The sequence below is a fragment of the Solea senegalensis genome, linkage group LG4, assembly GCF_019176455.1.
Source record: "Solea senegalensis isolate Sse05_10M linkage group LG4, IFAPA_SoseM_1, whole genome shotgun sequence".
In the NCBI taxonomy this organism is placed as follows: Eukaryota; Metazoa; Chordata; class Actinopteri; order Pleuronectiformes; family Soleidae; genus Solea; species Solea senegalensis.
The window spans coordinates 22750312-22876938 of NC_058024.1; the positions used below are offsets into that span (position 1 = coordinate 22750312).

General features: G+C 40.6%; 9 protein-coding genes and 1 long non-coding RNA gene across 17 annotated transcripts; 2 read left to right on the forward strand and 8 right to left on the reverse strand.

Annotated features, from left to right (window-relative positions):
* Window positions 1–3235: 3235 nt before the first annotated feature.
* LOC122768602 (E3 ubiquitin-protein ligase TRIM62-like) lies at window positions 3236–27901 on the reverse strand. 2 transcript variants are annotated; one of them, XM_044024703.1, is made up of 6 exons: window positions 27839–27901; window positions 26403–26959; window positions 11014–11109; window positions 9442–9698; window positions 8562–8677; window positions 3236–5732 (listed from the first exon to the last, which is right to left on the reverse strand). In XM_044024703.1, exons 2-6 carry the CDS (start codon window positions 26808–26810, stop codon window positions 5182–5184), a joined length of 1428 nt encoding a protein of 475 aa, XP_043880638.1. In that variant the 5' UTR covers window positions 26811–26959; window positions 27839–27901; the 3' UTR covers window positions 3236–5181. The 2 variants fall into 2 exon arrangements, with proteins under 2 accessions (XP_043880638.1, XP_043880639.1); XM_044024704.1 differs by having other exon boundaries at window positions 26403–26836; window positions 27839–27861.
* Window positions 27902–28914: 1013 nt separating this feature from the next.
* tnfrsf1b (tumor necrosis factor receptor superfamily, member 1B) lies at window positions 28915–34842 on the reverse strand. Its single transcript, XM_044023127.1, has 9 exons — window positions 34611–34842; window positions 33257–33362; window positions 32197–32322; window positions 31941–32099; window positions 30733–30826; window positions 30374–30639; window positions 30194–30280; window positions 29945–30003; window positions 28915–29657 (listed from the first exon to the last, which is right to left on the reverse strand). Exons 1-9 carry the CDS (start codon window positions 34659–34661, stop codon window positions 29118–29120), a joined length of 1488 nt encoding a protein of 495 aa, XP_043879062.1. The 5' UTR covers window positions 34662–34842; the 3' UTR covers window positions 28915–29117.
* A 1718-nt stretch (window positions 34843–36560) lies between these two features.
* Window positions 36561–41065, reverse strand: LOC122767728 (migration and invasion inhibitory protein). 2 transcript variants are annotated; one of them, XM_044023183.1, is made up of 9 exons: window positions 40732–41065; window positions 39756–39934; window positions 39150–39273; window positions 38951–39062; window positions 38771–38850; window positions 38519–38645; window positions 38051–38147; window positions 37485–37604; window positions 36561–37399 (listed from the first exon to the last, which is right to left on the reverse strand). In XM_044023183.1, the coding sequence occupies exons 1-9, from the start codon at window positions 40976–40978 to the stop codon at window positions 37274–37276; spliced, it is 1212 nt and encodes a 403-aa protein (XP_043879118.1). In that variant the 5' UTR covers window positions 40979–41065; the 3' UTR covers window positions 36561–37273. The 2 variants fall into 2 exon arrangements, with proteins under 2 accessions (XP_043879118.1, XP_043879117.1); XM_044023182.1 differs by having other exon boundaries at window positions 38771–38862.
* Window positions 41066–48522: 7457 nt separating this feature from the next.
* mmel1 (membrane metallo-endopeptidase-like 1) lies at window positions 48523–63858 on the forward strand. Its single transcript, XM_044023143.1, has 24 exons — window positions 48523–48668; window positions 52582–52758; window positions 53702–53746; window positions 54053–54112; window positions 54284–54445; window positions 54583–54663; window positions 56022–56117; window positions 56486–56604; window positions 57380–57445; window positions 57742–57876; window positions 58019–58108; window positions 58726–58862; window positions 58940–59033; window positions 59123–59251; window positions 59526–59624; window positions 59701–59784; window positions 59868–59971; window positions 60068–60126; window positions 60210–60329; window positions 60462–60595; window positions 60677–60742; window positions 60828–60923; window positions 61294–61370; window positions 61739–63858. The coding sequence occupies exons 2-24, from the start codon at window positions 52602–52604 to the stop codon at window positions 61836–61838; spliced, it is 2310 nt and encodes a 769-aa protein (XP_043879078.1). The 5' UTR covers window positions 48523–48668; window positions 52582–52601; the 3' UTR covers window positions 61839–63858.
* A 4429-nt stretch (window positions 63859–68287) lies between these two features.
* On the reverse strand, window positions 68288–74314 carry prxl2b (peroxiredoxin like 2B). Its single transcript, XM_044024865.1, has 7 exons — window positions 74162–74314; window positions 72906–73110; window positions 72594–72645; window positions 72274–72337; window positions 72115–72190; window positions 70468–70586; window positions 68288–68484 (listed from the first exon to the last, which is right to left on the reverse strand). Exons 1-7 carry the CDS (start codon window positions 74222–74224, stop codon window positions 68458–68460), a joined length of 606 nt encoding a protein of 201 aa, XP_043880800.1. The 5' UTR covers window positions 74225–74314; the 3' UTR covers window positions 68288–68457.
* A 2269-nt stretch (window positions 74315–76583) lies between these two features.
* On the forward strand, window positions 76584–84050 carry slc45a1 (solute carrier family 45 member 1). 2 transcript variants are annotated; one of them, XM_044024210.1, is made up of 10 exons: window positions 76584–76800; window positions 77382–77822; window positions 77917–78009; window positions 78614–78838; window positions 78957–79837; window positions 79932–80085; window positions 80205–80381; window positions 80487–80692; window positions 81157–81382; window positions 83313–84050. In XM_044024210.1, the coding sequence occupies exons 2-10, from the start codon at window positions 77402–77404 to the stop codon at window positions 83339–83341; spliced, it is 2412 nt and encodes an 803-aa protein (XP_043880145.1). In that variant the 5' UTR covers window positions 76584–76800; window positions 77382–77401; the 3' UTR covers window positions 83342–84050. The 2 variants fall into 2 exon arrangements, with proteins under 2 accessions (XP_043880145.1, XP_043880144.1); XM_044024209.1 differs by having other exon boundaries at window positions 81157–84050.
* A 323-nt stretch (window positions 84051–84373) lies between these two features.
* On the reverse strand, window positions 84374–87159 carry si:ch211-222l21.1 (prothymosin alpha). Its single transcript, XM_044024211.1, has 5 exons — window positions 86965–87159; window positions 86278–86382; window positions 85624–85690; window positions 85371–85450; window positions 84374–85259 (listed from the first exon to the last, which is right to left on the reverse strand). Exons 1-5 carry the CDS (start codon window positions 87013–87015, stop codon window positions 85185–85187), a joined length of 378 nt encoding a protein of 125 aa, XP_043880146.1. The 5' UTR covers window positions 87016–87159; the 3' UTR covers window positions 84374–85184.
* Window positions 87160–91118: 3959 nt separating this feature from the next.
* On the reverse strand, window positions 91119–95772 carry LOC122767662. 2 transcript variants are annotated; one of them, XR_006360233.1, is made up of 3 exons: window positions 95567–95772; window positions 94180–94247; window positions 91119–92662 (listed from the first exon to the last, which is right to left on the reverse strand). It is a non-coding gene; the product is annotated as an uncharacterized LOC122767662 (long non-coding RNA). The 2 variants fall into 2 exon arrangements; XR_006360232.1 differs by lacking the exon at window positions 95567–95772 and having other exon boundaries at window positions 94180–95143.
* Window positions 95773–97314: 1542 nt separating this feature from the next.
* Window positions 97315–102229, reverse strand: odad1 (outer dynein arm docking complex subunit 1). Of its 4 annotated transcripts, none has more exons than XM_044023135.1 (14): window positions 101889–102224; window positions 101050–101331; window positions 100754–100943; window positions 100547–100672; window positions 100342–100455; window positions 100160–100227; window positions 99887–100074; window positions 99165–99299; window positions 98990–99072; window positions 98544–98712; window positions 97848–98011; window positions 97663–97766; window positions 97498–97582; window positions 97315–97412 (listed from the first exon to the last, which is right to left on the reverse strand). In XM_044023135.1, the coding sequence occupies exons 2-14, from the start codon at window positions 101184–101186 to the stop codon at window positions 97404–97406; spliced, it is 1572 nt and encodes a 523-aa protein (XP_043879070.1). In that variant the 5' UTR covers window positions 101187–101331; window positions 101889–102224; the 3' UTR covers window positions 97315–97403. The 4 variants fall into 4 exon arrangements, with proteins under 4 accessions (XP_043879070.1, XP_043879071.1, XP_043879069.1 ...); XM_044023136.1 differs by lacking the exon at window positions 97315–97412 and having other exon boundaries at window positions 97419–97582; window positions 101050–101146; window positions 101253–101331; window positions 101889–102225; XM_044023134.1 differs by lacking the exon at window positions 97315–97412 and having other exon boundaries at window positions 97419–97582; window positions 101889–102225.
* Window positions 102230–103552: 1323 nt separating this feature from the next.
* Window positions 103553–107434, reverse strand: LOC122768543 (taste receptor type 1 member 3). The gene is made up of 8 exons (XM_044024611.1): window positions 107229–107434; window positions 106822–107122; window positions 106372–106728; window positions 105880–106293; window positions 105564–105767; window positions 105348–105468; window positions 104647–105017; window positions 103553–104556 (listed from the first exon to the last, which is right to left on the reverse strand). Exons 1-8 carry the CDS (start codon window positions 107432–107434, stop codon window positions 103969–103971), a joined length of 2562 nt encoding a protein of 853 aa, XP_043880546.1. The 3' UTR covers window positions 103553–103968.
* Window positions 107435–126627: the final 19193 nt, after the last annotated feature.

Sequence of the window (126627 nt, forward strand, 5' to 3'; positions counted from 1 at the left end):
ATGTGAGGAATAATGTGTGGAAAATGCTGAAAGGTGCTGAAGAGGCAGGTTGAGGCGTGCCTGCTGGAGAGACACTAAACCTGAGTAAAACAGATGGCTGGAAGCCCGTCTTTTACTATTCAGAGCCTCGGGATCTGCAGCGATTTGTCATTTGCCTCTGCATTTTAAATAAGACTAATCCAGTGTTTTGAAAGAAATGATCTGGAGTGTGCTGACGCAGCAGCGCCACATAAGCCCTCCGTGATGCAAGCACTAAATTAATACTGAGCAGTCTGAGGAGATGCACAGCAGACTGTGCTTCCCTGTCTTGTATCCTCTCTGTTCTTAATCCAGTGGAGTTAAAATGAATTGTTTGCACCCCAGAGGTGGAAAATCAATATATTTATTAAAAGTATGATTTGGAGCCATTTTCTCAAATATGTCTGCTCCTCTACATTTTAGATTTGAAGTGTTGTATTGTATTTGACGCCAGATATATATTAATATAAATATGTATATATATATGTATATATATATATATATATACACATATATATACACATATATATATATATATATATATAAAACTGTATCCTCAAAGAAGACATAATAAACCAGTGGCTCTCTCTAAGAGACTACTTCTACACCTTTAATGTTCAAGAAAATAAACGTTTGAGGCCTAAAGATGCAAATCTATCACACATGTAACAGGTCGTTCCACTCACCTTGTGAGAAGACAGACAAATGCAAACAGGTCTCCATGGTGATCCTCCTTCAGCACGAGGAGGAGGATCTCACCTCCTCTTTTCTTTTCCTATAACAAGTGAGGTTGTAAAATCATTACGTGGCGCAATGTGTGGTGCCAAAATGAAATCTAGTTTATTTCCTACCAATCTGACAACACTACTGTGCTCTCATTACGGCTCAGTCAAGTGTTGCCCTCCAAAGGGCAGAAGGGACAAGGATTCAACACCAGAGGGCGCCCCAGCACAACTACAACTCAAAGCAAGAACACCCTAAATGTTGAATGTGTGATGGATGAGGTTTTGGGATGTGACAAGAGAGGGATGATGAGGATATAGAAACAAAAGAGGAATCAGCTACACAGAAGAAGGAACAGTGGACTGACAGTGGGTGAGAGTGCAGAAGGAGAGAGGGGGTAAGGTAAGTGCAAGAGAGATGATGCTTTATGGAGCCTGCACACCTGAGTAGACAAAAACACTGCAGACACACACATAGCGCTGCATGTGTGCTCATGCTTTTTATTTTACTGTTAATACCCTGATGTGTCCAAACCAGGCAAATTATTGCTTCATATTTGTAAGACGACAGAATCTGCTGACAGTGTTCCTCCACCATCGTCTCAACACGTAGATACAGTACCTTGTTCACAATGTGCAAAAATGGAGAAAATCCCCTCAGATCTGACAACCGGGAACTCTGATATTGCAAGTAGCAACTGGCCGTGATATCACTCATAACAATCCTACTATATATCCTAACTATATGTATATATATATATATATATATATATATATATATATATATGTATATATATATATGTATATATATATATATATATATATATATATATATATATATATATATATATATATATATATATATATATATTACTAAATGAATCGTCACCTATTTTGATCGATTAATCAGTTTGAAGCTTTTCATCATTAAAACAAGATTTCTGATTGTTTCTTAAATGTGAATATTTTCAATACACACTTACTTCCAGGTTGGCCTCTTCTGGCAAACCAGAGGGCTTGGGTCCCTTTAATATGCAGTCTATTTGACATCATTGTCCGACTAATGCATCGACTAATGCTAAACTAAAACTAAAAAAGCTAAATTACCCTGAGAGAATCCTGAAAACATGTACAATATAAGATATTTTGAAAAGACTTTTACATCTCTTATACAACAAGATTGAAAATGTGAGGAGGGCCAGACGGCAGCTCTTCACTCCTCATTGAGTAAACATCTGTATTACTGGATGGACTTTTCCTCACATAAAAATTGTCTCCATCACAAAAGGCGGCCTGAATCACACCTGCAAATGTGAGTCGTCTACTGTTTGTTGTGGAACAGCTGTAATCATGACACAACAAGACTCAACTGGAAGAAACAATAAAGCAATAGACGGAAAAGTTGCATACACACAAGAACACACGGCCACTTCCCTGAGCTTGGAACACCTCATTCTAACGTTTGGCATGAAGTCTCTGCTGAACTGGACAAGACGAAGCAAAACCACGTCGACCTGTCAAATAGGATTCATTTCCTTGACATAAAACAAACAAAAGTCATCAAATAGCAAAGACTGAAATGATTATCCCTGCAGTGTCAGGCAGTTTGTTGTAAAGATCACCTTTAATCGTTATAGACATTTACAGTCACCAGAGGGGGAAAAGTCCAGTATTTCCCCTGAATTAATTATCTCATTGGGCATTGCTGCCAAAATTTCACCCCATCATCAATATACTGTACATTTGCAAGCCAATGATTATCACTCACATCACGCATAATTAAGCACTAAAAGCCTAAGATACAAGAGACAAAAATTCAGAATCTATAATTATTATTATTAGGCTAATTCATTTCAAACCATTTAGACTTGTTGGTGCCTGTTGCTGAAGAGAATCATAGAGGAAACACTGAAGTCTGACTCATCACCTGAAGTTCAACGTTTAGTTTGTTCCAATTTTGGGTTTAGAGCAAACCAAGAGCTGAGCTATGGGCATTTCTTACCATCAACCTGAACTGCTGCGTTTATCACTTACTGTGTTATAGATTTTTAGACAGCCAACATAACCTAAGAAGGTCAAAATTGTCTTTTATAACTGGTAAACATCAGCATGTGAGGGCTGCTGTTAGCATTAGCTCATTACTAGCATGGACTGTTGAGCTTGAGACCCTTTCAAGGTTCCAGGTAATCAGGCTGGAATCTAAAGCTGCATTACATTACATTACATTACATGTCATTTAGCAGACGCTTTTATCCAAAGCGACATGACCCAACATGACCCTTATAATGGACTGTTATTGATCAGGCATCAGTTGTGAATTGTTTTAGCTACAGCTAGCATAGTTTTTATAGCCACAGAAATGTCCGTCTTGTGTTAGTTCCACAGAAAAGTGTGAACATAACCCGAACTGAGGAAAGGGAGAGAGCACTGGTCGAAGAAAATGATGAAGCACCGCGTTGCTGCGAATCAAAACAAGACAAAAATGAAAGACAGTCTGATTTCCGCAGTAATTTATTTGACATTAAAACACCTCCAGCGGGATAAGTATGTTCCCACAATAACCCAGCGCCACCTCGTGATAATCTCCTTCCTAATATTCAAACTTAAGCAGATCACACAGGTCTTTAAAACCTGCAAAGTGGGGGTCAAATTCTACATTTGGTCGATCCTGCATGAGCCCAGCTGGTCTTCGTTGACGGTGAAAGGTAGAAAAATAAAATAACGGAATATTGTCACACAGTAATAAATAAATCCCTTTCCACAAACCAAACTCACCTGGTTGTACGAATGAATCTGCTGTGTATAGTGACTGACTGACTGACTATAACGTTACTCGGATAATCTCTGAACCACTTGCGGGCCCATGCAGATCTGTGCCAGTTAAAGCAATGCAGATGTTTGCACTTTTGACCTTAGTTTACGACATACTGCCCCGGATTTCTTTTTAAATGGACAATACCGACTTAAAACACCGACTACACACGCACAGATACAAAGATGTACAGCGACAAAAGTGACAAAGAGAGGGCGATGCCATGTTTTTGTTCGTTCCTAACAAATTTGGCCACTGTGTGCGAAGGCTCCGAGAGGCCACATGTGCTTTAATCAACACAACCAAAGCTGGATTTCAAATTTAAAGTTGAAGCGGGTCACTCAAAACAAACCTGTGCCACTTGACCACTTGGATTTGGTTTAGTGAGAAGAGCCTCTTAGGGCTGATTGGGCCGGACGTGTGCACAACTAAACATAAAGAAGAGCACTTGAGTCACATGAGGGCGAAGAAATAAACATGATGGAGACTCAGAGGAACCGAAGCAGCCATGGACATGTCAGATCACGCAACTGTGCTCAAGTCGATCCCTCCGTTCACACACAGCGCGTCTCTTTCACATAAATATGATTTAATAATATAATAATAATATATGAGAGAAGTCTCTGTCTTAGCTTAATTTGAACTTGAAATAATGAGTGCCCTTAATGAGGCCCTCTACTTAAACAGATGATTTAATATTCTATTGATTCCCGGACAAAATGATACAACATCATAACTGGAAGCAGAAATGTGATTCAACTCAACTTAGAAGTGAAAAAAAAAAACAAAACAACTTTCAATATTAAACATGAGTCGGCATGAAAACTGACTCACATTCATTGGATCCTTGACACATAAAACCTTAAGAGTCCTCAGTCAATAGCAAAACATTTCTGGATAACCTCCACCTCGAAACAGAACATGCGAGCGGGACTGGAATGTGGATCGCCTATGAACTACTTTCTGTTTCATTTATTTCATTTTAGAATCACTGGTGCTCATATTTACTGTAAACGATGAGCAGACTCACATGTGAATGTGAGGAAGTCCTGGTCTCAGACAGAAGTAAAAAGGTGCCAACACACCTGCCAGTTCAGGGTGAGCTGCTGAAAATGTGACCAAACAAAAGCCAGAAAGAAAGAAACAAAAAAACAACAACCCTGTCAATCACATTCCACAAACAAAGCTAAGCCAACTTTACAGCACAGAGAAGACAAGTGCCTGCACACAGAGGGGACACCGAGTCTGTCAAGCTTGGAGCATGCCCCCTGAGAGTGTACAAGACAGGCCTGGGACAATCACTTCTTTTTTTAAATAAAGATGTGACCACAGAGCCCAAGGCTACTTTTCCCTCTGGACTTTGTGTCATCTTTTCAATGAAATAGGAGGAATGAGGCTCAACCCCCGGGCCTTTATTGTAGTGTCATTTCAAGTCACACACAAAAAAAAAAGAGCAACATCAAGCACAACTCTGAACACAGAACTAAAACATCTGACATTCAAACACCCTAACATCTTAACTGATTTATTTTAATATCTTCTGAAACCTACACAAGGTCCTGCAAATTCAACCGCGATTGGATTTCATCTGTCAGGACAATCACCAAAAACCAAAGATATTTGTTGCTCTTAAAGGCGAACAGTGTTGATTCGCAAAGGTTGCACGTTCTTGCCATTAGCGTGGCTCTGGCCGGGGCTAAAATAGGGGAAGACCTTGGGCGGGAATTTGTCTCGGTAGGTGTAGAGCCAGGACATGTCGTCCGCGTTGTAAAAGATGAGTAGGCCTTTCCCGTAGTCCAGGTAAACCCCCACCTTCTCCAGCTTGCTCTTGACGTTGAGTCGGGTCCAGGGCTCGGTGCAGGCGCTGTACTGGTTGCCGTCGTGCATGACGATGCAGTAGAAGCCGCGGCTGGGCATGATCTGGATGCTGCCCTTGCGACTGACCGTCTCGTTGGCCAGACCGATCATCCACTGGGTTTTCTCCGACACCATTACTTCCCAGTAATGGACACCTGAGGCTAAGCCCTCTGCTCCCAGAACAGAAACCTCCACATCAAAGCGGCGTGGTGAGTCCTGCAGTGGCTGTGGGTGGAGATTCCCATAGGCCACGATGGTACAGTCATCGGAGAGGATCAGTCTTTGGTGGGCTGTTATGGGGTCGAGGGTCAACGCGGCCGGCACTGAAGAGAGCAGAAAACATCAAGAGTATTTTATTAAATGTGTGGATTCAGATAAATTATGTGTGATCAAAGGGACATTTCTATATTTTTATATTCTATATAATGGTTGAAGAAATAAAAACTACTCAGTTTGTCTGTTCAAGTACATAACCTCGTCAAGGCCAGTGTCCAGGCTTCACAATACACAGGTTATTCTGGAGTCTGGGTGACCTCACTGTGGACAGTTTCTATTGGAAATACATTATCCAAACATTAATAATTGATTTTTTCCAACAGCTTTGTAAACTCATGAGTTGGACAGAACTCCACTTAAATTATTTATTCTTCCTCTGTGTGCAAACAGTGTGTAAGTGGAGTGCTGTCCAACTCCAGAGTTTTGCTTTCAAGGACTCAACACCTATCTACAAATACCTGCTCATTTATTTATTTATTTATTTATTTTTGTAAGTTGGTACAGTCCCTGCTCTGGAACGATCTTCAGTCAGAACTGAAACTTGTTAATGATAAGGGAAGTAGATACTGCTGGCTACAGTTGCTTTCATTAACTGATAAATGTACGTATGCCTAATTATTACCACCTTGTGCAGTGTTCTTTGTCTAATGTTAATGTTTAACGATTGTCTTCTGTGGTTTACTGTTAATGTTATTTTCCAGTTGTACGTGTGATGCTGTTAACTGGCCGAGAAAGAGATTTTAATCTCAGTGTCCCCTCCTAGTGAAATAAAATTTTAATACAATTTAACTTAATGTTCTTTGTTTTTGCTTCATGAGATGAAGAGAGAAAACTATCACCATGTGAAAATACCAAAGAGGTGTGTCAAGTAGTATTATATAGTATAGTAGTATATCACAACTGCCAAAGTTGGAAGAGTTGATCTACGGCATGTCCTGTGGTAAAAGATGATGAATGGGGTTGTTATTATACGACATACCCAACTACTCCGCGACTCTATTTCAGGAAAATGAAACCTTGATTAATAAACTAGTCCTTTATGGTCAGGTCATCACTAACAGATGGTGTGATTGAGTGATGAGTGTAAACTCTACAGTGAAGGGAGGAGAAGCTCCACCCTGTTTCACAGACTCCAGGATGGTCAGCGTTTGTTTTTCACGGTGCAGTTTTCACACCTAACAGTCCGCTTGAATCTGGACAATTGGGGGTTGTAACGTTCAGCCGGAGGAGAAGACAGGACAAACAATGAACAAGAAAACTTGCTCATCTACTGGTTAATGCTTTCGTTTCCGTCACATAAGAGCAAAACATGGAGCTGCATCAAATCCTATCGGCCATTTCTCCCAGCTATCGAATGTATGTTTTGGTTATGTTTACCCACGATGCCCTGTGTTGTAGTCCGCTTCCTGCATTTGGTTCACTTGAAGCGAACCGAGACCTACGTTTTTAAGCGGACCAGAGTTCGCTTCTTTGGTTGCGCATCAGAGTTCGGTTGCACATTCCCACCTCCCCAAACGAACCGGACTTTCCAAGCAAATAAACTAGGGTTCGATTAAGAAGGAGCTGGTGTGAATCTGCACCCATCTCTGCTGTAAGCACTTGGTCATACAGGTACCCAAGCTAGGTAATCAGGCTGAACACAAATGCCTCCTCCTACATAGAGGAGACTCGGTTCTATGTACATCTATCCGAGGTGAATTGTCAAGCAGTCAGCCAGCTGATGGGACAATGCCTCCTCCAGTCAATGATATCTCCAGTGTTCTTTACAATCAAGTCATTAAAATTTCATAAGCAGAGAGCCTCTTTGTGCCATGCAGAGACAAATGCAGGCATACACATTATTGGCAGGGAAGTCAGTTTCCAGCTGAGCATGAAAAGGAGAGAAACCACGGTGTCTGGTAGTTATTCCCTATAACCCAGCAGTGACAGTAAACTGAGGGATGATGGGAAGAATGTCTTTGTTGCTGCTCTGGCAACCACTGGTGATGGATCGTAACCAATTGTTCCATTTGGCAGCCACTCAAGGGGAAAAATAGCCAAAATAACTGTCTTGCCGCCCCCTCAGCTGGCAGAAAGCTGAAATAGGAGGATTGATTTGAGGGAGTATAAAATTCCTCAGCACATTATTATAAATAATCTCCAGTAAGGAAGTGGTAGCTGTACGGACGGACGGAGTAGAACTTGCTCGCCTGTAGATCTGACGACCATTGGATGGAAAGAAAATCAAGAGCATCCCTGGATAATAAATGCAAGGCAAGATAAGTTCTTGCAAGATGGACGTCCCAGACATTCATCTACTAAGAGACAATTAGATTTATGAAGGAACAGACATTCTTGAAAAGTTAGCAGTGCTTTTCTTACCCGACAATTTATCTTAAAGGATCGATTACACTCACAAATCTGTCCATCAAACATAACGCTGCAGTCAGGAGCGCATTAGTCTCACATAGTAAGACCTGACTCGTGGTGTCAGGGGTGAAGAATGGTCTGGTCGCACCCCATGATCAAAAATAACTCCTGGCATGGACAATAACATTATTTACTGCATCTAAAGGATGTTGAAAAAGGATAATGGGCAGAAAACGGAGGGGAGGAAAATGCTGAGTGAGACACTTGACCAGTAATCTGCATCCAGACAAACAATGGACTCATAAAATATCACCTTAGCGACACGTCTTACACAATGTACCCTGTTTGTATCACGTCTTCAAAAACCCAAATGTAAACAACTATTTTTGCTTTAATAAAGAGGTCATCGTCACTGAACCTGACCAAGAAAAACTGTCACTCTCGGTCAAACTAGAATAAATAACAACTCGTAGGCAGTTGTTGCTGCACCTTTATACATACATAATATTGTTCCAACAATGTTGTACCTGGTGAAATATCCTGAAAGAGCGACTTCCATATCGTGTACTGTAAGGGACCCATGTACTTGGATGTCGGGAAGTCTTCATACGTCAGGTTGGTCTCGTGTATCTTCCCCTTGATCCTGTGACAGAAAAAATAAATAAATAAAAAAGATCAATAAGTCTCAATCCAATTTGCTGCTTTTTTTTTTAATAACGCTTCTTTTTCAACCCAAATGTTGATGCTTCAAGTAAGCAATCAGGGTTGCAGTGCCATTACTGAGATTGAAACTTAATAAATGCCCAGCGGCAGAGATGAATATATCAGAGCAGGGATATGGGGTTGTTGATGGCATTATAATATAATATGATAAATTCTAACATGAATCACTCGGCGGCTCACCCCTACATGGAGCCTGAGTTCTGGCAAAAGACTGACTGGGATTATTACTCTATGCAGAAATCCTCACAATCACATTGCCTCACATTCTGGTCAGACATTGCTCAGTACTTACATTGTGTACCGTTTATCCCTTTTGTGATGTAATTATCACCCCAGGGTTTGATTAAAAACACTGCCAAAAATATGTGTAATTCACATTAAAAAGATATCAAGCAGCTTCAATCCATCAGTTCTGCTAAGTGAATGTTCAAACTCATTAAGTTCCATAACTTAGTAAAGTACTCTATTCAAGTTCTTGGTTTATTTCAAGCCTAATACTCCCATCGGTTCAGATGAGCAGCTGAAGCCGTTGCCAAAATGTGTACTTTCAATGTAAGCTAAAGCAAAACACAAACTAAGTCATATCATAGTCACAACATTCATCCTAGTGTTAGATAAACAGATCCTCCTTGGACCACAGGGATGAAACTTTTTTGGATGGAAGTCAGGAGGAAGGTGAAGCACCTCTCAGATGTGACGGCTACTCCCTCCAGAAAGTCATGTCGACCCGTCTCGTTGAGGCGCTCCTGCAGAATCTGGATGCCTTCCTTAACGTCACGCAGCTGCTGACTGTAGCGCTGGATCTTGTGCTCGATGTCTGCAAGTTTGCGGGCCGTGTCCATCTCCAGCTCCTCCAGCATGATCTTCTGACGCTCGCGGAGGAAACGGTGGAGGCGCTCAAACGCATCGCCAATGGTCGCACGCAAACTCTTAGCTGAGGACTAAAAACAACAATATTGTTTACCAAAAACCCCCACTTTTTGAAATGGGGACAGATTTTTTTATTCTGCAGGTGGGAACCATTATTATTTTTTTGCAAGCTTATGACATTCCAGTCAGTTCTATCCCAGCCCACCTACTAAAGAGCTGAAAACTACAGTGAAGAGGAGGAGGAGGACTGCAGCTGCTTTGCTATCAGTCTCGGTGACACGTCTGCTGCTTTGGCTCAGCAGGATGTGATGGCACTGAGAGGGAGAGTCTGCAGCCCTTGGAGACATGATGCCGCCTACCTTTCAGGGAAGGCAAATCCCCTGTGGGCATGTGAATAGGACACAATGTCTGTTTCTTCTGATGGAGATTCTCCCAAGCATACTGAACCCAAGGGCCCAAATTGGAGTGCAAGGAAGGCACATTCATTTAAAAAGGGGAACTGGGCTGTTGCAGTGCTTCTTTCAAAGTCTTAGAATAATAAGTCAGAAGATGCCACTATTACCTGCATTAAACTGATTGGTTCTTACCAATCCAACCTGACTACTAGCAGAGACCATTGTTCTAATAAAAGAAACCCCCGTTTTCAGTTCCCTCTTGTTCTCAGTATTTTCTGTGAGTGACATGCACAGTGAATAATAATGCAATATGCATTTTCAACTGTTAGTATGGACAATGAGGTAAAAATAAACAAGTAAAATGACTTCAGGCAAACTCAAATTTAGTATAATAAAGAAGAAATGCGGAAAGACATTTCATTATCAGCTGCATAAGTGAATCAGCGATCAATGCAGTCACTGCGTCCCTGTTCCAGGAAGAGTAGTCTGTGATAATGAATGTATATCTAATGAGAATAGCCCATGTCTAATGACAAGTGGAGGGCAGCTTAAAGTCCTGCGTCTCACAGTCTGATTGCCTTGCATTGAACGCCAGTGGCTAAGATACCGTCTTTGCCAAAAACCCCTACCTGCTTAATGCTTCAATGTCACTACAGGAGGGAGGAGAGAAATTAGGTATGTGTGTATTGAGAGAATGCTTAGGCTTTGCGGATTAAAACAAGGTGTTAGAATTAAACCAATCAATAAACCAATTTATGTGTCACAATTCACCCGTCAGTCCAAATCAGACAGGAATTAGACAGGAAGACAGATAATCATTGACCAAAAGACATTACACAGACCCATCTTCAGATCCTGCCCACTGACGCTTGTGTGCTGTGTATAAACTCATTTTTATTATTAAATAAATGGCGCTAGCCCAGCTCTGTAAATGAGAATATGTATATTTTGTTGAGCTTGTCATAGTTTTGTGTTGCAAATGTCGCAGTACCTTGGTCTCAGTGAGTTGTCGTTGCAGGAGCTGCAGGGCTTCAGTGTGTCCTTTCTCACTGTCCTGCAGAGTGGCCAGCTGCTCCTTCATCTCCCTCTGCAACACATACAGTACAACAGGTCAGAAAACTGGGTTCTGATATGGCACTAATGTGGATCTAAATTCAATTAGGTGATGCATTTATATATGAGCAGACAGACTTATATTAAGACCTTAAGTTGATATTTGATGAAAAGTTGGAAAATCAAACTTAGTTCCCATAGTGACATCATGAGATGGACATGAATTCTATTAAATACTACTCTAATATACTACTTAAATCCATGGTAATGGCACGCACATACGCACATAGATGAGTGTCATGGTGGCCCGGGGGAAAAGGTTAGAGGGGATTATCATTTGAGGATAATGAATGTTTGAGCTTAATTTCAAGGCAATCCATTAAATTGCTTCCACAATTTTGACCCGACATATGAACCGAACAAGAGCCACAACAAAAGCGGATTTCAATACCAAGGTCTCATTTAATCACCTGCTCTGCGACCCACAAAATGTCAGTTCTCCTGCACTGCAACAATACACCAAACTGATCGGTCAGCTCAGTGGGGTTAATAAAATGACCATCACTCAGCAACTAGAATGAAATGAATGCCAGAACAGATCTCTACTGACAGGAAAAAGGTTAGTGTACCATTCAAGGGAGAAAATAAGTCTGCATGCATCAATTTGTGATGCATTAGAAAATCCTTACAAGTCACACAACAATGGCTAAAAAAAATTGAAGGAGCAGTGGTTTGGTTGGCTGGTGGAAGATGAAGCATGTCTCTACAGGAAAACAATGGATGGTGCAGAGGAGGAGCATGACTCTCCATGTTAATGATAGGAGTGCGGCAGCCTCGGCAGGCTCTATACCTCATCACTCGATGCTTGTCTGCAGCAGGTCAAAGGCCACTCCCACACACTGAGATAGATCAACAGTGGCAGAGTGGCATAAAAAAAACATGTTCCCCTGCTCCTCTCGTCTCACATTGTCTGACCGATTGGCCAGAGAGCAGAGTGTCAGTGTGAACCAACGTCGTGTACCCATGAAAATGCAAAAACCACATACGTACAGAATGACTGTAACTGAAATAAATTAAATGTCCGTTTGTGAATGCGTTTTGCATCATCCTTTGCACTGCACTAGCATTTTAAACACAGCGAAAATGAACCTTGACAAAATCATCTTTATTTACTGAAATCCCCGAGCCTCCTACATAACATGTAATTACATAATCCTCTTTAATCTCTGTTGATGCAAAACCTGTCCTTTGAACATCCTACGGGGGGAGATTTCCCCGTAATGACTTGACACGAGAAACTGGAAAATTTGGGCTTCAAGAGAAAATCTTTGCATTGCGTCATGAAGGAAATCATTATTTATTAGTGTGTGAGTCTATGTTTTTGTGATGTGTGGAGATGTCTCTCTCGTGTCCATCACATCTAGCCAACACAAGTCCGACATGACATTTCCACAGGTCATAAAGTTGCATGAAATCAGGGGTCACAGCTGAGGGATTATAAATCTAAAACTCATTTCATCCTGCTGTGATTTCCTTCCCCTTCTACATCCTCTCCTGTCATGTTACGAGATTTATATACACAAGTAAATAATGGAATAAAAAAATAATTAAACAACCGACAACCACTAGCTGGATTATATTCTGCAGCCAGCTCTGGATGTAAAGAAGAGCATTAGTGGTTTCAAACTGCCAGCACAGGTGAGGAGGTGAACAAAAGAACATGCAGCAATGTTGCAGCATGAATACTAAAGAGCCTGCAGGATGGAGAACTTACACACACACACACAAGACATAAGTAGCTTCCACTGATTTCACTCATATGCAATGACGGCAGCAAGAAAACAAAGAGAAACACTTACTGGAAGAGGCGTGAAATGCAGGAGTAATGTGTTAATCATAATTGAATTCTGATTGCAGTAAGATGATTCATCTGCGTATCATTGCACAGATGAATCAAACCCATGTAGTAACTCTGTGTACTGCACGTGATTTTCGAAAAGACACACTGGCAAAGTCTTCATGGGGCTGAGGGTGTAATTCTGTGAAGTGGACAGGTTGAGTAAATAGGACGTCAGCCAATTACACAACAGTGAACTCTCTGATGCCATTACAGTCAGCCCGTTCGCTTTATGGGCTTGTTGTAATTTAGCATGGACCAGTTCGGAAATATGTTGCTGACACTGAGGTACAGTACCATGATCTCAATACTATAAGCCTGGATATTACAAAAGAAGCAGCATGCAAGCAGAGAGTTACATTTTCTCATTAAGAAGAGACTAGCTCCTGCATGTATTTGATGTTTGTACTTGGTCTTCGTGAAATTTGTGAAGGGAGGGAAGGTGACACTTTAACACTTGACAGTGTTAGTACTAGATTCAACCAGATGTAAACACTGCAAAAGCAAACAGAAGTATAAAAACAAACAGAAAGGAACCAAAAGAAATCTGCTAGTACTGGGATACAGCTAGGGTATAAATATAAAAAAAAAACACAATAAACGTCAGTTATCAAACATTTCATTGTGGTAATTACTGATATTGAATGGTTTGGAACTTTTTCAAACAATGATACAGCACAAAGAAAAGCAACAGGGCGATCTCAACAGCAGGTTGTCCTCATGAAACAAGATGACAAGCATGTGCGTGGGCCCGTCTTCACACACACACACACACACACACACACACAGTACGGTGACCCTTACATAAGCCGCAGATCCATCAAACAGCCGAGAAAAACAACTAATGTCACAACAAGAGGAATACTTGCTGTGATGACAGCTTTGTGTTTAAAGTGCAGGAATGTAACTACATTTCGTCATCTCTGAGACATTGTTTTGAGTTCAATATTAAAATGCAGGCAATTTAACTGACTTTTAATCACATAGGTTATCGCTGGATATACCACTACGAGCAGATTAAATTGAACTCCGTGTAAAGCAAAGATAAACTTTTGGCCAAATGACTCAAGGTAAATCAGAAACATGTTTTAATTGCATGTCTGCCGTAATAGCTGCCATCCCTGGCTCCCATGAGGCAAACAAAAAAAAAATGAAAAGAAACACAAAGCAGCGCAACAAAACTGCTGTCTCAGGCTGTAAAGTCCAGTGTATTTTGTTCCAAACTGAGCTCAAGCTGTGCCTTACATCCCAAAGCATTGTTTCCCCTAGCATCAGCAGAGCCCACAGCCTCTCCAGGGAGAAGAGTGCCTCCCTGAGCAGGCAGAGGCCAGCTGAGCTGACTGAGCAGGAGGACAGGACGCTCAGATTTTTTTTTTACTAAAAATAAAACTTGCAATCACAAATTACCAGAAACTGACCTCAGTTATTACCCAATGAAAGCAAATGGTCTTCACAGGAGGCCTGTGAGAGTTTTTTTGTTGCAAGAGCTGAGAGTTTGACAGTAATAGTCCAGTGTCACACGTTCCTATGCATCATCTGCTCTCATCTCATACCTCCACTGTCTCACTTGGTGGTGAAAACCTTTAGAGAGAATGACTGTAACTAAAATACATGTTCTATTAAACACTCTGTACTGATTAATGTACAGTGTGGAGGAGGGTAAATTACCATAAATTGCTGTTCCTTAACAGATGACAAAAGTGACCCCCACACGGATGACTTCTCAACAGGAAACCTGCGGTAAAAGCAGTGGAGAAGAGAGGAAGCGCTCCTGAAGGCCTGCTGCTCCAGTCCCCTGAATATAGGACATGTCATGTAAATGATGAATGCTCAGAAGCTGCAGCTCCATTTACAGGAGAGAGGAAAAAAAGCACCAAGCGTGCAAATATAATACCCCCACCAAATGAATAGAGTAGTCAAGGAAAAACAACATTGCACGTCAGTTTTAATATTTTTATCCTTAAAATGAAAAAGATTTACGATGTTTGAATTGCTGACACAGGTCTACGGAGTCTAGACATTAACCTGTGGAAGCAGTGAGAACAAAGCCGTGCCACTGCAGACGCAGCAAAGTAGTAGGCGGATAACTGAAGCTTTAAAGGAAGACTCAAAAGCTATCAGTGCAAGTTTAATAATCTACACATGAGGAGTCATTAATAACAAACGGGGTTTGGTTTGTTTTTCCGACAGGAAGCCTGAGAATTGTTCAGTGATAAGAGCAGGCCTGCTGCTTGTACAAATTCACCAGCTTGACAGAAGCTACTTAACGCATCACTTTAAGTTTTGCTCCAGCATCATTGTGAGTGATGAGCGAAACTAGCTTCTACACAGAGAAGATTAGAAATGCATTCTGAAAGACAGAAACGCTTGCAGTCCCGAAGATGACGGCCGTGAATTTTCTCACTGCAGAAACCAGTCTCCACCCATCTCTGGAGAGCAAGACGTGACTCTTGGCTGTATGTTACATCGACAGGCACTGGACTGGACAAAGGGAGAGAATATTAACATGACAAAAGATTCTTAAGCCTCATCTGAAAGTATCCAAAACAAACCACAAGCATCTCCAATGTGTCACTGATGATTACTTCCCAGCAGAGGGATCACTGGTAAAGTATCAACAGTCATGTTTTAAAGCCACAAAGTACAACCAGAGTGCCCATATATATCTAAGAAAACCCATCAAACCCATTAATCAAATTTTTCCTGATTAAAAGGATGCAAGGACCAATAGGAAAGATGTAAGGCATCATAAGGCAAACTTATTTTTTGGTATGTATTATGTATTAAACATCAGAGACCAGTTTCTGAAACACTACTTGAAATTTTAATGTCTTGATAACCACATATGTATAAATATTGCACAAGGCAACAATCATGAGCAACCATTTCTTTCAGAGAGAACGGATTAATTTCCTGGCATACCAGTCACTCACCAGCCTCAACAAAGCTGTGCTCACAGCACCCCGTCCACTCAGCTTCTAGCAGTTGTTGGGCAGGGTGTGTTCATGTCTTTTGAAGCTGGATCTTTTACAAGAAAGCAGACAAGATGCAGTGGACGTTTTAGTTGCATTGGCTAAAGTGTTGCCTGTTACTGCAACCGACACCATTTTTCTCTCAAGAAGAGATGACTTTTATGGATATTTTCTGGGCTGCATGAACCAAACCTCAAGGGCAGCAGTGTATTGATTAACACTGTCACCTCAGAGCACAGTGAGGAGTTGCTGCATGATATCTGTGTGGGCTGCTATTTTTCACTTTCCTCCCACAGTCCAATACCATGCAGGTTAGATCAAATGTGGACTCTAAATTGCGTATTTTCTGCCAAACAGGTATGAATGATGATAAGTGGTTCTGAGCCATGTGTCTGACCACAGCTATAGGCCAGAGTCAGCTGCAGCTTAAGGACGGATGTTTGAGACCAGAGAGCTGAAGCTGTTAGTCATGTTTCATCACAAAGTACTTTCTTTTAGATTGTAAAATGTGCATTATTTTCCTACTTACATTTAAAGTACAAACATCTGCTGTTGCAGATTTTAAACTATGTCAAATTTCAGCAATTCCACATTTACATAAAGTAAACCCTATGTTTGCAAAGAATGGGGTCATTAGTCATGCTGCTTTAAGCAGCTATATTTAGAAGCTCTACCTGGCTCCGCAGAAACCAAACACACATGTACGCTGGGCTTTACGACGTGGCTCAGGAACAGGAAAACTGCATTCCTATGAACACTTCTAATCTCCTTTCTATTTCAGAACAGTGACTTCTCGGGGAAAACACAGAAATAAAATCACCCTTTGCATGTGACCAACTGCCAGGGGACTTTCACCACCAGCAAAACAAGCTTGTGCCATCTTTTAGAAAAACCTACCCAGAATTAGTCAAATAATCGGCGTGTAGTTAATATAAAGCCATGAAGCACGCGTCAGACAGACAAATCACCATGTGCGAAAAAATTGGAGACAGGGTTCACAAAGAGATTTGTTTTGATCGTCTTAACAGCATGAGTGTGGATGGAAGGTATTCTGTCGTAGCTACTGTGTATGCACTACGCAGGCCAGATAGCCACAGCTCGCCAGCAGCTCGATCTGACCAAATACAGTTGTGCATCTGCTTCTCTTTCACTCCCCTGACTGTGAATAAACATTTGGAATATGGACCTCTTTTGTCAAGTCACACAGACTGTTTCTGTAAACAGTGGCAGGCAGTACAGTTCCACGAAGTATAAGTATAGCCTACAGTCACCATGTCTATATGTTATTCAAGACACTTTCCAAATAATCTACATATTGTAGCCTGGATCGTAACAATACTGTATACATAAAATAACCATTTAATGCACTGTTCATGTGTGGAGCAGTAAAAACAAATCTGTTTATAGTTAATATACGTCTTGTTTGTACAGTATTGACCATTTTAACCATTAGAGACTTTGTATAACTACAGTAAATTGAGTGAGCAATGAATGTAATGATCAACAGTCTTAATAAAAATGATGGAGAATTAAAAGTCATACAGGCACACGCCCAGTTGTGTCTGATAATAATGCAATTAATTTTTGTCAAAATAACACCGCTCAGATTTAAGGTCCAGTACAGCATTAGTACAGGCATATACAGGGTAAGAAAAAGAAAAAAATCAAAATCTTATGTTTTCTGTAAGTCTGACAAACAGTTTTCTACGACAACAACTGCAAAACAGGCACAACGCTAATCCGCTCCTCTGCAAGCACCCATGCTATTTTTAAATGAATACATTTAAATTAAAACCACAATTTGGTTGTTGTGTTTTTCCATTTCTGTTGTCAGAAAAAAGCTGAAAATCCTGATTTGATAGAGAGAGACGGATAAACACAACTTACTATGCAAATCACAACATTGCGATTCTGTAAGAGCGACAACAGCGAAAACAACACTTTCCTGAGTTGTTTTCATAACTTTTGGTACCAGAATCAACCTCCTCACAATGAAATGCACACTTTTAGATGTATTCACTCTGCGGATCATTTTTAAAAAACATTTTTTTTCCAGGTTTCAGAAACATCACTTTGGTGTCGATGAGAGGTCAAACAATGCTGTTATGGTTTTAGCTGCACAGAGCGGACATGGACTGAAAATAAAATCAATCATCAGAACATTCTATGACCTCTACAAAGCTCTCTCTAAGCCTTTACACCAACACATTTTTTTGAACCACTATGAAGATGTGGAATTGGTTTTTGATAGCCTAACAAGTAAACCGAAAAATGTAATCACTATTCTAATAGGATGGTTTTCTTTCAAATTAATGAGGCTGCTGATAAGGAGAACATTTTACTTATCTATTCCGGAGTAAAAGTGTAACACTATACTATCAGAGAGCGTTAGACTTTTACTGCTCGACAAAATGCTAATTTGTTTTACAACAGCAGTAGTGAGTCACAGCGGAAAAGATCCCCGGTTAAAAAAAAACCTAAACAGCTTCTACAGAAGGGAATCTGTTAATGTGCAGACGGAGCACCGTGATGCAACGCATTAAGTTTTATTAGCAAACCAATTTAGGTATTATTTAAATGGGTTTTCTCTTACAGTGTCTGATAATTGCACAGTGAACTGTTGCTAAATTTGACACCATTTTCCTAATCCCACATATAATATTAGACTAAAATGAACATGTGAGGGTTTTCCCAGCCACCTGGAAATCATCCGTTACTGTGTCTCATGGACAGGTTTGCACCAGAAATGCTGCACCACTCTCTCATTTAGGGACATGTGGCATTTAAAAACGTACACACCTTGAGGCACTCGGGTGTCTCCATCCACGCATCAACATAGGGGTTCAGATCAGAGTCTGGCCAATTGGAAGTTGTAAAATGGGGGCTCCTATCAACAGAGCGTCTAATTAAATCATCTGCAGCATATCACGGACACAGGGAATAACAGAAGATTATGGCCTAGACTGGCCCTGCACGGACCCCCTGAGAACAATGGCCTGTAATCTGTGTTAATTCCCCAGCTAATAAAGCAATGCAGCACTCAATGAGAGACTCATGCAGTGGTGGGTTACAGCAGTTCACATCTACCCAAAAATCTCTAAAAGAAGGAGACAACTGTATTTTAATGGCTTTGCTCTACGATCACTCATGGCATTTCAATTTTTAAACATTTTCCAAAGATCGTCTCGGTAAAGCTATCCTCATAAACCTCTCGTTTCCCATTCATAACTTTTTTTCCAGGATAATTCTACCTCTAGGGCATTTGAACAAAAGAGCAACCATCTATAAAACACATTTTACCGTCTGGTCCTGTTTAAAATTTGATATGATCTTTTATAGCCGTGTCACTGGATTGCACGCTGCGCTGCCTCAAATACATTAGGCCAGAGCTCAGAATTAAAGCCTCACTTCCAGTCACATAACTTGAAGGACAGCACTTCCCTTTTCATTTACTAAGAAGGCTAATACATCTCTCCTCACCACTGATCCTTCCTCCTTCTCCTCTGCCCTGGCCGACCAGTCACAGCTTGCACAACAGAAGCGCAACTGTGACCCGAAACTAGCTGTCCGACATGTTCAACTACCAATATCAGGTACGCTGCATTCACATGTAATGAATCATCAGGATACAGTCATGTTGGGGAGTGTGTACTTCTACAGAAAAGAAAGAAGGAAGTAAACCTCAGAGTGCACATTCCCAAGTGAGGCAGAAATATATGTTCACTTGCCAGCTTGTACAGCAGTGACTGAAAGCCATTTCACTGTGGTAAAACACTCCATCAATAAATCCAACCTCCATGAGAGTGATGTTCATTTTTATTCACACAGATGAAGAGAAGTTTTGATTCAATTATGTGGTCATTTTAGTGGCCGAAGTACATTATCATGAGGTTCATGGGGTTGGGATTTATTGTACAAGACTGCATTAGATTTACCTTTAAGTGACGATCCAGAGTATACCTTAAACTGCATTGATGAGGCTCTACTTCTGCCAATATTTTGTAATGCAGATACACTGTAGCATCCCTGTCATGAAATATCTTCATGACAGCACTGCATCTACGTGTGAGGTACAAACAATATAAATAATCCTTTATACATAAATAAAGAAAGAAAAAACCCCAGAAACAGTAAAGAGAACATCAGGAAAGCAACAATTCAACCAAGAAGACCTGAAGTCAGGTAATAATATTGCATGTGATATTTTATTAACCTGGGCAGCAGCATCATGAAAGTAGGGTATTGTGTCTGTCTGTGTGTACAAACTCAACACATTAGAGATTACTTTTTTAACTGATTGGTCAAAGGTCCAGCTCTAAGTAAATGAAAATGTAGTCTAAAAAACACAGATAGTTGGTCAGATAGGGTTACCACATGTGTTCACCCCCCAATGATGTTGACAGACATGAAAATGGACAAAAACAACAAATATTTAAGATCACATTAACTTTTCAGCATATAGTTGTAGTTCTGACCAGGACATTCTCCTCTCAACTCCTCACCTCAACTAACCATTGAGCTTCACATCAAACACCTCTTTAAGACTACCTTTCAACACCTAAAACATATCTCCAAACTCCCTCCTACTCTCACCCTCCCTGATGCAGAGAAACTTGTCCACGCCTTTGTCTCCTCCAGATGTACTTGTCACTCAAAAGCTCCAGTACATCCAGAACAGTGCCGCCAGGATCCTGACGAGAGTGCGCAACACATCCTCTACTCACTACACTGGCTCCCCACATTCCACTGCATCCACGGCAATGCCGGCCAATTATACCTCACAGAGCTCCTCAACCTGCACCTCAGCACGATCTATCTGCTCTTCAAACACCTACCGTCTCCTCCCCCACAGGACTTAAACTCACACAGTGGGGGACCGGGCCTTCTGCTCCGCTGATCCACACTTTTGGAACGCAGTCCCTGACCATCTTAGGGCACCGCAGACTATTGGCGCCTTTTAAAATAGGACTAAAAACTTTAGTTTTTTAAGAGACATTTTAATATTTAACTCCATCATGCTTTTATCATCAGCTTTTGCTCGCTTTAGATTTTACTTTGTCCCTTATGTTTTTTATTGTTAGAAATGGTGTGCATTTTGAGATCATTTTGCGATGTAATGTATTATTATTAGTAGAAGTATTATCGTAAAATGAGCCATTCCTGCTCAAAGACATATGGCACATTGAAAATCCAAATAATCAGTGCAGAAAGCTTGCATACATGCATTTCTAATGCACGGCAGATGTACAGACATCTGTGTCCCTTCACTTAAGCGCAAGCCAAAGTAATCATCTATACAAGACAAAATGTTCTGTGCAGTGGACACAGCAGCAGCAGCAGCAGCAGTAGCTCTTCTTTCGCCAATCAATGCTGATTCTATCTGCTAATTTACCAACAGCATGGGCTGAAGGCAATATTCCCAAGGTCTAAGAATTTATCAGTGATATCAGTAAAAAAAGAATGCAGTGCAAGCTACCACGTTTTTCTGGATAAGCTTAAAATTATGCCAGCACTACTCTAATGGAACCTGACACTTCTGTCTTTCCCCCATAGCTCCTTTTCCACATGAATGCCACCTCTCTGCCACACCAGCCTAACTGACTGCCACATTTGTTTGGGGTGAGTGGGCGCTAGGTGGGAACTAGTGTGAAGAGCTGGAAGCTAGCTTCCTCAAACAGAAGTTCATCAAACACACAGGGAAGCAGAACAGACTCAGGCAAGGCGCAGGGGGGACGGCAGTCGTGAGTGCCCTTGAAATTGCCTGACTCATTACTGCTGCAGTACGGCCATGCCTGGAGATGGCAGCCTCACAGAGCTCTCTGCTGGGTTCTGACAATGGTAGAGTTAAAGACGAGCCTGTTTCACAATCACTTCAAAGATTGCCATTTTCATTTTCCTCCATTTTGAACAGCACACAGAATTATAGGAAGGCAAATGAGAAAATACTAATACCCGTCCTGATTAATCCCACGGTCGGATAAAACTAGGTTGTGGAAAGAATTTAATGTAGAGTGACACTCTTGCTCATCTGGACACTTTGAGTGACAGGTCTGTGTGGGAGACTCCACATGACACAGTAATGAATTAATTATTCAGCTGCGTGGCGTTTAGTCATCTGTACTGCTGCCTGTTGCTATTCTCTTTTCACTCCATTTACAGTTTCTACAGTCCAAGCAAAAAAAGTTAAGTTCCCAATTATGCAGGAATAGCCAGGAGCTGCATTCTAATACTCTTTTCTTATCTGGTCTTGCCCCACTGTCCAGTAGAATGCAAAGATGCCCCTAGGACAGAGACAGTAGGAAGTGTGTGTGCATAGCACTGCAGTACTGTGGATGATCATCACAATGAAGGCACATTGGCTGCTGTAGCTTCCACTTTGTCCTCTGTATGAGCTAACTGCCAACTCAAGGTCCCAGTGGTCTGACAAAAAGTGTGCAGCTTTGTCGATCTTCAATCTGAGTTACAATGATCCGGCAGACTTCCAAGTGTAACATGACTGGGGGAACGGAAGTCTAATCACCATTAATCTATGTTGCAGACCATAAAAGTCTATATTTCTCATAGAATAAAGCAGTACCTTTACAGGGTGAAGGAATGAGGTTTGACAGATAAGAACCTAGAGCCTCTTTTCATTTCATTTTCATTTAATGAATTTGATGTTTTCACAACAGGATAAAAAATTGTGCCATCTAGGACTCATTGTTTGTACAATTTTGTATTAAAAAGGGCTTTCTGCCCTTTGTACATTGGGTTGAAATGATTTTTAATGTCTTCCAATTTGAGAGGCAACATACAAACCCCACTTAAAAAGAGTACATTAGTTACTCCCTGAACAGCAGAGCTCCAGACCAATCTGTCTAATTATGAGTGCATGTTTGCCAGATACATGCATCGTGCTGCGACGGTTGGATGTTGATGTGTTTTTGTGTTTTACAGATTTGGCTGCAGGAGCTTCTACAGAGGAAAATGATAAACATCAGTAGGAGGTAAAGCTTTCAGCACAGCAGCAAGACTTATGGCCTCAGGTCAGTGACATGCCAGGGTAAGGAGATTACAGACTGCCACAGGGCAACCAAAAGCTGCACTCATCAGTGGACGTCAGCCAGCCAAACACACTAGCAGCCTATACAATATCAGCTGTGGTGGCATGACGTCATAAAAGTGTGGGGCAAGTCTAAAAGTAGTGGGAATCAAGTAAAATCTGAGGCTTTGAATTCTGCAACAATGACTTAAAGCTAATGTGTCCCATCACAATGTTGACTGGATGTGTCATCCTTGTAGCTCTGATTATAAAACACACCGATTGTAAGTGTTGTGCTTTGTGAAGAAAGCTGGGTAACAACAACAAGGTGATGGAGCATGTGTTGTGCAACATCCTGCTCCACTAGTGGGTGATGGGGTGATAGTATGATATCAACTTGCAGCAAACACTGGCCCATTTGAACTCAGTTTTAAAAAGGTCCAGTGTGTGACATCTAATGGTAATGGTCAGCAAGTTTCAACAAACCAAGAGCTCCTCCACTCACCCGTCCCTTTTTCGAGCATGTCAGGGAACTACTATGGTTCCCATATAAACAGATACAGCCATTCAATTGCTTTTAAAGCGCAAAACATGTCCATGCTAGTTTGTTGATCTGGACAACTGTAGAAAGATGGCAGCACTGACTTCATTTAAGCATGACCCTTCCACTGAGGTTCATTTTAAAAACTTATTCTAAGGTTTAAACGAAAGAATTTTATTTTAAAATGACAATCCACTTATACAACCATACTTCCGCCAATTAACCTGACTAAATGTTACACACTGTGAAAGAGTCCTGGTGTGAAAAGAGTCCAGTACAAAGAGGATAAGCTCTGGCTCGCACTCTACCAAATGCTTATCCCCTCATCTACCAACTTTCCCACCCTGCAGAAACTCTGAGGTTCATTTCAAAAGAGGCCACCAAGTTGGCAAATCATGTGCCTCTCTGGTCCAGACATTCACAGCACTGGAGCTGAGTGCTGCAGCACTTAAATACATCATCATCATGTTGTTTTGGCACTTCAGTTAAGCGTCGCCAAGCCTCATGCTAAAAGCGATTTCGGTGCCAAGAGTGAAGTTGGTGCCTGCAGACACGGCTCTCATAGATTTGTTCTGATCTGACACACAGCCTCTTTCTATCTACTCTCTGGAAGGATACGGGAAATGATAAGGCAAGTGCTGTTCCCTAGTTGACACATTCCTAAATAAGCTTACTTTGCAAATCGCCAACAAACATGACAGAAAATAACCTGCTGCCTTCATCTGACATTTGTGTTTGTCTGGTTAAGGACAAGATGTTGCATAACAAACCACCCAATTTGCTGATCTAAAAGGGCGAGTATGCCAAGCTCATCATGAGACATGGTTGCTTCTGATGGGGCCTCTATGTACTATTACACTCTTTTCAGTATTGGACATGTGGGAAACCTCCAGTTCCTGCCAGAATACAAAATGCCAGACCAGCGTCTTGAATAGAGCTGCAAGTGGGAGGGACAAGCTGGTATCCAAGAAAAAAAAAGGAAAACATCTTGTCTAGGATCTAATTACTTCTGCTCCAAGATTACACAGTTTTGACCTTTCTCAGGTATTTTCCACATAGTTTGTTTGAAGGTTATGGAGACGAGCATCGTTGATATTTATATTTAATGCAGAACGTAGAACAATACTGCGGCTCTCTTCCCACCAACCTTATATGGTTATGTGTAATCTACTGATTTATTTAAATGTATCTGTAGTTTATTCTTTATGATCTTTTCACAAGTACCTCAATAAGTAACACGTTAGTTAGATAGAAATGTTCTATTTTTATTCATTCAAACAATTTATTTTGCTCCAATTTATAAGGGAGTAGCAAATCCATCATATTCTGTAAAAGCTGTTATAGTGGCTGCTTACAGGATTTAACGTAGTTTGACTTGTGTACATCAATTTAAGATTTAATAGTAATGAATACAGATGAATGATAAACTGCTTACTAGTTCCTTGTACTCTATGTTTGCTTGTCTTTCTAAACTAAAACATACAAACATACTGGAAAAAGAAAATTGAAGCTATATTCATTTGGATAACATCAAATCTTGAGATAATTTTATCCAGTTTAAACATTTGTTTTCACAGATTAGTGAAAAGTATTTTCCATTGGTTGGCTGTGCTTCTGTTTTCCATCTGGCTGAGTTGTATATATATATATATATATATATATATATATATATATATATATATATACATATATACATATATATATATATATATATATATATATATACACACACACACATATATATATATATATATATATAACTGATATTTATTTAATGATTTGTCTCCCTCCTTCACGAACGAGCTGCAGTTTGCATATAGTCCTGCTCCGTCAGAGCACTGAGCACAGGGTGAGCTTGCAATTGTCAAAGTCACACTTTTAGAGGAGGTCAGTGTAATAAACAGTCAAAGGACGAGGCCCTAACACTGACGCAGTGTGGTGGTCTATCTGCTGTGAGGGGTATCTCCTTTTCAAAGAAAATAAAAAAAATCCACATTGCTATCAGAGATCCCACCGTGCTACGTGTCAAGAAAACTCAAAATCAAAATGCTTGTGCTTTCGCATAAAACAGAGCTGAATATCAACCTGAAAAACACCAGGTGTGTAACATTAGGCCAGAATGTATTTCAGGAACAGGATAAGGAGCTTTGTTTCAATATTATTGGATTTTGGTTCTGTGGGAATGAGATTATCCAAACAATGAGAGGAAGAGAATACACTGGAGCAGCCTTGCTAATGAAGAAAATGTGATTCAGTGTAAACACATATGAGAAATGATTATAAGCTGAAAATAGAAAGGCATTTAATCTGACATGAAGATTTTAAGGACCAATAAGGGATTTCAGACATTTGGCATTTAATTTCAAGACTAATGTCGCTGACACAAGACTAATTCAATGAGACAAACCACTTTAAGTCGAAACCTAAACAACTAAATGTATAGAGATGTCAAGAAACATGGGGAGAGTACTTTACATGCAGCAAATGATGCATAAATAAATCTATAAATCTAAATAAATTTGTTTGACAACAAACTTAACACACTACTGAATTCATAGTTGTGATGTGGGCTTAAGAAAGGAAAAAAGTTAATTAGATATCGTCCTAAACACTATCTCTATATTTCTCCTATTCTGGGTCTGCAAAAGTTGCATGTTTTCCAGTCCCACACTAAAATAAGCATGTGTATAAGTCTGGTGGTTTTACTGTGCTCACAGTATTTACGAGAATACTCGAACTGTTCTAGTGGAGCTGCTCCCTGGCAGTAAAACAGACTGAACCGCCTGTATTGCTCCCAAACTAGGAACAAATACAACCACTTGAAAGTGGCACAGGGAGCTGATGGATTTTATGAAGATGTCAGCCTCACTCTTGCCAATGAGTTGTATCTACTGACCTGTATCTCCTCGTACGCCTCGTCAATAGTGGTCACTTGGTGCTGCTCATGCAGCGCTGGCTCGTCGCAGAAGAAGCACACCAGACTTTTGTCAGTGAGGCAGAAGAGCTTGACCTTCTCGTGGTCCTTGCAGGGATAGCAGCTTCTTTGAGCGTTGAGGATGGCGTCCAGCGGGAAGGCTGAGTAACGCTCCACAATGTTGGACAACTTAAGACTTGGGGAGAGGAGAGGATCGGCAAAGGTCCTCCGACACTCGGGACAGTCGCGCGTTCCGTGAGGCTCCTGTCTGCTCCAGTGCTCGGTGATGCACTTTCTGCAGAAGTAGTGCTCGCAGCCAAAGCTGACGGGGTCCTGGTAGATGCTGAGGCAGATGGAACAGAGGAGCTCGTCCTTCAGACAGCAAGCCATTTGCAAAGACGAAGACTGAGCGGCATCTACAAGGACAATGCTCTATTAGCTGAGTGTACTTTCTTTAATCTTCACTTGAGGGCTTCACTGCCATGTACGTGTCATCTAACAAGATCTTCAGAAATCCTGGTATTTCAGTTGTATTTGGTCTGTTGAAAGATGATAAAAAAAAAACAATATTACTCCATTATAATTGAATCTAATGTTTAAAACATGAGAGAAATCAATTACATGAGAAGATTATTTTGGTTACACATTAATACAATGGACTTTAATGTGAACCCTATTCACACATAATTTCATAGTGGACTATCACCAACAAATAGAAAACCTAGGTTTGAAAGCAGAGCTCTAAAATTCAGAGAGTGAAGACCTCCAGACAAGGCCACTCAGTTTCCTACAATGACAAAATGGAACAAGATCTGGCTTTTGAAAATCCACACAGTAACATGGACCAATATGAGGTACTAGTACATGATTTAATTCCAAGCCACACGTCATTGAAAAACTCCCTATCTGAAAGTGTTAGCAATGCAGAAAGGTTGTAAAATGTGACACTGAATTGTTTAAAACACAGGCCAATTAACAAACAAAAATCATTTTTAACATGAAATGGCAAAACCCTGTCCTCCCTCCCCGGCGTTAACAAGCAGAAGCTTCCTTTTAAATGCCCTGTTAAAGGTTTGGTTTGATAGGGGTTTCAACAGCATGTTCCACGAACTACTCTGCCCACATACAGTGCTCACATATGCCTACAACTGGCTGGAGTGCACCTTGCCTGCTGCGACCTGGATTTGTAAACATAACAGAACCAGGACCACAACACCTTCAACCACAGCCGGGGGGATTTGAGAGGGCAGATACACACACACACACACGCATATAAAAGAGGGTAAAACACTAAATTAACAAGATACCTATTGAAAAGCTGGGTTCTGTAGACGCAAATGTAAGGTTCGGGTATATTAGTATGACAGTTCATGACCGAAGAATTTGATAAAACTGGACAACAATGACCCTGGACTCACCACACTGTCCACAGCAACATCGGTGTCTCCAATGCAAAGTCTTTTTCAGGAAGGAGAGCAACACACATCGGCAACAGACCGAACTAACGGCACTGAACTATGGGGGTGTGATTATCAAACATAATAAATAAAACATTAATGTCTGGTGTCCACAAATGTGTATATTTAAAGTAAGAGTTAGTTTCAATCAAACTAGTGAATTTCAGAGATTTGGTTGCTGAGCAAAAAGCGTTAAAATAAAACATTACCCCCGTATACCCCTTAAGATAAGAGTGGCACAGACTTCCTCGTTTGCGCCGCTGCTTATCCGCCGTGATTTCATCGAACGAACAAACCACAATTAAATAAACGACAACTGCAACTTACCCCGTTTGAGAAACTATTCTTAAAATACACACAGGAAGTGTATTTAGAATGGACTGTCATTGTTCACTTAAATGTGTATTTATGAGAACAACGAGATGGAGGTTGTGACGGGTGACTTGTCCACTTTCAACCAGCAGATGGCAGCAGCGCCCGCAGAAAACGCACTCGTGTTTCCAGTAGAGAGGGTCGGTGTCTATTTACCAATACATTATTCTTTTAAAAAGTGAATAATACATTTACTGCTTTACCCAAATTATTACATTTTCAGGTACTTAATCTCTTTCCCCACTACATTTCAAATAGTTATACTTTACTTTTTAGTCCACTTCATGTAACTGGCAATTGCAGGTCCATGATGAACAAAATTATAAAAATCTAACAAAATCTTGTCATAAAAATCTTATATCATACATCACAACATTAGGGATCAGTTGTGCAACGATGACCAACCTACATGAAATTGCTTCAAATTCAGCAATGCCTCACTAATGTTCAAAAAAACAAACAAAAAAACAGTAAAATTATATCTATTAATAGTTTTGATTTAATGTAAAAGATCTGTAATAGATTATTCTTTAGGTTTGTGCCACCACACCTCATAAATCACTTCAAAAGGTTTAAGACACATTTTGATGTTTTTATACGTTGGAGACCAGGCTTTGATTAAAAAAACCCCTAACAATATGGAAATATTGACTACAACAGTGACATGTCATAATATATACACTTTTTTAATTGTCAACTATTTGTACTTGACCTTGAAAGAAACAATATTTACACAATTATTTAAAATATTCAATATATACATATATGCATATACACAGTGTGGCAGTGTTGTAATGTCCTGTCTTGTTCTGATAGAAACATGCCAACCTAATGTTACATGATACCAAAGTAAACCTAAATTCTAATTTCATGCAGGTGACTCTTCACATACTGTACTGTCCTGCACTGACATTAATGACTGTTTACCATCCTCTTGCTGAGGGATGCTGAAGGACTCCTCTTCCTCTCCAAAGGGGAGGTTACAGTCTGGTTCGGTCAACTTTGTGGGTATGACAGCAGGCGTGCCACATGACCCGTTCCCTATGTGGAAAGTGATGTTGACGTTGACGTGAGGACTGGTGGTCACAGGGCTGATGATCTGTGGGCTTGTAGGCTGAGAGGAGGACTGAGCGAGAGACGGGACACTGGGCTGAGGTGTGACAGGCTCCGCATTGGAAATTAAAGTCATGGGCCTTGACAGAGCACAGTGTGAGTTGTTAAGGACAGCGGTGGATTGCAAAGAGCCGATCTCCTCCTGGCTGCTGCAGTCGTCTGTTCTGGTTAAAGTTTCAATAGAGTGATTGTAGTCACTGCAGGTTGCCACTTTCTCCAACAGACACTGTTGTTCTGTTGAGGCGACTGTGAATGACGTCAGCCGAGTTTCTCCCAAATAATTCTGACTGATCTGCTGTAGAAAAAAAAAAGAAAGAAGTGGAGATCAGTCTTTGTTTATTTTCTTTCATTGCTGCCTAGTTGAATCCATAACAGTGTATCTACCACAGTCTGCTCTCATACATAACCTGAACTACTACACTGCTACAGCTGTGCATGTGTATTATATACGCTCATATATGTGGATATAAAAGATCCAAAAATCAGAACTAATTAGTTCAATATGAAACTACCCTTGACTGTTTGCATAATGAACAATATACTATAAAATAAACAGTGAATTCAGTCACACGAAAAACTTACTTTATCATCGCTCTCACAGTTTCCATTTGCATCTAATTTATGATGAAATCTTGCAACATCTGGGGGAAAAAAATGCAAAGGAAAACAATGAGTAAGGTCACGAAAATGTGATGCAAACACTTTGAGATAATGACACTTATAAATAAAGGTGTATTTCAAGTTGTCATAGAAGATAAATGCAATGTAGATACAATCATATCTTCCCTTCAAAATAAATGATTTATGCCTTCTTTTACAGGATGAAGTTACCTTTCTTCCAGACTGGCTTACAAAGGAATACCAGAATGAGAGTGATGAAAAACAAAATGAATCCAACGATCCCAGCAATCACTGCAACTAACACGGACGTAAACAAGAGAGAAATGTGTAAATACCTTACAGTTTTTTTCTCAGGATAACCACTCAGAAAATAAGGGATTTTAATCATACCCAAGTTAATGCCAGACTCTGTGGGCGACGGGAGACTTTTTGTTGTATGGTTGGATACTTCCTCTGAAACAGATGGCCAGGCAGACAGTGTGGAGTCTGACATAGTAGTGTCTTTGCTCTTTATTGTACTTGCAGTGGAGAACACAGTGTCAAGGTGATGGCCTGTTATTTTGCTTAGAAGCAGCTTTGATGTAACAGCCGCCGTGTTTTCACACACTGTGTCTGAGGTAGCGCTGCCGTTCCGTACCACTGCCTTCCCATGACACCTGTAGAAAAACAACCAAAACAAAGAAATAGGTCAAAGGTTGGATTTTCCCACAGCTGAATGCAGCATAATATGTGACCTTCCCTTCACCCACTTTGTGTGCGGCCGACAGGGGTCAGTGTGGGAGTTTGTGTCGGAGAACGTTCCATCAGGGCAACGTCTACACTTCACATTTGAATTTGCCGTCCCTGGGAACAACACAACAATGAGCATTTTGTACACATTCCACCATCAAATATCATATCTCAATCTTTACATTCAGTGCACATTTAATTCATCTTGAAGATGAAGAATAGAATGCAATTAATTTGATGACTGAAATATGATTACATAATATATACTGCACACAATAATACATAAATAACATGATTACATTGCAGTCTTAAACATCACGTTTCGTAAATCCACTTAATAATACACGCTGTAATTTGAAACTTGATTTACTTGAATTGTTACTTGTTAAGATCAGTGTTTCCTCCCAGCTAATATGAATGATAGAATTAACCCTTTAAAAACAAGCACATTTTGCATTACTGTAGCTACATGCTGTTTTGTGGCATCAGAAAAATTTTAATTATTTCTGAAAACTGAGAAGTTGCACGCCAAAGCCAACATGTGGTTATTACGGAAAATTCACTCGCGCTGTTTCGGGAAGTCGGAGAATCGATGTCTCTGTTTTTTCCATTTTTTTGCACATTGAGAGACTCAAAAAAATGTGATTGTAAATATGCTTCATAGTGTTCAAATTTCATATTTAACACCCCAAATCTGTTGTTTGTGTCAAAACGTTCCAAAAGTGCTTAGTTACAGGACATTGTCTGGTCCTTTTATGGTTAAAATAAGCAAAAAAGTGGACATTTTGATTATAATTCTTGACAAGGGAAACTGAACTGAACACGACCCTCACCATATGAAGTAGTTATGGGAATCGGTATCGGTCAGTATCAATATTGGTCTGAGACTGATCAGAATGACTGGCTTGGATATCGGACAGATAAAATACAGTCCTATAAATCACACACTTCACTATGACTGTCAAAAAGGTAAATAAAAATAAGCAAAAGCTTTTTTGCCGAGTCATGTTTGGGCTGTTTATTTCTTCTTTTTAGGAGAACAGAAGGTCTAAAATGACTGTATCGGACTAATATCGGTATTGTGTTTGTGATATGGGTATGGGACACAAAAAAAGTGGTAGGGTCCCATCCCTAATATGAAGTTGGCTCATTTAAAAAGTTTCATCCTTAAAATAAGAAAAACATGGATAGCAAACACGTACACATGAAAGCAGGTTATGTAATGTACCTGACACAGACACTCCATAACCAGCACTGCATAGGCTGTACTTTTGACATGCTGTGCAGTATGGGTCATCAAATCCAATAATGCAATACATGCCAGACTGGCAGACACAACTGGACCTTGTGGTAGAGGAGCAGACCTGGCCATACTGCAGACCTTTCTCTGGTTATAGACAAGACAGACAGACATGTTAAGACATTCAAACATACATAGAATAAATTCAGCATTATTTCTATGTGTCTATAATGCAGCTACTGACTTGTTTTGCACTTGACACAGGAGAAGCAGTTCCGAGCATAATTCCAGCTCTCCATGTACTGGCCTTGTTCACACGGTTCACACACACTGTCTGTATTTTGAGAGCACTCCTGTATCAGACGTTGTCCTAAAAAAAAAACCCCACAAACGTCAACCTATACTAGTCACATCATGGTTTTTGTCCCTCATCTCACAACAGCAATGTGTGTTGTTTGTAACAAAGTTCACAAACTGCACAACACAAAGACACAAAGATTTGTATTGTACTCATAGCACCATTCATTCCAAAGTAAAATGAAGGTACTGTACTTAATATCGGTGACTTACAGTTAGATTTTGGTGAAGTTCTTTTCACAATATTGTTGCTATTATTAATTTAAATCATTTTTAACGTGGATACTTGATAGCAGTAAGAGACACAGCAAAAATGTATTCAGATAAACAGCCACTGCGACCCTCCCTTACTTCACAGAGGAGAAACTGGATGATCTTTTCTATTTAACTTTTAGGTTTCATAAGCCACCTTTTTTTTTAAGGGAGGCTGGGTGTGGTGGACAGCTCTAACGGAAAAGCTTCCAAAGGAAATACACGTAAGTACACTAATGTTGATTAATGCGTCCGTATTCCTGCTGCACCACTGCCACACCACACACATCCCGGCAGTCATAAATCACAACGTTTCCTTTAATCTAAAGCACTTTTATGTGGAGAAAAAAAAAAAGCCATGTTCATAACATCTGTGACGTGTTATTGCTACAACATTTTGACCCATACCACTTCTTAATCTTTCTGCTACTTCTCGTGAGGTTGTCTACTTACAAACACATTCAATCAAGAGTGTACACAGGTAACTTTCTTCATGTTTGCTGGTTGAATGTCTCCATCTAAACTATTTTTTTCACACCTTCTACAGTTAAGCTTTTACCAACACAGTTTCAATACCTGTGCCCGCAAATAACTTTCATTTTTGCACTTGGTCTTTCAGTACAGCATGTGTCTGTGAGAGAAAATGAAACTTGTGGCAGTTGTGGTCCTCGCTGTATTAACAGCATGGTGCTTACCGGGGGGGCATTTCTTGCAGCACAGGTTGGAGTCATCTACTCTGTATTCTCTCGTTGGGTTGTGACATTTTCCGTCCGAGTCTGCCTCATAGGGCTGAGAGCACACCTACGGACAGTGAGTGATACTTGATTTATGCGACTTAGATTAACATAGTGGAGAACATGTCAGTCTTTTCCCATAACCCACTGACACACACGTTCAACTACTTGGGTGAGTCATTTTGAAATATACACATAGACAATGTCATGTCTGTGTTTAGACATGTACAGTATAAGCCTGACAAACCATATGAACCTTTAACCAGTCTGTAAAGATAGTGAGTTAAAAAGTAAATGTATTCAGTGGCTGGCAGAGAAAACATCCAATTTGAGTGGTGACTGTAAGTGTTTTTGGGCATACCTGCAGACGTGGTCAAACAGGCAGCCTTTGTTCTGCAAGATCTCCCTCCCTACCTGAGGGCCCCCTCTGAAATGTCTGAGCCCTGGACATTGCACACCTGCATCATCATAACTCTAAGAATATTACTAATTTTTACCAAAAATATATCAGCATCGGTGCCGCTGAAGCAGGTTCACACACCTGTCTTGTGCATACCGCACCCCCCCCCTCCGTCGATGACAAGCAAAAGTAAGAAAATGCTGACAGCGACAGTGTATTTCTCGTATTACAGGAAGTGGAGGCGGTAACCTAGAAGCCCTTGGTTCTGAAACACAAACTGTGCTTCTACTGTGGTGTGACCACTGATAGCACCGGAAGCAAAGACAAAGGCGAACCTTTTGGGAAGCCTTGGGTTATTATTTACTGACAGCTCATCCAGGAGTACATTCCGTGCTTTTTTCCAACATTAGTGCAGGCTGAAAAAAAGCTCATCTTTACCAAGAATACACAGTAATAGTGAAAGACAATAGAGAGTACTGCATCATTCCATAACTGGCTATTAAACAATAAAACATTCAATCTGAAAGTGCATTGGATGCCAGACAACAGAAGCAAAACATTTAAGTTCCCCCCAAACCATGACTGTGCATCAAATGTCTACAGTTTGACTCTCAACTGAACTGTAAACGCTGTCACACTCTGCCACACACACACACACACACTGATACTAATGCAGGAAGGGAATGTCAGGAATGTCTTGAAACTGGGGAGAAGGTTTAGACTCAATAATGACAGAGTTAAAAAGGTAAATGCATTTATATTTTCAGAAACATGTCAAATTTGACAGATCTTCAAATAAACTTCACATTCCTTCGAATCCATTGAGATAAGTGACACTTTACAGTAACAATTCAAACTCCTACAGAAGTGCACAGCTGACCTAAGGACTGACCGACAGACAGCATAAAAGCCTACCTTGCTTGTTCGGACACTCAGCAGAGCCAGGAGTACAAGTATGTTCTTCATGGCTTGTTTAAAGGAAATAATAAACCGGTGAGGATACAGCTACCAGTGTGCGCGCCGTGCTGTTCATTTCTTTTTAAGGCGGGCCGACAGTCTGCGAGCAGAAGCAATTTCCTTGACCTGAGTCAAGTGTTTGTAGGAAGGAAATGAGCAAGCGGGCTCTAGGTACCTCCTTTTCACTGATCTGATGTGAATAAGCATTATGTGGTTAGTGTCAATAACTGATTCTCTGTGGTAGATAACTAGATAACTATAACTATATATATACAGGATGACAAAGCAATGAATTTACCTTTGTTTGACTTGGTACTGACTGTTTATTTATTCATAAAACTTAGATTTAGTGATGAAATGAAAACAGATGGTTTCAATAAAAAACTTTTTTTTTTTGAAATTTTCAAATGTACAAAAACAAAATATAACATCCATAAAATGGGATTATAAAGATTATTATTGGTGAAGCTTTTTCCCCCCACATTGTAACAACAATGTCCCACTGCTTAATAAGTGTTTAACATGTCAGCATCGGCGTCCTCAGACTGCTACAATGTGTGCTCAAGGATCTTCATAAATCAAATAGACTACTATGGTAGTTAGTGTTGAGCAAAAAAGGTTGAATGTAAAATAGGAACAAGTCAAAAACATACTCAAATATGTGATGTCAGCTATTTCTCCAGGTTGCACCCCAACGCGTCTCGTTTTATTTGCATTAATTGCTGGAAAATGTGCACTGTGGCATTTTGGAGTCAGCGCCAAAACAGGAAGTGGACACAGACACAGATTGAGTCCAGATGCAGTGTGAACACCAACTGTTCAACTATGATAGCCAATGTTTAATTATTGTACATTTTAATCTCTTTGCTTCAATTATGTAGCTAAGTGTTACATTACAATACAGATACAACGGAAATTACAATACAAATGTTAACCTCAGGTTGAGATCCCCGGTGACTGTTGGTTAGCAGCAATTGAAGTGTTACTGAGAAAAGGCACAGAAGCCTGTTTTAACCACAACTACTTTACTGCAGAAACTTCCCTCTCTCATATCTACACAGCAGTACAAATGCACACTTGTGCCCAGTTTCATGCTCATTTTCTTCACTCTGTTGGTTCCTGCGAGAGTTGCTGACATTTCATTATAAAGTTTCCCCTCCTACATCCTCAGCATCTCTCTGAAGAGGAGCAGTGATGGCCATGTCATCTGTGTGCCTTATACATTTAATAACTTATAGAATTGAATCAGTTTTTTTGCTGCGCTGTAGAAATGTAATTTACCTTGGAATGCTTTAAAACCTCACTTTCATGAGGAGGTCATGGCAGTTACTACATTGATCTTGGGCAAAGTACTTTACTGTTGAGTTAAACATACTAGTTAAAGGAATACTTCACACATTTGCATTTAGCTTTGTATTACTAGAATAGGTCTAGTATTTTTGAAAAAGTGTGCTTCCCAACCTCAGTTTCCCCTGAGTTGAGAGATATCTTCATTCTTTTCTTTGTTACCAATGACACATGGTCCTGTTAGCGTAGCTGTTAGCAAAGATGGCAGACACTGTTTACATTCTGGGAATGAGGTCCCGTCCCCCTACGAGTGGGTCTAAAAAGTATGGAATTAGTGTTGCAGTTTCAAGGCTCAGAACCAAGTGTCACTGTGGACACGTAACAAAAAAAAGAATGATGATATCTCTCGACTGAGGGGAAACTGAGGTTGGGAAGCACAATCTTTTAAAAATACCCCTATTCTAGTAATACAAAGCTAAATGCAAATCGGTGATGTATTCCTTTTAAGATATTTAAACAACTGACTGGAAAATCGAATATGTATTGTCATTCAACAAAAATGAAGTGCAACTTTCTCAGTGCAAGAACAATCAAAAAGTAAAAAGAGCACCTGAACCGCTGTGGTGTCACCATCGTCATATTTATTGCAAACAACTCAAACAATTGTAATCACATTGCTGTTGATATTACAAATGATTAAGAACACTGAACCTATCCCAGGACAGTTTGTATTTTCTTAGTCCCCCCAAATAAATATATATATTTGTCTTGTATACAAGACAAAAAGTGGAAACAGATGTGTCATAGGTGGGATGTCAACAATGTGTCAATTGCGGTTTCCTGTGAAATGCAACATCTGTATAATACATGCAGCCTTTGTCTCTATTGTGTTGATGGTATCACATTGGGGAAGTTAAAAACAGAAGTGTGTATGAACCTGGTAGCCAAGGCCTACAGCTAGACAGGGAAATGCTAATCGGTATCTCTAAGCAACAGAGATAATCCAAACATTAGTTCCTTCGTGTCGTAACATTTGCAAAGGCAGCTTAAACTTGCCCTTTGCTAAATAATTGTATATGTGATGTCTTTTTCTATGGCATAATGTCATGCCCTCTTGTTTCTGGTAGTCACATGCTGAAGTGAATCTGTTCAGGGAAAATGAAGAACTAAAACTAAACCTCATGTCATGTAAGCTGCATTATCTCATGAGACCAAGGCAAGTTTGAAAATACATATTCAATTGAGCAATGATCTTGATATATCTGTTATACACTTCTATAAAAACTTATCTTGGGGGTGTGAAAATTGGTTATTTTAAAAATAGATGTGGTTTGTCAGCACACTTGGTAAGACGTGTTTCCTATTTTTTTTCTTTTTGGGGAGAAGTGTCGAAAGTTGTGCCGCGGCAGCTTTGACACATTTGCTATCTGGTCAGCAGACATTTGCGGCGTGGACGCATCCTGAAAAATAAAGCAATCATGATTGGAAATGATTGCTCCACTTGACGCTGCAACAACATTTTCACTTTGACATACAGTGCCTCACCTCTAGTTCCTTGTACGTCACCTGTGCTGAGCTCTTTGTGTTTAGACTGCTTCGCATATCGAGGCTGCTGGGAGGTGGCACGGTGCTCTGAGCTGTGTGTGACCACCCTGAGAGACAGTGCTGGAAAACAAAGAAGACATTTAAAAATGTGAAGTGGAACTACGGCCCTGACACAGCACGCCTCCACTAACTCATCAAATTCTGCAGAATTTGATGTTCTGTTTCTGCAGAACATTATGAGGTCACAGGGAATATAATCATATAACCCTTGACTACGTGAATCTGAAATATCATCTCTCATCATGTTATCCAATCCAGACATTTGCTAAATTTGAATACAAAGTTGATGTGGCCAAAAACAGAGTCTTTGGGAATATTTTTGACAAATGTAAAACATTTATTTCAAGCTGTTCCTAAAATATCAGATTAAAGAGAATATTTGTAGCAACGGAAGTCACTGGTGCGAAACCATAAAAGAATCCAGCGGAACATTGCTAAAATGTATAAAAGTAAACATTAATTCCTATGAACAATCATCATGCAGTGGGTTTTTAAAATGTACTCACCGATGGTAACCCCAAACTATCAGTGGGGTCAAAACTGCATCGCCGATGTGCTTTGTACTTGTGTGGTGGCAAAACAGTGGAGCGGGGGAGACTGACCCTTTCAGTTGAAGAAGAAAAAAGGTACAAGAACATGAACTTTAGAGTCAGAAGAAAGGATTTGCCATCATCAGAGACTCATATAATGTTTACTATACGCTATACAATAAAATGACAACACCGTGACAGTCATAGAAGAATTTTCACACCTAGATGTAACTGAAATAGCTCAAATTGTAATTTTTTGCCTCCAATCTTTGCCCATTAAGCTATGATACTAGAGACATTTTTTTTTAGATATATATTTTACATATTCATTCATTTGCTAAAAACACTGAGCAGGGTGTAACAGGGTGTTTTGTGATCACGGCACCAAGCATGTACTGCACACTCCGACGTTATAAAAGCAGTTTAGGTACACATCATAATAACCTGATTAGAGCTGGGTCTGCTGTAGTGTGAGGATGGGACGACTTGTGCTTTTTGCACACAGGACAGCACTCCCGAGAGTGAAGCGGCGCAGGGAACAGTCTGCTGTTAATCCTGTACGAGAACGTACCTGGATAAGAAGTGAGAAGGAAGTAGAGACACGGTTTACTTCAGCTGGAATAAAAACAAAAAACAAAAAACAAAATTGACTACTTGAAAGGAAATAGAGGTATTGAAATAAATCACCCCCCTTACATTTATGAGTGTCTGTGTGAGCTTGTGGATCATCCTTGTCTGTTAGCAGGTCCAGCCCTGATTGGTTCTCCTCAGAAAATCTATTAAGGGAGCTAATTAATAGTGATTTATTTAGGCAATCATCAATCAGGAGTCAACTTGAATTAGTCACAAGTGCAATCAAATGAGGAAAAAGCTCACTCTGCAGTTGAACTGTGGACACATTCATCTTTATAGAGGGATCGGAAAACATGCAGGTCATTGAAGAACTCGTCAGAGCACTGGGTAACGGTGTCCTCAGAATCCAGAACTCCTTAGAGGAAAAAACAGAAAAAACACACCTCTTCTGTTAGGAGATGTTTACAAAGAGATGTAAACACCGAGAGACAATGAGGAGTACCTGCTATCCAGTCATATCCAAGTAAGGGCTGCAAATGATGCCTGTCAGTTGCAGGTACTTCACAATCAGGTGCAGGCTCTTCACAGTCGTGAGACTGAAATGTGACTCGCCGTTGCATCTCTCTCTACCGATACAAATATTGAGGAGAGTTGCTATTAGTATGATCTACTTCAACTTCAATTGGCAGAGAATTAATACTAAAAGTGTAAAGCACAAATATAAAATATACAGATCTACCATTTAAATAGACTGATGATTACGTATTATGTTTAGCAGGTTCTTTTCTTGGGCGCTTCTTGGTATTTTCAGCCACAGTCCAACTGAATGTGAAGGGCATTCATTTATATTTAAAAGTTAAGTGCTACAGCTTTAAAGAAATTGGTTTATAGTGTGGAAATTAGGGCCGCAACTAACGATAATCTGTCAATTCAGTTTAAATGATTTCTTTGTTATATGGAGCAAAAAAAACAGAATATTCACATTATAGAAGCTGAACAATCCGAAAACACCAATCAGAATAATTGATGGTTAATTTAGTAATCAATTAATTATTGTTTCACCGTAGTGGAAATCACCTCACAGTCAAGTCTTGTGTCCTTAGCTTACCTGCTCTTTGTTGTTCTTTGCTAAACAGGACTTGAGGCCATGTGGACTCGTTTCCTGTACTCGAAGACGACCATCACTGTCTGGTGGGGAGTCTGTTTGTTGAGTAGTTCTTTCACATTTGGAGGTCACAGGTGGTGTAGGAACATTGCTCTCAGTGCCTGTTTTATTGTCACACAAATCTGAGGGGGACACAGAGAAACATCTTTCAATCTTTAGATTATTTCTCAATAAATCAATTGGTTGTTTTGTCAATAAAATGCAGAAAATTGTGTAAAATGCCAGTGCATGTTTCTTAAACCATGACATGACAATGCCCTCAAATATTTAGTTTTGTCCACAAACTGGCTTTAAAGGTTAAATGTAGTTAATACACATACAATGACTTTGACTACAACAAAACTGATCAAATGTGTTATAAAACAATACGTTTAACAGAGTTATAGAAAGGTTAAGTAATAAGAGTGGTTAAAAAAAGTAGGTAATGTGGGCTTAGTACTATTATTATTTTTACGATGCAATAGCAGGTTATAGAGTATATACAATATTTATATATACACAGTGTATTTGCAAGTGTGAGAAGTAGAGAAGTGTTGGTGAAGTAAACAAACTGTAAAACTGTGTACGTTTAAACACATAAATATGCACCTTACTTAAACAATTTGAGAAGATGAAATTGAGATGATTTGTTGTGATTTTATAAAATTCCCAATCGAACCAATTAACAGATTGTCAAATCAGCTGTCGAACCATTTATCAATAATAAATAGATGGTTTCATTGTCACAAACTAACACTACAAAATATGTAGCTAGCGCTTTAGCAAATACGGCTATCCTAGGTATTAGCTGTGAAGTAGATTTTACAGCTTTATGTTTCAAAATAATTCAAATTGGGAACGTCTTGGACCTGGCAGTCAATTCTGTTTAAGTCTACGGACTTGTCTTAGGAATTCGGCCTGGGTGTAAATGTTTAACTACCTGCAAACTTCAGGGTAGTTTGCTCGGAGAGGGCGGCTTGGGCGGGACCGCGTTCTCCATCGGTCCGGGTCACCACCACTTCTTCAGACCGGCTCCTCGCCTCTGCCTCTGCCTCACCATCTCCGTCCTCCTCGCGGCTCCGAAAGTAACCGCGCAAAAGCTCCAGTTTCTCGCTCTGCTCCTTCAACTGCTTCAGTAAGTCTTTGTTGCGCTCTCGCAGAAGGTCTAGTCGACTAGAGGACGACATTATTTCAAGTTTGGACCGAGTTAAGATCAATTAAAGTCCTCCAAAGTCACCGTTTTCCCATTGTGAATCAAATCAAACCACAACAACAACGCGTTGACAACAATGATCTGATTGGCTGTGACTGTACTTCTCGTCACGTGGCGTCACCGTCCAAGGTTTTTCTTAAAGTGACAGGCACACATTTGCGTTACAGTACATGATGATGGACAGCAGAGGGCGCATTTACTTCCGTTAGGCAGCGATCAGTTAAAAAAAGGATGTTTCAATGGGAACGTTTATCACATGCTTTGTAATTTGATGTGTAAAAAAAAAAAACCCAATTGTTTTGTACAATGGTACAATATATTGTTACTGATTGCATAAATTCGAATGCTTCTCACTTCTAAATACAAATTACTTGCCATAGATTGATTAAGTGATTATTGACCAATTACTAAATAATTTATTGTTCTTTTTAGTAAAAGTCCACACAATTTTGACCGTTTATGGATGCAATAACTAATTGATTAACATGGGAAAAGTCAGTGGTTGCAGCCCTAGCCTCCAAGATTTACATGGCATTAGAATTGGTACAACACCATTGGTAGCTTCAACCTTTAACCTATGGTGTCACATATTGGGCACTGACAAACTGCTGGAGTTAAAACCAGATGACATAGAGACAAACAACCTTCACTCTCATATTCACACCTACAGTCAATTTACGGTCTCCATACAGAAAGGCTCTTGTGGACGGTTATATGTGGCATTTAATAGCATTAGATTTAATGCCACTGATTGATGGCAACACTCACCAGATGTCCAGTCAGTGCAGGGTTTAATTGCTTTTTAATCACTTTTTCTTGGCTGTACTAATGAATAAAAGGTGCACATGTTGCACGACACTCCTCTGCACACAACATGCCACCTCCTAAAGATGATCTGATTGTAAGAACCCAACACAACGCCACCTCAGCGTTCGTTCCCTTTTTGTAAACGGAATATTGTATGTGACGTCTAATTTGAATGTTTTGACGGGTTGAGGTGCTCGATCTAGATAAATGCATGCCACGATAACCGTTCATTTTCTGTAACTACATGTTGGCGGATGGTTGATAATCCAGTGTATTGATTTTTCCTCATCACTGATTTGGTCTTCAAGGACACCATGTGCTCAAGAAAGTGCCAACAATGGTACACACACATCCACCACTGGGAGGCTTGATAACATTAGTTTATTTACATTAAACCTGTTCGTCCATGACGACAGTAACGACAGTGTTGCAGGTGGTGCGGGGTCAAAGACATAATCCTATGTCTGATCCCCCGTGGCGTGACCAGTGTGGAGCTGCGTGGGTGGGCGGCTGCTCAGTATTCCAGTCACGGCTCATTTGCACTGCAAGCTGTCCGGGCCAGGCCAGTATGATTAGTTGACCACAGTGGTGTGGAGGTTCACCCCATTATCATTAAATGGTGCCAGTCATGAAGTCATTTACTCCTCCCGGGTTCTTTAATTACACCCCCACTGTTGGGAGCTAGGCAATTATCGCCTGCAGCCGGAACGCTTCATCGTTCATTACGTACAGAAGAGACACATCAAAAACAAAAACAAAAAACAAAATATGGAATTACTTGTATCTTTTGTTTTTTATGACACCATAAACATGGCTCAAGCAATGGGGTTTTGATTTGTTAAGGAGAGGATGGATGTGTCACATGTGTTTCTGTTCTGTCCTGTATGAAAGACAAATATTATGTATATTTAAATTGCATAATTCACTTTGCCCTCAATTGTAAAAGTACTGTTAATAGAGCGATACGTCTTTATCCAACTTTATACACACTTATATTATTGTTTCTCTAATACTTACTATGACGTGCACTGGTGACCTCTTGGCCAAAAGAGATTTCGATCTCGATGGGTTCTTAAATAAAGGTTAAATTAAATAAAGCTAATAAATAAAAAGTCACTCAGATGTCAGGCATTTAGAAAACATCTTATGAAAAGAAGAACACTCATCTATTTGCCAAAATACAATGTTAAACAATCACTCGACCTTACGGTCAAACGAGACCATCACATTAATTTAATTCCAGAAATGACAACATGGCACTATGGCTTTGCTGCTTGCAGCTATTATTATATATACTTTTTCAAGTGATTTGTGAAAAGTCCCTCAGGAGTCCTCTGTTGCTGAGTGGCCGTCATCACAGGGGGAATATGAGAAGGAAAAAGGAATAAAATAGCCCAAAGCCAAAGTATGCATCTGCTGTGTTTGTGTGTGTGTGTCTGTATTCTACGATAACACGAGCCGTCTTTTCTTTTCAACGACATCAACAAGCTTTTAATATTTTTTTTCTGGAAGCAGTTCTCCTTCAAATAGGTGAGACTGACAAAGCACAACAACATGTGGTATTACCAGCGAGTAAAAGACCAACCAAAGAGCCTCAGACCAACAGGATTGGAGACGGATGTGTTTTCTGTTCGCTGGGGGGCCAGGGAGGGGGGTCGATTGTGCCCGTTGCTGCTGAGATAGTGGTGGATGTTATTAAGATAAGGAGGATTAGAGCTGTCCTAGCTGTTCCAAACCTGAGTGACAGAGAGTGGAGAGTAAAAAGACCTGCAGCCAGGAGGGTTTACTGTCACTGCACCTGTCAGAGACCACAGAGAGAGAGAGAGAGAGTGACTCGCTCATGTTGAATTTAATGGTTTAATATGATGGGGTTTTTTTAAGATAAAGAGCAACTCGAGCAGCGTTTGTCAACTTGGTTTCAAGTATTCACATCCAGAAAGTAAAGCAATACACATTATATTTGTATTGCTGATTCATTAATGTTTATACATAGCATTTGAACTCGTTGGACAAATTTAATATCTATTTGTTAGTAACTGGTAAAAGTCAAATATTTTGTAAATGACATGTTGAATCAAAGACACTTTCTGAGATAAATCTACTTGTTACTACTGGTGCACACTGAGGTAACCTTTACATTACATTACATTACAGTAATAATAAAGTAATGTTAAGTTTGCAAAAGGGTCGCGCCATCTGATTTCTAGCTTGGTAATAATAATGGAAATAATGTAATGATCAATTTCCATTCACAAACATTCTCATGTGAAGGTATAACACAGATGTATAATTATTCTAATGACCAAACTTTGATCTGGAATATACTTTTATTATTGCTAATACGTGCATGAAAATGACACACTATTACAGTGTTTTTTTAATGAATCCAGGAAAAACAGCTCTCTGGGACTCACATTTCCTCCTCTTGTTATGATTTTTCTAATCACTGCTGTGCAGTTACACATTAATTTGACAAAGTAATATCAGTAGAAATTGACTGTTTGTTTTTGGGTTTACAGGAGGTATTTACAATTGTAAATCAGAGTGGGAAAACACCTTTAATACCTAAGAAGCTGAAAGCAGGGTACGTTCAGTTTACAGTATCCTTTCTATATTAAGTGAATAGAAAACACATGTTCAGAGAGACGGAGAGAGGAACACTGATAAAACACTTTCGGGTAAAGCAGGCACTGCCTAAGTAGATTACCCTTTCTTTTTTAATGGCCCCTTTTACTTCTTTTCAAAGAATTTATTCCCAAAGCAATTATGCGCTGCCACGCTTGGGTTTTGCCTGATCCAAGAGTGAGGAGCGTTAGACGCCAGTGAAAACGTCCAGAGCGACCTCCGCAACCACGGGCACATACATTACGACATGTTAAACCTCTGGAAGCGGTGGTCAAAGGGGGACAGAAAACATTAAGTCAGCTTCAGGTTAGTTTCTTCCGAGTTCGTCGCCATTGTGTCCTCGTTCTGAGGCTTTTATGTCGCCGCTGTGCTTAATGGCCTGTGTGCCTTCTCCAAGGCCTGCGAAACACATGCAGTAAATCAGCAGAGGAAGAACATATCAGTTAATCACGGGCCTTTGTTTCTGACCGAGAGGAGACAATGAATCCGACTGAATGCCACTGAGTTGACAGAGAGGGAGAGAGCACATAAAGGCTGTCATATCAGAAAGATGGACTTCCTCAGCCGCTTTTACCACTGACTGACTAAAAATCAATACACCACCTTTTTTTTTTCCCATCCAATCTCTACAGCTGTTGGGAAATCGTCCTTATATAAGAATCATCTCACTTATATAACCTCATCATAGGGTCCCACATTTTAAAAGAAGCTTATTTAAACATTCAACACTGAAATTAAAGATTCAAATGTTTATGCTGACTGCCGATTGCCGAATATTTATTGTGGGACATAATTAAGAAGTAGGAGAGAATGTGAAGCGCTGATTGCTATATTGTCGAGCTGCAGGCATCAAAAATAGTTTAAGGCATAGCTGAAAAGGACAGAAATGCAAAATAGCATACGGTATACGCCGAGTAATTACGAACAACGATAAGGAACATTGTTATTTGGCACACGTTACGCAACACATGGTAATTTTTTTCATATTGTTTCCCCTAAACGTATGAACTAGCAGTGAGAGTTTTCAAGCTGCCACAGGCTTTTAAGCAAAGTTGAACAGCCTGCTCCATCAAATTCATACAGCAGCAGTCATCAACAACAGCCTAATTAAAAAGCTTTAAAGCTTGTTTTCCAGGTCCACCAATCATTGAGACAGTTCAATGTTCGGGCTGTTGCAGAGAGACACTGCCTCGCAGCGAATAAATCTCCAATGATCGTATCTGAGCTTCCCCACTTTAACATAATTAAACTCGCTCTTGCAAAACCAACAGAGTAGCCGGCATTGAACTCAAAACGTATACCGTCCAGAGTCCTTCGGCGAGGTAAAGGTTTGATGTTTTGAAGTATGGTAATGATCGGGGTAAAAAAAATGGCACAAGCAACACACACACACACACACACACACACACACACACACACACACACACGCTGGAAAAAAAACTGCAAGCACAAACACTGAGAGCAAAGACTGGAAAAGTTTTCAGACCTGGAAAAGTAATTTACCGTGTGAATAATACACAACTCCTTATATGGACATCCTGGGGGTGTGTCACATATTCAGGCTTTAAAATTGCCTTATGTGTTGTTGAGTCAATGTTGTGATTCATTTTATATCACATTTTTTGATAGTGATATATATAAAGTAGCAACAATTGTAAAGAAGTCACAAAATAGACCTTTTTTCTTTTGTTTTTGTTCATAAAAAACGAGCCAAGTGACCTTTGAACTGTGACGTGTTTCCAAATGTTCACAAATTCAATCTGATTTTAAACATTTTCAGTACTTTTTGCTCAGGTGTGTTTATGTAGTTTCCATCAGATTGCCGAGCTTGTGCTGAAAAAAAGGATATAAGACACTCTATGTTGCACATTCTTATAACCTAAATGTATAAAAGAAAAAGCAATCACCCTTTAAAATAAAAGCACTGACGCTTGAGTAAAAGCTCAAATACATTATTTTCACACAAGCGCTTTAGTAAATGGAGCCAAAGATAAAGTCGCTTTCTTTTAAGACTTTCACAAGCGTAAAGTTGAATCTATGCTTCGGCTTCGTGGGCCCTTGGTGAGGCTTGTGTGATGAAATGTAATATTTTTTTACACCAGATTACATAGTTGTTTGTGAGGAAGACATTCATTTTTCCCTGTAGGAATAAAACCTAGTAACATGAGCTTACATGATCATTATCTTTTTGTCAAGTATTTGAATTTAAAGGTGTTGTTGAGCATGAATCGTCTACATCTATGTATCTAACTGTACTCAACTTCAGAACTTTTAGACTTTCAGAACATCAAATTAAAGATTTAAGATCAACATTTGAAATTCAAATTAACTGCACTCTCACAGAAACGCTTAACACAACAAATGTATGAGATGGAAACATCCTCGGCTAAATACGGATATGAATAAATAATGAACGATCGCAGGCCTCCTCTGCCTCCTGTGACGCGCCCCCACATGACTGGAATCTGCTGTTGCCTGTGAGCGTTATAAGATATCTTTAACATACTAATGCATCCTAAAAAAAACAGTGTTGTGCTTCTAATTTGGGTTTGACTGAAATCGCTCTCCACCTAACTTGTTTACACTGCAGCAGCAGCAGCAGCAGCAGCAGCGGCACCTGAGCCACTGGGCATCTGCCAGGCACGCTGTGGCCCCCACTGTCTCGTAATTATCAGCTAATTAGTGTGTTTAATCTATCTGATAATGAGTCTGGACGAGGTGCCATTTCAATCTGACACCAGGCCAGAGGTCCAAGACGTCTCTGAAGACAAATCTCCCCAGGCTCTAGGACGGACGGACGGACGGACGGACAGAGGGATGACACAGGTGGCGGTGAGTGTTTGGATAATAAAAATCAGATGTTTAGTCATTGTGCCTCCTCAGATTCTTCTGGTAACACTTAACATCACAGCACAGTAACAATATGATAATGCTGTGCTAATAATTTTCTTATAGGGAAGCAATATTATGGTAATACTATGTTCTATCTGTATGAATGTGAAGGTATTACACTGATGGTGTAATGGCGTGTTTCCACTAGTGTGACTCGACTCGACTCGAATTTTGCTTTTCCATTAGCGATAGTACCTGGTTCCAAGCGAGCTGAGCTGACACTATGCGTGCCATGTCAATGCCGAACTGTAGATCAGTTAAAAATGTTTAACAATCCTCAAAATGTGAGTTAATCTCCAACATTTAGCAAAGGAAATGTCTTGATTCTGATCATTTAACAGGAGGAGTCTGGTGTATTTAGTGATAGCACTGCTGCGACCCTGCCACTGTATTTCAGTGCAGTGACTGTGTCAGAGGAAGTCTTTTTAATTAACTGATTCTAATGATTCAGTACATTGAAAACAACTTCTTTACAAGTCATTAGTTTGTGTGTACAAGTCAGTTTTCATGCAGCCGTGCTGTGATGACTCCGCCCATGTTGAGGTACTATTATTGTAATGGAAAACCAGCCAAACTGTGTAAAGTCGAGCTGAGGCGAGGCGAGTCGGTACTATAAAGTGGAAAAAACATCCTTTCCACCTTTGGTGGTTTATGGCAGTTATAGAACCGTTAAATTTATATCCATGGACAATAAAAAACAACAAAAAACCAACTGTAGAGCGTATTTCTGTTGATTTTATTGACAATAATGACCCGAGATACATTTGTGTCCGTGCTTTTCTCTTCCGACTTCTCAGGAGCGCCGTAAACTCAGGGGTAACGTTAGAAAAAACTCTCACGATAAATAACAAAGTTATATGCATATGGAGTTTTCTTTGTCTAATCAGAGGAGAGGAAGACAATGCTGCCAACTTGTGGTCAGAGGCTCAGATACAACACAGAATCACTGTTATATCACGCTATTCGTTTAGTGCATCATTTCATTCTTACACCCCACATCACCCCCTCAAAATAAACACACACACCCCTGACAATTTCCTTCCCACCGTCACATTAACAAAAACAATGTTACTATCACTTCCCATCTGTCTCTCTCTCCTTCCCTCCCTCTCTGTCCTTCTTGCTCACCCTCTTGCTCTCCCTCCCTCCCTCCCTCTCTCTGCTGCCTCACTCATTCCCTGAGCAGCACTGAACTGGATAACGTCTCCTTTCGACCTGCAGCACAGACTCATTTCTCCACACACCAGCTCTGAGTGGATGCTCAGAAGGGGTGTTTGAGATATTAGGGCGCTGTGGGGGGGGAAACGGCCCAGGGACCTCTGTCATCCTCACACTCAAAGGTAAGCCTCTGGATTCCTTTGGATCAGATTCCTGGTTTTTGCAGTCAAGTGTCAAAGTGAATGTGCATGGCTCAGAGGTGGGGAAGGGGATTGTCATGAGTCTCGGGACAGATTTGGAACGAGCTCTGTGATGACATTTGCTACGGATTTGAAGCCGCTTTGACACACAGTGAATCAGAGAGCACTGGAGAAAGTGTGCAGATTGTTGGTACAGCCTGACGCCGAGAGTTAATCCCTGTTTTTGTTTTTGGAGCACGAAGTTTAGAGAAGAACAGAAGTGGACACGGTTGCATGTAATCTTATCACGGTTAAAACAAGGAAAACACATTGTCAGAGAGTGAGAGGACTTTCATTTGTGACTCACTGAACTATGTAAAAATGATTCATCAATGTATTGTATGTGGAGGTCTGTCACTCTCTCACATATGAACAAATGATTCAGCTGAATGGATTAAACTCAATCATTAGAGTCTTTTTTTTCCCTCCCCTGATGGAGCTGATACATTTTCACTTTTAAAAGCTCTCATTAGTGCTCAGTGTGCTTTTCTTTTCTTTCTTTTCTAATTATATTTCCATCCTAAAATCCCGTTGAGAGACTTGAGAGAAAGCCCACAGAAAACAGTCATGTAAGTTGTGCAGTCAGGTGGTTTCGGAGCAGTGGAGCCTGTAACCGGTGATTATCGGGGCTTTTGTTTTGTGCTCGACTCAACAAAGCATTTGTGACTGAACTGGAATCAGAGACAACTGGAGCAGACAGATGATGTGTTCGCACATCACGTCGCGGCAGAGTTCTTCAAACTGACTTGAGATAAACCACTTGAATCAGGAGCGGGATTTACAAATTCAACCACTCGTTCAGTTCAAGCCAAAGATTCATAGTCATATAGTTCCCCCCCTCCTCCCCTGATATTTTCACCACTTCAGTACGTGTTGGTTAATGAATGCATCACACGTTTCACAATTTCAAAATCAACCTGTTGTGTGCAGAGCAGCGTAAAACTAGTCATACCCAAGCTCTCATAATACGAATAATGGCCGTGCAGCAACCTATACGGACTTATAGCACCAACGTCTTCCTTAAAAAGGCTTTTTAGCAACATTTACAGCGTGTAAAGTAACGCTTGTCGCCGAGAGTTGTGCTCCTCGGAGACAGAGTTGATTTAATGGAGCCACTTAAGTCTGAAGATTGTGTTTATACGTCTCCTGAACTCCTCCAGCTGAGTGATCACACCATCTGCAGAGGCCTGCACGGCTCTGTGGAGCCTGAGCATAAAAAAAACTGGAGAGGCAGCTCTCTGCTGAAGAAGGATAATAAGCACAAATCCTCTCATCACAGCGCAACTTCTGTCTCTGTTGCCGGTATTTTGCGGTTAATAAAAACGCAACATCCTTGTTAGAGTCCACTACTTACTCCCCCCTGCACTCACAGCAGCGAGCAGCACTTTGCTATTTTAGGTCTTGTTATTAATAAGGGTCTTGGTTTTGCCTCTCCAGCCACAGACAGGTTGTCTTTACCATCTGGTTTGTGGACCTCAGCAGGATTAGCTGCTGCACCTTCCACTTCCACTCGGGGTGTAACAATTATTTGTTGTTGACAGGTAGCTCCAAGTATCGACTAACAGCCACATTTATTCAGCGGTTTCAAATCGAACCTTTTCATTTGTTGAGTTAAAACACAGCTACTCTCGCTTCTTCTTTTCTGCTGAAATGTCCATGATATTTGATAATTAGGTTCTTACACTAAAGTCGTTAAAGACCATTTGCCTCATAAATAAATGTTTAAACATTCAAGATGCTGCACTGTGTGCGCTCCGTGCTCTATGAAGTTTAGTCATAACAACAGCTGCACGTCCAGCACTACACACACGCGCACACACATTTATGCAGATTCTAATTATTCTTTCATCTAAAATAAAACGAGTTTTAAGTGGCAAATACTGTGTTTGTGAACAGAATGTTTCACTGCTGTGGATCAACTGGCAATTGTGTCTATGATTCAAAACAGTATTGATATATAGTTGTGGGTTTTTTTTGACACAATTTACAATTATGATGAACTGAACTAGTCTTGCCTGGGTAATAAATGCATGATATACTAATGTGTTGATATAGTGACAAAGCACGTTATCATAGATTTCTTTAACCCTTAGAACACAGAGCATTTCGGCTGCTTTTTTCAATGACTATGTTTAAATGTACATTATATACAGAGGCTGGCTATAAGAATGTGCAATATAGAGTGTTTTATATCCTTTTTTTCAGCACAACCTAGACAGAAAAAAATAATTTTCACCAACTATATAAAGACACCTGAGCAAAAAGTACTCAAAATGTTAAAAATCGGATTGAATTTGTGAAATTTGGAAATACGTCACAGTTCAAAGTTTATATATCGCTACTAAAAATGTGATGTAAAATGAATCCTAACTTTGACTCAACAACACATAAGAAGACGAAAAAAAACAAATTTTTTAAAGCCTGAATATGTGACCTATAAACACACACACCCAGGATGTCCATATAAGGAGTATTATTCCCATGGCAATTTACAGAGGGTGCACCTGCGTTAGCACTAAGGGTTAAAAAGCAGAGACGAGAGGAAGGCATGTACAAACACAAAGCTGTAACTAACTCTTCATAAAGGGCAACAGGTCACTGCACAGTGATTATTATTGTCTGTAAAGTGTTTCTGATGTTTGGGCCACGGTTTTCCCTCAGAGAGAGAGTTAGTTCCTGTGCCGTGAGCTGGTGAGGACGGCAGTGAAGCTCTAACAAGCCCCTGTCCGCTCTTCATCACTGTAGTGCCGGCGATGTGCCCATGAGTATTCATCAGGAAGGGCTAATGGGCCGCAGCAGTGCGAACGTCTGATTTACAGCCGCGTTTCCTGTCAGGCTTAATGATAGGCCAATGGGGTTGGTTATGGAGAAACAGGTGCCGCCGGGTGAATAGATGCAAAGCAATGCTGCTGAAAGCCGTGGGTGATTGCCATTTTGTCCCCTGCACAAAAGCTCATTTGCCATATTGTATTCGCACATACGTACGTAATTATTATAAAAGCTCAGTGTGTGCGTGCCTGTGCGTGTGTGTGTGTGTGTGTGTGTGTTGAATTGACATTTTCCCTCATTGTTTACAGCATTACCGTCACATTCACTGTACACAAGTCTTTGGCTTTGAGACTGTATAAACAACAGATGGGAGTTTAATTATAAAGAGTCTGAATGTGGCCAGGTTATTACAGCAGGTGGGTTAAGCATTGTCAAACCACTGTTACTATAATACAACAATCACTTTAGCAACTAAGGCCGTATGGCTCGATCGGTAGTTATTTACATTTTTCAAAAAAGCAATCGTACGCAATATTTTAAGGGCATTCACCATGCCACCTTTGGCATGAGCAAAGATCTGTTTTGATACCGAGCTAAATTAAAGGTCTTGTTGTAATGACATAAAAGAGTGTTGTTGTCTTTTAAACTCACTCCCGGTGAAGATGAAGAACTTCTCTTATCGAGCTCAAACATCAGTTTTCTTTATGTCCTCGTGACACAAAGATGAGTGTGTTATGTCAGTGGCTCTCACCCTTTATTGACCCAGCAACTTCAAAGCCTCCTCGCCGGCTTTTAGTCTTCACTTAGTGGTGTTAACCAGTGTTTCAGTTGATGGAAGTGAACTCCACTTAATGTATATTTTTCAAATAGGTAAGTCCCCAAAAGGACGCTTCATTTCATGTGTCACAAATTTTATTTCTTATTGTGATTCTAACACCAGTTTAGGAACTAATTACTTATTATGGTGCTCTTTATAAGAGAAACTCTCGTCATATTTCTGTAAGGTGACATTGATGATGAATAAATAAGTAATATAATACACATAAAATCAGTGTGGATGCATTTTACCTCTCTGTCTTCTCCACAGAGCCGGCAGTCCGGAGGAATATGGGCAAATCGGAAAGTCAAATGGACATCATGGAGAAATCAGGTAAACCTGGGAAGCGTCGCTGGACTGTCGCAGAAATCAGTCTGTCCATTCTGCTGCTGTTGGTCAGCTGTGCCTTGGCTGGGCTGGTCGTCCTCTACACATCAGCTGTGAAAGGTAATCACAGAGATTACAGACGGCTGCAGTGATGAAGCATCTACTTATTCTGTAGTATTCTGTGTTTTGTGGTTGCAAAGCCTGTAATGACATATAGAAACTTTGCAAATTTGAAATCTGAATTGACGTCAACACTTCCCTGGTGTTTGGGAACCACTAGTAAAGTGTTAAATGAACTCAGAAATTGTACAATATTGAAAATGTACATTACGAGATTGTAAAATATTAAAATGGAGAGTTATTTTCAGACACTAACCAAGTAACTATTAACAGCAGCTGATTATACAAGGATTTTAACACCATCTACAGTTAAATGTCCAAGCGAAGTGTATAAAAAACACATGTTTCAGTGTTAAAGCAACATTAAAAGAGTGTATTTATTACCAATTCTAATTTGAACCAAATACAGTGAGTGTAGAGTGTATTTAAATACAATAGAACACTTAGTTCAAGTTAAAATAAATCCACAGTGTATTTGGTCTCAAATGAAATCAGTGTCAAATGAAAGGTTTTTTGTTGTTGTTGTTGTTTTACCAATTTCCAGCGCTAAATGTGTTATTCGCTCGATCTGAGACGCATGTCTCATTCCTCCAACAACAGAGGAAGTTGGGATTGACCAACACTGCCCTACACTGTGTTTCTGTCAAGTTTTATGAGAAAAAGATCTGAAAAAAATGTAATTAAACAAACACAGCAACATCATAATGATTTTAAGATGATTCTTCATTTGACCCAGTGAAAAGAAAATTGGGTGAAACCGCCCTTTAACTACGTAAGTGTTACTTTAACACACCGTGTATAAATCACCTTTCATGGAAAATGATCAAAGCAAGAGTTTTCAGGATGTTCATTTAGAAAATTGTGTTTTTTTAAAAAAAATAATAATAAAAGGTGCAATTACAGTGTCATCATTGTTGAAATAATGTTTCTTCTTTCAAACCAGAGCAATCTAACAGGCCCAGCGTGTCAAAGAGCTCAACACGAGAAGGTGAGGATTCACTGAGGTGACAAGTTGGGTTGGCACGTGTCACATTCAAGCACCGCGACACCGTCCTAATATTCTGTAAATCCCTTTACTGCCTGATCAGCAGTGCCACACACACACACACACACACACACACACACAAGACTGTCGATTTAGGCAAATTAGAATCATCTCTGTACTTTTACACAGCGTTGCCCCTTTTCTCAGTTGGGGTGTAATTTTCATAATCTCTCTCTCTCGTGTGTGTGTGTGTGTGTGTGTGTGTGTGTGTGTGTGTGTGTGTGTGTGTGGACACTGGTCTTTTTCCAGGCCAGCTGTTTCGCTCTGATCACAACAATGTGTGCACAACTGCGGACTGTGTTAGTGCAGGTGAGAGGAACTGTTTGGTTTTATTGCACTTATTTATTTATCTTTTGCTTCCCTGCCATTTCGTCTTCTGTCATCCAATGCAAAAACTTTTCTTTTTTTTTTAAATCTATCTTCCCTGTCTCTCTTTCCTCACTCTCTCTCTCTCTGTCTTGTGCCTGTGACGCCTTCAAGCTGCTTGGCTCTTGCAGAATATGGATAAGTCTGTGAAGCCTTGTGATAATTTCTACCAGTACGCCTGCGGGGGATGGCTGGAGCGCCATGTCATCCCAGAGACCAGCTCCCATCACAGTGTCATTGACATTCTGAGGGACAAGCTGGAGATTGTCCTCAAAGGTCAGTTGTCAGTCATGGTCAAACAAGGCCACAGGGTCGTGGGTTTAGTCTTTAGTGGTCAGTGGGCGGCAGCGCTCAGTTGCTCTGCGCGGGTTTCATTCAGAGCAGACGTTCATTTTGTTGCTTTGATGTTGCAGGTGTTCTGGAGACGGAGAGCGAGCAGGACAGGGACGCTGTCAAAAAAGCCAAAGTCCTTTACAGCTCCTGCATGAATGAGAGTAAGGAGACGTTTAACCTTTAGAACACAGAGCATTCCGGCTGCATTTTTCCATTTCGTACAGTATATACAGAGGCTATAAGAATGTGCACTATAGAGTGTCTGCAATCCGATTGAATTTGTGAAATCTTGAAATACGTCACATTTCAAAGTTCACTTGGCTCTTTTTTACGAACAAAAACAAAAGAAAAACCTGTCTATTATGTGACTTCTGCACAATTATTGATACTTTATATCACTTCTAAAAATGTGATACAACATGAATCATAACTTTGACTCAACAACACATAAGAAAATGGAACCTGAATATGCAACCTATAAACACACCCCAAGGATGTCCATATAAGGAGTTGTGTATTATTCCCACTGCACTTGCAGGGTATATCTAAACATTTTGGATCTGTTGCTCTTTCCTCTGCTACAATTCCTGCAGGATTCACTTTTTAAGACATTTCAAATATTACACACAAAAAAAAAAAAAGAAGACATGGATTGAAGGTGCACACTTGCCTTGCAGCAACAAGGTTGCCGGTTTGCATCCCAGTCTGGGCCTCTCTGTGTGGAGTTTGCATGTTCTCTCTCCCCGGCTTTCTCCAGATTTCCTCCCACAGACCAAAAACATTGCAGCGGCTAACTGATTTATTTAAATGAGGTATTATATGTTTCAAATTATAGAGACATTGTTTAATTAACTGATTCATAACATTGGATGATCAACAAGAGAGAAATATTGATGTAAAAAAATGTAATTCAAATATTTGTACTCCTATTTATTTATTTAATTATAAGGAAACTAAATTAAAAAAAAATCAACTTTTGAAACCTTTAAATTTTTATTGTACATGGTAAAAATGTAACTTTTATAAGTAAATAAAAATGCAATGAAATACATGCAAGTTCATGTCCTAATAAAGGAAACTGATGAAATGCATCAAATATTTGTCTTAATATAGTTTCAAATGTTACGGACGCAGACGCTACAGACGCTGAGGAATAGTGCTGAGTGCACATGGTTCAATGATTAGAATTTTTCACCCAACAAGTGTCAGTTAACACATGATAAGTTCACCTTTTGCTATAAACAGAGAAAACAAAGAAAAAGTGTATATTCCTTTCTTGCGCTCAGACACTTTTTGTGCAATTTTAAGTTCATTGCTGTGGCAAGAGTGTTATTTTTAATATATATATATATATACATATATATATATATATATATATATATATATATATATATATATATATATATATATATATACATATATACATATATATATATATATATATATATATATATATATATATATATATATATATATATATATATGTGTGTATGTTTGTGATGTGCTATTTCACCTGCAGGCCTGATAGAGCAGCGTGACTCCCAGCCCCTCCTCAGGCTCATTGAGAGTATTGGAGACTGGCCAGTGGCGTCTGATGACTGGAACACCACCACAGGTAGAAAACACCTTCATCATATTCTGTGTAGTTTGTACAAACAAATGCAAATGTGCACCTGCAACACACAAACAAGCACAGTCACAAATGCACGAGTTCAGTAAAGCTATATTTGGACGGTGAAATGCTGAATATAAGATTTGTCGCTGGGTTCAAGGAGGCGCCTCTTCAGCTGAGTAGACAGGTGTGTGTGGAGTGTGATGAGTGGGTGAGGAAGCGGCTTCTCAGTCACGGCTGTGAACGATGCTGTAAATAGTCTACGCCGGCTCCTGACACTGAGCTTGAATTAAATAGTGGATGGTGACTGTGATGGTGACACATGTGTCTTCACAGAAACAGTGAAGTGAAATGTGGCTTCCTGTTTGCAGGGGAAACGTGGAGCCTCGAGGACACACTGGCCACGCTTACTGCTCGCTACCACAAGAAGGTTCTGCTGGACATGAATGTGTGGACAGATGACCAGGACTCTCGGCGTCACATCATTTGTGTAAGGTTATTGTTAATCACAGCACAAATGATATCAACTGTTATCTATTAGCTGGAATTACTCTGTCTCTTTGGTTCTGAGCTCATTAGATTGTGTTGAATATTAGAAATAGTTACATAGCTGGGTAACTATAGTTTATAGCAACAGTCACCCAAACAGGAGGAAAATGATCTTTTTTCAGCTGTGGATTAAACCTTCAAACGCAGAGCATTTCCGCTCCTTTTTTCCATTACTATGTTTAAACTATAAGAATGTGCAATATAGAGTGTCTTATTTCACCGTCTATATAAACACACCTGTGCAAAAAGTACTCAAAATGTTTAAAATCGGATTGAATTTGTGAAATTTGGAAATAAGTCACAGTTCAAAGTTCACTTTTTATGAAAAAAACTAAAGAAAAACAGTCTAATTTTGTGACTTCTGCACAATTATTGTTTACTTTATATCACTACTACAAATGCGACATAAAACGAAACAGACCTTTGACTCAACAACAAATAAAATAAAATTTTTTAAAGCCTGAATATGTGACCTATAAAACATCCCCCCAGGATGTCCATATAAGGAGTTGCGTATTATTCCCACAGCAATTTACCATGGGTTAACATGCACTTATTGCTCTGCACCGTTTGTGGGAAACAAATAAAAACTACAATATCCATGTTAATGAGAAATAATGTGATGCTACTGTATGGTTTACTAATGTGTTTTAACATTTTGTGAGGAAACTGTCCGCCGATATGCAGTAATTATGCTTCTGTTGTGTTTTGACTAGATTGACCAACCAGGACTTGGAATGCCGTCGAGAGACTATTACTTTAATGATGGAAACTACAAAAAGGTAATGCCATAAAGGTTCAGTTCATAAAAAAGAAAGAAAGATGTATTTCCTCAATCGCCTGAAGAGATAAAGATAGTTTTATTACTCCCTAATAGACGCTAAACGTATAGACTTATAGCATTGTTTACGGTACTGTCTCATCTTAACAATTTCCCACTGAATTGTCTTAATGAAAACAATTCACTGGGAGTTTCCAAATGTTATCTTTTGGTACACTGAGCAGTATAAAAACTCAAACTAAACTGATTGTGCTGCGGAAACACATTTTTTAAGCTCACTCCATTACTCACCACCAGGTTCGAGAGGCCTACCTCCACTTCATGTTTTCCATTGCCAAGATAACTCGAGAGGACAGGAACTTGACCCAGGACGACGAGCACGTGTGGGAGGAGATGATGCAAGTGCTGGAGCTGGAGACCGACATCGCTAATGTGAGCGCCAGCCACAGCAGGAATTGGATAGTGGCATGAGGGCTAAGGGGAATTAATGAGGGCAAAATGAAAAATGAGCTCAATATGGTAAGTAAGCATCATCTATTACAGAGCCGTTTACCTTCTTGTTGTTGCTGCTCAGGCCACATCGCCCGTAGAAGAGCGCCAGGACGTCACCGTTCTCTACAACAAGATGACGCTTGGTGAACTGCAAAGCACGTTCAGCTTCAATGTGAGTGTGACCTTTGTACTGTAGGAGCTTCATTTGTGAACTGAACCAATGACTTAATAATCAAATCTGTTGAGGTGCCTTTGTTAATGAGGCATACTGTTAGGGATGGCACGAGTTTGCTAAGTAAAGTATAAAAATCTCCTTTGTATTTAAGTCTGTAAAAGGTTCATTAATTAAAGAGCAGCCTTAGGCTAAAAAAAAATAAAGTGTATTCAAATATCAATGTAGGCCTGCGTTTATATTGTCTGTCCATCAACCATCTTAACTATAGCATAAAAATATAAGATATCCACAAAAAAAGAAACCTTAATCTTGATCATCTTTTGAATCTTTGTTTTCATCATCATGTATCCAAAAAACTCCTCGGCTTTGGAGGCGGAGCTTCGGAGGGAAGTCTGAAGAAAGGGGCTTGGACTTTTGATTTCAAAATGTAGCCTGCTCTACCTGTTGTTCCAGGATCTCCAAACCTACCTTTAGTTTCCCACTCAGTGTCACTCCAATCAAACTCTGATTGACTGCCAAAGTCGAATCATTTCTTCCTGAGGACCTGAACTTTATCCCGACAACATTTCTCCACAAAACCTGGGAGGTAATAATGTCTCACTTTTGTTTTCCAGGGTTTTAACTGGACACAGTTTATTCAGGGTGTGCTGTCGAGTGTCTCCGTTGAGGTCAAGCTAGAGGAGGAAGTGGTGGTGTACAGCTCTCCTTACCTGGAGAAGATGAACGATGTTCTCTCCAGACACAGTGTCAGGTCGGTTCAAGAGTCCGTGGAGGACAGATCTCTTCGCTGCAGAACACAAGTGAACATGAAACCACTTATGTTTGCAGAACTATGCAGAACTACCTCACCTGGCAGCTCATCATTGACAGAGTCAACAGCCTGAGCCGCCGCTTCAAAGATACCAGAGCCCGTTACAGGAAGGTACGACGTTTGTGACGTGACAGAGCAGAACGTGTTAATCTATGCAAAGTACAAACACTATTTTACACTCTGTGTGTGTGTGTGGACAGACTCTCTTTGGAACCACCGTGGAAGACGCTTGGTGGCGAGAATGTGTCCGTTACGTCCAGAACAGCATGGAGAACGCGGTTGGAGCTCTGTACGTGCGCGAGACCTTTGCCGGAGAAAGCAAACAAATGGTCAGTGGTTCTGGTCGATAAACAAAAATTTAACCAATCAGAAAATGCATATTTTCTCATGGAGCGTGTAAATTGGTTAGTACCAAAACAGACGCTTACGTCAAACTATGATGCACAGAGATGCACGGTGTGACATACATTATGTGCGTATAAACTGACACTGGCGAACAAAGAGTCCAATTACGTGCTGCTAAAGCTAAAGCAAGAATACAGACACATTGCTGTGTTATTTTGTGATACTTTAGATCAAATGTGTGTGTGATGTGCCTCACAGGTCAGTGACCTCATTAGTAAGATCCAGGAAGCTTATGTGGAAACGCTGGAAGAGCTCAGCTGGATGGATACTCCCTCGAAAGAGAAAGCAAGAGAGAAGGTATTGTTTCGTCGTCACGGCGAGAAAACATCTCCAGACGGAGTCGACCATACAGATTCTTGTGTATCTCTCGCAGGCAATGGCGATCAAGGAGCACATAGGTTACCCAGATCACATTCTACAGGGAAGCAACCTGAAACTTGACCAAGAATACGCTCACGTGAGTAAAGATGGAGACTATTTTAAGTTAAAACATGCACTTAACTCTGACTCGTCCTATTTATTTATCTGTTTTTTCTTTAGCTGAACTTTAGTGAAGAACACTATTTTGAGAACATCCTGGAGAACCTCAAGTCAGAAGCACACAAGAGTCTCAAGAGGCTCAGAGAGCCGGTGGATCCAGACTTGTGAGTAGCGATGCTACGTCTCTGGAAAGGTCGTGGTTGTCTCCGTCAGCCGAAGTGTCCGTTTAGCCTTTATTCACTTTGAATCCCTGTCTCCAGGTGGATCATCGGTGCCACCGTGGTGAATGCATTTTATATACCCAACAGAAACCAGATAGGTTAGTCTGACAAATAAGAGACGTATCACTTTTCTGTGATCAGTGCTGCGTGTCGTGAGTTGATGCCGCGTACGTCTCTCCAGTGTTTCCTGCAGGGATCCTGCAGCCACCGTTCTTCAGTAAACATCAGCACCAGGCCCTTAACTTTGGGGGAATCGGAATGGTCATCGGACACGAGATCACACACGGCTTTGACGACAACGGTGAGAACACGTGTGACTCAATCTGGATATTTGCTGACTTTTACTGAATTATCAACACAGGGCAACGTTTTCGGATGTGCTTGTTCATTTCATCTTCATTGTGTTCCCCCACACACACACACACACACACAGGTCGTAATTTTGACAAGGACGGCAACATGCTAAACTGGTGGAGCAATTACTCCGCTGAGCATTTTAAAGAGCAGTCGCAGTGCATGGTGCAACAATACGGCAACTTCAACTGGAAGCTCGCAGGTGGACAAAACGTAAGCACCGACAAAAACTGTGTCTTATTTGTCTCGGCTGTGTGTGTGTGTGTTTTCATGGTGTCGTTTGTGTGACTGCAGGTGAGTGGAATCAGCACTTTGGGGGAGAACATTGCAGACAATGGAGGCGTTCGTCAGGCGTATAAGGTCAGATGTTTGTCACAAAACCTATTATTCTTCGAATTAAGCAGCGATAACAAACTTTCTGTCAACGTGTGTGTGTGTTTTACAGGCTTATCTTAAGTGGGTGGAGATGGTGGGTGAGGAGCCTCTTCTACCGGGTCTGGACTTGGATCACAGGCAACTTTTCTTTCTCAACTTTGCCCAAGTAAGTGCCATTGTGTCATTTCTGAAAAGTGTTATTTCGGCAGCCAGTGGGCAGGTCGGTAATTGTTCCATCTACAGTTGAGAGGGAGAGGGAAAGGTCAGGGGAAGTCATTTTTCTGTGCGTTTTGGTGCCGAGAACAGCAACACGCACATGTGAATAAGAAGAGCTGCCAAAGTGAAAACCCTGGTTGTTCCAGGGAATCAGTTGATCCCCAAACTTTGCTAATTGCCAAACATAGACAGGGTCATTTCAAGTCAAGTAAATCAAATATTAGACATGTAATATGAATTTTGGAATTTATAAAGTGTCTGGCTGCCAGACGACTCTCTTCGCTCTCTCCTCCCTCTCTGTAATCTGTTGTGTTTTGCAGGTTTGGTGCGGTGCTTATCGGCCTGAATATGCCAGCCAGTCCATCAAAACTGACTCTCACAGTCCCTTGGAATACAGGTAATAAAGCTTTAGCGTGATCTCATGTCAACACCGGGAGCCCGTTATCCAAATCAGTGAGAATTTAGCATTCAAAAAAAATTTCCACTTCACACTCATCACATTATTAAGCACAATGAGAAAAGGCTTTAGTGAATATGTGTTGCTTGTACATGGACTGACAGAGAATTACCGCCTGACTGCAGGTCACAAACTGGACACATGATGTTTTACCATGAGTCACCTCGTTGTTTCTCTCCCTCTGTTGTTGCAGCACGGTCTTAATGCAGCACCATTCGCTGGACTCCCTCTGTCGCAGCGAACACACATTAGCTTTTATCGCCTGTAATGTATTCTTTTTTTTCCTGTCTCTTCCCTTTTGTCCCCAGGGTGCTCGGATCGCTGCAGAATTTTGAAGCGTTTTCAGAAGCTTTCCAGTGTCAAAAAGGCAGCCCGATGAACCCCGAGCTGAAGTGTCGCGTTTGGTAGGAAGAGTTCAGAGTTCTGCTTTTAAAACCCTCTGAGGCTATATCGTAGATGGATGAGAAACGAAGGGGAATGTGCCGTCTACTAAAAACAAAAAAACAAAAAAAAAACTTGCTTGGACATGCTCTCAAGTTTGACACGTTGTCTCCGAATGAGGTCACTTCTTATTCTTATTTTTGTGTCCCACACACAGGTGACGAGTGGGTACACGAGTGACGAGGCAGCCAGTGAATTATTCACTAAACTTGGTGTTCAGATTCAGATGTTAGATCTTTGTTCAGACCCAACATCAGACACTGAGCTGCTTTTTTTTCCACTGATGAATAGTTTTTCAGACACCAAGAGAACGGTGGACTAATCGGAGTGAGTTTGAGTATGAAATAAGCTTCTGCTGAAGTAAACCTACAAGAGAATTAGTCACACTTGAGGAGTTTGGTTATTCACTGTTACATGAAACAAATTACCTTAAGACTTTAAGACTGTTAAATCTGTGCAGCTTTAACCTGAACATTCACAAACTGAGAGCACTGTGGCTTTCCACGTTTCTACTCTTAAGACGGAATACACATTTGAAGTTTCACAAAGGTATTTAGTCATTTTCCTGTTTCATCACATTCCGAACTCGACTGTCGCTTGATCCCCCCCCCACTGCAGTAACGTATATGTTATGGTTACATTTTGAGAAACACCACTTTTTAACCCAGCACTTTTGTTTTCTTTTTCTTTTTGTAGAAGTTAGAGTCACATGATGACAAAAACCCGCGTATATAATCACTTTATTGCGTCACTGTTTACTGACGTTGTCCGAGTTTGATGCGGGGCGTAGGTCGACTTACTTACTTACTTACTTACTTATTGTAGGCTGTTAATCAGCTGTGTCGTGTCGTGTCTTTGAAGCTCACATATTTTCTGCTTCACACATTCCACCTTTTATGGATTTTTAGAGGCTGGGCTGAGCTGTGGCTATAAAAAAAAAAAAAAGAAGAAGTAAAAACTATAAATGTGCCACTGACAGTCTTACAATTACTCAGAATGATAATATCCTTCTTGTATAATATGAGTGTTCTACATTTAACCCCCAAAGTGTGATCATTTTGTGGAACAAGCTAGTCTTTGCAGCACGGCCTCCCGAGAAGAGATGTGAACAGTTGATTATGAGACTTTTATCGTTGGGGACACAGCCAATTATACACTAAGGGCAAGGGAAAAGAAAACCCCCTCAGAGACGCTCAGACAGGGACAGGCAGTAGATGAAGTGGTTTGCCTTCTGATCTCGCATTGATCAGTGCTACCTAAGATGAAAGGGTGAAATGCAATGCGCTGAAGCGCGGTGACCGCTGCAGCCAGAACCCGCAGGCGTACACGGTGAAGAATAGAGCTCGTCATTAAAGAGATGGCCAGGGCCAGGACTGTTATTTTCTACCTTTTATTAACATGTAATGACAGGAGAATCAAAGCTGAACAGAAATCATACGAGATGATGGGTGCACTGCCTGCGAGTGGCTGCCATTTTTTGTTGTTCTGAATAGGGGCTTTTGTAACGCAGCAGGAAGAGGAGACAATACACAGAGAATTTGAGTGTTCTCTCGTTGGCCACATTCAGATTGCCTGGGACTGTTAGGTGAACTGAATGTGCATATTGGAAGCTTTATAGTGTTTAGTCTTTGCATATCCTCACACAGAAACGGTCGTGTTTGGCAGGGGAAAGAAACACCATTTCACTCATAACGTATATGGATATTTGTGCTGCCAACCGAAAAGTAAATGTTAACAATTTTGGAGGGAGAAATATCTCTGACAGTAGCGTGACACAGATTATACCACTATTAACATCTTAACAAACGATTTAAATGCCAAAGTTTTATATTACATTGGGCCAATAACTTATTTTACACATTAGACATTCCATTTTTCATTTTCATTTTTCAGTATTTAGGGCCAAATTGAAGAGATATTTAATGTTGCCAGAATAAATTCGTAATATTATAAATATCTTTATTCTCATAATATTACAACTTTATTCTCGAAGGATTACGACTTTATTCTCATAATATTATGACTTTATTCTTGAAAGATTACGACTTTATTCTCATAATATTACGACTTTATTCTCGAAAGATTACGACTTCATTCCCAAAGGATTACGACTTTATTTTCATAGCATTACAACTTTATTCTCGAAAGATTACGATTTTATTCTAATAATATTATGACTTTATTGTCGTTGACTTTATTCTCGAAAGATTACGACTTTATTCTAATAATATAATGACTTTATTCTCGAAAGATTACGACTTTATTCTAGAAAGATTACGACTTTATTCTCGAATGATTACGACTTAATTCCCAAAGGACTTTATTCTCATAGCATTACAACTTTATTCTCGAAAGATTACGATTTTATTCTAATAATATTATGACTTTATTGTTGAAAGATTACGACTTTATTCTCATAATATTATGACTTTATTCTTGAAAGATTACGACTTTATTCTCATAATATTACAACTTTATTCTCGAAAGATTACGATTTTATTCTCGTAAAATTAGGACTTTATTCTCGAAAGATTACGACTTTATTCTAGAAAGATTACGACTTTATTCTAATAATATTACGACTTTATTCTCGAAAGATTAGGACGTTATTCTAGAAAGATTATGACTTTATTCTCGAAAGATTACGTCTTTATTCTCGAAAGATTACGACTTTATTCTAGAAAGATTACAACTTTATTCCAATTATATTATGACTTTATTCTCGAAAGATTACGATTTTATTCTCGTAAAATTACGACTTTATTCTCGAAAGATTAGGACTTAATTCTAGAAAGATTATGACTTTATTCTAATAATATTATGACTTTATTCTCGAAAGATTACGACTTTATTCTCGAAAGATTAGGACTTTATTCTCGAAAGATTACGACATTATTCTCATAATATTACGACTTTATTGTCAAAAGAGCTTTCGAGGTGCTGGAAGGAAGATCACCTTCAGACAGAACCAAGCTTTCTCCCATTTTCCGTCATTGTGCTAAGCTGCTGGCTGTAGCCTTATAGAACAATTTAATGGACAGAGACAGAGAACGGTAGCATTTGTTTAATCTGTCAGTCTGAAAAAAATGTCAAAAACAAAAAACAGACACATTTATTGTGTCTTACTGAAAGAAAAGCCGGTTAGCGTTTGATAAGTAATTCGAGGATTGTACAGTTTGTCTGATTTTCAAAATTGTCATGTGAACAAAAAAAGTACATTGTACATAATAATAATTGATAATTATAGATGTTCTATATTTACATATTAAGAATTCAAATCAGGTACGAGCATACATGTGTCATTAACTCACATGGTGAAATTGTGTGGTTTTGAAATAATCCGACTTTTTTGGTTTCGCTATAATATATGAAAAATGTTATCATCTAGAGTGTGCACCAGAGTTTATTTATCTTCTCAATATTTATGAAAATATCATTGTTGCTTCTCAAGAACTCAGATATACATGATTATGATTGTTCCTGCTGCTACTCTATGTAATTATTTAGACCAACTGCTATTTTTTTTGTGACTCAGATCTGTAATTATTGCCATTAAAGTGACTGTCTCAACAGCTGTGACCTCAGGTTTCTCTTTAACGTCATCTTGTTTTGTTTCGTTGGTCAAGTTTAGTTCATACAAAACAAATCTTTCGAATGAAAACAACAATACCAAACAGAACCAAACGGAGCAGAAAGAAGAATATAAATAGTTATCTTGCATTGTTTTCAGATCGAGATCCCAAATTGGGCTCCCATTGAGCTCAAATCTCAACAAATAAAGGAAGGTCCGTCTGCTTTTAATCACACAACGGTCCAACGCTCCGTTTGGCAGCGGCTCGCTCAGACTTTGGTCGCGTTTGGGCCGAGAATTGGGAGACAGGAGTCAGTGGAGACGTATCTCCAAACGAGCCACTTCCGCCCCGTCTCACATGGCGAGATGAATAAAGAGACAGATGCCATCCGCACCTTCCTTTCATCTGTAATGCCGGTTACCGTGGCAACCATGGTAGTAAATCACACGCTTGAATGTTCTTTGATAAAGGAAGACGCTGCCAGTGTGTGTGTGCAGTGCTGATTTAGTTTTTTGTTTGGATAAGAAATGCAAAAGGAACGGTTACAGGTTCTGGTTTTTTTTTATATTGACATAATTAGTTCTATTTTGCATAAGCTAATTAAAGTTATCTGTAACTGAAACTAACTAGGTGTTTCAATGGTCAAAATTGGCCAAACTTCTGATGGTTGCCGTGGCCACGCCCTTTTGAATCCGCAAAACCTTTCAATGGCTTTTTGCCTTTGATGTGTCCGGTACAAACTGTCGCATATTTTATGTCGGTAGGACAAACGCGCTCAGACGAGTTCATTCATTGACGAAGCGTGCAAATCGCCAAGGATGGACGCATTATTCCAAATTGCCAACTTCCTGTTGAGCTGAGGCTGTGGTCCCGATGTACTTTTCTGTTCATCTTGACCTATTACAAGTTCCCACCAAGATTTGTGAAATTCGGTGCAACTTCATGTTGGCTTGCTCCATCCACGTTTCGACCCTATGCCAATATCGCATTTTCGCCAGACCTGACCTCCGTGCAAAGTTTCAAGTTTTTATACAAGTGAGGTTATTGTACCTCCATCAAGATTCAAGATTCAGGACAAGACATATTCCAGGCCTGAAAATATAATCTATGAAAAGTAAACAATGAAAAACACTTGCAGAGGGAGTTGGCGATTGTTCTTACGTTCAAACCAGAACTTTGAGACTAATGTGGAAACTCTTCACTGGAAAGAATCACATTCTTTAAACAAAGGTTGTAGGGATTTGGCAGCAGCGAATCAAGAAAACGCAGAAAGCACCTCAGGTTGTTTAGCGCAAATGTAGAACATGAAACGGTTTTATACAGCTCTGTATAAAAAGCTAAGATCCAAACACTCTCTGATCTTTTTTTTTTGTTACATGACTTCCCTTAAATGTACACACGTACAGTGGGAAACACTCAAGTATCTGCTTTATTCTTAAAAAAGGTTGAAAGTGGATAATGACTGCATGCCCTACAGGCCCTGATCTTAACTGTTGACTCGAAACAGTCATGCCTTGCATAAAATGGATAAGACAGCAATTCAGCTTCACAAATCTGACAAAATAGACCATGCAATTACTTAATAACCATTATGGAAACAATCAACACTGATGTACTGTATAAAGGTTAAATATGCCACATCGTACATATTCTATACCACCTTGTAATCCTGGATTAGAAAGACACTCAATAAAGTTCAGCTCTGTGAAGGTTTATTATGATCATTCACATCAACAGCAGACTCTTGGGTTTTTACTTATCCACGTTGTTTCATATTTGCAGCCAATTCAGCACGAATCAGCATCACAGTGTCAATCAGAGTAATATAGTGATATAGAGTAAAATAATAAAATTACTACAACGTTCCACTACAACCTGGTGGGTTAGTTTTATTGTATACTTTCTACTCTGTTTTATTGTTTGTTCTTAGGTCGAGTGAGTCTTGTGTTTTTATATTTTATTGGTTTTATGTATCTGTGATGTACTGCACTTTGTTTCAGCTGTTGTTGCGCTTTATATATAAAGCTGGATTGGATTCAATGAACAATCATTCATGAAATTGTGGAAAAACAACATTAACTTATTTTATGAAACCGAGTCATTTGTCTTTTTTTTTTAGTGATGCTGTGTCACTTTACTGTATTTATTAAAATGAATGTTGAACCAAAACTTGACTTTTTGAACTTTAACACAAGTGCACATCAAGTTATAATGATCACCTACCTCATGACCCATACTATTATGTTGCACATCAACTATACTTAAAATTGTCACGTTTCATAATGCATTATACATAACAAATGTATTTTCTATTGCATTGCCAGTTACACTGCCCTTATTAAGTGTCATTTTATTACTTTTAACTATTTATCTCTTAACGATTGATCTACTTGTTTGACTTTTAAATGGGCATTTGTGTTGGACAGCAAGAAAGAATTTCATTGCATAGAGAAACTGGTGTTCTTACTGTACATATGATAATAAACTCTTTGAATCTCGTAACTGCAACGGCAAAATCTGTATGAAAATAAACGTGACCATCAGTGCAACAGGTTAGAAATACACCAAGGTGGATTCTTTTTTCCTTTTAAGTTACAAACTCAGTAGGTCAGTATTACACACAACTCAAGTTAAGACATGGGGGGATATTCTGTATATAGGGGCTACTCAGTCCATACAGAAACACAGGGGATAAAGTAAGACGACTCGCATATATACATACAGCACATGTACAGATACATGTGTGTACTGTATGTATATATGCGTACATAGATATTTACATGCAGTAATGGAAATTAAAAAAACAACAATATCAAATACAAAGATGCAAAAAACCAAGAAACATTAATTCGTTTTTAAGTTTAATTCAAAAAGGGGTACAATTTTGTTATGTATATATATCTATCTATATATATATATATATATATAAATTACAAAGAATTCAAATAGTTGACAGTGTTTTGTATTTTAATGACATCCTAGATCTTTATGTTCAGATCCTGTAGGTGCTGAGATCATCGTGTACAAACATCATCGTTGCACTGGAAGAGAAGAGAAGACAAGACACAGAGGTTAAATATTCAATGAAAGCATTTTGATGGTGCGAGTCCAAAACACCGACACTCATCGAGTTAGTGATTCAACGCTAATCCAAAACGAACCACCAAACAGTCAAATGTCTCTCTGCAATGGTGTGATAAGGCTCGCGATCAATAGTGACGTTCAATAACAGCTTGAACTATTAATTAAAACGCCTCTTGGATTCATTTCGGCTCACTCCCGCTCCTGTTGTGCCGCGCATTCGTTCACCTGCTCAATAATGGATGGCACTGACATTTATAGCAATACAATATGCAGAACTTTGCTTGAGCTCTTACGTTAAAAACTCAGTGTTTTGGTTTTTCGATCACACAGCTTTGACTTTATCATGTCTTTCCTTCTAATAACACACAAATATTCAGGATGCACCATCACATCCTTTTTACGATTTCCCCCCCTTTTCATGAATTCTTTCACTGCGAATCACTTTGCAGAAGCCTATAAAATAAATATCATTAAAGTTCAGTTTTCTTTGCCGTCGAGCTTCTCCTGAGTGCAGTTAAATTCATTTGCTTCTTCCATTTCTCTTGCTTAGCTATTGCGGAGTTTATGACCGTGCGCGTATAAACAACCTAAATCACATAATGTGCTTAATGGATGCAAACGGTTCCCGTTTCAAAACGTTCCGATGTGTACTTAAAAATGCTCGTAACGGAAAGATTTCCTTTCAGTTACACGGGAAACGTGATGGATATCTTCATTATATACTGAACCGTACTGAAAACAATTGTCTTTTTAAAAACGGACAAACGCTCTCAGACCAGATGTGGCAACAACTCACTCTTCTTGTTCTTCTCATGCATCATGAGGCCGTGACTAAACCTAAGAGATTTCGCAGTTGCTGTGTTTTTGAGGAACCAGAATCAGATGCGTCTCCGTCTTGGGTTGTTGTTTTCTTGTTTGTGTTCTCTTGCAGGATTAAAGGCTTATCTTATTCACTGTCCTTTCTGGCTGATTAAGCGCTTTTTTTTTTTAATGATTATTATCAGCTCTAACAAATACAAAACTGTATCTGTCCCTGGCTGTTTCTCTCCGAGTTTTTACATCGAGTTTTATCTGCTTAGAAATAAACTCCACCGTTGGAAGCAAGTACAGTTCTGATTGAGCCAAATATCCCCCATTTTACTCACGCCCCTGTGTTACCAGGTGTTGAAGATGCTGGATATCACAGTGGGGGCGGAAAGCTTTGATCATCACAGGACAAACCTGCCCTAATCTCATTACACTAGAATTTGTATTTAATATTCGACTTTACATTAACCCCGCAGAGTCAGCCGCGTAAGATATGAGGCGCCGTTTTTCTTCTGAATAGTAATAACTTTTTCAAACAACACTAATCCAAAATCAGAATGCCTGTGTGCTTCATCACGGGAGTTCATCCAAGTTATGGAGAAAACAGAATTACAAAAGGTTATACTTGTAAATTGTTGTGACCACAGCGCATCGAGATTTGAAAAATCAGCCTCGTGCTACTTGGAAAAAACACTTTTTCTTGTTCCAGTGACGACGGTGTGTCCACTCCATTACTCCTTTTATGATGTACTTGCTATTTAGTCAAAAAGGTCACCGCAGCAGATACATTAGGGTCACTGCAATAATAATACAATTTTCATAAAGTTCTGTTCCATAAACCATTTTTCCCTGGTTTTCAGTGTTTCAGGGCTAATTACACCGACGCTGACAGACCATGGAAATGGAGTAATATGTGGAAAGCTGTCTGTGCCGAGGCGGCTCTGATGCATGTGTCACTGCTGACGTAAAACAGAGTCTGCTGAAGAAACCTGACAAACCGCTCGGTCCCGTGTGCGTCAAGAGGCCAAATAATATTTGATTAACCCTTGACTACACTGCTTTAAGTGGCAGCGTTCACTCATGGAGAGAGAGTGAGGGAAGAAGAGAAGAAGGTGGGATAGTGAATGCCTTACCACTGGTCTCTGTCCTGCTTTTACTTTGGCCGAGATCCCCAAAGCCTTGGAGATGTCCTCCAGAGGCACGAGGTCTCCTGGAGAATCCTGGATGAAGTGCAATAAGACCTTTTCCCCACCTTTTCAGAGCAAAACATGTAATTTACCAAGCAAGGTCATCTTAATTCAACCAATATCATGAGGTTTCAGTGAATTTGACTCATGAAAGCAAAACAAATAAAACAAGACACAGCAGCTTCTGGTGATAAAAGAACAATGACATCCTCACCACGCTGATTTTACTTATATATAGATATATATACAATATTTTATTTATTATATAATAATATATAGATATTTTATTTAAAAATGTTCTACCCTACTTGTTAACCTTTAAATCATTACCTTGTATTAAACCTTTTACACTCGGCTTCAAATGACTTCTTAGAAAAGGTCATTATCTCCGTTTTGAGGACGATTTGTCCCCACTGTGTAAAGACATTCTGGTCCCCATAACATGAGCAATTATTGCACACACAAACACACAGAGGCCGTGAAATACACAGTAACTCGTGCTACTTACTAAGTATTCATTAGCCACATGGGTGTGGTGTGAAATGGTCAGGGCATTAGCTTCAGTGTCATTTAGAGTGCTCAACGGGCCGGGTTCGGTCCGAAAAGTTCTGTAATTCTGCCTTTTTTCCCCCCTCATTAAACACATTTCTTGCAGTTTGATGTGAGTCATTGCTGTTCACGTGTGGTGAAGAGTAAATCTGGCTGCCTGCTTGATGGAGAGGGATGCAACACTCCTGTGGCTGAAATTCAACCAGTTGCGGATGCTGCCCACTGACCAAAGGGCAAATGTACGACAATTCATGATGGTATGTAAAAAATAATAAAAAATAAACTTAAGAGATCCACATTTTTAATGATACCACGCGTGAACGAGGACGTCATGCAAACATTAGATAAAACAGATTAAAAAAAAAGACAAAAAACACTGATTATTAAGAACAACAACACAATTGTTCAAACGACACACAGTATCATTTAAGTTCAAACTGTGATCCAAGACTTTTTATTGTGATTAAAAGCAAAGAAATAGTCCCTGACGGAGGCAAATCCAAAGAGTTAGCCCTCTGTTGGTGACTATATTTTGGGTATTTTTCCAATTCTAAAATTGCTGTTTTTTTTCATGGATTTATTCATTGTTATAGAGTAAATCATTTGGGTTATTTTTCTGCACACAGTTAGGAAATCCTCTCCTCTGTGCAGATAAATGACATGAATCTGCTGTCACCCTGTGCAAACCTTTGCTTCTTTTGTGCACCAGACAAGAAAAACATGAGTAAAAGGCAGCCACATTACAGAGCATCAGCTTGGAGAGGTGATTATGAACTCTGAGGATTCTACAGTGACGTGATACAGCATTGCCCTCTAGGGGCGAGACTGCAAAACTACACTATGTATTAATTCCTCCGCCTTGATTCAAACTACTGAGCGGACTACACGCTTATCAAAGCTACAAAGTCATTTCCATGTTAAAATCCCTGAGCTCATTAGCTCGTCTCATTGAGAACGATCATTGCTTTCGTTCATTCACTTGTACCACTTTACAGGAAGGACGTGTCCTGATTAATTTGCCCCTCTGGTGTGTATTAACTGTACCTTTGGCCACGATGAGCATGCCTCCACTCTGCAGCAGGTCCCCTGAGAAGTTTCCCTGGATTCCGTCTGCACTGGCCTGAAAAGCAGCAGGAGACGACATGTCAGTCAACGACGTTGTCCTCGCTGCCGTCACCTGAGGACATGCAGGAGGAGATTTACCTTTGAACTGATATCGCGTACTTTCTTCCCCAGGGCAGCAGGGACCACACTTATGGCTGTGTACCTGAAAATAAATAGATTTGATTTATTTACTTATTATTATTTATCAATCAATTAGCCAAGTATTTTTCAATCGCAAAGCAGAAACTGATGATTAAATCCAGAAGAGGACGACAGTCATGCAACATTACAGATAACAAATGCCGTTAAACAAAAGAACAACAATGACAGAAATCTTCACATTGTACTATAGAGTAATATAGAATAAAATGTACTGTATATTTGTAATAAAAAAAAATTATGGATTATGTTTTACTCACCTTTTAAAGCCCAAATCCTTGTAGCTTTTCTTCTGCTCATCCACATAGATGGCTAAAAGAGAAAATGAGTGACGGTTACTGTATAACCATGAGCTCAACAACCATGACCACAACCTGGTTTCACCAGGACTGATGCATACATTAAATGTATGTTTGTGTGTTGTGTAAAAGCATAAGTGTTAGTATGGCTTAGTGGAAGTTATGTCGATTATGTTTCTTCAATTTTAACTGTGTAAACGCTGTGTAAATGAATACCTGCATGTCATACTCATACAATCAGGGATCACTTGATTAATAACAAGTCCTGCTTACATCCTTTAAAATATCCATTGTCCTTGAACTCCTTGAGCCCAAACTCCTCTGGTCCAACACCGACCAGTGCAACACCGCCGGCTCTCAGCTCTGGCTCCAGTTTGCTGATTTCTGACGCCATCCATCGACACACCTGACAACCGAACCTGCGCAGGAAAAACAACACCACGGGCTGGTCCTTCCACAGGGACTGAAGCTCCACATTCTGAAACAACAAAAAATGACATCTTCAACGGCCTTTTCCTGCAATCACAACAAACAATGAAACAAAAACTATTCAGATCAGACAAACTGGAACCAAAGGATTGTGATACTACAATTATTACAAGTAGACACAGGATGAAATGAAGATTTACGCTGACTTTTTGGCAATATATTGTCTCCGTCCCTGTGCAAACATGATAATAGGTATTCTAATTAATAAATTAAGGCACTCTTTGTTCTCCATATTGAGAATAAATAGAGAAATACTACTTTTAACTTTCCATGGGTGCTCTGTTTTCTTCAGTTAGACAGATATTGCGATGTATCGCTCTGACTGTCTTGCAATATATTGATTATCAGAGATTATCACTGTATCGTGATATGATTGTATTGTATTGAATTAAAATGTATTTGTGTAACGCCAAATCACAACATACATTAACCCCCTGTACAGAGACAACATTATCGAGAGCAGATAAAACCCAACAGTTCACACAATGAGCAAGCTACTAGGCATCAGTGGAGGGACGAAAACGAACCAGAAGAAAGAGAAGGAATCTCTGACAGAAGCAGACTCAAAGATGTGCGGCCATCTGCCTCATACGGTTGGGGTGAAAGGAGAAATGGGGGACTGAGGAGAGGTGGGGGAGAGAAAGGACAAGAGGGAGGTGAGGTAGAGACAGAAGAGAGACCAGGAGCAGAAATAAAACACTAGTTTAGACTCAAGTTATAAAGTTTAGACCACCTGATCAAATATATGCATACAGGTACAATTTAAATCATGAGTCAAACGTTGAAATTCATATTCAGTGATTGTAAACACGTTGCACAAACATGTATTCCCATTAGATCATCATTATGTCACAGTGGAGGCGTCGTTTCACAACACTTATCTCAGTGCGGAGAGTTAATGACAGCTTTAACACAGCAGGGATCACAGTCCTCTGTGGGGGAGCCTGCCGCCCTCGCATTCACGTATATGTGTGTGTTTCTATATTATAAACATGATTTACATTGAAGGAAAACAAACCAATTGTATTTTCAAAGCTTACCTCGCCAGTTTCAGAGCTCTTTAACAGGTTCTTTCCCACCGTAGCGAGGTCGACTTTTGCCATTTTTTCCGGGAGTGAGACACAGCGAGTAAATCACACTTTACATACATGAACATGTCACGTTTGCGTAACTGTTACAAAACACACCTGCTTCCTCATACGCCCACCTCACCGCGCCGCCGTCCAATCAGATTCAGCTGCGCATAGACTCCGCCAATTGCAGCGCACTAGCGTACATCGGAGGCGGGGCTTAGCAAAAGCAACACAAAAGTGCATTTCATGATTAAAATCAACTTGTTTTTTTATATTTAAACAGTACTTTTGCTTGTTTACTTGTTGACGTACGCCTTTATTATGTGTAAAACAGTGTCTGAGTGAATTAAAAGGCGAATGCGACGTATATTTATATAATATAAGAGTCATCTTGCATAAGTTGTAGGAGGTAAGGTCAAAGTTAATGGGATTTATGATATGGCCTTTGTTTGCTCCTTCCTTTGTGTTGGATTTCTGTCCTCTATAAAACCGTCTTATGTCAGTGGAAAGTACCAGCTGTGAATCTATCGATTGGTCTGTAACTGCTTCTATGACTTTTAAAGACAAATAATTCACTAAAAAAACATCTACACAATCAAATGTACATCTAAATTGGAGTACAAAATTGTAAAAATTATTATTATTATGTATTCCAGATATGATCCCATGCTTTTTTAAGATGAGCTGAAGTCAGTTTCCCAGTTACTTTTAACTGAATATCAGTTATCTACGTGTTAAATTATTGGTCAACCACCATTTAATACCTTTGTTAAATGGTGGTTGAACAATGGTGGTTTAATACCTTATACAATATATCTCTAAATATATGTCCAGCACAATGGTATGGTATATCTATAACATGGATGAAATTTAAAGGAAAAACATAAAACTTGAGGCTTTTTTATGACAAATTAAAATAACAAAAACAACTTGAGAATTGAAGATGATAAAAACACAGAAGTCTAAGTGCTCACATCTGCACATTTTCTGCCATGACACACACAATGAGCCTAATCATACACACCTGCTTTCATTAACTCACTCCACTCTACACAGAACGGAAACTTTTAATACAACTAAACTGTAGCTTCCTGTTATTTGGAGTGTATAAAAAGAATCCCCACAAAACAATTCCCTATAGTCTAGTGTACTTTGTGACGTTATCTAATTGGCATGTTTGTTCATTATTCAGTATAAATACACCAGAAACCTTCACTAATTACAAACAGAACAAATAAGAATTATTCAACAGTGCATTTAGTTGTTTCAGTAAAAAATGCAAGAGACATTGTCTCATTATTGTGCTTTAGGATGTATCCACGTGTTGTTGGGAGAAAAAGGATTACGTGCAAAAACAAAAATCTTATATTCTATAATATATCTACTCATTTTAAGTGTAAAATTTGAAAATGTTGACTTACTTCACACACTCACACTGTGATTTTGAGTGAACTAGTGACAGCAGATGCTATAAAGAAGGCACTGTCCTGCATGTTTTAGAAGTTTCCCTGCTCCAACACACCTTATTCAAATAAATGGGTCATTATCAGGTTTCTGCAGTGTTTGCTGATGAGCTGAGCATTCAAAACAGGTGTGTTGGAGCAGGGAAACATCTAAAACATGCAGGACAGTGGGCCCCCAGGACCAGGATTCAAAAACCACACACACACACACACCGATGAGGAACTGGCTCATGTTAATGGATGAGCCTGTCAGGCCCACACTTCTTCTCATTTCTTCTCAATATTAAGCGGCTCATTACTGCCACCCACAGGTCAGTCTAGGACGTGTTGAGAGGTGAGCCCATTTCAGGAGGTTGTGATGTTGCAGTGGTAAGCTGCATTTAAGTAGGGTTGTAGGAGTTTCATGAATGTCACTGTATAATATACCATAACGACATCAAGATGTCCTACCCAGACTTAGTGCGCATGTGCACAAATAAAAAACGTAATTTTTCAGGGTTTAGATGACACAATTTCCCCTGACTCTCTTTGTGTTTCCAACCCTAATTAGAAGTCCTTATAGGGACAATAACAACACTTTTATTTGTGAAAAATAAATAATGAACACACATCACATCATTTCACGACACTGTACCTTTAATGACGTTAAAACAATCTTCGTAAAAGCAGAAAACTGTAAAATATATGAAAAAAGGCTGTAGATTGACAGATAGATTTTAGTTTCGTCCCAGCTCTCAGGGGTTTCACTTGATATTTATTTTTATTTGGGTTTATGGTCGTCTTACTAGGGGTGGGGGCCCTTTACATCCGGGCCCCAAGCACTTGCCGGGTATGCCTGTTGTGTCGCTGCGCCTCTGCAAACAGATGTATGTGTATTTTGCAGCGGGGACTGTCCGCGGTGCTGATGTTGCAGGGAGGGGCGTGACGTCACGGGAGAGACCGGGAGAAAGAGAAGAGGGGGAAGGAGGAGAAGGGACGGAGGATAATTCGGGGGGATGATTGCATCAAAAGAAAAAACTAAACCCAAACAAAGAAAGAAAGGAAAGAAAAGAAACGCAATCATGACTCCCGTGAATCATCGTGTCGGCTCTGTTTTTCCATCCACTCTCCCGCAACACTAAATGACGAGCCGTCCCGGTTAAGGTAAATATCATCTTTCACGTTTCATTTTTCACGTCCTCTAACAACAGCTGGCTCGATCGTGTGCTCGTCACCTTCACAGACACACAAAGTCAACGAAAAATGTCGAGTGTCATTTATTCAATTGTGCCAAAACAAAAGCAGTCGATCGACTACGAGGCTGCAAACAGGATGTGTATTGTAAGACATATCATTTACATTTGATTAGATTGTGACGCGTTGTCCCTGTAACTGTCTCCATCATAATAACCTCCAGCGGCTCCTTTGTGTCCGGTCTGGGCTTCCTCCATGAAAAATTAAAATGGAAACAGGCTTCAGGAGAGCAATGCCGCATACCAGCCTGCCATAGTCAGCCACAACGAGCACATGGGCTTTGCGCACCACACTCAAAACATGCGCATTGGTTGCAGTGCGTCGTGCCCTCGCTGCTGTCTGATGACTGCAGTGTCCTCCTGGTAGCACTATCAGCCTCAATAAGTTACACACACACAGTGATCTCGGGGGTGACCTCTGCTATGAACAGTCAAATAAAGACACACAATAATCTGACTTTTAATCTGGCATCACCCTTTGTTCTTCTGCAGTGTATGCTCACTTGAGAGAGATGTCATCTCCGGGCATGGGCACCCCCAGTGACCCCCTCTTGACCAGTCCAGGAGGGAGGTTTTCCACTGCTCAGGAAGGTACCTGGAGGAGCTCACTCCCCAAAACTGCCAGCTTCCCGACATCCACCACACGGCATCTCAGTCACCGCGCCAACAACTTTCAAAGACAGCCAAAGCGGCGGAAGTTGATAAGGCCCTCTCCCCCTCCACCACCCAACACACCATGTCCTCTGGACCAGCTGGACCTCACTGAACTTCCCCCGAGACGAACCTTCCAAGAGCTGCTTTTCAATGGCTGCGTCCTGTTTGGTATTGAATTTAGCTATGCCATGGAAACAGCCTACGTTACTCCCGTGCTTCTACAGATGGGCCTGCCCGATCAGTTCTACAGTTTGGTCTGGTTTATTAGCCCCATACTGGGTAAGTGAACGTCTGATGGAAAGTGTCATGTATTGTCATGTATAAGTATTCCACCTCTGTCTTCAACTGTCTCATTTGTGTCTCCGGCACAAAGGATTCCTCGTTCAGCCGCTCATAGGAGCATGGAGTGATCGATGTACATCCCGGTTTGGGCGGAGGAGACCTTTCATATTTGCCTTGGCTATAGGTAAAAAAAAAATCCTCAGATATGATATGGCAGTGTAGTACTGCTCTGTTTACAGTCCAGCTGAAAATCGATCACGAGGACAACAATGAAAGTGATGGTAATGAAGGTCATCCTTCCCTTCAGATCATCTTTGAAAGTACTGTAATCAAACTGGAACACAATATTTTTAATAACCCACAATCAGTTTTCTGAAAATAATCTGGTACCTGAGTATAAAATCAACAATCTCAAGCTCCCATGTATCTAATGTCTGTCCCTCTACTCAACAAGTGTACATGTACTGCATGTGGATATGGTTGTCACTTAGTTTTTTATGTTGTGTTATTTATATTTTGTGAATCATATGTCCTTGTCACTGTCATGTCGTGTAGTTCTCAAGATGCAAAAATGTCCCTGTGGTGACAATAAAGTACATTTAAAGTATGATTTGCAATATTAAGAAAACTCAAAAGACACATTAATGAAGATAAAGATTAATACCGCTGTCTATATTTTTTTTCCTGCCATGTTATTAGTTTTTAACATCTGGTTTCTTAGTTTGTTTGTTTTTATTCCTATGTTCAAGACGTTTGAAAAACCTTCTCTTTTTTTTTCTCCACCACAGGGGCTTTGGTTGGTCTAACCCTGGTGTTGAATGGACGGGACATTGGAAGTGCTCTGGATGACACGGCTTCAAATCACAAGTGGGGGATTGTACTGACGGTGTGCGGTGTGGTTCTAATGGACTTCAGTGCTGATTCAGCGGACAATCCAAGCCATGCCTACATGATGGATGTTTGCAGCCCAGAAGATCAGGATAGAGGGTTGAACATCCATGCACTGCTAGCAGGTTAAAATAAAAACCATTTGTAAATACTTACAAAAGCATGTTTAGTGTTGGATAATTTTTTGCCAGTAGATTAACTTTTCTTCACCTTGTGATATTTATTCTTAATTTTGTCATTCAGGACTAGGAGGTGGATTTGGCTACATCGTGGGTGGCATCAACTGGGACCAGACACAGTTTGGAAGATCAATGGGAGGTCAACTGCGGGTCATATACATGTTCACGAGTGTCACTTTGGTGTTTGCCACAGCCATGACTCTGATGAGTATCCCAGAACGGCCAATACCAAAGAGCCAGCCAAACAAAAACTCCGGTAAAACCCATCTGAAGAGCCCCAGTCTTCCTCTCCCTCCCTCTCCTCCTGTTCCCCCTGGGTCAATGTTGGGACTGGAGGAGGAAGACGAGGATGGACTTTACAGCTACAATTTCTCAAAATCTCGTCCACCCGACCCTTTGGCCCACTCATGCAGTGCCAATGCGTGTCTCTGTGTCGGCCTTAATAGCCCCATATCGCCACTGAGCCCTCTCACTCCCAAATATGGCAGCTTTATAAGCAGGGACAACTCACTTACAGGCATCAACGAGTTTGCCTCCTCATTAGGAACCTCCTATATAGACAGTGTGCTCATAGACTGCTATACAGGCCAGCAGACACCACAGGCACCAGCACTTAACTCCACCACTGTACCCCTACCTCCGGGGGACTCGCCTCTTCCAGAGGGGGCGGGGAACCACCCTGTAGGACAGATACAGGGTGATGGGGTGACTCGTGCAGATGGAGAAGCACAAGATGCTGAAGCACCCCAACCGGAGGGCAATGCACAATCTCAAGGGGCATCTGAGATCACGACTGGAGCTCAGTCTGGGGCTGGGTCACATCGGGGCTCCACCGCTGGTATCCTGAAGAGACCTCAGAGTCTGGCACTGATCGAGGAGCCCATGGCAACACAGATTGTTGGGCTGGAGAATGGACGCAGGAGAACAGTGACCTTTAGTCAGCAGGTTAGACACATATTTTGAAAATGCCAAAAGCTCTTAAGTAAGTACCCCCTATGTCATTTTCTTAATACAGTGTGTCTCTTTTTGTCTGACAAAGGTTGCAAACATTTTGCTGAATGGGGTGCGCTATGAGAGTGATCTAAGTGAGAATGTAGCGACAGGAGAATCTCAAATGTCAATGAAGCTACTGTGTATAGCCATCTACAGGATGCCCCCCTCCCTGCGGAGTTTATGCACTAATCACTTTTTGGGTGAGAGAAATAATTTCCATTTAAATTCTTTTGCCGTGAAAAAGCTGCAACATCTCGAAGGCTGCTTTTGTATTTCAAATGAACTGATTTAATGTGCTTTGCTCCTCTCTGTGCCGTAGGCTGGCTGTCCTTTGAAGGCATGCTGCTCTTCTACACTGACTTCATGGGGGAGGTTGTGTTCAAAGGAGACCCCAAAGCACCCCACGACTCCGAGGCTTACCAACGCTACAATGCTGGTGTTAGCATGGGCTGCTGGGGCATGTGCATCTATGCATTCAGTGCTGCTTTCTATTCAGGTAACCTCCATTCACATTCACGTCGGGATTTGGGGTTGGGAAGATTCATTCCTAACAGCTTTACATGTCCTCTCTCTGTGTCTCTGTTTCCTCCTCCACATCCAGCCATATTGGAGAAACTAGAAGAGCGTTTCTCACTTCGCACTCTATATTTTTTTGCCTATTTGGCGTTTGGTTTGGGCACAGGCCTTGCCACACTGTCCACCAACCTCTATGTGGTTCTTTCTCTGTGCGTCACGTACGGGGTGCTGTTCTCCTCTCTATGCACGCTGCCTTACTCTCTGCTGTGTGAATACTACCAGAGCCCTCAGGTCAGTCTCTCCACGCTGTATGTGTAAGTCTTAGCTTTTTACTCATTTGTCATCAAATGTGAAGTGACCCAGTGTTTCGAGGTGATTATAGGAACAATGCCACATTCTGGGAAATATGCCACATGAGAAAATTGACGCCACTCTCATATTAGCCTGATAAATATGAAGCTACAGTCAGCAGCTGCTTAGCTGAGCTTTGCTTAAAGTCTGTAAACAGCTACTGTGGCTGATATTTTCTCATCCACACAAGTTTCTGTGGTCCGGTATGCTGGACTGTTTGATAAGCAGATTCTGCTGAATTGACCTTCGGTAGTCCGGTGAACTGTTCTCCCAGTCTGTGAGCTAACCAACTGCTGCTGGTTGCTTCATATTTAATATGACACATGCAAATGTAAGAGGGGCATGCTTTGTAAAACACCACACAGATTATTAGGAAACTAATCATTTTCTTGCATACCCCTCAGTTTTGCGGCTCATCAGAGGAAGGGACCAGACGAGGGATGGGAGTGGACATCTCCCTCCTCAGCTGCCAGTATTTCCTGGCTCAGATCCTGGTCTCTGTGGCGATGGGACCTCTGACCTCACTAGTGGGTGGGGCCCAGGGAGTGATGTACTTTGCAAGCCTGATGTCATTCGTGGGCTGCCTGTACTCCTCTCTCTGCGTGGTGTACCACCTGCCCCCCCCTGAGGGTGAGCCCCCCGATAGCGAGACTCAGCCACTATTGGTGCACATATAGAACAAGCCTCTTAACTCACTAAATGTCACATTCACACATGCGTGTACACACACTCAGCGACACACGCTGTTACCTGGTGTCTGAGTGTGTGTTGACCTTCCCAGCACTGGCAGGACAAATGCACTGTACATCCTGCCGCACACTGTACAGCACAAATCCATATATTATTTCACGCTAATCAGCACTGCTCTTCTCAGAGCTCGACAGACAGACAGACAGACATTGGCCACTGCTCTATACATGTATACATGACCATTGTGTTCATACAGTGTGTGTGCCCATGCATTTTCTCCCCCCAAATTTTGCAAAGGAATGTGTGACCTTTTTGAATTAATTAAAACTGTAGTGCGTAACTTTTCTGATGAACCACACAGTAGAGCAGTGTTTAAATCTTGCGTCACCCGGCGACACTCAGTGAGTTTAAATGCATGTTAAAAGTCTGATTTTAGTCTGACTAAGACAATAACTCAATTCTTCTTAACTCAACTTCTTAATGCCATGTAAACAAGTTAGTCTGACTACAATCAAGATAGTCTTAATCGGACTAACATACCTGGATAATGTGATTCACCGTCCAATTACTCCTGAGTCGGACTTGGGTTTCGGCACATGCACATGCACATGCACCAAAATGTCCGCCCGGTCTTTGACCCAGAGGTAGAAGGAAATGACGTATAACCTACAGTATACAATAGCAGCGTCTTTCTTCGAACAGCACAGCAACCACAATCTAATGTGTGCGTGATCTATCTCAACAGAAAGGTCAACAGGAAACTGATTCAATACACACTAGCTTATAGAGAGATACAGCGCCATCTATGGAGGTGGAGTCAGACATACACGGCCTATCAATCCATTTTCTCCTCCGTGTGTATACTCGGGTTTGTCAAGTTGTCCGATTGCCTGTCTTAGTCGGACTACGGCCTTGTTTAAACCACATATATTAACATACTCAGTCCCACAGTGCACATTATTTGTTATTTGTTATTTATTTGTTTTATGTCAGGACTGACGTCAGTAAAGCAAGACAGCTGCAAACAGTTTGTTGTATGATTGAAAACACAAAGGAAAAGTTTCTAAGAAACAACAAAAAAAACTCACTTAATGTTATGCACTGCAGCTTTAAAGTGTCAGACAACTGGATTTGTCTGTGTGTGTGTATGTGTGAGTAGCTGTTCTTCTGTCTGAGTCTTTATTAATATTGTTGCATCATCTTTTCTTGTTTGTTGCTGTTTAGTATTGAAATATTAATCACTCACATGCAGGCTAACCACAGCTTTCCCCCTCCCTTTCTTCCTGTTATCAGTTGCCTAACATTGTGCATGAGCTGCAAAATGATCTCTTGTGTTAATGCTGTTTTGGTCATATGGTCAAGAGAATGTCTACCTGCCTGTTTCTCTGAGTTAGCATATTAGCATCACACCTTAAACTGTGACCACACACACACACACACACACACTGTTAATGGTTCTTCCTTCATTCAACAGCTCTCTCAGCCAAATTTAGCAAACACATAGGTGAAGCTCAGCAGTGCATAATCACAGTTACAGTCTCAGAGGGCTTCACAGCACGTCAAAATGACACTTTCCCACACTATCCAGTCATTATGTGACTTCACCAGTTTGCTACCCACCCCCATGATGCTACATCGAATCCCAAGTATTAGTACAATGCCAATTAATTCCTTAATCAGAACAAAGCCATGACTAATAGGATGACTCGCACTAACAAGCTTTGTACACAAACTTTCAAAAACACAGAGAAATGTGTACTGGTGGCAAATTCTGTCTGGGCCCTCACTAAGCCATGGACAGCTCAGTGAGCCGTCATCCTGCTCCTGGCCATGCCATTGTAATAATGACAGTGATTCTTGTCATTATCAGGAAGAGGAGAAGTTGAAACTGGGGCGTGAATCAGCATTCAGTTGGAAACGGAACATAACAGAAGAAACAGCAAACAGAGAGAAGACTCATGTGAACTATGGGTAACCCTGAAAGTGGACAGCTGTAAAAGGAAAGACTGCTGGGGTCCATAGAGCCAGCAGCAAACACTCAATGCCATCATTAGGGCGCATGTTTAAGGCAGTAGGCTTCTGCTCCACCATGCTCCGCCCATCGATCCAATTTAGTGATGACATAACATTTGCTGGCGTAGCTCCTCACAGGACAATATCAGTCTTTTCCTATCCATCCTATTGAATCCATCTCCATCAGCTCAGTGGTACATACAGTGTATTTTCATCTTTTGTGGCAAACTGCTTAATCTCTTTGGCCTCAACAGACACCAGGCCTGAAATCAGGGCTTTAACATAAAAGTTAACTTTATAACATATTACTGATTTAAGCTTTTATCGTGATGATGATTGGCTCCAACTTTTGAGTGCCCCAACTATACAGTGCCAGTCATAATTGCTGTCTCAGCAGAATATCAGTCAAGACTGATGCACGTCACGCTAATGTTTCTGAGGAAACAGCAATTGTATCGACATGCTGTTGCAGCCTGCTTGCAAAAAAGAAGTTTTTGTGTACATGGTATCACCAGTTGCTCAGTATTTGCAGTTGTGACTATAAAAGCTACTTTTATTCAGGGTTCATTTAAAACTTAAAATGATCTTTTTGCCATTTCAGCCTCCTGTGTCAATTGATTTTCCAAGCTGTTCATTGTAACTCATACCAGTTGACTTAACGGTTCTGCAATCCCAACTTCCACCACTTGGAGGAGCCAAGAGACACACAAGACCACAACCCATTGGTCTTGTGCACTCTTTTCCATTACCAAGTGAGAGAGAGAGACTATTCCTGTGCTTTCCTGCATCTTAGCCAGCCAGCCATTTTCCATGTTAAGAAAGAAATTAGGTCAGGTGACATCATCTACTTACAAAACCATAATTTTAAAACAGGGGGCCACACTGTTGTAAATGAGCAACATATGCCACGACATATACTTAAGTAAAAAGACAATTTATTTGTTTATCAGAATATACAAAGCAGTGGCTGAAGTAACCGGATGTCATTCTGGGTCTGAAAAAGGTCATCTTGGACAGAAAAACTGGGTTACCCAGCCATAACATAACTCATTGAAAACATGAAAAACAAAGAATAAATGGTACAAACTTGCGTGGAATGCATACAGAACAAATGACCAAAGCATTAAGGTTTAAGAGGGGTTAATAAACATTTCAAAAATCCTGCTTCCATAGAACTGTCGAGCTGCCTTATCATGGAGGAGCAAGACCCCTTTATTCATTTGCACCATCTGTTATGCTAATGGGGCAGCCAAGCCAAGGATTAACTAGCAGCTCAACTCAAAAACATTAGGCCTCAACTAATAATGCAAACAACTGTCCATTAGCCCCTGCTTAAAACTTATCTTTGGTCCTTTAAGTGAATCTGAGAGGTCAACATGAGCCTTGGAGGAGGTGAGCAGCTGCCTGTATTTATGAATCATCTGGTCAGCACTGACATAGAGGTTGTGCTTCTAACATACTGATATAAAACCTTGAAAAAAAAAACTGATCTCATGGTGTGGCCCAATTTGTACAAGTAGAAAAAAAGCTCATTTTAAAGACCAATAAATAACATTTCATAAAAAAGGATGCAGGGCCACTATGTTTCAGGACTCCAGTGCAATGTGATAACATGGGAGCAAACAAAAAAAGAAATCTCTCGCAGATCAAGATTCAGAAAGCACAAGCTCTACAACACGATGGTGACCAGGCTGGTTAAGACAGTGCTGCAAACAAGTCGAGCGGAGAGCTAGGCCTCCACCACTTCTGCCTCTTTCGAATCTCCATTTTCCTCCGTCTTCTGTTTCTTTACATCCACCTTTTCCTGGTGAAGAGAAACACATTTAACTCGTCAGCAAACACACAGAGGTCATCACATTGGACAAATGATCCAGCAGGGAGTGGAAAAAGACAAGTGGTTAAATCGTTAGCCCACCTCCTCCTCCTCTTCCTCTGCTGCACGCTTCTCTGGCTGTGCATCAGTCTCCTCAGCAGGGGGCGCCTCCTCTGCATCACCTGTGAGGACAGTTGCAACTTCAGAAACTACATCCATTTTTGTCAGTGCACTAAAACTCAAGGTAAAATTATACTAAAAAGAAAATTCTGACAACACAGCGATGGGAACAACAGTGAGGTTAATGTTTCTTTACGAAAAAGGAATTATTTTGAATATAAAACTATGAACATACCATCTCCATTCTTGTGTTCCTCCTCCTCTGCAGGCTCTTCCACTTTGTCACTGTGATCAGCACCATTCTAAAACAAAGAGACAGACATTAAAGATTTTAGTATGAGAGACTAAATTTTCCCCTGATACTTTAACTGCTTTAACTTTGAACAAAAATTTTAGTACTGTAAATAAGTGTAGTTAAATATGGGGATGCTAATTTTTGTAATGACCTGGTATTCTGTACTTTATTTGCACCATGTTCTAACATTAATTTTTTGTTCCACCCACCTCTCTTATCCAAATAAAATGGCATTGAACATAGTTGAAATAATCCTCCCACAAAAACCCCCAAATCTACTGAATCCCTCTGGGGAAATCTTTGAAAAAAGAAAAAGAAAAAGGGCAGTTGTAGAAGACTCGTATTGCCTCCCCAGAGGATTAGCTACGGCGCTCTGGGAAACCTCTGAAAAACCAATGGAGAGACGTCCAAAGGCTTGTTCCCTCTAACAAACATCTGTGCCATTTTCACAACCCAAACAAAGCGCACTGTGCGGAGCAGCTGAACAGGAGGAGGGGGAGGTGGTGGTGGAAGAGGAGGCGGGCGCAGCGACACCTGCATGACGACGGCTGCTAAGACAAAGGCCATGAGGCTCGTACTCGTCTCCAAACTCACTGTGCCATTGGCAGGTGCGTCCGGCTTGTCTGTCTTCGTCTCCTCCTTCGTCTCCTCCTTTTTCTCCTTCTTCTCCACTTCTACTTCTTTCTTCTCTTTCAGCTCCTACAAAATAAAAGCACGGTCAACGTTGAGGAGGGGTTATTCTGAAGTGGCACTACCGGCACGACTCATTTCCATTCGAAAAACGGTAGAGACAAAACACGACGTTTAAAGTAGTAATTCACTGAAAACAATATTAAACTTAAAGCGGGTTTTTTCCCCAGGTAACGTAACGCCGACGTTACCGAGTCTTCCCGCCCACAGCAGCAGAAGCTCCGCTTCGCCACTTAACATCGTCTCCACCGCTTTGTCTCCACAACTACTTCATTTCTACCTTTTATGTGGCATTTTAACACAATATTTAACCAACATGCACTCATGGGCCGTCGTAATAATGTATTTCTGTCGCCGTGTGTTATTATCATTCATTCACATTAAAAAAAACACACATTTCTCAGCAATTACCATTTTTAAGTCACTCGAAGTAACGTTAACAGTAACATTTGCTCCTACAGCCGTCGAATATTAAACAAAAACAGTGTTTGCAACTGCGAACACATACAATACTTCAACTTAAATAAAAGTTACTACAACCTTCAATCACGACGGTAACATGAAAAGAGAAGAAAAATGAATGAAACGCACCTTGGCTGTAACTTCAGCGGTAGCGGTCTTGTCCACAGCTGTATCGGCCATTGTTGCTTTTAATTTCTTTGATTAATTAGAATAATTATAATCCCGTTTGTGGTTATGATGTGTTATTTATTTTCTTAGCTCCTTGTCTTCGAGTGTACGGTGTGAAGACGCTGAGAGAGGAATGATGTCTGCTCGACTCAGCTTTTCTCTCGACCTCGTTGGAAGCGCTCGGGCCCGCGTGTGATTGGTCAACGCCGACCACTGGAGCACTCCATTGGTCGAGCGTCCTGTCAATCTACACCGTACTTCCCGCCTTCTTTGTATCTCGTCGCTGATTGGCGGGTTCTTTTAAAAAGCTGCACTACTCTCCTTTTCCCCCAAAAAAATATCTATCACTTTGATTTTCAGCTGTATTTTTTCGAGCAATGAATTCAAGTAGTGTTCTGCCGTCGAAGTCAGTAACAGACGTGGTCGACTGCTAAATATTGCATCGCTTGGTTTTGTGAGGGGAAAAAAAAGTTTATATGAACGTGTGCCCACGTATTTTATCTTTTGTCTAAGCAGGCGCCCTTCCTTTGCAGAGATGGAGTGTCAAATTACAAGCAAGGAAGACATCAGGGACAAAGTGAAAACCATTTGGCCGCACCTCCTTTCTATATTTAACACTTATGCGCTTCCTATACTTTTACTCTTACTCCTAAGACCTGATCAATGAAGTCACACCGCTAACAGTTTTGTTAAAGGAACAATATATGAGCACATGTTCTGAACATTAGCCACACATTTTTTTTACAAATTCAAGACATATTCCTGACCACTGAGTGATTATTTTACTTTATACAATTATATAAATATATAATTGTATAAATGTATAAATTTATTTATACATAAATTATAAATATCACCTATCATGACATTGTTACATTTTTACACTGAGTTGAACTCAGGTTATCTCATATCAGGCTATATTTGAAACAATGACAATAGTAAAAGACATACATATCTGGCATCATATAGATAAGAAATGCATGTTACTTTGTGATTTGTGAAGCCGCGACTATATATTGGGTTTGGTGTAAGTGGTTGATTGTGTGTATTCATTTACGGCTCTGTCAGAGAATACAAAGTCTAAATTGTATGAATGAATAAATAAATAAATATAGAGAGCACACACACACAGTACAACCCTCCACCAAAGCTTTCCCATTGACAATACAATCAAGTCAACAAAATCTTTTAATTCCTTCCTTGAGTCATAGCATACATCCCAAGAGTTATGCTTCTCACAGTTAAACATGTGGCCAAAAACATAAGCTCAGTCCATGGATGAGATAACAAATAAATAATAGGTGCTCACTATGATGGGAATGATTTTTGAATCCTCTGTAGCCAGTGCTGATATACTTCTACAAAGTTGCTTCATCAAATTCCAGGGGCAGTTGATTAATATAATTTAAACACAGTATCTATTGTTGGTGAAAACCCTGTGTATACTGTATTCGTATAGTATTGCCAAGTTGTTTTTTTATCTCAGAGGTTCAAGGTGAACTTTCTCTGCGCTGACTCATCCAACTGTTAAACCAGAGGAAGTGACATGACACAACTTTTGTGATCCCTAAACTGTCAACGTTAATCCAGCATCTGCTCGGGCAAACGTACCCTGGTGTTCAATCAGAGGTATAATCAACACACGTTGTATCACGGCGCTGACACATTTTAACAACGTGCAGTAATTGCACCTCCTTTAGTCTTATTTACCACATGACTGCACATTGTCGTTGGTGTCATTTCTGCTTAATACAAAAAAAAACATACAATCATTTTATGCTGCACGGTGCATCATCCATTCGCTCTGGATTCCAAATATTCCTGTACATTTTGACTTATGTTTGGAACCTGGACTTGTCCCAACACACCCTAAGATGATATCTTGGCACACAAGAATGTCTTAAGCCTCTAATTAACCCCTTAACACACAATCCTGTACAGCAGGAGGTCTCAAACATTTGGGGGGTCAGGGATCCCTTACAGGTAAGAAAATGTTTTGCACACCTACTGAAAATCCAAATACTGATTAAGCATACATTTACTGTCATTTGTACTCCCTACAAGCCCCTTCCTCTGCGCAGCTCAAACACCCGCGAGCAATTCAGGTTGACAGCCTTAATTCATGCAGTAACCTAACTGTTTCATCTCCTTACAACACATTTTCCAGTTCATTACGCTTCGGTCATGAAAGCACCGAAAGGTTTGAGTACTTCCTGAACTGTTGGCCTGCCCAATCGGGCATCATTTTACATTGTTTGACTATTTATATTTGCTGTCTCCAAAGCAATGGGTCATGAACTTTTGCACAAGCCTATTTAGTCAGAATAAGAATCAGATTTAATGGCTATTTATGAGTGCACATGCAGGGAAACTGACTCCACTTTTCCGTGACTCTGTAAAAACACATAGATGCAGGACAACTGAGGTAAAAAAAAAAAAGAAAAGTTAATGAATTCCTTCTCTTCTGCTTATCCTATGAAGGTCACAAGGGGAGCTGCAGCTGCGTGAGCTCAATCCCGGCTCATGTGAAAATGTTGCTGATTTTAATTCATACACCAACACTGATATAACAACGATATACAATGATATACGGCGAACCAATATGAAAGAGGTCCATTTATCAAAAGCACAAGACAGTTGAATACACAAAGCAGCATGACCGTGTTTCATAAGACATTTTCAGGAGGAAATGAAGAGCGTGGAGAGCTGCAGCGCACTCAGCCAGACATCCCCTATGTAACGGTCACACGTTCTGCACAGAGTGAGTCCATGAGCATAACACAGGCAGACCGAAAGGCAGCAGAAGGCATTACTCACTCTTTTTCTGTAACTGGAAAATGGGAGCAATCTGATAGAGGGGGAGTGTTTGTGAGATCATTTCCTTTCTCCCCCCGCCCCACTCCCCTCTCATGTGTGTTCTTCAACATGTTTCCATGTGCCACAGATCTGCTCCGTAATAAGTTTCTTTGAGCGGCCTGTTTGTTCTTCAGGTAAAATAAGGGAATCTAAATGTTGCAGCAAAACTGAGCCATCAAGGAAAACGTTGTAAAGGAGTGGTGTGGTGATTTTTTTTTTCTTTTTTTTTTTTTTAAACGTACCCTCCAAAAACGCTGGTGTGTTTACCACACTTTCCATAAGCAGGAACTGGAAAAGTTGATTTAATTCTAGTCTTCGTTATTTGACCACAAGAAGAAAATACTGTGTAAAATGAATGCATCTTTGTGTTCACAGTGACATGAGTATTTTTTTTTAGTTCCTTTTGCCTGGGGAAACATTTATGTGACTGTTAAAACTTGTATTTGCTGGGTATTGCAGGACAGAGGATGTAGACAGGTTGAATGGGAAGTAATAGGATGAGAAACACGGCACCAATTTCACCTTAATTTCCTGAGGACAAAGGGTTGACCTGACTTGTGGAATGTCAATGCTTGGGGGTAGAGCAAAGTGGCGCCCATCAAAGAGCAGAGGTCAGGATTAGGCGGGGGAAGGCTCTCGATAATTGCTGGAGTTGGTGGGGGCAAACTGGACTCTTTTGTTTTGAACAGCAGTGGCCCGCATAGTCTGTTTGTCTCTCTCTGCTTCTCAGGGAAATTCTACGGAGTGAAGGTGCATCACAAAATTGACTCCTCACAGGGACTCCTCTGCTGGATGAGTGACGGGGGTCAAACGTTGTTTATGTTATGGATCTATAATCAGTGCAATTACGTGCGGTCCCCGCTGATAATCATGGAAGTTTACAGTACGCACTCGTAGTCTGACCACAGGATCTATAGAGCTGTAAATATTTAAATTGAACTGCATCAGGCCCTTGAAGTTACCATTAATTGGGCTTTAATAGCTTCTCTGAAAGGTAAGATTGTTTTTTTAGGCCCAAGAAAAAACGAATTGAATAACTTTAACATACAAACAAATGTCTTTTAGAGTCAAACTGCTATCAGTCGAGTTCACACCATGCTGATTAGGCCTTTCACCTCTATATGACTCTGTGTTTAGATCTCGTCTCGCACAGTGACGTTCCCACACTGCACACAGAAACAAGTTTCACTTTTTGTCAGAACAGACAAAGGCAACGGCAACATTGTCACTCAAAACAAGAAGTAGCACCCACAAGTGTGTTTCACAATTCCATTTCCATCCCCTTCATTGCTGCTATGTGCACACAAATGCTCCCTCAGTCAGGTCTGATAGTATTGCTTGGCAGAGCCCATTTTCATTTTTTTCATACAAACAATGTTCCATTGTTTCTGTTTGCAAAAATCAGAGGCAACAAAAGTTACGCGCTTACTTTGAGCGTGTAAAAATAAACATACGAAACAAAAAAGTGAAAACAGAAATCTTTTTTACACATAGTTTAGTTCTGTGGCATAGACCGGTGATGTGTGTTTACAGAAACACACGTAATGTAAACCAAAGCTCCTCAGTGGCACAGAGCCAATGATCCTGAAATCCTGTGCCTCTGGTTATTTCTGAGGCTGCTGTGGTTGACATGTCTCTTCAGTGTTGCAGGATTTCGAAAATGGCTAAACAATGCTGCCGTTTTATCCCAAATGTTTCAAACCCCTTTGTCCCAGTTAACTTTAGATTTAAATCATGTGTCTGTGACTGAGTCAGTTGGTGAAAATGGATGTTTGTGCGACAGGATGTTTTTAGTCAAACCTCAGCTTATTTCTTACCATGAAAACATGTCTTGTCTCCGTCTACTACCATGTGTAGTAGATATTTCAGGACTCGTTATTAATGCATGAAGGCAGACATGAGATGGGCGACAGTAAAATGCATCAGCTCCAGTAATGTGGCTACTGTACTGGACCATGGTGGTGAATATTCATCTATAATCCCATCCAGACTTTTAAAAGTGCTATATGTATTTATTTTTTACCACTGTTGCACAGCCAACGTTAGTATTAAATGAGTCCAGTAATGATGTTTGATGCTGGACTTCTAACATTTAATACTAACTTTTGGCTGTGCTTCCTGTGTTTGGATAGAAATGCCACTATAAACTCTTGTTTTACTTTCATTTCTCTCAGCTCTTTCCTTCCTACTCGCCACCAAACATCTCCTTTCATTTTCTGATAGTGAGCCACTAGTCTTTACCACTACTTTAAATAAATACATTTATTAATCCCAAGTAAGCATGTGCTTCATTGGAAATGACTCCCAGGTCAAGTGACTCTGAGATGCGATGCGATGACTGTGGCCCTCTTTGGCATTAAAATGTGTTTTCTGTAATCGGATTGCAATCAGATAGCACCTGACCACTTGGGGTTAGGTTTTCTGTATCTTAAAGACGATTTATTCCCCTACTTTGAAGAGCAGAGGGTTTGCTGATGTGACGCTGTAGTCTGCTGCTGGAAAACCTTGCAGAAGAACGTCTGTAGTGATCCAGACTTATTAAAACTTGGGTTCAAGCTCAATTGAATCATTTGAACAATGAATTGAAAGAGAGACCAAAGTCAAAGATGCAAATTAGTAACCGCAAACATTATGACTGAGGATCATGGTGGTGGTGTTGTTGTTTTTTTCTTCATGGTTTTGTCAGTGGCATCACAGTTCATGCACGAGTGGACAAGCGTGGTCCCCAGTGTGAAAGAGGCTTCAGGGAGATTATTAGTATTATCTCTGGTGAAGAAAAGGCTCCATCCCTACAACCTGTTGCCTGCAAGAAACCACATTAGTCAGCAGAGAAAACTTAAGATGTGCCTTTAAATAGTGACCAAACTGTAGCTATAATGTGAAAGCAAGCAGCTGTCATAACACCTTTGAAAATAGATGGAAACACATGACAGATATACAGTGAATATATAGCAACCAGATTCCTACCACGCAGATCTGAGACAAGCCCAAATACATGGCACGTGCATTGATTTATACTTTCCTTTCCTTTGTTGTTAAAACACAGCACTGGCAAAAGAGAAGCATGTTTCAGCCCCGAGGACGACATACATATCATCTGCCAATCGATCCATTAAATATTCAGATAAATCAGCAGGCACTCGTGTTTGAGAAATAATACGTCATACAGAACAGGCCCTTTAAAACATCAAACATGCATAATACATCACATCAATCTATCTATCTATCTATCTATCTATCTATCTATCTATCTATCTATCTATCTATCTATCTATCTATCTATCTATCTATCATGTTGTACTGCTCGAGTGGAAATGGGATTGCGATTGTTTAAAAGTTACAAAGAAATGGGTGGAGAAAAAAGTCTGGTATGACGAACAGACCTAAAACACACACCAGACATAGCAAATGTTTCCTTCTTGAGTTTGGACGTTCGGTTCCAACTCTACTACCTTATTTATTTTATCTCGTAGCTCCACCCCTGCAAGTCCTCTCAGAGAAAAGTGGAAATTTCCAGTAATTCCTGCTGCTTTGCATGAACTGTTCCTCCGCCTCCTTCTTCTATTTTCCCGCCTTCCACTCTACCTGCTCTTTACTGCTGAATGACAAACTGAACACCATGTTGCCCAGCAGTGTATATATATGTATATATATATATAAATACAGAGTTTACCCTCAGTGGGTAACATTTCCATGGATTTCTGCTTGTTGTGGAATAGGACTAAGATCCTTTCACTGAACTGAACACAGTGAAAACATTAGATTTCAGTGAGTTTTATTTCAGTCACGGCCAGATTAGTAATTACAATAATCATCATCATCAGCAGATGATGTTACTCCCTGACTGAATCTATATTTTAACAGTTAAGCAATACTGAGACTATTACGTTACCTCTTGAATGATAATCATGTGTTGGTTTGGGATCACAGAACAGATTGTAGATTAGCATTTTTATGTCTCTGGCTAATCTGATATTCTGGTTTTCGCACCGCAGATTGCCACAACTACGACGCGGCTACAGACGGATTAAAGACTCAAGTAATGTGACAAGCACTTCACTGATTACAGTGAAGGTGTGGCTCAGACGTCAAAGTAAAAAACTATCTTTATTTGTTTACAGCCTGGTCCAGGGTGTCTCTGCTTTTTACATCTGTGGTTTTTATAACTTCCTGACTGACAACCAGATAACGTAAAAACGAGCTATCGTGATGCCTGATTTAAAAAAAAAAATATATATATATATTTGAGTAAAAAAATGAAGGCACGAGACAGCTGGACTAAAGAAGTTTGAGTGTGTTGATGGCATGAGGCTCACTGACCTTAGACCCATTGTGAAGCACCAACAAAGAACCATCTGCACTGCTGCAACCACAGCTGAGATGAGGGACTGGGTGGGGGGGTTACAGGCACGGAGAGAGTGTGTGAAAGAGAACACGATCATTAATGACGGGAACTTGAAATGGTGCTCGATCACATCGATAATGTGTTCAATTACTGGTTGGAAAAATTTCAGAGGTTTATATTCAGGGAAAACACAGAGCTGCATCAGCCGAGGAAAAAAAGTGGCTGTTTCTGCCGCTGCTTAAGTGGAAGACAAGAGCTGCTGGCCTAGCCTAATCACTCAAGAGCACATTTCCTGCCTCCTGCATGATGATGACATGAAGTCAACTGAAGCTGTTGCAATATTTCGCCCAAAAAACTGGCTTGGCAGGCATCCCATTCATTCATGAATTATTCTCTGCACTTGTTCACTCGTTTTCCTGTTGGAATATCTGGATTTAGAAGGTTACAGTATCAGCTTGGACGTGAATGGGTTTTGCGGCGCAGCCCATATTCAATTTTCCTACGTGATGCATTTAAAAAAACATGGAAAAACAAAGACAAAATGGTGTCAGGGGCATCTGTAAAAATTCACAAATGTTACACAGGTAAGACATGATAGTCAGGATTGCTTAGCAACAGCAGTGAAAGAAAAAAAAAAAATCTTGCAGCCTATGTGGCATCAGAGGAACCGTCAGTGCTGCCATCCAGTGGTGGACTGGCAGCACACGCTGTGGAGGACTAACTAGTACTGAGAATGATTCAAAGCATGCAGTGTATGTGCAAGAGAAGGAAATAGATTCAATTATTTGCGAGGTGCAAAAACCTGATGAATGGAAAGGGATTCGATGGTAGAAACAATAGTCTAATCTTTCAACCCTGGACACCATTCAAAAACGTGCTCACTCATTTGATTGGTCAGAAAAATGTACTAGCTCTTAAGGCAGGAGGTTGCTAAGCAACATTGAGGGAGGAAGCGAGGGAGGGAGGGAGGGAGGGATGTGGGTGGGAGTACTGGTTGTGGGTGGGGCGTTTTTAAGGGGACGGAGCATAGTCATAGTCAGACAATCTTTCTGGGGAAATACCTGGGGAAAAATTCCCAAATAAATACACAAGACAGGAGACAGAGGGCTGGTGTAATCTCCAGGGGTCACTTAAGAGGTCGCCGTGCTAAGAAACCTTTAGAGTAAGGAGAAAGTTGACAAGAACAAGAAAAGAAAAAGGTTCTTTAACTGCAAGTCGACTGACACAAAATGAACTCCAGGATTAGTCCTTTAGCCGACTGAGTGAAGAGTGAGTGACAGACAACGACAGACATGACGTTAATAAGGTGCAGCAGTCTAACGAAGAACAGGTCACAGATAAGAGTGTATGAGGAAACTCTACCTGTGGCTGTGCCTGTTTGTTCTTGTTGGCATGGCTGGGTGTGTATGTGTTTCCAAAGAGCTGTTTAGAAAATTACCTTTTAATTATGATAAGCTTAGCTGACCTAAATGCAAACTCAACAGTCTACAATGTATACAAAATAAAAAAAGTAAAGGCTAAAATGACAGGAGAGAGAGGTGGTGCAGAGAAAGTGCACTAGGAAAAAAGTATTAAGCAACTGGAGCTGCAGACAAGGTGGAAAATGTGCTTATGAAGAGAGGTGGAGCCAAAAAGGTAGAGGATGGCAGGAGGCCGGGGGGGTGGCTGCTGCTGGTAGGTACAGCCTGCACAAGGAGGAGGGCCTTGGAAATGGCTGCTGCAGGCGGTCTCTACAGGCAATGGGGTCTCTTTTGTCAGGAGCAGGAAATGAGGTTTCTGTTGTGATAAAAGAGAATGTTTCTATGGCAATGCAGCGAGCCGTGTGCACAGAGAATTTGTCAGGAGGCTTTGGTGGAAGGAGGGAGGGAGGGAGGGAGGGAGGGGAGGCTGAGTGAGGTTTGGATTTCAAAAGCAGCCTCCTCCATCTCATCTCCCACCCCTCTGCATTTCCACGGCACCCTTTTTTCTGTGATAATCTGTTTTCATAGCGCCACAGTTGACACCGCGAAGGAGATACAAGTGAAGCCGCTGCTTCATCAGGCGTAAATGTTTACAGAGTAACAACAATTACAGCTGTCAAAACACGCAAAGGGAAGAGCTCAACAAACACACCTATCTAATTTACCGCTCAACTCAGGCAGGATAACTGACATTTCCGTCGTTACGCCTTTGTTGAATTACCCCTTTACTTGCAAATGTATTATAAAAAAAAGAAAAAATCACCTTTGACCTTTAAAGCCTAAATATAGTCACAGGCTTTGTTAATTGTTTCACAGAGGAGTGAGTAAAAATGTATTTCTTAAATAAGTGAACGCCAGGCTCACGTCAGGATGTTTAGATAAGATGACATTTGAAACTACTGAGAATCAAAGTGATTTTTTTTTTTTTTTATCCTTGCACATCACACTGACTGGTGGTGAAAACAAGACACACACACTATCCCGATATCACTGCTACACACACAAAGAAGGGATGGTAATCTGCCAGTGTGCCTTCAGTGACTGACTGAGCTCACTGATGTTAATGATTGCTGAACAGAGGACGGTTTGACAGACGTGTCGCCGTTTTAACCAAATGAGTACATAGTTTATGATAGGAAACGGCACTGACACGCGCACACACACATAATTATAATTCCACCAACAGTCGATGGTAGAAACTAACTCCGAATCAAGGGCTTGGCGAGCAAATTAAAAATTACAAAAGGTTCTGCTGCCCTCAACCTTTTCATTTGAGTATAGCACCATGTACCATGTAATGGAGAACAGCCAGCAAGGGAGGCCAGATTGTGTAGTCAAAGCCAGATGGCAAGTCCCACATCAAAAGCACAGCTGGTTACCAGAGTCTGAAAATCTTTATGGCTCCAAAGCTAATTGCCCCAAAAGCAAATTAGCTCCAGCTAAACAAATCAGCATATACTGTAGTATATAGCAGGCTCATGATTTATAATAAAAGATGAAATACACAACATGCTTTTGAGCTTTAATGACCTTTAATGTGCACATGCGCAAACTGCAAGGTTTTTACGCTGGTTCCGTCAATAGCCATGGCCTCCACTTATGCTAAATAGTGAAAACAAGACCATAGACTGTGTATAATGAGAACAGGGATGGGGGGGTCATCATTATTAAACTGATCAGGTCAATGTGTCTGATCCGTCTTCCAGGGAGTCCCAGCTGTCTGTGCACAGGCTGAACTCCTACTGAACCTACAAAAATCACATTCAACACCATAATACTTTGCCAAAAAAACTGATCTTATGAATAGTCATTTCCCGTCTATGTAGAACTCACTTTGATAATTCTTCTGCGCAGTTCTTCCTGTGAAAGTGGTCGTTCCTCGTCAGTTACGACAGTCTCCTCTGCATCATAGGCCACACTGAGGAGACACATGTTTGTCAGGACATGCAAAGATTTAATTACAAATATGTGGATATCCAGAGGGCAAAAAAGGCTGACCTGTTGATTGTTGGCTGGATTTTGGTGTTTTCCTGAAGATGCTCTGGATTTTGACCCAAAAGGATTTTAGCCAGGTCTCTTGGATTGTAGTCCTTTTCTAAATCCTGCAAAGAAGTACAGATGTATACTGTATTTAAAGTGATGGGAATGATGTTCCCACGAGGAGCCACAGTTCAGCAGATTACCTTGGAGTTGAGGAAATCTTGAATGGTGAGCAGCTCATTGGTCTTCTGTTCTACCAGACCCAGATAGAACATGATGTTGTTCTCGCTGATCCCCTTCGACAGGCCCAGCATGTCCTCCATCACTGAGCGGTCACACTGTAGCTTAGAGAAGGTGCTGTTCACTCCTGTGTAGCGGGTCAAAAAAAAGTCAAAAAGTCAAAGCTGTCATGTGCTGTACGTACAGTAGGTATTCTAGTAATGAATCAGTGGGTATATGAGATACAAGCACACACAGTACATGTCATTTCCATGGGACATTTCCTGGTCAAATATTCAGGACACAGTCTGTATGCCACTCAAAGCACTTTACACGGCAGCTTTACCATTCATTACACGCACATTTATATGCAGTGCCTTTTCAAAAATGGCACAGCCACACTTGTCTTGCATGTACCCTAGAGAAGTCAGCGACCCAGACTATACTGGACAGTATATGTGTATATATATACACACATATATGTATGTATATATATATATGTATATATATATATATATATGTATATATATATATACACATACATATATATATACATACATATATATATATATATGTATATACACATATATACACACACTATACTAATGACATAAATTAAGCACTTAAGAGGCATCCAATGGAATCATTGAAAGAAATGACTAAATGATATGTTGGCAAACCTGTTTTAATCTTGTCCAGGATTTTGCTTATGATGCTGGCTTTGCTTTCATAGTGATCGGCTTTGGACTCTGTCTCCTTCAGCTGTCCGTCAATGTCTCTGAGCAAAGAGCGATGATCGTGCTCCTGTTGCAAACCTTTCATTCGAAAGTGCTCCATCTCCTCTTGCATCTGCACAGTCACATACTTCAGATAAATGAAATGCCTCCACCAAGGTCACTCACATTCCGGCAGTGTCTAACTCTCGCTTACTTATTAACTCATTTAATGTTTATTGTAAAAATCCATCCTTTACTTTTTGAGTTATGCTGTTCAAAGCCAAACATCAAACTATGGCTAAAAACACAACCTCGTTGGTGAAAATGATAATGTTTTCTTTGTGACTGTGGACTAGAAATCAAGTTACACATGAGCAGGAGAACCAGCCAGGAGAAGGAAACATACTTACATGGTTGATTTGATCCCTCAGGGCTTCAACCTCAGTGTTTTGCTCATTAACAAAATTGAAGAGCGCTAAGTTCCGGTCTTCAGCTGTGCAATAAAACCACAATGTGATACATTTTAAATCCACTAAGTATATATATAACGTATCCAGACCACATGCATTTTAAAAAAAGATTTACCCTGGATGAATCTGGTCACCAGCATGTCCAGATCCTTCTCTTCTGTCACTGTGCAGATTCTTTCAAAAACCTCCTCCAGAGCATCCAGCGACTCTTCCCCTGCATCCATCCTCTGCTGCTCCTGCTGTTCCGACACTGGAACGACCACCGTCGTATGAATAGAAAGCAGAGTCCTGATTATGTGACGGTGACATCACACGTGAGAAGTGATGTCTGTGTGTATACAACACCAGGAGAGCAGAGGCAAGGACTGTTTATCTTGTCAAACAGCTGAATTCATGTTTTGTTTTTTGGTTTTTTAACAGGGTAGAATTCACTTAACGCTGACGCTGTTAAAGTGTAAACCCCACTGTACACTGTTATGTGATGAGTGATCTAAATGTCATGACCGAAATAAATAAATAATAATAAAAAAAAAAATAAATAAGTACTGAGAAACATAGAGATTCATGTGGAGCTGATCAATGGTTTGAATTATATATATATATATATATATATATATATATATATATATATATATATATATATATATATATATATATATGTATACATACATATGTATACATATATATATATACACACACACATACATACACATATGTATAAATACATATATATTATATTTAAAAGTTATGTAAAGCAGAAGAAAATGGATGGATGGAAGATGAGAGTGAGTGTATGGCATGATGTAAAAACTGCAATTTTAATTTTTGACATCATACCTTGTTTGTGTCCCATGTCTTGGCCGTTGTCCTGGCCGCTCCTCTCGCTGCACTTGGTGCTCATGAACTCTTTCAGGCAGTTCTCGTGTGCAATCACCCTTTCCAGTTCCTTCATCTCAGCATTGTACTGGGCCAGGTCCTTCACCGCCTTTTCCCTCATTGCAGTCACTTTGGACTGAGCCTCCGCACTTTAGCAGAAGAATCAATAAATTCTGGGATCGTGGAGAGCGCGTCCACACTTTTACAACACTACACAACAGTCTCAACTCTGACCTGGCATCATACGCAGCAGTGGACAGGTTGATTACTTCCCCGATCTTCTTGCGCACCTCCTGCAGCTCCTAGAACACGCATTGACCGACGGATGTGCTTGTCAAACTTGACAACGTAAAGCCACAAAATAACCAACTCAACAAACACAACACTTTGAATCATCAGCAGCGCGACAGTCTGACCTTGTCCAACCTGTTGTGGAGTTGCTGAAAACGGACACGCTCGATTTGAAGTGTCTGCAGCTCCTCTCTCAGGCGGCTGTTTTTAGTCAGCTGCTCATTGAAGCGAGTCAAAGCCTGAAAAGGATGTTGTACACAAACATTGCAAATATTACAGTAGAATGTAAAGTTGTGTACTATTAATCAGAGAGAAGTGGTCACGGCTCACCCTGTCCAGTTTGTACTCCAGCGTTTGCACGGCCTTCTTAGTCCGTCGTACCTCAGATGTCTGAGAGTCACGACTGCTGACCTCTCCTTTTCTCAGCCGTGCCAGCTTCACTTCAGTGTTTGCAATCTGTCCCACAACACAGACACATGACATGAGGACACAATATCCAGTATATACTATAAAAAAACAAAAAGGGACTTTAATAACCTCTCTTTTCAAGTCTTTGTGACACTGCTTCTCTTTTCCCAGCTCCTCTTCTAACATGTCCCTCTGCTCCAGCAGAGCTCGGAGACTCTCGGCGTCCTCGCTGTCCTGCTGATGGCGAGACAAGCTCTGAGACACACCGAGGTTTCGATGCAGCTCCTCCTGCTCCTTCAGCAACTTGTCTATCTCCTGCCTCCACCCACAACACACAAACAACTCATTAGGGGATTGAAGGCACAACACTGTGTACATTGTAACGCCAGAGAATGTTTTTATTAATTGATTTATTGATTCTTCACTGTTGTTTGCGGATCTGCTCTCTGGCCTCCATACTGTAAGCCTGTCGATCTCCCTCCATGATCCTGAACTGTCTTTGCAGTTTGGCGAGCTCTGATTCTGATTCAATGTCAAACAACTCATTGATTAATTTGTTCATTCATTCACATAAGGCATGTTCTATCATTTGAGAAAGCTAATGGATGAATAACAATAAGATCAATACCATCGATATCCATCTCCTTACTGTCCGAGAGTGCACTTGTGATCGATCTTCTCCAAGATATGGTTTCAACTGTGCTTTGCTGGTAAGAAATATGAAAATGTGAGCTGATACTTTAAACAAAACATGTGTATACAGTAAATATGCAATTGTTTATTGCGTTAAATCAAAGACAACATCCGTCAACATCCAATGAAAACAGAACCTGAGACCAAATATGTTCAAAAAAGCAGTTTCCTTTAAGCAGGATGTGAAGTATGACATATTTATTTTCATTGTTTTCTTCTTCATCATCATCTCTGCTCTTCGTGAAGCACTTTGTAAAGGTTATACTATTATACAAATGACATAAATAAGATAAACATCAGAATTCTTAATCCAAGGCATCACAATCAAACATCTACATGTAGTATAAAGCCAGTTCAACATGTTTAATTATAATCTTACAGAATAGTTAACATGAGGCATTATACTATTATAGGACACGTTATGGAAACTACTACCACACACACACACACACACACACTGTATTTTAGTACCAAGTCAAACCATTAAAAGTCGGCATTTTCCTTCATAGCTGTTACAAAAGACTACATTAATCTTAGTTATGGTTGTTAAGGAAAAAGGAATTCATCTCACCAGCTGAAAGTTTTAAAACTGACGAACACGGAGACTTTTCTGAAGATTAACAGCAGCAGCCTCAGTTGTTAGCAACCGTTGCTAAGAGAGCCGGAACATGAAGTCATGAAGGTTCGGGCTGTTTTAGACAGCAACAACAGTGAAGACGGTCGGGTAAAACTTACTTTAATCTTAATAATAATAGGTACAACTACATAAAACTCCGACAAATGAGCCACGTGTTTAAATAATTACAACCTACGTTTTAAGTGTAAGGAGCCCCGCCCCTATCCCTCCTCTGATTGGGTTAAAATCAGGCTTCGAAGGTAATTATTGGTCAGAGTTGGGGAACAACCATGGATGTATTATAAGAATTTTAGGTTAAGAAATTAACCCCCGCTCTTTGAAACATGAGTGAGGCATCTCACTATGGGACACGCCCTCCAGAGGGGGCGGTGCTCTATCCAGTTCTTATAATACATCCATGGGAACGACGTGATAATAAGTGTAGGTCATATTTCCGGGCGAAAATAAAACACATGTTGGAGTTAATTCTTAAAAATGATTTTTTTTATACATTTAAGACAATCATGGAACAATAAATCCTTAACCACACCTTCAGTAGGAGGATATAAAACGTCCTGAGTAAGAGTGAGAGTGTAAGCCCTGTGACTTATTTCATTTCAGGGACAAATAAGGGAGGGCAAACACAGAACAGATGAAACATTCTTTGTCTGCTTGATTTTAAAGTGTTTAATGTTCAAAGAGGTCAACTTCAGAGCTGAGATCAACGTTTTCAAAACTGATGTCTGGACAACGCACTCATTTATAACACAAAGACAACCAAACATGATTTCTAAACAGACCTTTGGTCTGAACGTGTACTTTTACACTCAGGGTGCAGGTACAGGATACTCCAGATACAGACAAAAAAACAGACATTACATCATTTCAGCTGCTCATCATGTGCTCATACACTTAACCATACATTTTTGTACAATGAAGAGTGTCCTGTCACTGGAGACATGAGCAAACTAATCACCAGGGGGCCTCCAGTACTAGTGTGGGGAGAAAATAAAACCATTTCAATAGAAATTGAGATATCTTTGATATACAGTATATAATAGTGTTGAGCTTAACTGTTTTGGTTTTATTTTGGAGTGGACTGCTCATTTAGTGCTCATTTTATTTATTTAATTATTTATTTATTTTGCTGTTAATACTTTGGCACAGAAATTACACCATTACAGCAAATGAACTCGGAATTAATTAAAATAAAACTAGATAAACTATATATCTGTGTGTTTTTTTTTTTTTTTTACCAAATAAGTGATTTTTCAAATTATTTACACACAAATGACAAGGAGGAAATATGGGAGCTTCTTTGCTTATTTAGCTCAATAAATTTGAATTTGAGTATAAGTTATTTTTTGATTTTGTGATTATTTCTCTTACAAACAATATGGTAATGTGCATATACAGAAGGTTTATGCAACACTTCATAAAAAACAAACAATGGTGCTAGTGCTTCTGAAACAGTGTCGCCATTACATAGTTTATCCACCAGAGGGCAGAGGCGAGTTCATTTTTCAACTATAAAATCTGCTCAGCCTGAATCTTTAAAGAAAAATACAAATCATACAAGGAGACATGCATTTTAAATGTTGTCTCTGTACATCAGGAATTTGTTAAAATGTTAAAAATCATAATTTGGATACATTTATGTTGATATTTCGCTTCAATCTCCATTATCTTTGATGCTACAATAAACATAAGAATAGCTCCCACATCCAGTTTATTATTTTATTGTTTTCAGTGGGTGTATTTAATTGTAAACAACATGAACATTTTGCTAAAAGTGTTTTCTATCACAAGACAAACAAGTATTATTTAATATCTAGTTGAATGAAATTGCAATGAGATGCTTTTTACATGCAGTTTATGTGACTTAAATATTCGTGGTTGAAAGGTTCATCAATATAGGAATAAAGCAGTATACTTCATCACTCACATACAAACCATAGAAATAATCGTTTTATGAAAGGTGTGATTCTTGTATTCTTTTTAAAATAAGAATTGTGCTGTGTAATCTTTCAGAGGTTTATTTCCCAGGCTGTGTCTGCGGCTCCTCCTCAGCTGGTCTCGGTGGAACAGCCTCTAGAAAGGTACAGAATTGCTCTGGTTTATTTAAGTCTGGTTTCCTCAACAGCAAGTAGCATTTTGGGACATAGTAGGCGACCACCACTCCCAAGTTGCTTCCCAGGTCGAACGAAACATGAACAATGGTTCTGCCCTTGTCACTTAAGCCTATGTAAACTGGAATAAAGGTCACCCAAATCACACAGTAGATCAGGCAGGAAAAGGTGATGTCTCTGGCCAGGTTATACTGATGAAGAGGCTTCACGGCCATGAACGTGGCCATGAATGACACCAGGGCCAGTAAAGCATTGAAACCTTGCATTAAGGCAAATCCAATCAAAGGTGTCACCGGACATGCCAGAAAGTCACTCACAAACGTTATTTTCATATTAGCCATGTGTTCGGACAGCGACGGCGACTCGTGACCAAACCAGCTGCAGAGACCGGCTTGTACGACACAGCACACGAGCACAAACAGCCAGCTCCCATAGCCTCTGATGATGTGGAGCTGAGAGGCCGCTCTGTCTGGAAACTCAGTCACGTAGAATATCTGTCGGTAAGAAAAGAAGATTTGAGCCCGTTCACAATGTGCTCTTTTTATATGTCGTTTTATTAATGAATAGTCTATGTCAATCCTCACCTGCAGTGAAATGGACGCGACAATGGCGAATGCGACCGTTTGGAAAAAGCAGGTGAGGGGCAGCTGAAGACGACACTTTGTGTCCCCCAGTTGTCCCAGAAAAAGCAGCAGGCTGAGGCAGCCTCCGATCAGGCTGAGGAGAGCCACCAAACTCTGAGTCCCACCTGAAGCCATGACCATCGGGGTCTGCCAGTGCTTCAGGAACACGGCCCCGACAGACACCTGACACAGCAGCAGCAGCACCCCGGCCAGTATCATGGCCAGAGCTTCAGGTGTGTCCCAGGACAAAACGACAAAGGTGGGTTGAGTGCAACTAGTGCTGCGGATCAGGGACCACTGACCTTCAGGGCACAGAGTGCATTGGATGTCGTCTGGAGTATGAAAGGACAACGGGACAATTTTTTTAATGAACAAACCAACTCAAACCATGACTGTTTGTGAAGGATGACACTGTTATTATTCTGCCTCTGTTTGGTCTTCATGAACAGAAGCAAAAAATGGAAAACATCATTTTGTAAGTCTGGTTTAAAGGAGAATCTGAGCAGGATTGAGTCTTGGAAAAATCGATTTCCTTGCAAACACAAGGTTTTGCTCACATGAAAGTGTTCTGAATGTTCTCCTCTGGAAAATCAGAATATTTCTCACAAGGTTGCTCTACTGTACTGTAAATAAGAGTCAGATTAATTGAGGAAAATGATTACCCTCATCTGCCTGATAAGTGCCGGGCAGACAGTCGATACAATCATAACAGCAGGAGTGGAAGCCTTTGACTCTGCGGATTTGCCCTTTATCACAGTCTGCTGAACACCTGGACTCAGGAACCTGCAAAAAATGTTCATGGTTTTAAGCGTCCAACAATTTGGTGGATTTTTAACGACAAAGTTTGTTTCAGTTTTCGAGTAAATGGCCGAAATTACCTTGGAGTCTTTTGTGTGCCACCTGAAGAGCGACTTGTTGATAGACAGACTTTCGTAAAAGGTTCCAACGTGCATAAAATCTAAACCGGATGCACCCCATTTCCACTGAATCACGTTGTATCCTATGTTTGGGTTGCCATTGCTATCAAACACTAAATGAGTGCCGTTGACGTTCACCGACGTATTCCTCAAAACCCTCAGCAGCTGCAAAAGATTTTATTTATTAATTCCAAACTTCAGACAAACACACACAAACACACACACACACACACACACATATATATATATATATATATAGCAGCTAAAATAAAATCACCTCCCATGGGTAGATTTTGGTTTTCATTCCCCATTTACAGGTAGTTGAATTGCAGTCCAGAAGATTATGCAGTGCCTCTGCGACACTGTAGATGGCGGCATACACACCAAAAGCTGTACGCTGCACTGCAGGATCTGTCACCAAGGTAATATTAGCAGGTGATAAGTACCAACACTGTGGGCAGGGGTTGCTGGGGTCGGCAGTCGGTACCGGACCAGACATCGATTGCCTCTCCTCGCTCATTTTGGCAAAAAGCTTATGCGTGTAGACGGGGAGCAGGTCCAGGTTCTGTGTCCTGTCAGTGAATCCAATGACTGTGCCAACTGACTGAATGTTGGGAAGAGTCGTCAGTCTGTAATGGACGGACCAACTTGTGCTGGCGATCCATACTGCTGTCATGTTCCTCCTGATAACCTGTAATAGATAGGACTGTGATAACAGTGTAACAGTTGTGTCATCACACTCTGATGTGGATTCTGTGCCAACACTAACCTCGCTAAAAAAGATCTCAGCGGACGAAGCGACAGAAAAGACCACGACCACATGCACATTTGTTGCTATGATATTACTGACGATGGTTCTGATTGCTGGTTCGGGGTTAGTGTACACTGGAATCAGAGCCTGATAGGCCACACATATAGACATAACCTCCGCCAACTTGGAGAATTGCTCCACACCTCGTTGTCCGTACTCCTCATCACTTCCCACCACTGCTACCCAGTTCCAGGCAAACTCATGCAGCAAGAGTGCCATGACCTCCACCTGCCACTTGTCAGTGGGCACCGTACGGAAGAAGGACGGGTAGAGAAGATTGTCGCTGAATTTGTCGCTGGTTGCACCGTAGCTAATCTGAAGCGAGAACACAAAGACAGCACAAGTGACAACAGTGGATGAACACACTGAAACAAAATTCAAGTCCAGTTTCATCTTCATGACAAAGACCTGAGGCATGAGGAAGAATCCCAGGACCTTTCCAATGACGGACACCAGTTCGGAGCTGTAAGGACCGATCACAGCCGATATCCTGGGCTCATAGTTGGTGTAATTACACTCCACAGACAGTGCTTTGGTAGATTTGGCAGTGAGGAAGGAGAGCGTTGGCCTCACAATGACGGCCGCTTGTCTGCATGTGTCGTAGGTTTCGTAACCCAGTTTGATACCGGGGAGCACAATTTGGTTTGCGTTGATCTCGTCCACTGCATATTTCATCACAATAGAGAGGCCCAGTCCAAATTCATTCACCCTTTGGGATCCCAAGCAGAAGACAACAAACAAACAAACAAACAAAGGAAAAGCCTCATTAGTCAGGTTGAGAAATGACAAAAATGACTAAAATACAAACATATTACTTTTCACAGCTGATGTTGTTAGGCCTCGTCCTCTGGCTGAGGTCGCTGGAGAGGTAATTGATGGAGAAAAGCCCTCCGAGCATAATATCCCCAGGCAAACTGAAGAGATTGGTCGAAATGTTGTTGAACCATTCGGGCGAACCGTCCACACAGCAGCCGAGTCTGAACTGCCAGCACAGAACCAGCAGAATGAAAGGTGATACCATGATGCAGATGCACTGGAGACTGAAGCCGGAGCGATGAAAACATGTGAATATGTGCCAGTGAAAACAGGTGATACTGTTGTGTGCAAACTGTGGGCGTGTTTGGCCCCTCCCTTCCCTTCCCTGACCTCTTGAAGAGAAAATATCCATAATTACAAATTATGTTAAATGGTCTCTATAATATTAACCTACATTTACATTTGTGGTTTGATTGTACATAAGGTGAAGACTTTCATTGTGATATTATTAAAGAAATACTTTGCTATTGGGAGTCAATCCTGAATAAAACCCTGAATGGTGGCATTGTATTTTTTAACATTATGTTTCCCCCCATGTTTTACACAATGGTTGTTTGTAACTCATGTTACACTGTGTGTGTGTGTGTGGTTTTCATTTTCCGGGGAATTTGCTTATGGCTTACACACCGAGTGTCTCTGCAGAAACTGTCAGGAGATGATTCGTGTGACACAGGCTTTTGTTTGTTGTGTTTTTTTGAGTTTTTTGTGAATCACATAACAATTCAGTGACATTTTTTTTCCCACCAATTTACGATGAGATTGAGTCGTTTTATTGAAAATCACATGTACATGCTCACCCTGATGATTCTGGTTCTGACCCACAACTACTCATTTACAGTATTCATGCAGTAATAACTACTGATTCATTTTGAACAGACCGTTCATAAGCAAGCTCAGAGGATAGACTAGAATAGAGAGGGCATGAATATGACTCTATTAAATTTTATTAACATTAACTTCTTACTCTCTCTAATTTGTGTCTTTCCTTCCTGTCCTCTCTCTCTGTGTCCTCATCTTGCAGGCTGCAGGATCCAGATCCAGTCAATCTTATCTTGTCAAATTTCCTGGCTTTTTGGAGCACTAGAATTCACTTCTGACTCTTTTAATGAGCACTTCTTTGTGTCGCGATATCTCGCTTTACTAGCACAATGTTGCTGTCTCGACATAAAATGCATCACTTCCTGTGTGCAGCGTGGCAATCGCAAGATCTAGCCATGATTATACTCAGACACATGGAGAGAGTTGATACGAGCTGATCGGCTTAATTAGCATTGCATGAACTCGTTTGATTTGTTTAGAGTTTAGAGGCTATTGTTATTAGCATTAGCCGTAGTATTATTGTCTTTATTATTATGCTATAATTAAAAATGACATTGGTATAATTATTTATTAATAATCGCTGCTGCTGCTTCTGCCTGTATAAATGACATGGTCCAAGACAAGTTTCCCCTATTGGACAATAAAGTACATTGAATTGAATTATGTAACACTGTAGTGATAACTGTACTTGAGTAATAATGTAGTTCAGATTATTGGTGTAATAATGCATTAGCGACTACTGTGCCCTCACATTACAGGATGGTGTCTAGTTTATTGCATGCTTTTTTTCTTGGTTTCCTTGGTTTGCATTTGCCTCGGTGTTGTTTTGCATCTTCATTTACAAACACAATGTTGTCATCTCAACTAACAAATTGTCGCATTTCCTTCCACAATATTTGCACAAACCTACAGTCAGCATACAGTATATGTGCCTCTAAAAGGTCTTTTGATACAGTGTTGAACATTTGTCTTCAAAAACCCTTCCTGTCACATAATAATGTTGATTACAACTGTGGGCATTGTAACTTTTTCATTGTCCCATCCGACTCAAGGAGTGCACGGCATGGCCACAGGTACTTTCCTGATTCACAAGACTCAGGATTGACAGGTTGAAAAATTTACAACTTAAAGTATTATATTTCACTCAGTGATGATGACTCAGAGTGATTGGAAAATGTTATCAAATCGTTTTTTATATTGACCAAATAACCCATAATGTGTGTTATAAGGTGATTTGAAAATAGAGGGGTATTTTATTGCTTCATTTTGTATCTCATCATACAACCCCCAAGCCCCCCCCCACCCCACATACTTTTAAAGTGCAGGTTCCTTTAAGGTCTGCGAATGAATTAAACTTTTCCACACTTCTCACATCACTTATCTTTTGAAGCGACTGAGCCTGATGTGAAACCATATCAATTACAGGAAGGGTTTGTTCAGGACGTGACGGAGGCATTCTGCCGCTTATCTTCGACCAGTGATTTTTGTTTCCCATCTGCAGTTTCTTCTTTCATTCAAGGCTCATTTCAGATGCTATTCTTCATTTGAATAGTCAGGATGAATAGTCAGGATGACCATTGAGGTGCATAAAACATTTAAAGACGGCAACGTGGAACTTTGTGTGTGCTCGGTGTTGTTGCCCTGTTCTTGTGTGCAGGCGGTGGATTCAGATTAACATCTTGTTTATTCTTGAACAGCATTTGTTCTCAAGCATGAATTCACCTTTTATCGCAGTGACAGAAAACGTCATGAATGATCTACGTCAGCATCACACACACACGCAGAATAAATGTTCTGTTTTGAAATTTTTTTTATTATAATAATTATAATACTTAACCCTTAGAACACGGAGCATTTTGGCTGCTTACTAGGATTACTATGTTACACGCACTGTATATACAGAGGGTATAAGAATGTGCAATAAAGAGTGTCTTATATCCTTTTTTCAGCACAACCTCAAGGCAATCTGATGAAAAAAATGGCTTTTCACCAACTATATAAACACAACTGAGCCAAAACTACTCAAATTGTTTAAAATTGGACTGAATTTGTGAAATTTGGAACTACGTCACAGTTCAAAATTCACTTGGCTTGTTTTTATGAGGAAAAAGAGAAGAAAAACAGTCTATTTTGTGACTTCTGCACAATTATTGATATTTCATATCTCTGCTAAAAATGAATCATAACTTGACTCAACAACACAGTTCAGTGTACACACACTGTAGCACACTTCTGCAGTTTTTCCACACTGGTGCATATTACTGCTGCAGACGTTTGCACAGCTCAGCCACTAGATGTCAGAAGTGTGCATTTTATTGACTTAACCTATATGTCCCTTAACCTACAGTGTCTTGCCTGTACACTATTGAAACCTGGCACTTTACATAAAAGGATAATATTTATATCACCAACACTGGGAAATGTATGAGTGAGACATGTTTTGTTGCTGGTGATGAAATGAGAGCGAGGCTTCCTGCAGCGTAATGAGCAGCAGGTACATTGTGTAGCAAAGTTTTATTTGAACAACTGATAACACAGGGGAGTCAACCGATGTAAACGCTGAAATGATTTTCTTGGTCTTGATGTTTTGCTTCACATGGCTAGTCCTGGAAATCTGAGACCATTTTTTTTGTCTTGTAGATTTCCAGGGGTTAACCTTATGACCTGCAGAGGAGGAAACGCTGTTGCGCAACACCTCGCAAAAAAATGATCGTTCTCTGCATCAAGGGAACGCCGTACACGTCCTGCTGTGAAGCAACACACACACTCTTGCATGCTCGCTGTGCCAGCGCTGATGGCAAAATGGAACACGAGCATTTTTGTTGTGATTGTTGCAAAACATGGACTGTGCCTCCCCGAGAGAGAGCCCAGAATACCACCCACTGTCCCACGCTTCCTTTTCCCCCTCCTTTCCCTCACTCACCCCCACCCGTTTGCCTGCAGAGTCGCCCCGGATCAGCCTCGCTCTCTAATCTCCATTGCTGGCCTGTGAAACACTGGGCCTGTTGTTGACATGCTGACCTCATATCCCACAGGGGCTGACAAATTATTAGCCAGCCGCTCTGTGCAGAGTGAGGACAGCCAGCCAGGCAGCAGAACACTAAACTGTGCTGCTTGCACATGAGACCATCTGTCCTGATCAGCCTCGTAGCAAAGATGCTGGGAAATGTGGGAATGCGAAGGTTATGCCGTAGTACAGTGGGGGCGGCTGATTGGGCCCAAACCAGCTGTGGTGGACTGTGGAGGTTTACAACATCATGCAGGGACGCTTCAGCGCGTTGCAGCGCCTGAACACATGCAGGTGTTTTTGCCTCACCTCTAAGGGTTAAATAAAGGATTGATCCTCCCTCCTTCCAGCAGTAAAACTTGTTCTTCTTCGTGTCTTCAGTGTGTGTGTGTGTGTGTGTGTGAGACACAAGTGTGTTGCAACTTGTATCTGTGCACACATCCACATGTGCAGAGACATAAACAATGGGATACATTATTGTGCATTGCTTCATTGTTCTTCTGTGCAGAACTGATTGTCAGTGGACTGTTCAGGTCCACACAGCAATCACACTTTCTCTGTGGAAATTAACTGAGCACAATTCAACAAACCAGCACCTAAAAATTAACCTGATTCTTAGAACTGTGTTAGCACTGCCCAAGGACTGGAACAATGATGTTTGCACACAGGATTGACTCACCTAGAGGTCTAAAAAACCATTTACAGTTCAGATCAGGGACAAGTGTGTTTGGCCTCATCTGTGTCAGTCTGCTGTGCTACTTAAAGTGCAGTGGATCACCGACTCACAGCAGCCCATGGAGGTGAACCAGCCCAAGCTGAATAATCTGAGGGAGATATTGTTTTACCATGTGCTGGAAACGTGTTCTGTGTTGTGACATGAAAGGGAAAGGGGACTGGCAAAAAGTCTGACTTGAACAGCGATCATGCAAAAGAGTTTGGTAATACTGAGTGATTTATTCAAACTGTCGGGACAGAACGTTTGAGGGGAGAGAAGTGATTTGGGGAATGGTGCGTAGTAAAAACTGGAAACTTTACTGACAAAGTAGAGAGAAGGATAGTTTTTTTTGTTTAAACTCCAATGTCACAACTGCATTAACTGCGATTTGCTCGACAGTCGGGGGACGTAACATGCACAACATCTGTTTTCTGATTTATATAATAATTTATTGCTAGCAGTTGTTTTCCAGTATCTCTCGATCTGTTCTCAAATCTTAACATTCGATTGATGTTCCACTCTTTGGAGCAGAAAGAACATCATATCTGACTTTATATTTGTCCTGTGTGTGCGTGTGCGTGCACCACCATGAGTGCATGGTGTTGTGTTACATCCCAAAGCTAACTGATAGGTCTCATCTGCCATCCTCAGGACTGTGACTCATCAGACAAGTTATCAGTGATCTCTGTCTGCTCTGCTGTTGTTGTTTTGCTTTCTTACTTATTTTTAACCTGTTGGAAATGGTGATTTGAGTCTTTTTCTAAACGGTGAATCCTTCAAAAAAACTAAGCAAAATAAAATGTGTGTAGTAAATAATAACATGTTACGTACATAACGTAGAATGGCATTAACAGGGGGGCTAAGAGGGACAAACGTGGCTATAGATATTGTTTTTAAAAAGATAAAGTGATATAACTTTGTGGAGTTTTACAGCTCTGCTAATGCTCTCATTGCTGGTTCATTTGTGTTTACTTGAGTAAGACAAAGAGTGAGTACTCATACAACACACACGCATTTTCAGAATTTGCCAGGTGGTCAATCTCTCTCCATCCTCACACAGTCTCACATACTGCACCTGTTCTTCATTATGACATTGTTCATTTATAGAAGAGGTGCAAATTACTGAATTTGTATGTCACCTCAACACGCAAAGCGTACTGTCCAGAGTGCAAGAATTAGTGACATCTAATGGTGAGACTGTAAATAGTAACAAAAACGGCTTTTACATACCAGGAATGATGTGTGTATTTTTTCTTCATTTGCATAATAAGCTTTTGTTTAAAACATTAAATGAACACAGTGTCGACATCATGTGTTCAGGCAACTGTGGAAACATGTCGATGCAAGATGGCAGTCTCCGTGAAGCAAGGCCCTTTACCTAAAGTATATACAAAACCCAAACTTCTTTTAATTTATTACACAGCGTTCTCATGGGTAGTATATTCTATTTATTTTTATTTTTTTTTCTAGATTTGATAAAAGTTGCCACAGGTAATTTACAATTACCTGAGAATAAAAGCTCTGTTTCAGTGGCAGCGGAAACATTTCCCACCTCACCGCTGCAGAGCGGAAGGCAGGACCCCCTCGACAACAATGACACGCAGGCTTTTCACATGATGGACTCCCTGAAAGGTAAAGGCTCATTTGAAGTGAGGTGGCCTGTTTGTGAGCAGCTGGAAAAACATCCTTTGAGTGGGCGGCTGAATTTGAACAGAATGAAATTGTTGTTGAAACGCCTGAAAGTTAGAGGAGCAGGGAGGAAGTGAGCACTGTGGAATTTTACCAGGTCAACCTTATGTAAGAGGCTGAGCCGACGTCGGACAGAGGCTTAGAGTCAAACAGTCAGACCGTCTGGAGAGAGAAATAGAGATTTTATTCAGACTTTATTAGTCACTTTGAGGCAAAGAATCTCTTTTACAAGTGAGACACTGGCAAGGCATGCAATTAGACAACCACGACAAATAAAGTCAGAAATCACAAACAGACTAGAGACAACTATTAGTTAAAAATGATTTTAAAGGACAAGGATTTCAAGTTTGGGTTCGGACTGAAGACCAGCAGCTGTAGCAAGTCGGGATTTGCTTGTCTCTAATCTGACAGAGATAGAGAGAGAGAGACAGGCAGTAAGTGGAGGCACTGTGGCCAGGTGGAGGAGGAAGATGGTGTTTATAATTTCCAGAAAATGAAGGGAATGGAAGTATGAGATGACTCTGCCCTGACTGCATGACTGTGTTTCCCTCCAGACCTCTAATTCAGTTCTCTCTCTCTCTCTGTGTCATTGTTCAAACTTTTCACTCCGTTTCCGACCAGTGCGTGAGTCACGCCCCAGGGCTGTCAGTCATCGGATGATTTGATGCGGGTTCATTAGAAGGAGGTGCGTCGCTCCCGCTGACTCAATAATTGCTTCCTTCTGAAGACAGACGGAGCTCAGCATCTGTTGTGAAGTAGGTGAGGGAAGGGGGTGAGGAGGAGGAGGAGGAGGGGGTGGGTTGCCTGTTTTTAGAAACATACCAGCTGCCATAGTTTAACCCTCGGGGTGTCTGTCTGTCTGTCTGTCTGTCTGTGTGTCCTCCTCAGCACAGGTTAGGAGCTGCCCCATGTAGCCACATGCCCAGTCATTTCAGGGAAGACTGTGTGTTTGTGTGAAGCGTGAAAACAACCAGGACTGGAGACAAACACACACTGAGAGACCTGTGCTTTCAGATGCAGTTTTTTTGTTTGGGTAAGTGAAAGGTTACATTTGCCTCTTCCACATAAAAAAAACATGTTAAATATAAAACATGTTCCATAGCAGCCTTTAGTGTTTAAAATGGTTACTTCCCAGTGTTCATGTTCTGTGTGTTCATGCTCATAAACATACTAAACATAACTGTCCTCTAACTGTGTGTGTTCTAATCTATGTGGTTCATTTCCACGTGTCAGCAACAAGCAGAGATTGACTGAGTCTGAGAGCGGCGCCGAATAGCAGGAGACAACAAGGCGACAATAACAGGCCCCAAAAAAAACATTGTTTATGTTAAATTTCCACTGACAAAATGAATGTATTTAACTTTAAATCTATATGTATATGTCTGGTTGAGACATTTTTTGGAGGGGTAGTGAGGCCTCTTTTTTTAATGTTTGATTACTTTCGACGAAAGCTCAGTGGTAGAGTGAGTCGTCTTTCAATTCAAAGGTCGCGGGTTTGATTCCCAGCCCTGATGTGTCCTTGGGCAAGACGCTTAACCCCGCGTTTCTCCTGACGACTGTGTGTGAAGGGGAATGAAAGATGAGTGACAGAAAATGCACTGCTCATAGATTAGTGATGGGTGAATGGCAAATCTGTAGTGTAAAGCAGCTTTGAGTGGTTATCAAGATAGAAAATTATCAGTGTCAAAGTGTCAAAACAAATATAATGCTTGTTATTTTACACATTTTATATCTTGGGAACAGAGCCTTTTGGAAACATAAATGGATGCGATGCCTGCCAGTTACCTCCTCATTAACCAGCCATGCTTCTCAGCCCGAGCATAATTCAAGCGAGCGACCTTCACGTCACCGTTAACGCTGCATCGCTGGCCCCACATTTTCCACCCATCACTGATGAGTTGCAGATGAAGGCTCTACCTCTGCAGTTTCCAGCTGCTCATTAAGATTGCTTGACAGTGTATCACTATTTCAAGTATTTTTAGTGTCGGCAGGCCAAGGACAGCTGTTTTGGGTCAGAGGAAGGAGGGAGACGAGCGGCCCGAGAAAATATGCCTCTGTAATAACATGGTAATAGAACAGCAATGGGCTGGTGAAGACGATAATATGACAGTAATACCACCCACGTCTAAAGTGATATCCAGGAAATAGATTGGTAATGATAATAACTAGGGTGACTGCAGTTTGTTGTCACACAGCAGACGTGTTTCCAGGTAAACACCGTACCTTTACTTCCTGTGTAGTGAAGGAAACGGAACATTTTGCAGTGTGTCGTGGTTATTACACAGAAATCACTGCAAGTGTTTACAGATAACAACAAAAAAAAACTCCCTGCAATAATTATAATATTCTCATCAAACAAAAGATTGTGAGTAGGATATTGGTAATTAACTTGCTTATTACTCAGCAAGATAAGATAGTCCCTTATTAGTCCCGCAGTGGGGAAATTTACATTGTCACAGCGGCAATGAAGATAAAGATAGTAAATAATAAACATGCAGACAAACAAAGCAGCTTTACAGCTTTGAAGAACTGTAAAGATCTGACAGCATGTCAAACATGTCAGGTTGTCTGCGGGAAAATGAAAAATGTAAACTGTCCTTTTACTAATCTCACTGATACATTCATTCTGGCAGCAAAGTGATCCCTTTGTAGCGTGACTTTATATAAAGAAAGAGACAAAACTCACAAACCCAGAGTTTACGCTAAGCTTTTAACAGTCTGACAAGCAAAAACCAAATGGCTCCCTTGAGTCTACTGAGCATTAAATTCACCTGGACAGTTTGCTCGCTTCAGTTTCGGGCAGAGGAACCGCTCTCCGACATGGACAGACCATTAACTTAATATATAAGTATATTCCATTCATGTTACGTGCATGTTAATATTGTTTCCAGCCAACAACATGAGATCCCTATCATTTGTAGATGTCCTCTGTCCTGTATAAACTCCACATGCGAGATGTGATACAGATCAGTATCAGTTCATCCGACCGGTGGGAGTAAAACTGAAAACCCATGTGGGGGAGATCATGGAAACCTCAGACAGAAATGTCAGACTGGGTTTGAATTTAAATGATTTTGTTGCAGGGGGTGGGGGGGGGTGGGGGACCCCCTCAACAAAAATGATCCAAAAACACCTGCAGATGGAGAAAATGCAGGCCGTTGTTTCTCACCTCTGAAATTACTGCGCTCACTCCACATATATTGCATTTTATTTGGATAGATGACTCAGTTAGAGCTCTTGAGACATGGGTTTTGCGTCACTCCGGTGACCTTACAGGAAAATCCACATTGCAGTACTCCAGGCAAGTGACAATACCAGTCATCACCATTATAATGCATCAGTAATGGCTGTTGTGATGACAGCCGAGTGCTGTGATACAGGGCAGGGCTCTGAATTACACTGAAGACCCTGCACACTGTTCAAATGATATCTTAGCGCTCAGCAAGTTTGCAAATTGAAGGTTGCGCAGATTTATCTTGTGTTTCTTTGTGTTCTGACTCTTTCGTCACTACGGTAACTGTAAACTCTACCTGTCTCAACTTTCCACCCTTAATAAGAGTCACAGGTAAGGTGAATCTAAATCTGTGGGCACGTAAACACAGATGCTGCACAGCTGCAGACCCTCCGACCGTCTCCAGGGTGATGGACGATGGCCTGTGCACGCCTGTGCTCCTCCTGACTGACAGCAGGCTTGCGTGTAAAGGCGCATGATGTCTCACAGCTATAAACCTAACAAACCTGAGGAAGGGGGTGGTGTTAAAGAGGCCTTCCTCAAATTGCAAAACACCTTCACCTGAGTCACACAGTAAATCACGCACGGCACACAGCACACAGCACAGTGCACTCACTGCTCAGCACTGAGGGAAGAGAAAGAAAGTAAGAGAGAGAACAATGGGACAGACACTGTCTGAACTGTTTTGATTGACCGGACTTATTCTTTTAAAATAACATTTACATAGTTATTCATTATGAATGAATGGCTGGATGAATGAATGAGTGACAAACTGCTTTCTCGATAAAAAGGTGCAACACAAATAAACAGTGTCCTGCCTAATAATAAAATGCCACACAAAATAAAAAAAAACAGTTTTAGTTTTTCTTTTTGTTATACATTTGTATATAAAAGACAATGCTCTGAATCAATGTGATATTATCTTAGATTTTTGTGGAGTTTTGGTCATGCAACTGAAATAAAGTGATTTGTTTTTGTCAACGTGGTGTGGTTCATTAGATGGATTGTTAGAATTAGAATTAGAATTACACCAATTAGTGAAACAGCAGGAGCAGTGGGCACCACTTATCTGCACCTGGGGAGCAATGGTGGGAGTGGATGCCTTGCTCAGGGGCACCCCAGACCTTCTGGTTGACCTTGGGCTGCCCATAAATACAACAAAATGTAGATTGTTGATCTATTTGGTTTTGTACACTTCACCCAGTTATTCATCCTTTACTGAATCCACTGGTATGGACATAAGGAAAAAAACATATATATTTGCACATGTATAAGGTGACTTTTTTTTCTGTTAGTATATGTACAACAATTGTATTTTATATATAACAATTGGAGACAATACAGAAACCTTTTTGTTTTTTTCCATTACCAATCCTCCGCATCAATCCTTAAAACTCGAGAAGACCAACAGTAACAAAAAAGCCAGCAATAATAACAACAATAATAATAATAATAATAATAATAATAATGATGCACAATTCATGTGGAGTTGCACTAACTGGTGTAATACGTCAGATGATTTGGTTTGGGTCATATGGTGTAATACTGAACAAGTGAATACTTGACAGAAAGAGACATATGACACATGATAGATAAACAGAGAAAGAGAAAGCTAGAATGAAAAGTTCAACCCCTGGCTCCTTTGTTTCCTCCACACAGCTGGTCAACCACAGCATGAGGGTAAAGTCAGTCAGTCAGTCAGTGACACAGCTCTTCTGTAATACAGTCTTGTAAACGTGTGGGTAAGTGATTTTAAGCAATTCAATCATTGGTGCAGCTGCATGAAACGACTCAGAGATATGCATGTAGTGTGTGCAGGTTCAGGGTCAGAGCAGAGGTCACTCACAGCCTCTCCTGCCAACTGCTGTATGCCTTGTGTGTGGGAAGTCACGTGTGTGTGGAATGTTCTCTTTAAACCACATTTAAGGAAAAAAACATTGCAAGGCCGTCCCCTTTTATCTATTTGATAGTGAGGCCAAACACAGGTCACCTAGTTTTCAGTTGCAAACTGCACTAAGCTGTGTTTGGAATTATTATTATATACAGGTATTATATATTATATAACAATACTGACTTTAAAAACTCTTCACACCGCCTGCAGTGGTATAACATACATGTCAGGTAAACTGTTTCATCTCTGTCTCACCATCAAACACATCATAACTCAAAATAAGTACTTTAACTTTAGCTTTAAGAGAGCATTACACTAAATATATTTTATCTTTATGGTTTGAATGTTTTTTTCCAGCATAATCGGTGTTTTATTATAGACTAATTTCTTTGCATTTTATTGAATGTACTGAAATACCACATATTAAGAAGAACAAATCACAAAGGAAGTAAATAACTTACATACTGTATATTTCTTGTACATGTTCCTGGTGATTTACAGTACATTTACTGTAAACCAAAAAATAGTTAAGAGTTAAGAGATCTCTAATAAGAACTAAAAAACAACGACAACAACCATGAATAACATATTTAAGCCCTCTCTTCTGAGTAGGTTTGTAGCTGCTCTCAGCTGTGTTTGGAATTATTATTACTGTTTCATTTATTCTCTATAGATTCCAGATTCAGTGTGGCTACAGGAACTTTTTTTTCCATCATTCTGTTTTGATTGTATTTTCAAGTGTTTTGAACATCATTTGTAAAATATGTTCTGCAAAAAGTAACAGCAATTTGTGTGAAAGCAGTGACAAAAGATTCACACTTGAGTGAGACACATTTTGACAATGTGGCTTCAGTTTTGATCATTGCATGTTAGCAATTGAAAAAAACAACTGTAAGTCTGAGGGTGAAATAATAAGACAGATGAGTGTGGGGAGAACAGTGTGTGTGTGTGTGTGCGTGACACAGACAGTGATTGTGGTTTGGATCATTCCAGTGTAAATTATTTCAGCATGATTTGGATGGTGTAACACACCTGTAAAATCTACTGTCTGTAAGAGAAAAAAATGAGTGATTAGATAATGCACGTGTGTGTGTGTGTGTGTGTGTGTGTGTGTGTGTGTGTGTGTGTGTGTGTGTACTGAGGGGTAAAGTGGATGGTTGACTCCACTGGAATGTGACGCTGACTCAGTCCGTCTGTCGGCCATGGCCATGTTCATTCTGTGGACTTATTCACACTCGGCGACCCTTTCAGGGGGGCAGCCTGTTGCCTCATGTTGGATATCCGGCAGAGCTCTTGGAATTTCAGGGAACAGAACTCCAGGAAGTTCTGTAAAATGACCTTGTTTGGATCCTGTCCTGTTAAAAATAAAAGCCATCTGAGGTTTCTTCTCAGGCAAATTAAATCTTTTCAATATGAGCCAATGTGATCTCTTTCGATGTTTTACTTTTTTACTTAGCCTTTGGATAAATTAAGGCTCATTTTAAACCATAAATCCTTAAAGTATCAAGAGCCTTATTGGTTAAAAACAGTACTTTCTTCCTTCTATCTTGATTCCAGATTGTTCTACGATAGTTCAATCTCAGACACTGATTTTTTTTTTATTCTGTAACCTCACTGTAAATCAGGGGTTTTGACTTTCCCTGCACTTATTTTAAAATAATAATGAAAACTGGCCCAAACTAATGAACAATGATACATTAATTGTTATATTTTAATCATATTTAATCATTTAAAAGTGTGTCTAGTGTTGTCTACATTTTATTTTGATTTAATGTCTGTTTTTGATGTTTACAGATTCATTTTGCATCATAAATGTTTTTTGTTGTGACATAAAAAATTATATATATATATATATATATATATATATATATATATATATATATATATATATATATATATATATATGTATAGTTATATAAAAACACTTTTAGATATATATTTAATTTCAAATCACTAAACACTTAAATTTTTCCTGAGCAGCCTAGAAGTTCACTGGCCTCCAGGTCTTTTTTTGAGTTTCAGGCCCCTGCTGTAAATGATCTGTATTTATATAACACCTTTCTATAGTCATGACAACCACGCAAAACTGCTTTACATTACAGTTTTGCCATTCACCCATTCACTCACACATTCATTACATGTGTGAGGGTTACATGTTTTGCCTCGGGACACGTCAGCAGAGCTTGGGATCTAAACCCACAGCTCGCCCGACCATTGACCTGCTTCAATTAAATGTTGTATTTACAAAATTTTGAACGTAATAACAGCTGCAAATGATAATGTATGAACAGTGGAACAAAAGGGTCCCTGTGTAGAGATTGAAGTCACAATTAAATCAAGCTGCTTCATTCATATTTGTGTGACAGCTTGGCTTCATACGCAAGTTAGCATGTGATTTAAACTGTCTTCCTAATACTTGTAAAGCAACAGGGTCTAAATCACATCAACATAATACAAGTGGAAGGATATTTCTTCCCTATAAGGTGCTAAATTGCTGTTGTGAATTCATTTGCCAAACAGTCAACAGTCAACAAAAGGCTAAACACTAAGCTAAACTTGTTAAGAAAACAAACAATACATGAGCTAAACTAAGGCAACAATAGATCTCTGACTCGGTTCAGACTTCAAGTGGCACGGACGATGACAACACATGCAACAGAGAGTGGGAGAAGGGAGTATATGTAGGGGGTGAGGGTAAGGAGCACCAGGTGAAAACAATCAGGGAATCAGGGAGACACAGAACAAGACAGACAAGGTGCTCACAGGAAGTAGAGAAACCCCTCACCAAAATAAAACAGGAAGTGACACTGAACTAAAACTAACTAACAACTGACGGTGCATGACACTACCAAGCCGTGTTCTTCGTCATGGGACGATCAAAACAAACATGTCAGCTCAGAAAAGACTCATTTTCAGACGCTGGGTAAATAAGAGCGTTATAATGTGCATTTATATTTCAGTTTCTTTTATTTCAGGACATAAGTACATCATTTTTTGCTCCATGTGACCAATTGCTCATTTTTATTTTTCGGTAACACTTTTACAATTTCCTTATTCTAAAAAGTTACGACTTTTAAGAAAGATCATTAAGCAATACTTTATCAAGACACATTTAGCCTCTGCTTCTGCTGGATCACTTACTGGGCTTTTCCAGCAGCCAGAGTGTGTTGCATTTCTCACACTACAGGGCTGCTCTGACTGCGTTCACGTCCGCTCGTGTGCTCAAGTGTCAAGTACACAGAGTTTAAATCAACCTGATAGACTTAAAATATGTCCTTCTGCGATTGATCCCCCAGGATCAGTGTCTACCCCCGAGCAAACAGCAGTTTCTCATAGCACTCACCTTCCAGCCAACCAGGACTGCTGGAGGTATGTGTGGAGGCAGCCACATTAATCACACACTCCTGTATAACATGTCCTTTTACAGCTCTATTTCAAATACAATCACTGTGTGTGTGTGTGTGTGTGTGTGTGTGTGTACTCTATGTGTGTGTGTGCACCACTATCTGTCACCAATGCAGAACTCTCTTGCAATGCCTCTCCTCTAACAGCATGCATGCAGTTTGTGGCATGAAAGACAAACAGCTCCTGTACACACGCACACACACACACACAGCACACAAACACACACTAGCAGATGCACGCACACACACACACACACACACACACACACACACACACGCTTCCACACTACTTGAACCCTGGGGCAGAATGCCAAAGAGCTGAAGGAATTTAACCCGCTGACCTTGGCTTGCTGACTTCCACATGGAGACCGGACACTAGGATGGTGTGCATTGGAAGAGGAGGCCAGAATAGCTCTGGTGTCCGGTAACGGGAGGCAGACTGTGTTTGTAAACCGTGGTCATATGACACACACACACCGAGTCTGCCGTGCACATGTATATGCACCGACCCACGGACCATGGGAACACATGCTCTCATGTCCGGAGGTTAGGAGGTGGACGGTGATGGGTAAACATGAATAGAAGCTGCACAGTTTGAGTTCAGTACATATGTTATATATAGTGTATACAACGCTGAGCTAACCTTGCAGCCACACATTTTTTTTCTGCCTTCGTGAATCCTGACTTTCCTGTTTGACGTTTTCTGTGTGTTTTTTTTTTTTTCCTTTAAATACAGTACCTGCTAAGCACAGAGAAAGAGAGAGAGGCCACGTCTGACACATCTGCATTTGAAAAATCTGTCCGTGTACAGTAATACACTCTTCTGAAATCTTGCATGCATGTGCATTGACAGATTTGGGATCCACACACACACAAATGCACACACACTGCAAAATGGCGAAATGCACATGTTTCTGTACACATTCACAAGCATGACCTGACACACAATGATCCCAGTGACAGCGGGTTGCACAATATGCTGACCTGTTTTATTTTTCCCCTTCAGTGAGTGTATTAATGCAGTCAAGTCATGCATTGGAGATGGCGAAGATAAAGTGTACCACAGCTGCTAGAAATAAATGTGGAACTTTTTATAAACTACATGCCGGTAAGTGTATTGTCACTGTCACAGTCTAGTCTTCTCAGAAGCCTGTTGATATAAAAAGAAAGCAGCCATGTAATAGAGATATGCTTCTGCAATCCGGCCCCATGTCGTGCAACGTTGAATATTCAACCTGTTTTCTGCTAAGATGTGTGAAAGTGCTCGACTAAATGGACAGAGACGTTCACTGTAAATCTTTTTACTCTTCAGCACAGACAGGCCAGGGGTAAACCCCACCCTCTGTGCTCAGCGAGAGGACAGAGATACATGTGACAGATCAGGTCCAACCAGTCACAAATGACAAACCTTCAGTGTTGCCCCACGATTATCTGACAAACATTTGAGCCCTTTGCAAGAGTCATTCTCTAGAAGGGCATTGATTTCTTGCTAATGCAAGGAAAAAGTTTCATTAAAATGTCTTGCCTCTTTGGAATTCCCTGCCTTATTTTGAAAATAAAATGGGTTGACTGGGCCAGTCTGATTTGTTGCCACAGGCTTGAGACATGAAAAGGTCCCACTGTAATTACAAAGCTTTCATTTGAGCCAGAGTCTGCCACTGTTGTGTAAGTTCATCCCGTTCTCCACACTATAGTTACTCATAAATTAACTTCTCTGACTCAGGAAACTGTCAGCTTTCAAAAGGCCCGTGTGCAGTGTGTGTGTGTGTGTGTGTTCTTGCCCTATCAGCCTTGTTGAGCACACAGGTGCAGATCCTACCTGAGGCAGACGGTCTGGTGCCAGTAGGTTGTAAAGCAATCAGACATCAGTCATATATCCCTCTGCCTAGCAAATAGCTAACAGAGCAGGGAAGGAGCAGCGTGTCACTAAATAAGAAGAAGAAAACACCTCTCAACCCCCACGCCTGCCTCATCTGACCCAAGATGATCCGTTTTGGTCACTCTCCATCATTGTCACTCCAGAAACAGGCTTCCATGCCCTGTACGGTCACTTGAGCATTCCCCACACAATAATCCAGCTCACAGAGAGTGACCACTGAATTCTGACCTTAACTGCCGGAGCGGTCTTATTTGATTTAAAGCTTTATGGACAGCCACACTGTAACTTGTGTCATCTGCTGCTGACACTGGATCTTAACAAGGAGGACAGTGTGTACTCGGCGTAACCAAGAGCAAACAAAACCCCAGCATAGTTTATTTTTCGAGACACATTCGGTACAGCGCGTCTGATCCATTTTCTATTCTCATACATTAAGCAGACACAACCCTATGTAAGCTGTAGCCAGCGCTGCCCCCGCTGCATCTATTCAGGTCAACTATTGAGAGATGCCACTATCACCAGAGCAACAAGTAAAACAAACAATGTGTGGGTTTTGTATGTGTATGAAACACTAGACTCAAATCACTCAACCACACAAAATGCAGTTAGTGGGAACAGTAGGTCTGCACCCAGTTCAAACTGTATTTTCAACCACGTCCTGCCTCCGTGCCGTGAGACATAGTGGGTGGTGGGAGTTTAAAAGCTGTCAGACCTCTTTTTAATCCACTTTTTACCACAATGGGAAGCTCTGTAAACACACGGGTTTGCCACAACACTATTCCAACAGGCTGTTGCTCTTGGATGCAAGGTTCCCTGAGGTCTTTCCGATGGCAACCTTGTTTGACACCGGCATGAGGTGGTGACTCCAAAATGTTAAACGTTTCTAACTTTTCCCATGTCTTTGGTCACAGTGAGGCATGGAACAAAGACAGCCCATAATAACTCTGGAATGACAGAGAATTTGCGAAACCCTGTTCGCAAATTCAAAATGCATTTTTATTCCAACACCCCCTGTTGTGGATCATTCTTGCCTCGTCTGTCTTTAATTTAATTTTTGCATCTGGTCAAAATGACTAATTCTAGAGCTTAATTCCATGTAGCTGTGACAAACTTGGCCCCTGGGCTGCTGAGTAATTGCGTCATATACAACAGTGAAGATTTCCACATATCAGGAATCAGGAAACACCCTGAAGACTAGCTGGTAAGAACAGATTTATATGCACCACTTGTATGCCGGGGCTCAGGTAAGACTGCGCACCAGCTGTTCCAACTGTTGTAATCACAAGCTTATCTCCATGTCCATAGGAGGGAGAGTTTTTATCAGCTTGACTATACAAGCCGGAGGCAAACGGTGTGTGTACACGGAGTGACCGGGGACCAATGAGAGCAAGAATGAAAGGCTGAACACAAACAAAAAACATCAGGTGATACAAGATGATCATAACCCACTCGTGTTGATCACTAACTTGAACACGAACTGTAAATATCTCCCTGGAGTAAAGATTGCACCACAGCGCACTCTGCTCTCAGCTGTCTTACGTTGCCTTGTGAAAGTAAGACGGCTTCGTTTTAGACCACAACACACACGTAAATGACCTGTGTTATGTAACGTGGATGTAACTGACTTGAAAGTGAAAGAAATTAGTGATAATAAGTCACATAAATGACTTTTAGGCTGTTCTCATGAAGTCCAGGTAATTCCACTGGCGTGCATGTGGGAAAGCATCCAGTCATTCTGGATATTTTCCACGACTGTTACGTCCAGCCCTTGTGAAAATACGGCAGGAAAATCTGCAGGAGTATGACAGGGAGCGAGAGAGTGGGTTAGCGTCCTGCTTCCTGTGTGCTCCACTCTGGGGCCCATCCCTTGCCTTGAACGTCCTGGAAATGTTCCTGCTTTTGTGAACACATTGACCCAGACAAACTCCTGCTTTGTTGTCTGTGAAGGTTCTCAGCCTCCCGCTCTGTTTATCATATGTGAATGAAAAGCCCACAAATGTGGTCATGAAATGATTGCACAAGAGGGTAACCAAGTCTTGCAGAGCTTAGTTAGTCACTGAGGAAGCATGCTTCACATCCTCACACATGACAGCGTGCAATGACTATGAGCTTGTTCTTTGCAAGGTTGCATGTTATTATTTCAGCCACCACTCTCTGTGGATCCAGTTGTGAAAGCTTTTTTTTTTTTTTACTCTGTGCTGGCTTCTGGATCCTGGAGAGGAGACCCTATGAAATGTTCCTGTCCCACAGCCGTGCCAACCGAACTGCATGAGTCAAAGCCTTGTGGTAAGAGTGGGTGTCTTCTCTCCTGTGACTACACCCTGACCCATCTCTCTCAAACTCCCTCACACACTCCAACTCCTTCTTTCCATGCATGTTTCCAATACTACGCTGGCTTACAGCCTTGTCACGTCAAAATCCATTCCTGCACCGCGTAGTCCCCAGCGTCAGGCAAGCCAGAATCCCAAAGAACACATCCAGAGTCATATTTACTTCCTCTCACACAGGAGAGACAACAACATGGTGACACAGACCCATCAAGCGGTGCACTTTGCTCTTCATTCTGTGCTGACGTTATACATCTCAGTTTTATGGTGCATTCACACCGCGTGCAAAAACCATTTTTCTCATTGCGTTAAGTGTGTAATCTGTAACGGGTCGGGGGAGGACCCAAATGCAGCGCACATAGTCAGACAGACAGTCAGACAGACAGTCGGTAATGACTTTTATTCTTCCCCTTTTCAATGGACAGTTCAAAGATG

Excerpts from the sequence above, each read along its gene's own strand:
- LOC122768602 (XM_044024703.1), bottom strand. The coding sequence starts at position 26,810 with ATGGCTTGCTGTCTGAAGGACGAGCTCCTCTGTTCCATCTGCCTCAGC. Across the intron at positions 9,699-11,013 it reads GACAACTCACTGAGACCAAG|TCCTCAGCTAAGAGTTTGCG; the intron begins GTACTGCGACAT and ends TGTTGTTTTTAG. Across the intron at positions 8,678-9,441 it reads GTAGCCGTCACATCTGAGAG|GATCAAGGGGAAGATACACG; the intron begins GTGCTTCACCTT and ends TTTCTGTCACAG.
- tnfrsf1b (XM_044023127.1), bottom strand. The coding sequence starts at position 34,661 with ATGAAGAACATACTTGTACTCCTGGCTCTGCTGAGTGTCCGAACAAGC. Across the intron at positions 30,827-31,940 it reads TTATGGAGTGTCTGTGTCAG|GGACGGCAAATTCAAATGTG; the intron begins GTACATTACATA and ends TGTTGTTCCCAG. Across the intron at positions 29,658-29,944 it reads ACTGTGAGAGCGATGATAAA|CAGATCAGTCAGAATTATTT; the intron begins GTAAGTTTTTCG and ends TTTTTTCTACAG.
- LOC122767728 (XM_044023182.1), bottom strand. The coding sequence starts at position 40,978 with ATGTCGTCCTCTAGTCGACTAGACCTTCTGCGAGAGCGCAACAAAGAC. Across the intron at positions 39,063-39,149 it reads TGGATATGACTGGATAGCAG|GAGTTCTGGATTCTGAGGAC; the intron begins GTACTCCTCATT and ends TTTTCCTCTAAG. Across the intron at positions 38,148-38,518 it reads GCAGACCCAGCTCTAATCAG|GGTCAGTCTCCCCCGCTCCA; the intron begins GTTATTATGATG and ends TTCAACTGAAAG.
- mmel1 (XM_044023143.1), top strand. The coding sequence starts at position 52,602 with ATGGGCAAATCGGAAAGTCAAATGGACATCATGGAGAAATCAGGTAAA. Across the intron at positions 59,252-59,525 it reads CCGGAGAAAGCAAACAAATG|GTCAGTGACCTCATTAGTAA; the intron begins GTCAGTGGTTCT and ends TGTGCCTCACAG. Across the intron at positions 60,924-61,293 it reads TCTTTCTCAACTTTGCCCAA|GTTTGGTGCGGTGCTTATCG; the intron begins GTAAGTGCCATT and ends TGTGTTTTGCAG.
- prxl2b (XM_044024865.1), bottom strand. The coding sequence starts at position 74,224 with ATGGCAAAAGTCGACCTCGCTACGGTGGGAAAGAACCTGTTAAAGAGC. Across the intron at positions 72,338-72,593 it reads AAGGATTTGGGCTTTAAAAG|GTACACAGCCATAAGTGTGG; the intron begins GTGAGTAAAACA and ends ATTTATTTTCAG. Across the intron at positions 68,485-70,467 it reads AAGCAGGACAGAGACCAGTG|TGCAACGATGATGTTTGTAC; the intron begins GTAAGGCATTCA and ends CTTCTCTTCCAG.
- slc45a1 (XM_044024209.1), top strand. The coding sequence starts at position 77,402 with ATGTCATCTCCGGGCATGGGCACCCCCAGTGACCCCCTCTTGACCAGT. Across the intron at positions 78,010-78,613 it reads CATATTTGCCTTGGCTATAG|GGGCTTTGGTTGGTCTAACC; the intron begins GTAAAAAAAAAA and ends TCTCCACCACAG. Across the intron at positions 79,838-79,931 it reads CAGTGACCTTTAGTCAGCAG|GTTGCAAACATTTTGCTGAA; the intron begins GTTAGACACATA and ends TGTCTGACAAAG.
- si:ch211-222l21.1 (XM_044024211.1), bottom strand. The coding sequence starts at position 87,015 with ATGGCCGATACAGCTGTGGACAAGACCGCTACCGCTGAAGTTACAGCC. Across the intron at positions 86,383-86,964 it reads CCGCTGAAGTTACAGCCAAG|GAGCTGAAAGAGAAGAAAGA; the intron begins GTGCGTTTCATT and ends TTTATTTTGTAG. Across the intron at positions 85,451-85,623 it reads GGAACACAAGAATGGAGATG|GTGATGCAGAGGAGGCGCCC; the intron begins GTATGTTCATAG and ends CTGTCCTCACAG.
- odad1 (XM_044023134.1), bottom strand. The coding sequence starts at position 101,186 with ATGAACAAATTAATCAATGAGTTGTTTGACATTGAATCAGAATCAGAG. Across the intron at positions 100,456-100,546 it reads TGGAGTACAAACTGGACAGG|GCTTTGACTCGCTTCAATGA; the intron begins GTGAGCCGTGAC and ends CATCCTTTTCAG. Across the intron at positions 97,767-97,847 it reads AAGATTTCCTCAACTCCAAG|GATTTAGAAAAGGACTACAA; the intron begins GTAATCTGCTGA and ends ACTTCTTTGCAG.
- LOC122768543 (XM_044024611.1), bottom strand. The coding sequence starts at position 107,434 with ATGGTATCACCTTTCATTCTGCTGGTTCTGTGCTGGCAGTTCAGACTC. Across the intron at positions 106,729-106,821 it reads GATTCTTCCTCATGCCTCAG|ATTAGCTACGGTGCAACCAG; the intron begins GTCTTTGTCATG and ends TTCTCGCTTCAG. Across the intron at positions 104,557-104,646 it reads TCGCGTCCATTTCACTGCAG|ATATTCTACGTGACTGAGTT; the intron begins GTGAGGATTGAC and ends TCTTACCGACAG.